Here is a 144,179-nt window from a genome sequence, read left to right on the forward strand (position 1 = left end):
GCATGGACAGCACACGGACACTAACTTAAAGTGTAGGAATCTGATGCAATGTATTTTTAATTGATTGCTTATCGAATACTAACGTTAGATGTGTAAAGATGTATGGTATCTTTGATAAAATTGTTATATAAACCCACTGAAATTTTCAAGTGTTGGAGAAGCACTTTGGTGGGGCGTGGACCCCTGCTCTCCCAACATCTAAAATAAAAGTGCTTTTGCAGACAATTAATTTGTCTGTCAATTCCTCTGAATCACCAATTGGACAGACTTTGACTCGAGTAAATCAGAAAGGAGTCAGTGTAGTTTGGGGTATTTACACCTTATCAGGACTGTGAGGAAACAGTTTAATTTTTATTTATGCCTTGACATTTTCTGGATTTTATGTTATAAACTCATTTTCTGACATCAGGTGGAAAATTACTAGATGGGCTGAGCCCTGAAACGTGGCATGTGTAGAAGGTGTCTAACACATGTGATCGTGGGTGGAGACTGCCAACATTACAGTCCCTATGCAGGCAGCCCCTTTAGAATATGGAGGGAACCTCTGTCTCTGGTGTGCCTTCGCCTGACAGTCAATCAAGGCTGCAAGCCACTGGGCTGCAAGCCACTCCCTCTGCAGGCAAAACCCTGCTGTCCAGCAAAAAATTTCCCTGACTAGCCAATGGTCGTCCTCAAAGGACCGGACTATAGGAGGAGCACATAGTAGTTGTTAACTGCACCATAATTAGTTCCCACCATCTCAGTTTCTTGGAGGAGCATTAGCACATAAAAGCTGTTAACTGTGCCATAATTAGTTCCTGCCATCTCAGTTTCTTCTGCTCGCCTTTTCCTTACTATCCTGGTTCTTCCCCGCCTGTCTACCCTTCCTCCGCTGCTTCCCCGCAGCAGCCTGCATACTGCTGCCTGCAGTAGCTGCGCCTAGAGCCTGCTCGCCACCACTGGCAACAGCCCGCTGCGTCTCGAGCCTGCTCCTACCCAGCTAGTCTCACCGTTGCCCGGCAACAGCCCATCACTGCCTGCGATCCCGTTGCGAAGCAGCTCATGGTTCTGATCGCCGCCACGATCCCGCCGCAGCTTGTCGTGACGCTATCAAGGGTTCTGACCTAAAGTCTAAAACCCAGCTACTGCAATGCTGCAGCTTGTCCTGCCCGCCACTCAACCCGAGCGGCGACTCCCCGGGTGTCCCGCCGCCCATCCATGCGAGGGACCTGCTGTCTGCCGACCATTGAAGCCGTGGCTCTCGCGAGTGCTGCACAAACTACCCGCAGCAAAGGGCGCACAGACGCCACCTGCCGATCGAATGCCGACGGTGCATTCCAGAATCCTGGTGGTAACGTTCTCTCCCTGCCCTCCTTTCTCTCTCTGTGTCATCCTTTTCCCGTCTCTGCTTGACTTTCTGTCCTTCTTTAGTCGGGACACATACCCGTCTTTATCAATAAACAGTTCTTACATGTAATATTTGGCTCGTTTGTGCCTGATTTTGTCTGAGAAGTCTGTTAAAATGAACCCCCCAAGGTTTCCTTTACAGCGGAATGCAACAAGAAGATAATCCATAAATCAGAAGGACAGATTGAACAATCCAAACAGTTTTGGTCACTTTATGTGAAAAACGCCAATCACTTGTTTTTTAAAATTTTAAAAGCTTATTAGTAATAGTTATAAAAATAGTAAAAAATTAGAGTAATAAAAATTTGGACAATTAGGATTAGGACACTACGAGACAATAAAAAGCAAAGAATTGGGAATGTCCGGATGTTTTGGGGCACTAAGCTGCCAAAAACATGCCTTGCAAACAAAGGAATAACCCTTAAAAGCAATATCCTGTTGCATATTCATATATCTCATACATGATACATAAATTCCTTGCAAATTAAGAATTCTTCTGTTTTTTGTCAACTTCTTCCCCTTAATCCTGGTGGTTCCATAAAGACGGAGAGGAGGTGGAAGGATGTTTATCTTTTCCGATAAGGAGCCAGTAACTCTTTAGGTGTCCTGTCACTGTTATCTCTGTGCGAAGAGTTTCTTGATTATCTTATCCCTTTCTTGAGCTAGTAAAAAAATATCTTACATCGCATAGTTTCTATTTTAACATTATGTTATAACCTAAAACTATATTCAACACACTACTTAAAAAGGATTAATACAGTATCACAAAATAACCCTCCATAACACATAATTATTCAATTTAATATTTGTGAAGAGCCAATCATTTAATGCGGGGACTGCTGGGCTCCAGGACGGTTTGGATGGGTGGTGACGAAGGATCTCTGAAGCCTGGTCTTTAGAGCATATGGTTTATTGTAAAGGATGAAGGGCCCTGCTTGGAGTTGCTAGCCGCAACTCATGGCAGGCCCAGGGAGAGCGGAGAGAGAGAGAGAGAGAGAGAGAGAGAGAGAGAGAGAGAGAGAGAGAGAGAGAGAGGGTGCCAGGTGGGCGTCCCAGCAGGAGGGTCCAAGAGAGAGCGTCCGGTCCCTCGGCCACACCTTATCAGGGGGCTTCAAGGTGGGCTGGGACAGGACTTGGGCCAATGGGGTTACAGATACCTGATACTTCAGGGAAGGGTTACAGGTATGGGATGAACCATACATTGGGGGGTGAGACAGGACATTCCATTTGACCTTAGGATCTATCAGAAAGGGGGATTGCTTTCAGCTTGGCTATATTATTGTTTTCGAGATGCTCAGTGATTAAGGTTTGGTATTTCAAACCTTGTTTTCATCTCAATATCTGTATCTTCTGACTCTTTTGCCAGGCCATCATATTTATAGGGCCTTGCTATTTCATCTTCCCCAACAATTTAATCTTCATTTTTCATACTTTACACCACAGATGCTGTTGGCCTCAACAGGCCTAATTGAATCCTCTCTCACTTCTGCCCTGATCTTTGATGAATCTGTCTGGAGCTCTCCTTAGCCACTGAACAACTTCAGTCACTGCCTCATTAAAAAGAACCAGCCCATAAATAAGGAGCTTTGCAGCATTAATCCCTGCCCATGTTGCCAGTGCTGCTGGTGACTAAAGCATCCCCAGTGTGAACTTTACACATCTCTTTATCCCTGGGCAGTGTTGTTCCCTGAAAAATTAGCAAATGCCCTCAAAGCTGTGAGGCCTAGAAAGGAAGAAATCCAGTCTGAAACACTCTCCCAAGTACTTTCTTCTCCTTTGTTTTTCAGTACTGCTGCTTCTCTTCTCTAGGGGATATGTACTCCCTGGACCAGTATTCTTACCCAGCTCCTGGATGGAAGAATAGAAAACTTTGCCCCCTTGCTTCCATCTGCCTCCATTGCATTAATTTCTGAGTTTGAAATACTACTTTTCTTTCACTGCTCTAATTTCTGGTCTCCTTTGTTGCTCTTCTTTCAGCCTTGGCTTTTTTTCTTGCTTGGGGGATTGCCTCCTTTCCCTCAGCCTTACAATTTACACCACTGCTGACACAAACCACAGCCAGGGCTGGAAGAACGTGCCACAAACACCACAGGTATAAGCAGGCATGCAAAATTCAGCAGCATTGAATTAAGCTTGCTGGTTGGAGGATAATACCTACTATCACATGTATTACAGTAATACCTCAGGATATCTAGATGAGCAGGTCACAAAATTAGGGAAACTCCCAGCTGCAAAGACTTTGCAATCTAAAAGGAAAACCAAGGCAGGAAATAATCTATAATACATGGGATGGGCAGTGCAGTTAGTTACATGATTATTTTTGAGAGTAGTTGGAATCTGAGGAGAACATAATATATAGGGAAAGAAAAGGTAATGGAACAAAAAGTGGAAGGAAGCAGGTGTCTGAGGATAGCAGCTGACACCAAGAGGAAGGGGAGAGAAATACTAGAAATTGAGAAAATTTTAATTTTTCGGTATAAACTGTAAATATTCCAGCTTGTGGTAAAATTAAAATTTTAAGGTGATAAGGAAGTGATGCTGGCCTGCATCGCCCTAGTTTGGGCAGCTGAGGAGGGGGGAGACTGCCCTGTTCAAGAGCTCTCCACCTGCAGTACTACCTGCTGCTCTGCTGTCCAACGTTAGAATGACATGGAACTACTGGAGCAAGTCCAGATGAGGCCATGGAAATACTCCAAGGAATAGCGCACTTCTGTTATGGAGACAGGCTGAGAGAACTCAGTGTTCAGACTGGACAAGAGAAGGTTCTGGGGAGACCTTAGAACCCTTGCCAGTACTTAAAGGGGTTGAGAGAGCTACAGAGGGACTTTGGACAAAAGACTGGAGTGACAGGACAAAGGGGAATGGCTTCCCACTGCTGGAGAGCAGGGTTAGAAGGGACATTGGGAAGAAATTCTTGGCTGTGAAGGTGATGAAGTCCTTACACATGTTGCCCAGAGAAGCTGTGGATACATCATGCCTGGAAGTGTTCAAGGCCAGGTTGGACAGGGCTTAGAGCAACCTGGTCTAGTGGAATATGTCCCTGCCCATGGCAGGGGGGTGGAATGATATGGTCAAACCATTCTATGATTCTATGATAAGTCAGAACACTGCAGTACAATATGAAATGAAATTAGAATTTTAATTTTTTTTGGTTTGTCTGAAATACTGAACCCAGTCTGGTGGAAAAACATGTCACTATTTACACATGTTACACAAATGTTTTCTTCTGCCTTTGTTAGTGTTCAGGAACACACATAATCATGGAATATGATTATATGCAGGTGCTTTTATTGAAGAGCTCTGGGAATCAGGGGTACAGACCCAAATCTGATTCCAACATGGCTTTTGAGCTGAACGTATTTTATATTCTGTTGTTATATACCTTATATATTAGTTATTAAACTTATATTGTTCTATTGTATGCATTGATCTTATTCAAGCATGAATCTCTCATGTTCTTTCTCAAGCCCCTGACCACATTTTCTCATTATTATTCTTATGATTAAACAGGAATTATATTTAATTAGTAAACAATCATCACATCTAACAATTATATCATTTATCATATACTGGTTACACAGGCTCAGTTCTAGCAAGTACAAGGCCTATACTTTCCCAGGGTATTTTCCCAGGGCCTACTAAGCCTAACTTTCCTTCTAACTCCCCAAATCCCCATGATTTAAAAACCCTTTTACTATCATTTCCCCCTGTTTGAAAGTATTTTCACTTCAGTATAAGTGAAATATTAAAAGGCTCGATATAGTCTTTTAGTTTCTGAGTTTATACATGATGTTCTTTAAATCCAGGATTGATAGAAACTTTGTCATGGATGCTGTCATGAACTGGAGAACCAGAAGATGATGGGTGTGTATCCTGTGTCAGTGCCTTTATTATTTTCCAGTTCCAAGACGTCCTCTTCTGTATTTCTCCTTTTAGGACACTGTAGACTAACCAAATTACTAAGAACACAATTAATAGGATTATTACACTCTCAATGATAGACTTAATCCATGAACTCACATTCCACCCTAACCCTTTGAAGACTTTGTCTTACCAGCTCGTAGTCAAATCTTTTTGCTCTTCTTGTGCTTCATGCTCTATTTGTTTTAACTGATTGATGTCACATTGTACATCTGCAGTTACTTTTGGGATGTGGACACAGCAATGATCAATCCATCCCTTTAAGAATCCTCACACTCTGTGCTCTTTCAGAAGTAGCAAATCTACAGCCAATCGATTTTATAAAGTCATTTTTTTGGTGGCTTGTAATTGTACATTTAGTTCTTTAAATCCTTCTCACATGACTCTTGCCAGTCTATCTACTTGACCTGTAAGTTTGTACAACATTTCTTTATTCTAATAGTTTGCTATAGAACCGAGCAAAGACTCTAGGGCCCACCCAAATTTCACTCCACTAGAGGGCTCTTGCCAAGTGTCATCTTGATTTTCATTATCTGGAACTTCTCATCTTGTTCTTATCTGCTGAAGTTTGTGTTTTCCCTTAAATGGGGACTTTTTCCAAATTGGACATAAAATAGGGAGGCCTAAAGTAATTTCTTTTACTTTCCCACCTACAGGTGCATGTGTGGTCCAGGTGCCATCACTTGTTGCCCATACAAATTGTCCTGGACTTTGGATTGTACTCTTGGTCCGTCCTACAATTATTTTGTAATTCACTTTATTTGTGTTTGATTCCTCTGCAGGCACAACCAATTTGTAAGGCTACTACCAGTGGTGGCATTTGTTTTATCTCTATATCATCAGAAGTGCAATCATAAGTTTTATTACATGCCCACCAACTTACTTTGTCTGCCTTTATTCTACTACTAGTGGCAGTGTTCATTACTGATGGATCTCTTTCATTATCGGAGCCTTCCCGTTTAATGCACCAAGGGGTGGTTGCCATGTATTGGAATTTCTGAAGTATACTCAGAGACCATGTGCTGTCCCAAGGCTCTATTTGACCTTTCTGATCCTTTGCCTCACACTTCCACACCAGAGTGGTTTCTGTAACATTTTCTGTAATCTTTTTATAATGTGGTAAGTAGCATTGCCATTTTGCGATGCCTCCTGACCATCCTATAGGAAATCCTATCATGCTATTATTTAGAATACAATCTTGTTGGGTCATAGGTTTCATCAATTTTCCTATTTCTTTCCAGGTTTCCTTGACTACTTGCCTGGATTCTGGTACCTGTTTACATGTAATTGTTTTGTTCTTCTGTATTTCAGGCAGTTTTGTCGTTATGATTCCCCAGTTTATTGGGTCTCCCGCTGCCTTCGGTATTGGCAGACAGGCAGTTATTTTGCTAGTGTTCTGCATTTTGGCATCTTTAATCCAATCATTACATTCTCAGCCCGAATTGCACTGGAAACCTTTATCACCTGTGTTTCTGCCTGTACTTCCCTTTTCATTCTAGAATGAAGAGTGGTTAATTGATCTTTTTGCATTCCATATCCAAAAGACCATGAAATGAGCATTGGTACAATTACTGGTAACATTATTGAAACAATTATACATATCTTATCCGCAGCTTTGTTGGTCCCACAGTTTACACGATCCACAGTCTGGGATGGGCTTTCTTTACTCGAGTGTAGTGTATCCAGGGGTCCGCTCCAGCTATTTTGACTGCTGTAAAGGTGGTCAGTAGTACCTGATGTGGTCCAGTCCACATCTCTTTCAATGGTTCTTTGTTCCAATTCTTAATGTACCTCTCGTCTCCTGGATGTATGTCATGAACTGGATTCTCGAGAGTAAGCAGCCTATTCCACATGAGGGTGTTCTGAAGTTGTGCTAAAGTTTTCACGAGAGACAGAACATCGTTATGTACTTCCTGATTTCTTGTGACATGTGCATTTGGATTGGGTCCAGGAGATTCGTATGGTTTCCCATACAATATCTCCTAAGGACTGACTGACATCCCACTCCTAGGCTCTATCTGAATTCTCATCAATGCTATTGGCAAAACCTGTGGCCACTGCAATTTGGCATCCTGGCATATTTTACTGATTTGCCTTTTTAGTGTCTGATCCATCCTCTCTACCTGTCCACTTGACTGGGGTCTCCATGGTGTGTGGAGGTCCCAAGGTATTCCCAGCAACCTACTTACTTCTTTTACCACCGTGGCTATGAAATGGGGTCCCCTTTCTGATGGTATCCCTAGAGGCACCCCAAATCTAGGAATGATTTCTTGTGGTAACCACTTAACTGTTTCTTTTGCTTCGTTTGTGCGACAGGGAAGGGCTTCTGGGCATCCACAAAATGTATCAACCCCTACTAAAAGATATTTGTATCCTCGAGTTCTTGGTAATTCTACAAAATCTACCTGCCAATAATCTCCTGGTTCTATCCCTACCTGAACCCTTCCTAGTTGTGCCTGTCGCCTAGCCATTGGGTTGTTTTTCAAGCAGATCTCACATTTTGACATTACTGATTTTTGCCATTGTTAACATTCGTACTGAGACGAAATTGCATTTCAGAAACTTTACCAATGCCTCTGCACCCCAATGGCATTCATTATGTTTAATTTGTAGAACCTCTCTCATTACCAAGGGGGCTACCACTATCTTTCTGCATGCAGTTACATACCACCCTTCTGGATTCTTCCGTGCATTCAGTGAATGTCCCAATCTGTCATCTTCTGCAGAATATTTTGGCTGTGGGGGTAAATTGAATTGAGATACATTAAGTTTTAAAGGTACCAATGCCATTGCTGTTTGCACCTTTCGAGCAGCCTGTCGGGCTGTCCACTCTGCCTTTCGATTTCCCTCACAAATTTTGGAGCTTCCTGATTGATGTGCTTTACAGTGCATAATTGCCACTTGTTCAGGTTTTTGTACTGCTCTTATCAGCTGCAGAACTGCATCTTGATGTTTAATGTGCATCCCTTGAGATTAAAGCAGGCCCCATTCTTTCCACAGGGCCCTGTGCACATGCACCACTCCAAAAGCATATTTTGAATCAGTCCATATGTTCACCTTTTTCTCTTCTCTTAATTCTAGTGCTCTGGTTAAAGCAACCAGTTCTGTCTTCTGGGTGGATGTATTTGGTGGCAATGCTTTTGCCTCTACCACTGTACTGATTGTTGTTACTGCATATCCAGTGTATCCGATTCCATTCTCCATGAAACTGCTTCCATCTGTGAACAACTACCAGTCTGGTTGTTCTAGTGGGACATCTTTCAGATCTGCTCTAGCTGAACAGGTGTGTTCTATCACTTCCACGCAATTGTGTTCCAGTGGGCCTTCTTCAGATGTTGTACCTAGAAACAAGGCTGGATTCAAAAGGTTAGTTGTTTTTAATGTTACATCATCTTGCTCTGTTAGGATTACCTGGAATTTCATCATTCGACTTGGGGATAGCCAATGGCCCCCTTCTGCTCCAACACAGTGGTTACCATGTGCGGTACATAGACATCTATGTGCCTTCCCATGGTGAGCTTCCTGGCTTCTTGTATCAGTATCACAGTGGCTGCAACTGCCCACAGACATGAAGGCCATCTGGCACTGATGTTGTCAAGCTGTTTGGAAAAGTAGCCCAGCTTCCCAAATGTTGGGTTAGGACTCCCAATGCTAGGTGCAGCCTTTCATGTACAAACAGCTGAAAATTTTTTGACAAATCAGGTAACCCCAATGCAGGAGCAGTTGTCAAGGCCTCCTTTAGTTTGAGGAAGGTCTCCTTCTGTGGTTTGCCCCAGGTAAATTGCTGCATCTTCTGGGCCTCATACAGGGGTTTTGCAATTAGTCCATAGTCCATGATCCACAGGTGGCACCACCCTGTCATCCCAAGGAAGACTTGCAGCTCATGTAGATTCTGGGGCTCTGGAATGGCGCAAATAGCTTGAATATGGTTAGTACCCAGTTTTTGCTGCCCTTGTGTAATTTCACATCCCAGGTAAATCACAGTCTGTCGGGCAACTTGTGCTTTTTCTTTAGACACCTTGTATCCTCCCATTCCCAGTGAATTTAAAATCTCGATTGTTGCCTTTATGCAGGTTGCTTTATCCTCTGTGGCTATCAGTATATCATCAACATACTGTAGCAGCAGGTATTGTTCTCTCGGTACTTGCCCATTCGCAGTCCAAATCTCCAGCTCCTTCACCAGTTGGTTTCCAAATAGGGTCAGACTGTTCTTGAATCCTTGTGGGAGCCATGTCCAGGTGAGCTGGGTTTTTCTTCCATTCCCTGGATTTTCTCACTCAAAGGCAAACAGTTTCCTACTTTCTTTGTCCAGGGGTCCATGTGCCTGGGGTTCCTGGGGTCCATCTGACCCTGGCTGCCGTAGGTGTCCCGGGCTGATAAGCACAACCTGTCCAGGTCCCTCAGGCAATCTCCCAGCTGCGGGCAATCTTAGCAAGCAGCTCAGCTCTTAAGAGAGATCAGCTCTTTGGTGAATTCAGCTCTTCAGTGATTTCAGCTCTTTGCTTGCTAAGTGCCTTGCAGATGTGTAGGGAGGAAGAGAGGAGAAGGCTGTATGAGGTTCCACAGCGGTGTCTTTATTGGCAGCTCCTGTGAAGGATTTCAGTGATAGCTCTTCTGCCAAACTGGGCAGAGATGGGGTTTTATATAGGGTACAGAGCTGTTAGAAATTATCCAGTAGTAAGGGTCGGGGCAAATATGATCGGAAATTGTCCAATAGTAAAAGTGGGGGCGAATATGACCTATGGTCATACAGAGAGATAATGAGGGTTCGAATGCGGAAGAGGGGCTTCTTTGGTCCAGTCATCATGACTAGGCATTTCTTATCTTAGGCAAGTGACTGCCAGGGAGGCCTTGCAGGGCCTCTGGCTGTTACACAGGGGTATGCAGAAAAAGGCATCTTTTAGATCAATTACTGTAAACCATTTATATATTTCTTTCATGGATGTCAACAATGTGTAGGGATTGGCAACCACTGGATAAATGTCTTTAGTTATTTAATTTATTGCTCTCAAATCCTGCACTAGTCTATACTCGCCATTGGGTTTTCTTACTGGAAACATAGGTGTATTATATTCTGATTCACATTCTTCTAAAATTTTGTATTTCAAGAATTTAGCAATAATTTTTACTATTCCCTGCTGTGCTTCTGGTTTTATAGGATACTGTTTGACCTGTACTGCTTTTGCCCCTTCCTTTAATTCTACATGTATTGGTTGTGCTAATTTAGATTTTCCAGATATATCTGTTTCCCACACTGAAGAAATTGCATCTCCCACACTGCATCTTCTACTACCCTAGAAATAGAGGGAAACAGTTTTTCTTTAATCATTACAATTTGTCCTATCTTTGATTCAGGTATTTTCATTAAAAGCTCCCTGTTCTCAAAGGTTATTACTGCATCAAGTTTTGCCAATAAATCTCTCCCTAAAAGGGGAATTGGACACTCAGGCACATAAAAGAATTCATGCATTAAGACTTTATTTACAAAACACAGATCTTGGGGTTGTAGGAATGGCTGATTCTCCTCCTTCCCTGTGTGCTCCAACTATTGTTGTTTGTTTGTCCCCAATTTGCCCTTGCAAATCATTTAGTACAGAATATGTGGCCCCTGTATCCACCAGGAATTTTACTGCTTTATGGCCCAGTCGTATGGTCACTAAATGTTCCTTTGTAAATTCCGTTTCTAGTCAGCTACTGTACTCTCTCAGCACCATTAATTTTGAAATATCCTGACCCTGGCTTGGCTGGTTGCCCTGGTAAAACCGGTTCGGGCACTTGTTCTTCCAGTGACCTTCTTGTTTGCAATAACCACATTGGTTAAATTCCAGTCTTGGCACAACCGTTCCCCCGTGTCCCCTGACAAGTCCACCACTCCTCCCCGGTCTGTGGCCACCCCTGCCCCTCCCTCTGACTGCTGGGTTTCCTTTCCCTTGCATTATTCTCAGGAGATTTTGCTGTTGCCTTTTACTGGCTTCTTTTTCCCTGTTATTGTATACCTTCCAGGCTACTTTGAGCAATTTATCCAGATTTCTTAATTCCTCCCCTTCTAATTTTTGCAGTTTCCTCCTAATATCATCCTATGACTGCCCCAGGAATATGAGAGTGAGCTGAATCTTCGCTTGTGGTGCATCTGTTTGGAGATCTGTGTATTTTCTTGCTGCTTCCTTAAGCCTTTCCAAAAACGCAGTAGGGGATTATTTCTTCTCCTGCCTTATCTCATACAATTTAGACCGATTTATAGTCTTAGGCACAGCATTCTGAACCCCTGTCTGGACCCACTCTTGATATTTCTTCAGCCTCTGCATATGTCCAGGTGCATTAGGATCCCACCCTAGATCCTCGGTTGGAAAATTATCGTCTAGAGTTCCCGTTATGAGCCTATTTCTGATATCCTCCCTTGTCCTTTCCTTGGCTGCCTAAGTACCATCTCTTTCTCAGCAGAATCCATTAGGGTATCTAATATTACTTGTATATCATCCCCATCTGGATTCTGAGTTTTCATAATCATTTTTACCACCCTCGCCACTTTATCAGGATTTTCCCTATAGGTCCCAGCCGATTGTTTCCAAATTACTAAATCTGCAGGGGAAAAAGGTACTTTTACAAACACCAGCCCCTCCGCTCCTATTCCCTGTCATAAGGGGGCAATCACAGTCCGCTTTTGTCTACCCAGATCTTTTCTAGCCAAAACCAGGGCGAGCTTTGACCGACTCTGAGTCCTATGAGATACCAGTGTCGCAGATTCACTTTCATCTCCACTATCACTATCTCCTTCACTTTCATCCTCCCCCCTTCTTTGTATCACAGTTAAATTTAGATCATCTCCTGGGGAAGAGGGGTAAGGTGATGGCGGGAGAGGAGGATAGAGAGGGAAGGGTTGAGTGGGTGAAATAAGACTAGGCAAAATAGGATTAGGTGAGGCAGGCGAGGCAGGCGATGAAGTAGGGGTAGGGGCAGGTGGTATAGGGTTAGGTTCTCTTGGTCTTGCTGGGGCTACCTAAATCAACATCTGTATCATTCCTCCAACTGAGACTTTCTTTCAACGCAAGATGTTCTAAACAATGTTTCTCCTTCAGACGAACCCCACACTTATCACTTGCAGATGCCCTAACCACCATCAATCCACATTCAACCTGCCATTCTGGCTTATCTCGCAAGTAGAAAAACAAATCAATATACGGAACCTCATCCCATTTTCCTTCTCGCTTACAAAACTACATCAATTGCAAAATAGTGTTATGTTGCAAAGTCCCATTCGTTGGCCACTTTTCGCCACCCTCCAAGATATATTCTGGCCACCATGTATTACAGTAATCAATTAACTTACCCCTACATAAATCTTGCCCAAAATTACCCTGTTTCCAATGTGCTAATAAGCACCCCAAAGGAGAAGTCCACAGTATGGGGGCATTGCCGCCCAAAAGACCTTTAAGGTTCTCCGTATTACAGCTACAAGATACCACAGAATGCCGAACCCGCAATGCTTTTGCAATGTCTAACAGACGGCACCTAGGCAATGCCACAGGAATTCCTTTAACCCAACCGTGCGCAGCTTTCGCTGAGTCTTGTCGGCAGGTACCAGACCAGAGTAAAAGCACCTTACCTCTCTCCAGGGGACGTTGTGAGCGGCGGAGGGTCGCGGCGCCAATGGGCTCCCTGAGAATCCCTCGGTGCCAGCTGGAGCATGATCGGGTCGTGGGGTCCTCAGAAGCGCTTGCAGGGTCCCATCTGGGTCACCAAAATGTTAGTGTTCAGGAACACACATAATCATGGAATACGATTATATGCAGGTGCTTTTATTGAAGAGCTCTGGGAATCAGGGGTACAGACCCAAATCTGATTCCAACATGGCTTTTGAGCTGAACATATTTTATATTCTGTTGTTATATACCTTATATATTAGTTATTAAACTTATATTGTTCTATTGTATACATTGATCTTATTCAAGCATGAATCTCTCGTGATCTTTCTCAAGCCCCTGACCACAGTTTCTCATTATTATTCTTACGATTAAACAGGAATTATATTTAATTAGTAAACAATCATCACATCTAACAATTATATCATTTATCATATACTGGTTACACAGGCGCAGTTCTAGCAAGTACAAGGCCTATACTTCCCCAGGGTATTTTCCCAGGGCCTACTAAGCCTAACTTTCCTTCTAACTCCCCAAATCCCCATGATTTAAAACCCCCTTTACTATCACCTTGATTTAGTTCACCATTTAAATCAACTCTACTGCTTCAAAACCTACCTCCAGCAAATTTCACCTTATTACTTCAAACACATTTCCCTACATTTCCCACTGGTAAATGAAAGCTGGTGGCCACTTGTTCCTGCTCTCACCTTCAGGGAACTGAAGAGGCAGACAAAATGTCTGTCTTCTGGTGCGTGTTTGGGTTGGATTTTCTGCCTCTCCAAGCCACTCTCGAAAATCAGATACTGATGGAAGAACAAGCCTCTTTTTGTCAAATTTTCCACTGTGGATATCTGGGTTACTACCCATAATTGTGTATAGATAAGATCTTTGGCTAACTGGACACCAACAGCTCCAGGGAACTAGAGCAAAACTTCCTGCAGGCAACCAACATCTGGTACTCAACCTTTGGACTGGTCTCCTCTCTAATAATTGTGCAACTGTGGTAATTATATACAAGAACATTTAAAATTACTTAATCATATGTAAGAAGGATCCTTGAGCTGCTGAGTGAGGCACACACTCGGTGCAATTATTCATAGGCATGAAATCTCCATCCCTTTGTAGTGAATATTTAATTAGTTACTATTAGTTACTCTTGTCAGAGTAACTCCTCACAGGACGGCTTATCTGTTCTGCCTGTCAGCTGGTGGGATATCTCAGGGCATCTTCCCCCTCACATGAATTTGCTATTTGCTGAGATAACTCAAGGTGGACATCTGTCTGGTAGTAGTTATTTCTTGTGCTATTGAGGTGGCATTCCCAGCTGACAATAAACATCTTGCCCTGAGAGTGAGATTGAAGGAAAACAAGCTTGATTTTCTGACTGACAGACACTTCACTTAACAAGCTGTAAAAGCTACACAAAACTTTCACAAAGCAGAATTCTTCTGCACATTTCCTGGAAAGTCAGGACCACACTTTGTGGTTACTCTTCCACAGGCTGAGTGAAAGGACTCTATGTGTGATTGGCTCATCATCAATTAGTATAAATTACATTGACTCCTAATCTATACTATTTCTTTCCTAGCTATAATATAGGCACGTTTATGTTGTGCACTGTTTTGTGGAAATCTATTAGTAGTTCTTTGTTTTAACCTGTATAGTAAGTAACTTTGTTTAAGGTCTTTTGTCTGTTAATCTTCTGTCTATTCATTCAGTAGCTCATTTTATAATAGACCTGATTGGCCATTCCTGAGATCTTGCAAGCCTGAGCTTTTTAGGTGCAGGTTGTCTGAGTAAAGCTGCTGCCAAAAATCTGAACCTAAGGCAGAGCTGGTCTAAAAGCTTGATCTATCTAGAACTTGATCTACAACAGGTTGTAGAAACACAGTAGTGACAAATATTCCTTTGTATTTTATCCCTTTAATAAGGAGGTTCTTTCCAGCCTTCCTGCTACCAAAGAGAACTCCCCACAATGTGAACATTAGGAAGAGGAGGAGAAGAATGAGGAGGAGGACAAGGAGGATGAGAAGGAGGACGAGGTGTAGGAAGTATATAATGGACTTGCATTTTCACTTTGAAATATGTGAATGACTTCTCCATCCCCAATGCAATTTTCTTATGAACTAGACCCAGCAAACCAAACCCTCTGAATTTGGAGGGCTATGGAGCTGCCATGTTCGATGGAGTTCTCCCCACCTCTAGTGAAGTGCTTATGCAAAAAACCTGCTTTGCATAACTGATTTGTGAAGGAAGAGCAGCCTTTTGCCTAAAGTTACCACTTTAGGAAAGTAAACCTAATCTCAGGTCTAAGTGTTAGAACCCTTCAGCCTAAACCTAGAAATGTTTATTGCAGTGTGCTGAGCTACTGTCTTGCTGGAATTGTAGTCTGGGGACTCCATGCCACCTGTATAGGACAGGCTCTAGAACTGGATTGCATCTCCCATCATGGTGCTGCATGCATCCTATAGGGATCATAAAGGTTGGAAAATGTCGGAGTCCAGGACATCCCTCTGGCTGCCCTGGCTGTCTCAAGACCCTGGCAGGGGGCTTGGACACCTTGGTATGAATTCAAAAACACCTGTGTTTTTGTGAATTCAAAAACACCTTTAGCCTGTGGGAAAAGACTGCCAACTTTGTATGAGGAATTACAAGCCACAAGGGTTTTAGTAGTGTGATGGTTGAATTAACACAGGGTGAAAGAGTAGAATTTTGGGGTTTTTAGAATGGGGTTGAGGGGGTACAAGATGGAGGGATTTGAGCGTGTCCTAGCCTTCTTGTCCTTCTTCTTGTCCTCCATATCTTGGTGTGATGGTGGAACTTTTCTATTGGTTTAAGGTAGAGACACAATGTCTAACATAAATGATAGATATTGGCACATTATTGTAAACATAGTACACGTAGTTTTGAGTATAAAATGTAAACACTGGCCGAGACTGGGGACAGAATGCCATGGCGGACTTGCTAGACAGAACTCAGCAGGTCAGAGAAAGAATGTTATAGATAAGGAAAAATAAACAACCTTGAGAAGCTGACACTACGCATTTCAGACTTCTTCTTTGGCTGTGCGGGCTGGGAAACAAGGACTTCTACAATCTTGGGGTCATCCCAATACACAGACCCTGAGAGGAAAAGACCTCCAAGATCACCTAAGTCAAATCTTATGAACATATGGAACTTCACCCAGAAAATATGAACATACAGAACAACTATGAGTTTACTAAATTTTTCCTACATTTCCAATTGTGAACAACCTCACAATTTTTCAGTAAAACATTTTTTAGAAAATAAACTGAGAAGAAATACTAATTTGCTTGCTTGATGTCTTGCCCAGCATTTGATAAGGACTCTAGAATATCTCCCTGAAGAAGACAGGCTGAGAAAGTTGGTGCTGTTCAGCCTGGAAAGCAGAAGGTTGCCTTGATGCCTTGAGAAGGCTGACCTAGAACAGAGGCTAGACAGAGTTAAAGAATAAAGTAGATATTTATTAAAAGGCCTTAATGGATACACCTTGGGCAGTACAAGAGCCTGGCCAGAGCTACACCCAAGATGAACCCAAAATGGTCACAGAAATGGATGACTGGTCATGAGGTCTCTCACTTTTATAAGTTCTGGTCCATTTGCATATTTGGGTTAATTGTCCAATTACATCTTCAGATTATGAAGTCCCACCCTTCTTGTTTCCTCTCTTCAGTCTACTATTGTTTATGCTCTTGGGCCTGAAACTTGTAATGGTTGCCCTTGGTCCCAAGCTAGCAAAGGAATTGTTTTGTCTCCCTACTCTGTGAAGAGAGCTTACCAACACTTAATATGATGTACACCTAGGCAGCACAGAATCTGAAAAATATGAAAGCTAAAACTTAAGGCATCACCTGGATACTTCAAAACATCTTCCAGTATCTGAAGGAGCCTACAAGGAAGACAGAGAGGAACTCTGCATCAGGAAATCTAGTGATAGGATAAGGGTTCAGACTGAAAAAAGGGAAATTTAGGTTAGATAGCAGGAAGAAGTTCCTCCCTGTGAGGGTGGCAAGACCCTGGCACAGGTTGCCCAGAGAAGCTGTGGCTGCCTCATTCCCGGAAGTCTTAAAGGCTAAGTTGGATGGGGCTTGGAGAAACCTGGTCTAGTGGAATATGTTCTTCCCCATGGCAGAGGAGTGGAACTGGATAATCTAATAAGGTCCCTTCCAACCCAAATAATTCTGTTATTTGCTTTAAGTGATACCTAAATTGGCAATCAGTTTAATATTAACAACCTCAGAAGAAGGTCTGAAATATTTGTGACTACAGCACAGTGACAAGGGGATCTACCAGATGTTGTACAAGGTGTGTCTTACCTGGCAATATCCAAACACAAGTTCCTGACAGTGGTTAAGAATTTATAGTGTATTAAATCTTCCAAGGATCATTGAAGAGAGTTGTTGCTTCTATCAACTAGGATTCTGGCATAATCCAGTGTGAAATGCAGTGTGATCCTTCCACAAGCTATGGATATGAATCTATCTCTCTGTTGCCCACATAAAATAGAGAGACCTTTAAAACCAGTGTTGCTTCCCATCTATGAATAAAGGGAGAATTGGACTAATTTTTTCTGTAACTTTACATAAATCAAGGCACAGACATGCTAACTGCATCACACAATAATTTCAAAGTGCTTGAGAGACAACAGAAGTTGTCATTCAGCTTTCATAATCAGCTTTATTTTATGCCAGCCAGACAATACACATTTCATGCGAACTCTACATTTGCTCCAGCTGATGCTCAGACGAAGGTTCCTGACTTCATGTGAATTCGTCCTTCACTAAGGTACTTGGTTCTTGGTCTGTATCACCAGTGTTTTTTTCAGGGGTCCTGGAAGCAGAAGAAAGAGCATCATTGCAAAGCTATCAGAGCAATCAGCTGGCCCATGAGAACAAAATATCACCCCTGAGGTGGACTTTGACCAGTGGCTCTGCAGAGTATTCCCCAAGCCACCAATCATTTGGTATGTCCTTGGGCTGGCTGGTAAGTGGGCCTGCTCCCTGCAAGGAACTGGTCCAAAACTCATGGATGTCCACAAAACCTGTGAGGGCTTGGGCTGGACTTTTTGACCAGTCCTTGGTTTAACTGTGACCAGGATCATGTCCACCATCAGCTACAAAAAATACTTGCCAATTGATTATAGCATGCATCGAACAAACACCTTGCTGTAAAATTGTCTCACAAAGAAACAGTTTGTTTCCCTCACCAGGGGTGGTAAAAGCCCTCTCACAGCTCGGCAAGAGTGAGCTCTTGTGCCACTCAGGAAGCACCTGGAACCTGTTAAAACAACCAAAGGAAAGTAGGCCCAGCTAACATATACTAACCCAAAATTGAGAGCACCCCTTTTCTCTTCGATACCCTCAGGAGACACCAGAACGTGATGGTGGCACCAAGGTACCAGATGACTGGCAGAGTGACCTTTGTACCTGGATAGTCTTGGATGGCAGCACAAAAGAACAAAGGCACCCTGGAGTTAGGGTTGATGGTGCCAGTAGAAGCTCTGGACATGTATTGGAAGGAAGGCTGGGTCTTGAGAAAGCACAGAGGGAGGGATGGGAAAAGAAAGACCTGTAGGGAACAAGGGAATCAGTCTTCATTAGGAAAGATGAGGAGGATCTCTGGGGATGAGGAGAGACATGGATGGATGGGAATGGGTCTATAAAGGTGTAGAAAGGCCGAAAACAGTTGATGATGCATGAGAAACCTACTAAGATTTAAAATGGGCGGCTTTACATGGTGGTTGCATCAAGGGACTGTGGAGATCCCCATTTGTCCCCCAGTCTTGCATCATTTTTGTGCAGGGAATGGTTCCAGGTTAGAGAAGGGAAGGAGAGGCTGACACTATGGAATGGCTGGTTACCATTATCTTAGTCTGTGAAATCAACGCAACTCAGACATGAGAAAAATAATTTCTGTGTGAGAGGCTCGTGGAGCAGAACCATGTGAAGAGCCCTGGCAGGACACTCCTCTCTCAAATACTCACCTTCACCTTGCCCTTTTTGCTTACTATGAAGAGACATTTGCTCTTTTGACATTTGACATTCTGACATTTGCCAGAAACTGTTGGCAGAGGTTGGTAGGAAATCTGCTGAATTCTTTCAGCACAGTAGTTCCTACGGGAAGGAGGTAAGCCCAGCACCATAAATCAAAGGATTAGAGGGAAAATGCAGAGCAGCTTCTCTTTGGAAAGATGCCCCGCTGTCAGGGTAGACCAGGTCCGTACTGCTGATGCACAGGCATCTGCTAGGACAGGACCTATTGCCTGGTCTCTGGAGAACACTGGAGATGCCTGCACATCTTTGCCAGTGGAAATGGTGCCCAATGGAACCTGCACTTGCAGTTTGAAGGCCATCAGTAACTACTGCAGATACCAAGCACATCTTCACACCTCATTTAGTGAGGGAGGATGCAGGAACCATGGGGCATGATCTCAGGTTGTCCTGTGTCAGTGTGTACGTGATGATCCAGGTTTAACCTGATCTAGGTAGGTCAACACCAGAGCCATCCCACCTCTTTCTTGGTATCCAACACTGCTCTTGCTGCTACCCTGCATTTCAGAGGAGAGCTTTAAAAGTAAAAAAATCATCTCTCCCTGAAGCAACATGAACTGTTTTCAATCCACCAGCATTTTCCTGAACCCTTGCTAGAATCACCAGGGGAATTCCTCCATCTCAGCAGCACTAGGGTGGTCCCTCCCTGTTGAGACAGTCAGAAAGCTGCTGCCTGCAGTGTGGGTTCTTCCTTTTAATCTACTGGCTTTTTTCCCATGACTGTGTGCATCCTTCAGCCATGGATTTCAGGCCTGAGGAGGAGAAAGATCTCACCCACTGGCTTCCTCTTTGTTTGCATGAATATAGACAATTGTGCGATTGTCTATCCAAACCTGTTTTAAACTGGAGGGAGTGTGAGTGGTAGGTAATTACGTTATTTTTCCCCCAGAGTTAGTATTCAGAAACAACTGACTATGCACAGCAGAGAACAACAATGGCTGTTCCCTGCACGGCTGCATAGCGAGGTCTAGCTCTAGGTACCAGCCTTAGGGAGAGTGTGCTGGCAGTGTGCAAATAGGAGAGTTGAAAGGAAATCCTGAAACATAACAATCCCCAACACACATGCAGTAACATTTATACATGATCAGCCAAGCAAGGAAAGAGTTTGGAGATCTTTGCCCTCATGAGAGCTGCTGATGGCAAATTATCATATGAGAAGGTGAGAAATGTGGAAGAGATTAATTAGAGGTGACAGATTTCTCCTCTTGTTATGTCTGAGAGAGGTGCAGAAAGAGTATGAAATTCAGCAGGGGTTTGTTTCCCAGAGTCAGCACAAGGTGTCTGGAAATAACTAGGGGAGTTCATGGGCCACCATGAGCACACATAGTGCCACCTCCTCTTTGTTGGTCCTGGTGTAACCACATGGAGCTGAGATTCTGTGACTTGGGGTCTAAACTTGCCTCTGACAGCTCCAGCAATATTATCCTGTTCCTCAGAGATGTGGACCTGCTCACATCTCATCCCTGTTCCTCTATGAATTCTCATATTGATGTTTTGGTGGCCTCATATCAAAATGAACTGATGACTTGTATTGTCTTCTGCAAAATTACTTTGGTTTAAAGCAGTTTAGCTATTTGGGAGCTGTTATGAATCTGTATAGGCACACAGAAAATTAAAAGTTGCCTTTAAGAGAAATAGAAGCAGCAGGGATCCTCTACCTGAATCAGTGGCTCAGAAAGAGCAAACAGCCTCAAGCACAGAACTTTAGTGCTGAAGGAACATTTTAAAGAAAAAAAATATGAGAAGTCTGTCCTTTCTTTCCCAGAGAATTCAGGTGAGGAGACAGCTCTTGTCTGTGGAGGAAACACCTTTTGATTATTGCCCTTATCCAGGAGGGCACTGGCAGGTTAATTTTCCTCAAAAGATAGAAACTCATTGATTTCTGGGCAAATGCAATTCCCAGTTAGATTATGTGTAGATTATGACAAGTCACTTCTGTCTTCTGAATGCTGTGTTGCCCTTTGTGCACTGAAGCTTGTTGTCTTTACAAAACAGCAACAAAAATACAAACTTTTTTCTACTGAAAAATGGTCTTAATATAGTGCTTTATAATTGGTCTCAGTTGCATTCTTTGGAAAATCAAGCAGTAGATATAACACTGTGAATTGTATCAAGGAAGTGGAGAATTTTAGCTTTGTTCTATACTTCAGCAAGCAGAGGGGTTGCTGTCCTTGCAAAGGTGTGAGACCTGGAAACGTACACCTGTTTGGGGCCAGCAAGGTCTGAAGAAGAAAATGCCTAGTTGTGAAATCTGGCCTGATGTAGGTGTGGGATGAGCAACAAGGAACTTAGCCTTTCAGAGTTCAAACCAAAGCAGCAGATAGGCAAGCTCTCACAGAGTTCTGCTATTAGAAATGTAGATGTTAGAAGACTTCTGCATACCTTCAAATGAGATAAGGACCTGAGCAGCATGGAGGAATCATATCCTAAATACTAGTTAGCTGAGATATTTTCAGTGCTTTTTTACTGGTGGAATCTACAGCTTGGAGGAGGAGGCAGCAGCACTGTGGAAGCAAGGCAGGTGGAAGTCATGGTGGCACATAGGAAAGGATGCACAATTATCACCTACATCAAGGGATTGATCCTCTTTCCCAATGCTTCTTTGCAGCACCTACACCAAAATTCCTTCAGCCTGGAGATGTCAGGTCTTACTTGTCCTAGATGGCATTTCCAGGCTTATCACTGAGGATTTGAGCTCCCCACACATTTCATCTCTTCTGTCTGCTCTTGCAGGCAGGACAGGACAGGAACAGGCACTGAAAGAAGAGATTGAGCATTGCTTGATCCCTCTCCCATCCATGTCCACCAAACTGCTTCAGTTTTGCCTCTCTTTAGGCCCTCAGACCTAACTCCTGCAGATGGCCCATGAAACCAGACTGGTGACCATGCTCTGAGCTCACTCAGCATGACCAGGAGTCTCCTTTGCTTTCTGACAGGCTGGTGTCACACCACAAGCAGTGAGGGTCACTGTAAGGATAGAAGAACTGAGATGCTCCTGCAACTTCCCATGTTTGTAAGGAGCACCTGGGAAGAAGCACCTTCTCCATGTGCACCAACAGCTCCAGCCAGCACCAACCAAACTAGCACTTTGAGGCAATAAATTAGGACAAGGAGGCAGCAAGGAGCCATCTGAGACTGAGTTGACAACTGGGTCTTTGATGTACTCACAGGTAGAAGGGACCACAGACAGATTTAGTCCTCGCCTGGGATGAAGGAAGCAGATGTCCAGGGCACCTTCTCAGCCACAAGAAGGCTCCTGGGCATCCATCTCTGCAACATGCTAAGCCAGCTTTTGCTGATTCCCCTGACAGATATATCTGCTTTGATTTCCACTGACACATCTCTGCCCACTGCTTCCTGTTACAGGGGAATGTTGTTCCTTTACTGTCAGCTGCTTCTGCTCTAGGCTACAAGATTTCTCCTTCATTCTCCTTGGCTGCTGCCTTTGTGAGCCACCTGGAAGCACAGGACATCTCTGCAGGAAGCTAGAGAAAGGCCAATCTCTTTATCAGATGCAGAAAAGCAAGGGACAGAAGATCCTGCAGCTCTGAATGTGCCAGGCTCCTACACTTACAAAGCTTGTCCCTGTGGCTGTAAAAGAAAAGAAACAAAGGTACCAGAGGACAAAAGCATGAGCAGTGTCATCCTAAAAGACAGACAGTTCTGCAGAAGCAAGACTGACTGCTTGACTGGCCACCAGGGCAGATACACAAGGCACTTGCAGACAAATCTAGTGAAGTCACACCAAGAAAGGAGAGAGAGAAGGGGCAGTTGGTAGGTGAGGTATCATGTATTCAAGCAGTGAGTGATATCACACAGTACAGGCAAAAAAAAATGCTTACAGTCCAAGAGAGACAGGACATGAGACAGTATCTGAGGGAGAATGGGAAGGAGAAGGTCCTTCATGGAGTTGGGTATTTGGGGTGATGTGGAGGGGAAATGTGTTGGAGGGGGAGAGGTGGGAGAAAGCAAAGGATTGGAGAAGCAGCTGTGGGACGGACACACAGAAGATGGCAGAGAGGATGGAGGGAAAATTATTCTGAAGGCAAGAAGAAATGGTGTGGCGGGCAAATGGGGTCAATATGGGGAGGTGAGATCATTACAGACTGCAAGGGAAGGAGCCAATGGGAAGAGATCTCTGATCAGCAAGGAACCTTGGGGAGAGGCAAGGGAGCAGGGGCAAGAGGGGCAAAGACATTCACTGTCATGTGGCTCCAAAGAACTATCTGTTTCATTAAATTCAGGGTACACTGGGGGGTTGTGTCCCTGCTGATAAATCACAGGATCACAGAATTATTTGGGTGGGAAGGATCTTGAAGATCTTGGTGGGAACAAGATCCTCTTGTTCCAACCCCCCTGCCATGGACAGGGACACCTTCCACTAGACCAGGTTTCTCCAGGTCCAGTACAACACTCGCCTTGAACACTTCCAGGGATGGGGCAGCCACAGCTTCTCTGGGCAAATCTCTTGAGTCCAAGCAAGGTGGCCTCAGCTGAACTTGTCTTCAGTTGGGTACTAAATCCTGAACCAGGCAAAGGAGCAGGTCAGTCCAATGACCAGGGGCTGCTCTCAGGATTTCCCTGCCTTGATCGTCTGGTACTGGAACCATCAAGTGCTTACGGGTGTTGTTAAGTGACAAGAACAGACCCATCTGCCACCCATCATGCGGTGAGATTCCCTCCACCATGTGCCATGCAGGGTGCTCCTCACTCTTTGCTGTGACCCAGTTCTCCAGACCTCTTTCAGAGCTAGAGAGGACACACCAGTTTCTCCACTTCTGTTCGGGGACTTGGGGTTATTGCATGCCACAGGCTAGGTTGGGGTGGGCAGAGGATAACAAAGGAGGGTTCAGAAATGCTTTCCCCTTCCCGTCTCTCACATTGAAACACATTGAAAGCAGTCAGGGCTCTCACATATCGCTAAGATCTGCCACTACCATCCATCATTTTTCTGGTGGCTGGTCCTTGTTGTTGACTTCCATGGAGTAGCCTTCCTTCCCCTGAAGGGCAAGCTGGCATTTTAGAAAGCATAAAGATGCCTTCAATCCATTCAATCCACTAGTAGAATTTTGTTTTATTCTTGCCTCACGCGTCTTCCACCATGACAGTCAGGATTAGGGAGTTGTTCCCAAGGCACCCTACAACAGAAATTAAGAGTCTTTACAAGCAATTCAGAGTTTGTGACAGACCACCAGTCCTGAAGGACTCAGAGCTGTGTTACCCCTCATCACACATCCCTGAGCTTGGAAGTAGACCCAGTGGCATTAGTGGAATTGCTCCCGACCCAGAAAGCTCAGGTGAATATGGGCAAATGGAAGTGAAGTGCCAATTCCCCAAATGAATCAAACTTACCATGACACTGTTGAAACAAGGCAAAGCAGAAGCCCATGTCTGAACACCAAAATATTTTCCAAATGTGGAAAAGATATTGTTCTTAGAGCTGGGCACATCCATATCATCATGTTTATACTAGGGAATTTCTCCTTCCTGTATGGCTCCTCTTCTTATCTGATGTCACTGTTGGTTGTTATTCTTTGGATGTCGGGAGGTACAAGCTATGTCAGAAGCATCTTCTTTAAAAGTCTCTTTCTCTCCTGCACTGGCACATCTCTAAATAAACCTTAAATCAAAAGAATATCATGACACAAGAGGCTGCATTTGTATAATGGCTGATATGTCAGCTGATGAAGCATCCTTTTACCAGTCAGGGATGTAAAAAATGCTAACGGAGGTTTTCAAAGGGACCTCAGTTCTGTGCCCAAGCTAGAGTGGAAGGATGGAGAGTGTCAAGGGAAAACTTCATCCACCCATGCACAAGGATCCTAGATGAGTGGACACAATGTAGTTAAAAGCAGCTCAGTAAAATTGGAAGCAGGGAGGCAACTCCTCATGAGACTGCTCATGGCAGTCAAAGCGACACCTCTGCAAAGCCTCTGATCACTCTCAGATCACAGAACTATTTAGGTTGGAAAAGACCTCTAAAACACTCTGTTATTAAGTATTTGAGAGGGAGGCTCAACTTTCAAATTATTGTTCACTTCACCCATACACCAACACTGACAAATAAGACTATTTATCCTCCAGCCAGTGCCTCAATATCTCCACACTAAATGCTCTTGTAAGACAAAGCACTTCATTTTCAGTGAAGCCCTCCAGCACAGCCCTTGGAAAAATGTGGGCAGTGCCAGTCACTAGCAATTCGGTGAAGATTAAGGAGTCAGTCATTACCAGTGGGTTCAGATCATGATGGTTAAAGACCAGGGATAGGTCCTACTCTTCCCTTGAAATGCATTCTGTGCCCCTTTCTGCATTTGGGCTTTGCAAGGCTGAGTCAGTTCAGAGATCAACAGGGCAGCGAAGGTGTTTTCCGGCATTCACTTAGGGCAACTGCAAGGAGGAGATGAATTACCTATGAAGACTGCAGCATGGAAAAGACCCTGCACCTTTGTGTCATGGGAGAGGCATTTTGTTGCCCACCATGGATTGTCACAGAAAAGCCCCAATAATAACCAATCCTTTAGAAATGAGCATTTTCTCTGCTGCCAGCTGTACAGAGTGAAATGGTAAATCCTGCAACCTACTGGCCAGCTGAAACACTCCAAAAATCCTATAGGTAGGTGTGATTCATGAATGGATGAAACTGGTGGAGAAGGGAGAAGGGAAGGCAGGGTGATACAGAGGACATCAGAAAGCAGCACTGTTACTAGCATGTGGTCACAAATGGAATAAATTCAGAAAATGATTTGTAAACAAGGCAGGGATGCAAAATAACACTCTTAGCAACAGGAAGGTGGAAAAGGTTTGGTGGCCCATGGATGTCAACAGAAAGGAGGAGAAGGTAGAAGAGAGGTTTCAAAATCATAGAATCATGGAATGGCTTGTATTGGAAGACACCTTAAAGACCATCTAATTCCAAACCCCCTACCATGGGAAGAGACATCTTCCAGTAGACCAAGTTTTCCAGGTTTGGTTTAGGGAGAAAATAAAAGCTGTAGGTAGTTGAAAAAAAGTGTAATTAACATTGGTAAATACACATCATCTACCCTCCCTCCAGCTCTCGATGGGATTTGGTCTCTGCTCCCTGAGCCAGGACAAGGGTGGACATGAGCAAGGCACTGCACAGACCCTCTACTCAAAGGTATTTTATATAGAAAATAAAAGAAAACTTGTGCTATCCACATGACTTCACTGGCCATCTTTGCATTTGCAAACACTTATAGCTCATGCCAGACTGGTCTGAGATTAGCAGCCACCTAAAGGGAGTTAGACTGTGCCAGGCCAGCTGTCCCTACAGCAGGCATGAAAGTGGCAACTCTAAGCAACACAAGCCTCGTTTTGGTTGGACAGACATTTCTTTCACTTAAGTGTGCTTCTGATTGAGAAAACAAGATCAAGGAGGTGGTATTTGTATTCAGCATTTATTTATCATTGGAAAAAGACCCTTTGAGCAAGCAAAGATCACAAGCACATCACAATCAATTGGCGGTATATTAATGTGAGAGTGTGTGTATGTGTGTTTGTGTGTGTGTGTGTGTGTGAGAGAGACTTTCATCAGAATATCAACAATGAAAAAGCACCACAAGGAGGTGTGCTTAACATGTTTACAAGAGACAACTTGTGATATGCAACCAAACCCAGGCCACAAAATATTAATTAGACACTTCTTATCTGCCTTCAAGAGGCAAGAGTTTGTGGAATGCATGGGCACCAGGTTTTGGCACCAGCTGTGCTGCAAATGAAGAAGCAAGTGATTAGTGTGCGAAGCAGTTAGAAAACAGGGGCTCAGTCAGCAATTAGCACCATTTTGCAGAAAGGAGTAACAGTACAATACAGTGAAAATGCGAAAGCAAGCAATAGCACAGGAACTCTCAAGGGTAAAAAGCAAAACATTTCATTTTTTTTCTTTTTACAATAAAAGTAAAATATATTACAAAACAGTAGTGGAACAGAATCATCATTGTGATAGCTGGAAACACAGAACAGCAGAGCACTGTTTCCCAGTGGGATTGACAAGTTCAGAGCCCAAAGTGAATTTGAAATGACAGAGATTTGGTCTCTTTTCTGATAAACCTGAGTGGTTGGATGGGCATAGAGTCTGTGGAAGGTGCAGCAATGCAGGATTTCACCCTGAGGCTTGCCTCTGCTGTAGTTCCAGATATTCAGTGCAGTGCCAGCCTATATGTTTGGATGTGTGTGTACTAGGATGCATGCTGCAGATGTGGTGCACATGGAACACAAGCCAGGATTTCTATTCCTATTTTGTTGATGTGAGAGGAAGGTATCCAAGCCTTACCAGTCTCCCAGGCTCTTTCTGCAAAGAAAACCTTTTAAGGACCATTCATCCCACCCAAAGACAGGTGTCAAAAATAGGCAGCTCAGTGGCCCTTGGAAAGTTCCTTCACTATGGAGGGAATTAAAACCACTGGCTAACACTTCATACCTAGCTTTGTAGTGAGCTTATGAAATGGCTTGGGTTGGAAGGGACCTTCTAGTTCCAAGCCCCCTGCCATCAAAAGACTTTATGTATTATGGAAACAGAAAGTGGTATTTTGACCACTTACTGTGTATGTTTCAAATACTGTGATAGATGCTCTTCATTAAGAAGAAACCATCCCAAGATGAAAAATCAGCAGTTCATTCAGAGCCATGGAGATGCTTGCATTAGGTGGTCTGAGCATCTTAGTGATGTTCCTTGGGCAAAATTTCGTTCACCTTATAGTAAAGGGCTAAATTCTCATTGAATTCCACGTGAAATGGTGGCAAGTGTGGTGTATTTTTAAATGTGAAACTTAGGACTGAAAAATAATAGGAAGAATTGTTTTGCATGGTTTGTCCTTGTGTAAGATTGGTTTGTTGAGCTATTTGAACTGTCTAGTGCCTTCCTGATGTGTTCTGCCTGCTGTGATATATCATCTTCACAGCTTATGCTACATCCTGTAAGAAAGGACATTACTGAGGAGTGTGAAGATACATGAAGCACCTTAAAAGCCAAGGAATCACACCAAGTCTTGGGAGCTGCTCTTCTCTGGCCAGTTGTCCCTTATGTTACAGGTTGGAAGAGCTCTGAGCAGCATGCCCCCCCTGCAAGCTCAACACAAGCCTTTTGCCAAGCTGCTCTAGACACAGAGCTGAGCAGTGCTGCAGGGGCTTCTGAGTACTCAGAAAAGCAATGATCAATAAGGACAGGTCAGCATCTCCATGAGGCATGCACATAAAAAAAACAAAAAAAAAAACAACAACAACAAAAAAAAAAACCACCCAACCCCCCCAAAAAAAACAAAAAAAAACAAACAAACAAACAAAAAAACAAAAACAAAAACAAAAACAAAAACAAAACAAAACAAACCCAAAAAACCCCACTGCATTCACAAAGATTTCCACAGTTTTACTTCCTGGAGGATTTTCCCTGGTTTCCTCCTGGTTTAAATATATATATATATATTTCTATATATGAATATATATTTTCCACATACACAACCTGACTAGCTCATAGCACACAGTTCTAACACAGCTAAGCTTGGAATTACACCACTGAATTCAGAACACTACATTTACTGATACTCAAAGGTTTAGGCTGTTAGCGCAAGGCAAACAGAACACATCACATGATACACTGAACTTGGCATTTATTCATTACTAAGGCCAGCAAATGTCACTATCTGTATATCACAGAGCTTTCTTCCTCATTGGAAACTTTCACTCAACCTTGTAATCCACCACTCATTTATGTTTCCAAAAGACCAATTCTAATGGGATGAAATGCCAAAAAATGGATTCCTCACCCTCCCAACTCATCCATTTTTCTGCTAGATAGCTTCACATCTCTAAAATATCCCTAGCAATAAGACTTTCCTTATTCCACCACCTCTACAGCAACACACCACCTCCCCACTCTATTTCCCATCTCTGTCTTCATGCTTCCCAATTGTTCACTGAAAGTTTCAAGCTGGACTTCATATTAGGAGAGAAAATTTGGAGCTGCAAAAATAATGAACAAGAACCCTGCATCTTAACTTGCAGCTACTCTGCTATGGGAGAGTCTAACAGCTCAGTTTGGTGGGATAAAAATTAATTCTTATGTATTTAGGACACAATCCAGAAGTTAGGCACATAAATTTGGACTGGAACCACAAGTCTCCCACTGATCCAGTGACCCAGATTCTGTGGCATGCAATGCCATTCTTTTGGGCCAGTTCATACTCACTGACAAATGGTCCTGCTGTGTTTAGAGCTTCCAAACTGGTCCTGGGGATTTCCTAGTGTAAGAGCACAGTAAATATGACTGAAACCCTGAGATCTTGTCTGGAGGAGTCTAGAGATTCCAGAAACCTTTTTTATGGCCCTCTTGAGATGCTTATGAGCCAACATGAACATAAACAGCTGGAAGAATAGACACAATGGGTGCTGACAGCTCTAGCCAACCTTGGTGACACATTTCTTTCTACCCCTTGGAAGGTCACGCCTGCAAACTAAACCACTTTTTGAAACCTAGCTCTGCCTATTGGCATTCCAGAAGTGAAGAAAGCAGACCAAGATTCAAAACAGAACAGGAATATAATTAATAAGATCCGTAACTTAGGGGAAACAATAGGGAAGAACAACCCGCTGATAACCTAGTCTAACCTGCCATGTGATTGGAAAGTCTTCGCCGCTCACTGCACTTTCCCTCACCATTTTTTTTTTAATCAAGGACTTCAAGTGGTATTGATGAGTGAAGTTGCCTTGATGCAGCTAGATGTACTCCCAGCTACCATTGGGGAGCATTTGGCCCTTTACTTCCATGAGATCTCCTTTCCCGTTGCTTCTTGGAGCAGAATTCCCATCAGTTTCAAAAGGGGAAATCATTCTTGGCCACACCATTGATTTTGGTGTATTTAAAGCATATCCATGGTGACATGAGTGAACCTGATCTTCTCTGCCTCCAAACCCCTTTACCTGTTGACACCAGTGGGAGATGACACAACAATGGTGTCAACAACCCAAAAGGGCCTCATGGGATGAGAGCACAGCCCCTCCATGGCTCAATGGGCACTTCCATGCTGTCAAAGCACTGAAGAACCAAGCCCAAGGAAAGGGACAAGCTGTTGGATGCAATCACTGTTGGTCCATCACCTTCATCTCTTAGGACCCTGCTTATGCATTCTCACATCCTTCACTCTGTGCAGAGCCATGTTGTGGAGGCAAAGCAGAACAACCTGACCTCAGAAACAAGGATTTCCTAATCCTCCTTGGAAATAAAACAGAAAAGCTTCTAATACAATAAGAACAAAAAGCAGATTAGAAGCCTCTAATTAATTTTGTGGCCTTTATTTAAGCAAAGGGAAAAAAAAAGAAAAAAGGAAGGAAGAAAGAAAGAAAAGGAAAAAAATGAGAAAGAAAGGAAAGTGCAGTGACATTTACTCTTTTGCCTCAGCCAGTTTATTGTTCATCTCTTTACTTTTCTCCTTATCCTCTGGCTTTGCAGTGTTGGAGGTCTCGGCGCTCTTTTTCTTGGCAGCCCGGCCAGATGCAATCTGCTTGTCTTTGGCCTTTTTCAGGGGTTTATGGCTTGTTGTGGTCTTTTTTGGTTTGGAAGGCTTTATGCTAGGCTTTTCCACCTGCATGGAAGGTGACAGGCAAAACAACAGAGATGGACAGAGAGAGAAACAGAGAAGGGGAGACACAAGAACAAGTGGAAAACAGGATTCAGATTTGAAACAGCACAAATGTTACTTATCTGCTCATCTCTGCCCTGCCACAAAGGCACGGGACCAGCTGAGCTTATGCTGAGTTGCAAATAGCCAGCTCCTTTCAGGATGTCCTAAAGTCAGTGCCCCTGGAGCCAGCAGAGCCCATTGTATCCAGATCAGGATAGAGCAGGGTGAATAGGAGAGGGAATATTATCACTCATCTTTTTCTGACTTCAGAAGGAGTTTTGCAAACCCATAGAGGATTCTCTCTCTCTGAAGCAGAGAAATGATGCTCAGGACAAAGAGGCCGCTGTAAGTCTCCATCTTTCTTGCAGGAGAGGACTCCTCTGTTTGTTTGTGCTTAACAGATTCCCAAAATGGAGGAAAATTATCTTGGGATACCTGAGGTGCAGAACGCTAATTGGCATGTGACAAAATTCCACAAGGTCTTGTTTCTATACCCCCAAAATAGGAAGGACAGTTACAAAAATTAAGGGAGAACAGAAGTCTTCATCTCCTACATGCTTCCCCTGCAATCCCTATCAGTCCTCACAGATCTAAGCACTCATCAACTTAGGGAACAACTTATGGTCCTCCATTTAAAACTTCACAGACTGACTCTTTAATATGCAGATCCTCTACTAGTCCTAGAAAACAAGGCTGGAAAACATTTCAGCTCAGGCCCTTCTCAACACGTTCTCAATCTGATCAAAGCCAGAAATGCATACTGTCAAAATCTGTGTAATGCTCTGAAATAATGGCAGATGTCTGGTTCCCAGCATAAAATGTAATGTGGGGCTCCTAAAGTTTTGGAGGGAGGAAGAAAAAGCTGCCTGGATAATCATATAGAAAATGACAACAGAAAATCCTCTTCATCTCCTCCCTACCCTCACTTGACGTAGGGCACTATTGTCTCCAAAGTGCCTCAAGATGTCCTAGAGCCCACAGAATTACAGAACAGTTTGCACTGAAAGAGTCCTTAAAGAACATCTCATTGTCTACCCCCTGCATAGGCCGGGACATCTACTACACCTGGTTGCTCCAAGCTCCTTCAAACCTGGCACTGGACACTTCCAGGCATGGGGCAGCCACAGGGCCTTACCACTCTCACAGCCAAGAATTTCTTTCCAATATCCCTTCTAACCCTGCTCTCTGGCAGTGTGAAGCCATTCTCCATTGTCCTGTCCCTCCAAGCCCTTATCCAAAGTCCCTCTCCAGCTCTCCTGGAGTCCTGTTAGGCACTGACAGGGGCTCTGAAGTCTCACCAGAGCCTTCTCTTCTGCAGGCTAAATATTCTCAGCTCTCCCAGCCTGTCTCTGTAACAGAGGTGCTCCATATCTTGAAGCATCTCCATGGCCTCTTCTGGACTCAGTCCAACAGATCCATGTCCTTCCCATGATGAGGACCCTAGAGCTGGAGGCAGCGCTGCAGGTGGGGGTCTTATAGAGCAAAGGGGCAGAATGGAACAGTGGGGCAGAATCCCCTCCCTGACCTCCCTGTCCATGCTGTATGATCAATGCAGGACCCTGCTGACTTTCTGGGCTGGCAGCGCACATGGCTGGGACATGTTTCATTTTTTATTCACCACCATTTCCAAGGTGGATCCCAAGATGCACCTGCTGGTTGGAATGAGGATACCACATAAGGGGAGGGACAGCAAGCAGTATTCAGCCCAACCTTACTCTGTTGGACATGTCTCACCAGGAGCAGAGATGGCCCTGAGTCCCTTCTGCCATGTTTCTCACCTTTGGAGGTTCTTTGTAGGGCTCACAGTAGAGAGTGCGTATCCTTCTGCGTTCCAGGTATTTGTTATCAGCTGGAGAAGGCTTACTGGATTCCCCCTTGAACTGAGCACTGTAACTGGTTTCATGGGTCATTTTCTCCTCTGGCAGCTTGTATTGGGGCTTTGCTTTTATCGCTTTCACAGGCTTGACATCTATCCAGGGTCTGAACTCATTTCTACAGATCAAAAAGAAAAGGGTTCAGGAATTAAACCAACAGGAGAGCAATGATAACATGGGAATGGAGTCCTGCATTGATCAACCAAGTCTATGTGGAAAGGATTTTGCCTCCATCCAATCAGATTTACATAGAAACTGTCTCCCAACAATTAATTTTTTAACTCATTCAAAGCCTATTGACACATTAGGAGAAATTAAAATGAAATGTAGTCTATTAAAATCAGTCAGCCCTGGACACCCCTTAGCCATGCCTGTAAGTAGAAATTGGTATGACCTACATTGCACCTATTAGACAGAAAAGTTTTGTTAATTCCACACTAACAGATAAATATTTGGGACTAACAGATAATTAATTAACACAATACCAAGTAAGATGTAAGTCGTAAACTCAAGCAGAGCAGGGAATGCAGTTTATGAGCTATATTTTGAGCTGTTGTTTCCCTTTATTAACTGATAATGGATTCCTGAATTACAGGGAAAAAAAATAATATTATCTTTCATTTCTTTTGGACAAATCTGAAACTTCTGGTAGAAAAAAACCCAAACACAGTTAAAAGTGTGGATCACTGTCTTCTGAACATATTCTGCTTCCCATCCACAACCTTCTCTTCTGTTTTGTATTTCTTCCCAATACAACACCAACAACCTTCCAGGTTTGAAGCAAAACATTTCAATTTCTCTCTAAAACTCACCATTTACTTGAGAATGGGGAAGGAGAAACCCTAAAGGGGTTGCTAACTTGGGGGGTTGTGCTCAGACATAGTCCAAGACAGTGTTTAGATCCTTAAAACTCCAATGCAAACCAGGATCTATCCTGCCAGTGCTGATACAAACCCTCTTCAAAGGGGTAAACTTTCCTTGAAAACCATAGAACTGCAGAATGGTTTGAGTTGGCCAGGACCTTAAAGCTCACCTCATTCCAACCCCTTTCCATGGGCAGAGACACCTTCCACTAGACCAGGTTGCTCCAAGCTCTTGTCTTAATTTCAGGACTTGCAAGGCATTAACCCTTTTAAGTTACAGACCCTGCCCCTCCTGCCTGTTCCACTTAACCACTTCTGGGTTGTATTACTCATTTTCAGCCTGTATTACTTACTAGGTGTCCTGGTTTAAAAGACAAGTGTCTACCAAGGAAGGCAGGAACCTTCCTGGAATGGAAAATATGATCCCCTCCTTATTATCATAACTTCAAAATTATAGGGCTCTCAGACAAAAATAAGGGAAAAGGAGTAACAGTTCTTTACTAAAATAGATATATGTATATATATATATATATATATACACATTCACATATATTTTTATATATAAAAATATAAAACAAGGCAGACAAACATCAATGACAACAGCAACAACAAGCCAGAAAAAAATTTGCAATAACAGCCTTTTTCTGCCCATCAAGCAATTTCCCCTTTGGCGTAGTTAGGATCACAACTGGCAGTAGGCACTGATCGCTCCTGTTGAGACAAAGAGTCTGCAGTGACTCCCCCATGGCTGCAGAGGGCGCTTTTGGCTCAGTGTGAGGCAGAGGGCAGCCGAAGCAAGCACTGAGCCGCCCAAGGGGGTAATAGAGGCTCAGGGAGGAGAGAGAAGGTGGAGGGCGAGAGATGTTTCTGTTTTCCCCTGGCTCTCACATGTCCCAGATGCCGAGGCTCCAGTAAGCAGCCGTGAGGTGATCTCTCCTGAGAGAGGGGAGATGGGGGTCGTTTTTTCCTTGAGGCACCCAGGCAGATGGTGAGAGTCTTTCTCCCAGCAACGGTGGGGTACTGAAAAGTCCCAATCCAATAATCACTCCTGAGAGCAGTGGCCCACCAAAGGCAAGGAGAAATGGCAAGGAAGGCTCAGCGGTAGCAGAGAGTCCCCTTGGGCAGGAGAAGTCCAGCACCAAAACCCACAACCGGCAAAGACCGAACTACCTCCAGCTAAGAAATCGCCAACCACCACACTGCTTCTCCCCCTCCCCCAGAGCCATTCCAATGATATGCCAAGGCCTTGACTACATCTTTTGTCTTTTAAATTGAAGTCCATTCACCATCTCTATGACAACAAATGGAGGAAAATTCCTTGAAGAAAAAAGAAAACCTAACCCCCAACACTAGGGAAATTAACTCTCTGTAAGGGGGCTGCCAGTCAATCCCTTCCCATAATACTTTTGATCATCTTAATCAGCTTCAACCAAATTTGTCAAATGGGAATGGAGATATTTGGGTTTACATATATGAAGATAAGCAGCTGTATTGAGTTCAGAAGATCAGGAAAACTTAAGTATGGACATGTGCATGTCATCTGAGGATGCTCAGGCAGGGATACTAGGGCTGCAAAAGGTCATCTGTTGCCTTGCTGAGGACAGAAAACCCAGCCCAGCCACCTTGCCTTGCCTGCCCTGTCGTCTCTTAGGCAAGGAAGGCAAAGTCCTTCCGCAAGTTCTAGCACCTTGACCCAGAGAATACCAGTCGGAGCTCTAGTTGTCAGGGAGGCAGAGCAGAGGGTGGGGGAAGACTGGCATCACCTTTCCCTTTGTCCTTCGAACCACATGCTCGACTGCAGAGCACCATCTTGGTGAATGTATGTGTGCGTGTGTATGTCACTGGCATTTTTGGGTGTCTTTTTGTTCTGGGGGCAGTCCATGAGATTTAGAAATTTTGAATCTATTTGTCATTTTTGCCTGTTGCTGCTTGTTAGTAAACTGTTATTTTTTTCAGTTATCTACTCATCTATGTTTCTTATTGGTGGAAAGGAATTGTTAGAACCTATAAAGGGAGACAACTCATTCCAGAGCATTGTCCTTTAAATTGCCTCAAATCAAGCCAGAATGACAAACTCAAAGTTCATCCTAAACTCCTCAGAAGAGGTTTCTTCCTAGGATCCACTTTTGTTCCAAAGTAGACTATATATTTTCAATATGTGGAAATAAATAAAATGGTGGACTAATTATTTCTGCCCATATCTATCTGTCTCTCAGATTTCTTTCCTAGTGTTATAGATGAGTAATGCGATGGTTGGCTCTCACAATTAAGAGATGAATGTTATGTGTATGTTAAGAGAAGTTTTGTTGATGTACAGTTATGTTATTGTGGCATGTTCTTCCATAGTCCTCTTTCCCTGTCGGAACCCAAGGTGTCCCTTAGACACTCTTGGATGTTCTGGGTCCAGGTCAGAAGCATCTGAGACCCTGGCAGGCAGCCGAAAACCCCTGTGGTTTTGAATTTGATCCATGGAACAATTTACCAACCTTGCAGGAAGAACAAGAAATCACAAAAGTTTAGATATTATAATACAAGTAGTCAAAAAGTGAAAGGAAGGATTTTTGAGTGCTGTACAGGGGGGTTTTAGGCCTTGTACAGAGGGGTCTGAGTTTTGTACATGGGGGTCAGAAGTTCTAAGATGGAGGGATTTGGGTGTGCCCTGTCCTCCTTCTTTCTCCTTCCTATCCTCCATGTTCTTGGTGATGTTGGCACTCACAGATTGGTTTAGAGTAGTAAGCCACTGTTCAATATAGGTGATAGGTGTAATGAACAGTTTCCACGTGTTCCCCAGAGATGCGGGCAGGGCCTTCCTAGTTCCCATGGCAACACTAAAAAAACTACTAACTCTAGCTAAGTACCGATATTGAAATGCTAATTAGCTAATTGCTCTGTTTGTTTTCTCTAAACTACCTGGAGATAACTGACCTCCCACCCCTCCACGCTGCCATTCTGGGACTAACATACAAATAAAAACCCCTTAGGATCATGGGAGTATTTTTAGGAGATAAAAAGGACTCTAAATCAAAAACTGAACATAGTAGACGAGTCTAGACAAATGCCCTAGCTGAGGAAGAGGGAAACACATCCCCTGATTGACTTTAACCTGTCGCCATCACCTAAGAAAGAATAGACTAGGTTAGGCTTTGAGAAGCAGGGAGGCAGAGACAGAGAGCGCCCTGGTGCTGCCACCACGGAAGGAGCGGGGACAGCTGTTCTTTTGGACTTCAGCAACAGACTCTGCATGCCACGCCTCCTCACCCTCTGGGCACCGGTGTGCCACAAGGAAAGAAGAAGGGACAGCTGCTGCTCTGGACTTCAGTGACAGACTCTGCACGCCTCCTTCCTTTTGGCCGCCTGGGAAAGCTATGACCGCGGGGGCGAGCTCCATGTCGAGCCCCTTGCCCAGCTGATCTTTTTAATAAAGAGCTGAACATTAATAAAGGCATTAGCCCTGTTCATTTCACCAGGACCCTGGCCATGCAGGAGCTGGATCAGAAGCTTTTTAGAAATCATAGAACCATAAAATGGTTGGGGTCAGAAGGGACTTGAAAGATTATCTGGTTTCAACTCCCCTGCCATGGGAAGGAATGCCTTCCTCTAGACCAGGTTGCTCAGAGCTCCATCCAACCTGGCCTGCTTCATGGGATGGGGCATCTACGACCTCTGTGGGCAACCTGTTCCAGTGCCCCATTACCCTCATCTCTTCCTAATGTATAATCCTTACCCAGCCTCTTTCAGTTTTAAGCCATTCTCACTTGTGCTGACGCTACATGTCCTTGTCAGAAGTCCCTCCCCAGCTCTCTTGTAGCCCCTTTAGAAGGGCTATAAGAAACTAAAAATAGATGCTACAAGGTCACCCTGGAGCTTTCTCTTGTCCAGGCTGAGGACGCCCAGCTCTCCCAGCCTGCCCTCACAGCAGAGGCACTCCGGTGCTCCCTCTGCAGCCCAGCCCTGCTGCCATGGGTGTAACGCAGCCGCCAAGCTCAGGCCTCCTGCCCCGCACCAGGCCGGGAACCCTGAGGAAATAAGGAGCTCGGTCACCAGAGAGCTCCTCAGTCGCACCAGACACTACGATTTTAGCACATCCCGTTGCCTCTCAGCTTTCCGGGCGGGGGACGCTGGCGTCTCCTGGCCCCGCCGCTCCCGCGCTTCCCCACATGGCCCCAGCGGTGGGGCCGGGCCCGCACTGCCCCCTGGCAGGACCCGCCGGCAGCGCCCTGCGAGCGCTGCGGCTCCGTCTCGGCCTCAGGCACCGCATCCACCCCTGATCTCGCCGGGACACGTCAGAGCGGGGCTTTAAAAGAGAGCAGACCTTGACTGGAAGGTCCTGTTCAGAGGGACCGCTCGCCCTGGGTGCGCCGGCGGAGTGGTGAATGGGGTGGATGGGGTAGACGCCCTGGACTACCAAACGCGCTCTGGATCATGGATGCGCTTGGATGGGTCCATGTGTGGGCTGCTGGTGGCAGCGCGGCTGCCCGGGCGCAGTTCCGCTTGGGACTGGCACCCGCTGCGGGCTCCGGTGCGGCTGCGGCCGGGGCAGGTTCCCGCGCTATCGCATCCAGCATCATCCCTTCCAGCCCTGTTCCGTTCACGCCTTACACTTCTGATTGTCTTGGAATCACTACGACTGGTCCCTTCAAGTATGTAAGAGAGCATGGGCTACGTTCATATGGAGTCCTACCACATCTGGGATAGCCAGCCATTCCCCGTTGCTACCACATACACAGAATCAGACTGGTTTCATTTGAAAGGGACTTTTAAGCTCATGTCATTTGTCCTAGGGTGACGTTATGATGCTTGTATCCCCAGTTGTGTATTCTGTTTATGCTGGATATTATGTTCTGTACCTTCAAGACTGGCTCTGAAAAGCAAAGTTTTGTTTTGTTTCAGCCTACTCACTCCCCCACAGCTGGCTGAACACAGACAGCGCAGTACATAGTGCGGCTTTTGCTTTTTGCTCTTGCTTCTGCCTCTGCTCTTGCTTGTGCTTGTTTTGCTTTTTGCTTGTTAGTTAGCTTAGCTAGGCAGTCAGAATTTTCCCTGGACTGTTTTTCTCTCCCTTTTCTTGGAACCATTCGAACCTGCTCCGGACTGGGACCTGGGAAAACACTAAGAGTTTTGCACTTTGTGGCCTGCAGCAGCCATTCCCAATGCCGGAGGGACCGATAACAGTGACCACTCCCAGGAGAGACTTTCTGAATTTGATATCTGTTCAGAGTGGTGAAAGAGTTTTGTCATCTGGTTGTTGATTTTTTGTGCTGGAGAGTGCTTTGCCTGTTAAATAAAGTTTTTTTTTCCACTTCTCACCAAAGAAATTCTTCCCGAACCAGGTGGGGGGAGGGGCCGTGGGGGTTTGCTTTCTGGGGGGTTCCTTCTGGAGGTTTTCTCCCAAATTTGCCCTAAACCAGGACACACAGGATTGATTCTTTCAGCCGACAGTAAACATCTTGCTGTGGAAGCAGATGTGGGAAGATAAGTTAGAATTTCTGACTGACAGACAGTTCACTTTATAAACTATCACAGCTACACCATATTTTCCTAAAGCAGAAATCTTCTGCACATTCCTTAGAATGTGTGGAGTCTCTTCCCTGAAGTCAGGATGCTGACTTTCATGGTTACTCCCCTGGGGGATGAGTGATGGACTTTGTGTACCCCATCATCAATTGGTGGTAAGTTACATTGACACCTAATCTATACTGTTTCCTTGCTATCTATAACATAGATACATTTATATCATACACTGATTTATGTAATCTAGTAGTAGTCTTTTTTTTTATCCTGTGTAGTAAGTAGCTCTGTTTAAGGCCTTTCATCCATTAAGCGTCTGTCTTTTCAATAAACAACTCATTTTATAATAGACCTGATTGGCTATTCTTAGGAACTTGCAAGTGTTCTGGTTTGAAAGCAAAACCAGTGGGAGACTCCAAGTTAGAAATACAATTTATTAGGAAAAAGGAAAAAGGAAAAAGAAAAAAAAAAAAAGAAAACAAGAAAATACATGCAATAATACAAAAGAAAAACCACTGACAGAGTCAGAATACAACCTGACACCCTTTTGGTCAGGGTGTTGCTAGCAGTTTAAATTGGAATGGCTGCAGTCCTTCTGGAGTGGCAGATGTGTTTCTCTTGGAGCAGTGATCTTGTAGAAGGATGTCGTCTTCCTCTGACGATACAGTGGAAAAAAAGCCCAGCTGTTCCTCTGCGAATCAAGTGGGAAGGCTGAGTCTAGTGTCCCAAAAACTCAGATTATATCCAGTTAGGAATGCTTGGTTCCTCCCTCTGGGTGGAGCATCTCACAATGGGATGCTGTAACTTTTATCAGTCATGCAGCGATATTCAATAGGCCATTAACAGCAGATGTCTCCCCAGAGGGAGGATTGGTTTGTGGAAGATATAAAGAAAACTGCCCAATTAACAGAAGATAACTGCCACACCTCTAATAGATGGCAAATAGATTACATCTTGCCTTGCAATCTAGGACAGCAAGCCAGAGTGATTTAGCTGTGGGTCACTTCAGTAAAGCTGCTACCAAACATCTGAACCTAAGGCAGGGCTTGTCTAATGCTCTCATTCGATCCATAATAGGGCCAAAGTGCTCTTTTGAGAGTTTGCTAGGCCAAAGAGCATCCCATATGTGACTCTTTGTTCAAGACAACACACACAAATGCACAGAAATACGGATATGTGAATTAAGAAGGCTCATCTATTGGGGTCCCAGGAATAAAAACCCTTGAGAAGAAACCTTGATGTTAGGAAAAGTGGAAGAAATTCCAAAGACAACATAGCATTTGAAGTTCTCTAAGTGCAAAGATTTTTTAGTACAATTCATAGTGAATGCAATGAAGTAATTCAAATATCTGATGGGATGCAGAGAAGCTGGCAGCTGCCTGCCTCTGCTCATCCCCATCAAAAAGGGCACAATGAATCACTGAATCTTTAAGAATAGAAAAGTCCTCTAAGATTATCAAGTCCACCAGTCCCCCAGCACTGCCAAGCTCACTACTAACCCATGTTTCCAAGTTCTATATATCCATTTGTCCCTGTTAAATCTGAGTTAAATCCCTCCAGGATGGGGACTCTACCACTGCCCTGGGCAGTCTGTGCCAAAGCTGAACAACCCTGATCTGATGGCCTTGTGAACCTTTGGTTCTAGTGGCATTCTTGGCAGAGAGATGTTTTCAGCACCTCAGTTAAAGTGTCTGAAGACACAAATTGCAGATGAACCAAAAAATGCATTATTTCAGTTTGTGAAAAATGCATATTATATGATTGGCTCTTCACAAATATTAAAATTAATACTATATCTGTTATGTTTGAAAGTAGTGTTGTATTAATCCTTTTTTAGTAATATTGTATTAATCATTTTAAGTAGTGCATTAAATATAGTTTTAGGCTATAACATAATATTAACATAGAAGCTATGTGATGTAAGATACCTTTCTGGGGCCAGCACAAGGAATGGATGAGATAATCAAGAAATTCTTCACACAGAGATAACAGCAAGAGTTACTGCCTCCATATCAGAAAAGGCAAACATCCTTCCATATCCTCTCCATCTTTAAGGAACCACCAGAATTAAGGGAAAAAAAAGTTGACAAAAACCAGAAAAATCCCTATTTGCAAGGAATTTATGCATCATGTATGAGATGTATGAATATGCATCAGGCTATTGCTTTTAAGGGTTAATCCTTTGTTCACAAGACATGCTTTTCGTGGCTTAGTGCCCAAGAGCATCTGGATGTCTGTAATTCTTTGCTTTTTATTGTCCTTTATTGTCCTAACTTTTATTGTCCAAATTCTTATTGCTCTAATTTTTATTACTGTTTTTATAACCATTTTATTACTATTAAACTTTTAACATTTTTAAACAAATTATTTGTATTTTTCACAAGTTCATCAGAAAACTTCAGCATATGCATAGTGGCCCTTAGCTGCTCCATAGAGATAAATATGGACAATAAAAAACTTCCTGAATCAGAGCTTCATACTGCAAAAGCTGTGAATGAATTCATGTGAATCCATGATGTGACTTGTAAGAGGAGAATCTGGTGCAGCAAAATGTGCTAATGGACACCTAGGAAAATAAGCTTTTTAAGGTCAAATTAAGCCATTGCATTTCACAAACTCAGTGTCATCAGTCCATGTCCTGGTTTGACAAGGAAGTGAGTTTTCTCAGGAACTTGGGGTCAAACCAATCAGTGGTCGCATTTGGATATTGACACTTGGAGTGACCACTGAAGGCATGGACATGCCTCTGAGAACAGTGCGTTAAATGCAGAGAACTCCCAGGGGAACTCTCTCTTCTATTCCAGTCAGCGAAGAGTGCAGACCTCCCCTGCCCAGCCACAGACTGGGTGGGGGAGGGGAGCCCCAGAAAGAGAGAGTGGGGTGAGGGGAATGGAACCAGGCCAGCCCCCCACAGGACGGAAGGTTGGAGAAACACTGAGATGTCCCAGCCAGCCACCCCAGAGGGAGAGAGAGAAAGAGAGAGCCAGTTCCACCTGGAAATTTGACATCATGTGCCGGCAGTATGCTGCAGAGAAGACAGAGGAGGGGGGGAGGAAGGTACCCAGCCGTGGGAGTTCGGGCAGCCTGCTGTGAGATCTCAGCCATCCTGGGAGCCCAAGACTTTTAACCCTTTCCTGGGAAAAGAAAGCTTTGCAAAACACTACTCCTCCTCGATTTGAAAGAGAAAACAGACAGTCTGGGACCTGAGATGTTAGAAGAAGAAATCCTAGGTGGGAGGAGATGATGGAGTGGCCTTGGCTGGACTTTTCTTGTATAGCCATACACTGAACCAATTTCTCCTGCAACAAAGAGACTGCATTTTTTAGGGGGATGCAATGACTTAAGCCAAGAGAGTGTAGGAGTGGGAGTGACCTGCTTCAGTGCCTGCAAGTGCAGGAGTGGAGTGAACAAAGAAAAGTTGAAGAGGGTGTGGTGATGCCCTCTGTCTTCAGAGAAGAAGAAGATCTCTGTTCTCAAGACCCTCAGCCCCAGGGGAGGAGAAAAAGGGGGGGAGTGTTGTCCCAAAATGGGAAACTGTTGTTCCTTGGTCCTTGGCAAAGCATCCTTAAAGGAACCCTATGAGCAGTTTCAGTCCATGCACGGTGGTGAGAGCACTATGACATGGAAAGGAGGGTGTCACAATGGCAGATTTTCTCTGGGCGTTTGCCATGCATGACATGGAAACACAAGAGGTTGCAATTGTGTTTCCTGGTGGTCTATGGTACAGAAGAGACTCCTCTCTCCCTTGATGAACTAAGAATTGATTACCTGAAGGGTGGTAACTTGATAAGGAATCCAGGGTTTTGTTTCAATGTGCTTTGTTGGAAATTGGGTGGGGGAGAGGAGGAATGTTTTGGGAAGGTTTTCATTCTGGATTCTGTGTGTTCCTTTTATTGTAGTTGTAGGGTAATAAAGTTTTTTCCCTTTATTTCTGAGCTCGAGCCTGCTTTGCCCTGTTCCTGGTCACATCTCACAGCACTTATTTAGGAAGGTGTATTTTCATCAGGGCACTGGCATTGCGCCAATGTCAAACCATGACAGTCCTTGATGGAGATCCAGCAGCAGGATGAGGAGAGAAACCACAGGCATCAATTTTCAGCAAACAGGACAGATGGCTGGTTAAAGAAATGAAGAGCTACTGCCCAAGGAGATAAGGACAAGTGCATCTCACTAACTAGCACTGCTGACAACATCTCTGGTCCAAATTCATGGAATACCAGAATGGTTGAAGGGACCTTAAAACTCATGTCACTCCAATCGAGGTTGCCCCAAGCCCCACACAGCCTGGCCTTGAACACTTTCAGGAATGGGATAGCCACAGCTTCCCTAGGATACCTGCACCAGTCCATTCACACTGCTAGGGGGGAGTTCATTGAGTCCAATTACTCTCATAGTGCTGGGCAGGGACTGCTGGGGAAATTCTTCTTCCCAGACTTTATAGGAAGCTCTGCTATGAAGCTGCTTGAGCCCATCACCAGCTCCTGTTTCCTAAATCTTACCCCTTCTCCAATAGGTGATAGTGCAGTCCATTGCATGGGAACTGTGAGGTTTGCCCTTGAGGCAAAAGATGGAGATGGGTGGTGGTTGGGACCACAAGTAAGATTTTGTCTGAATTTCTTCAATTATTATCCAAATCATGGGTAGAGAAGGATGGGCCTTTCTGGAGAAAGGTCAGGACATCACTGTTGACAAGAAGTAGCTTTTCTGTCGCAGCAATATAATTTGATGTATTTTTCTACTTCCTGCAGGGAATCATTATTTCTCTTTTTCCTTAGTGTTTTTCTTAGACTTCACTTCTAGTCTGCATAATAGTGTAATTGCTCACATGGGGGGTGGGAGGGGGAGAAGCTTTGGGCTCTTTGGCTGTTTTTTTCAAAGCCTTACTAGCGAGGCATTCTATGACCCTGTGCGATTTGGTTTTGCTTGGCTAGCTTGGTTTTGTTGGCCCAGGTGAGAATCTTTTTTCTTCCCTGGCCTTGGAGAAGCTGCAGCAGCAATCTTTTAGCTGCCTTTGAGGTGAACTGAACAGCTGCTAGTCTGAGACCAGAGAAGCGCAACTGGCAGGAGTGGGAGATGGGTTGCTCCATTCCAGCCATCAAACTTCGTGAAACTGAGGCGGGGAGAGAAAGCACACCAAGAGGAGCCAGCCCAGCTGCTTCGTCTGCTATGGAGAGGAGTTTGATGCCAGAGAATCACCAAATTTTCATCTGCTGCTCAAACTGCTATGAGAAGCTCCTGTTATTTTTTTATCCTGAGAGAGAAGCCAGCACCATTTTGTACCACATGTTGTGAGCAGGCATTTTCCCTGGCATTTTGGGTTTTTGTTCCAGTGTGTGTGTGTGGGTGGGTAAGGTCTGACAATTTAATATTTAGCAGTTATTTACATTTTCCCCCCTTGCTTTGTGGACATTCTGTTTATTAACAAAATGTTGGGTTTGGGTTTTTTTCACTTTCATCCATTAATATTAATTTCCTATTGGTGGAAAGGGATTGTTGGAACCCTTTTAGAGGAGATGTCTCAATAGAAGAGTGTTCTCTCCTAAATTTGTCTCAAAATTGAGACATCACAATCTGAGTTTCATTTGATATATGAAAGCAATTCCAGTGGGCTTTCATAGAAGAACTAGTCACCTGGTTTCAAATAGTTTACATGGCCAGAGTGGGAATAGGCAAATACTAGGAAAAGGAAGGTTATGAATAGGAATCCCCATGAACATTCATGGAGGAGACACTGAGGAACAAGGACCTTGACCACTAAGTAAAGAAGCAATAAACCAAGTCCCATGGCAAAGTTAATACCCAGAATATCACAGTGTTGCATCCCAAGACATAGAAGGGCATGCTGAGGCAGGGATGCCTTCAGAAGAGACACACCTTTAAGTCGGGGTAATACAAAGAGATGTTCTCCTACAGTTCCTTGTGCCTTTATGTTAATGATCCAAGTTATATCATCCCTTTTCCCTCCCCAGTTCTAGAATGTTCCCTGCTCCCATTTCCCCTATTGGTCCCCATTCCTTGCAGCTCCTCCCCTGAATCCCAGTTAGTTGTTACCCTGTAACCCTGCCTCTGTACTGCCCCTGTTCCCTTAACCCATTGGCCCTCAAATCCAATACTCCGCCTGCCTTGTCCCGTAGAGAACTCTGGACCCTCCTTTGTTCTTTGTCCCTGGTTCCCTTTAGTGTGCTGTTAATAAATTACACTGGAATACCATACAAAGAACCCCTCCCATCTGCTTTGCTCTCCGTTGACCTTCAAATAACATCACGTGGTGCATGCACTCGGTGCACTGAGTTATCCCCTTCTCAAGGAGATGCTCTTGGGAAGGCGGTGGCTTTGGCAGCTCCTGCTGCACTGCTGCATCACAGAACTGCAGAATGGTTTGGGTTGCAAAGGACATTAAAGACTGTCTTGTTCCAGCCCTCTGCTGTGGGCAGAGACACCTTCAACTAGACTAGGTTGCTCTAAGCACCATTCAAACTGGCCTTGAACACTTCCAGGCCTGGGGCAGCCATAGCTTCTCTGGGCAACCTGTGCCAGGGCCTCACCACCCTCACAGCCAAGAATTTCTACCCAATATCCCACCTAACCCTGCTTTTTGTCACTGTAAAGCAATTGCCCCTCATCCTGTCACTCCTTGTCCAGTGTCCCTCTCTGTCTCTCTTGGAGCCCTTTTAATGGGACAAGAAGAGATTTTAAGGTCTCCCCAGAGCCTTGACCGTGTGGTCATTAAGTTTTTCCTTGCACTGGCCTGGAGCAGTGACACACATCTGAAAGTCCAATGAAAAGAGTGTTGAATAGCACATACTTCTTCTGTCCATGCTGCTTGTGGAAGGTAAATTTATCATCTAACTGTGCAGTTGCCTGGCATTATCCCTGTGTCCACTTTCAGTGACCCTGCAGAGCTGAGTGAGATACTGATATGAGGTCACAGCTCTAACTGCTCTCACAACAATGGATGCCTACAGAATAGACAAGCCTGCAGCTCAGCTCAGAGACCAAGTAGCCAGGATAACCTCTTGTTTTCTGTTTGATCACTGAACTTGAGGTTGTTGTAACAACCAGGTGCCATGTAAGTGAACTTATGTTTTAACATCTTAGAGCCTACAAGCCAAAAGTACCTCCTGTGAAAGCAAATCACACACACATGCTTAGGGTCCAAAGACACCCAATTTTATCCCATTTTCGTGTATAAAGTCAAATACAGACATATAATCCAAACTTGTATTTATATATGCTTTGTGTGCATAATATCTTATTCTTGGAAATGGAAGGAGAATTCAAATCCATGATGCTTTATCCATCCTCAAGGCATATCTTCTAGTGGTGCTCCCACTGTGCAGAGATTTAAAATCATAGAATCATGGAGTAGTTTTTGTTGGAAGGGAAAGATTATATAGTCCTCATTCCCTGAAATGAGCAGGGATATTTTCAACTAGATCAGCTTGCCCAGATCAGGTAATTGTTTATCTTTATTATACAAATAAAATAATAATTAAAAACCATAATACTAATAAAATACACACATTTTTATACATACTATATAAATATTTACATATACTATATAAAATGCATAGTAATTAAAATATTGTTGCAGATATTTTTTGCAAGAACTACTCTCCAGAGAACCCTTCAATCTGTCCACTGGGGTAGCAGGTCCAGCATGACTATTCCACAGCAAAAATTTCTGCAGCTTGATGAGCTACATTTTCCCATATCCAGCCATGTCCCAAGTGTGTAACACACGTCAGGGATAGTGAGACATGCTACACACAATATAGGTAGTATGAATAATAGCCTTGAATAACGCAATACAGATGTGGATTAATGCAAATTAACCTACATTTGGTCTGATCATCCGCCTGCTATGCTTACATGTGTGTATTTGAGGTTTTCCTATTTCTTTACAAAATTTTATATATATAATGAAGCTAAAGTTTTTAACATTCAAAAGTGACAAGCCAGTCACTGGCTTTGACTGAATTCTGCTTGTCAATTGATGCCTTCCTGTGCAATGCTGCCACTGAATGTTTCTGTAGTTGAAATTAAGAGGCTGTAATTCTTTTTAACTGGAAAAACCATAACAGATCTGGGTGTGAACTAAGTAGATGAAAGAAGAGAGCTGAGACTTGAGCAAAGATCTTAAGATAAAGGATTACTGAGCTAAGAGAAAGGCTGAGTTGGATTTCCCCTCCCATCTTTACCCTTACATACCGTGTTATTGCAAAGGCTGCAAAATCCAGTTATAAAATTGGTTTGTGCTGTAGACATTAAGGTGCAGAGTTTGCATAACATATGTGGAATTACTGGAGAGGAAATGTGGATTATTCCTTTGAAATTGCTCTGGGTGCTGTGAGGAAGGTTGTTCTAAAAAGCACCATGAAAATCTGGTACAAGGCAGAAGGGGTTTAAACTGAAAGCAGAGTGATTTAGGTCAGATATTAGGAAGAAATTCCTCCCTGTGAGGGTGGTAAAGCCCTGGCACAGGCTGCCCAGAGCAGCTGTTGCTGCCCCATCCCTGAAGCATCCAAGACCAAGCTGGATGGGGCTTGGAGTAACCTGGTCTAGTGGAAGGTATCCCTGTCCATGGCAGGGGGTAGAACTGGGTGGCCTTTTAAGTTCCCTTCCAACCCAAACCCTTCTGTGACTCTGTGACTAAAGTGGGATGAAGAGACAGTTTCAGGGGACAGTGTGAGAGAACTAGAAGTTGGGAAAGCTTCTTTGGGAAGAGACAAAGCTTAGGATGCCCATGCATTTTTTAAGGAAACCACACAACACACACCAAGTCACTGGGACTGTGTTGGTATAATGGAGAGCAGAATAAGGGCCATTAAAGTTCATCACTTTTAACAGTGTAATACTCAGTTCATTCCACTTCAGTTAGCGTATCTTTCTTTGGAAGCTATCCCTACCAGAGGGAAACACAAAAGTTAGATTAATTGCAGGAAATTAAAAAATGCTCTGCATTTTTCTACCCCAAGCTTGGGAAACTGCCAGAATCACTTAAACATCAATAATGTAATGGGGAGGACTCACTGACTCCAGCTCTGTAACAACTTGACTAGTCCCATGGTACCAAATCTGTAAATACTGGGACCACCTAAGCTGCCTCGGGGGAGTATGGGGAAGAGACAGCAGAAGGCACTGGAATAGATGGCTTTATTGTGAAATCTCCTCTTAACTACTTAAAAACAAGGACTGATATGAGTGAAAAAAGCAACTAGTGGTCTCTGCAGGTACCATGTTTTCCACACCAAAGCGGTTACAGTGTAATAAAAAAAGGGTAAGGATGACAGTAGGAAAGTTTTATATGGAAAATGGTGAGAAAGCATGTTGTAGAAGAAAAGTTGTTTGGTAATTAATTGGCTATTTTCAAGGGCTCCTCCAGTGTTTGCATGGAGTGTAAAGCTCTGAAAGCAAAGCTCAGACCAAATGGGTTGTGTCTTTATATCAAAGGTGCTCATGTCTAGAGGGCCCCACTGTGCTCCATCAAAAGCATCATGCTGAGCACACCAAAAATATCAGGGAGACACACCATTCACACACACGAGAAAAAAAAAATCCTAGGCTATGTGCACAGCTGCCTGTGCTAGTGAAGATGCTCTAGAAATATTGTGTGCAGCAATCAAAGCCTGGAGAGTTGCACAGGCTGGGAGAAAACCAGAGAATCACTCAAGAGACTCAGAGCCTATTCCCATTTTGGGGAGCATCTTGCATTGTCATGATTTGCAAAGCTGATGGGATGTTATCACTCAGGGATCTGATGTTCTGGGATCTTTTGGCACCTCCAGGCCCAGCCTGAAACATCTGGAGGAGGTTGCAAATGGGACGCTTGCTTAGAGACAGTGCTGCACTAATGCTCATGTGGGCAGATACACATGGACTAGATGATGGTGCCATCGTAATGTGGATGTAAATAGCCTTAAAAATATATCTAGATCCTGGAAACCCACTTCCCAAGAAAGGTACCATTAACATAGAACTGAATAAAAATATTCCTCTACTGCATAGTCTCCTCATGCATCACCCATATCAGACCTACCTGCCAAACCCAGCTGCCAGCTGCCCAGCTGCCCAGCACAAAAAATTGTGCACAGCAATCCCTTTCTTAACGAAAAAAAAATTCCCAGGCAGCAAATTTAGGAACTAAAAAATAGAAACACCACTTTTATAAGTCTTCTGTGAAGAACTAGGATTTGTTGTTACAATGCACTTTTGTGCATAGAGCAGATGTTTACAGCCTCTCCAAGCCATTTGTATCCTGCTGGGTAAATTATTTGTCTCATTTGAAAATGAGGAAATCTACAAATACTTTTTCCTTTGGAGTTGTTCCAAACTTAATCAAAAACTAAAAGATGCTAGGGACAAATGTATTAAGCAGATATTTAATTGAGAGATGATTGAAAAAGGCAGAGTTCTTGTCTCCCAGGCAGAGCATGCAAGCTTTAAACACACTCTTAGACTGATTATTATTGCAACTGACAGACCAGAAAGGCTCAGAAACATCACTCCTTCCCTTTCCATTGTCACCAGATGACACAAGGAAAAAACAACGCACCACAGCTTTGGTCACAATGAAGAGACTAATTTATTTTTTCTGACTCCAATTTTTTATAGTTCTCAAAAGGTGCCAGTGGATTGGAGGGTGAACGTGCCACCTCTCCAACGACACTGGACAAACTACCTGTACATCAAATTTCTCTACCTCTGTGAAAGAATGCAAAACAACAGGTTGTTTACAGAAAGTTGTGTGGGAAAGTTCTCTACAAGAATGTAAACTCAGAAGGCTTTAGAAAACTGATAATGATAATCAGGGCGACATTCCATAAATAATTCACCTCCCATAGCAGTTCATAAAATGTTTATATTAAATAATAATTCAATTTTGCATTTCAAAAAAAAAAAAAAAAAAACAAAAACCCAAACATGCTAGCCAATAAAAAAAATCAACCCAAAGGAGGATGGGAAAATGATTGCTTGAAAGCTGACATTCAGCATGTCATAAAGCAATTCAATGGGGTCATTCTTGGCTGTATTCTGCCCTGTTTGGTCAAATCCTGATCCTGCTCTGAATAGGTTTTTCCATTGATCTCTGCAACAGCTACATGAAGCCTGCTCTTGAGTCATAGAATCATAGAATCATTTATATTGGCAAATAATTCTATGATCATTAAGTCCAACCATTAACCCAGCACTGCCAGGCCCACTATTAACCCATGACCACAAGTGCCACATCCACACAATTTCTGAACACCATGAAGCATTTTCCAGCCAGGCAGGGTAGGTTCAGTGGTCCCACATTAAGCTCTGCTGTCAAGCAATGACGCTTGATTTCAAGTTTTTCAAGTTTTCATTTTGATTTCAAGTCAACATGAATGTGAGGAGGCTGTGAGCCCACTAACAGGTTATTTGTCTTGGTTGCAAAAATACACAAGGTCCAACATGGAGTAAGACTCCAACAGCTGGACCCCAACATGGGATGGAAGACTGAGAGCATGGCAGGGAGGAGAGAGGGTAGTGGGACAATGATTGATGTTTACCAGAAGCCATAAAAATAATAGAAATCAAATGTCAGCACACACACACAGGCAGCTTTTATTAAAATTCTAATTGCTTGATCCAACCGATGCCCTGGGGAGCATAAAGAAAAGCTAGCAGCACCAAGGTCACTGCAGACAAAAAAAAAATCAATGCAGAGAATGAGTGATAATGATTTTTCTTTCTCCTAGATTCACAGAGAGGGACTGTAGAGATATCCTCCTGGCATCTCCAGAGATGCACAATATCCCTTGGACTTTGTCCAGCAATGCATTTAATACATTTTTAACCTTTGACATCCAAGTTTTGCTCCTCTTGGCTGTGACAACAGCAGGTTTGAGCATCCTAACCCACTGTTATATTTCATAGATGCAAAGATAATAATCCATTTCCCTCTTCCAAAACCATTCCTGCAATGTCTGCTGCACTCCTAGCCTCTCTAATGGGTGTCCTCAGAACCTTCTCTGGTCCATGACTGCCGAAGAAAAAATAATCTACCTGAGTCTTGACTAATATGGAAAGATGTCACGTCCTTTCCATGTATCTCAGTACATTACTTGCCCCAAAGTACTTTGTTCAGAGTGCTTTTGTTCTTAATTTATTGTTATTTAAAATTAAGTAATAATTACTGACATGTGATTTGTGATTCCCTGAAGAATTGTTCCTCCACCAGTTGTTCCCATCTGCACCAGCACTACTGCTGATCTCTACCTCTACCCTGCCCTCACCTCTCCGAAACTGCCGCTCCTTTGTTTCAAGCGATTTCTTCAATATGTCAAGATCTCTTTGAATTCCAATTCATGCAAAATTATTTAGTCAAACATAAGTAAAGTACTCAGCATGAGATTACATGGATGAAATATGACTCTGGACAGACTCTGAGGTGGGAGGGTCCTAATGCCACATTCTGCCCTTATAAATCTCTTACTTGTAATAAAGTGTCATGGTTTGGAATGGGAGGAAATTCAGGGAAGTGATGTAACTGACAGTCTGTTGAACCACTGAGAAGCTGGGTGCCTTTAACGTGTGTTTTTCACTCCTCTGTTAAAGATGAAAAAGCCCGGGAATTTTCTCTTCTGGTCGGCGAGGAGGTCCCAGCCCCAGCCCCATCTCGGCCAAGCCGGGCCAAGCGGCCCTGCCGCAGGCCGGGCCCCTTCCCCCATCCCCGGGCCGCCCGTGGGGCCCCCCCGCCCCACCGTCAGCCCTGTTCTGGCCAGGCCAGGCCCCAGCAGTTCACGGGCAGGAAGGCAGGGAGGCTGCAGAGCCCTGGCTGGAGTAGGGCTGGCCATGGCTGTAAAGACCTTGCCATCAGGTTCCCTCTCCACAGCATGGCTGAGACCAGAGACCCTTGCAGTCCGTGCAGAGTGGTCCTGTGGCTAAAACTGAACACAGAGAAAACCAAAAACCAACCATGAAACCAATCCTGACACAGCTCCAGCCGCAGCTCCGGCCAAAAGTTACTGGCGGGTCAGGTAGGGTCAGGTAGGCCCTAGGCGGGATGTTAACACTTTCAATGCTTCAATACTCCCTCGAGTGAGAGAAAGGAACAAAATGCAAGCATGTAAAGGAACAATATGAAGATATCAAGGTCAGTGAGGAAGAAGTCAAGTCCCAGATGGGGCGGGTGAGGAGATGCTTTATTTTTGGAGTTGAAATCCTCTTGAAGAAAGGACTCTTTCCTTATAATGCATGAAACTATGGGGAGATGAAAATGTTCAAATTGATATCAAGTAAAGGCCTCCATGTTAATGTAAGCAGATGTTGAAATGGCTGTAATCCCATGAGAAGTTTAAACAGAAAGAGAAAAGAGTAGTCCTGTGCTTCCAGGAGGAGGAGAAGATCTCTGTTCCCAGGGATGAAGATGATTTTAGAAATAGATAATGAGAACTTTTGCCTTTGACTAGTTCATCTTTTAAACAATACCCCGTAAGTCAACATAGCCCATCAACAAGCTGTGGGGGGGCTTGTGGAAATGGGAAGGACTTTACGATGGCAGGGTTCCCCAGGTGGCTGCTATTCATGATGAAATTGAGAGCCACGAGAAGACTAGTTTCTTTCCTCTTGTGGAGAGGTTTCCATAACCTTAACAAGAGGGACTTCTCTGCCTAAGTGAACTGAAGAAAGACTATTTTAGAGGTGGTAAACTAACTGGAAATTTTAGGTTTGGTTTCTTTACATTGTCAGTGGGAAAGAAAGTTGTGGGGGGAGGAGAAGTGTTCTGAAGGATTTGTTTTGATTCTTACTACTTTTGTTCATTACTTTTAATAAAATTTTCTTTATACCCTTTTAAAGTTTTGAGCCTACTTTGCCTTTCTCCTAATCCTATCTCACAACAGGAAATGAGTGCACTGGTGATTGGCCAGCACTAAAGCCCACCACACTCATCAGCACATTAACTGGGGAAATCTCAAAATTGGGGAAATCTGAAATTGGCGAACTAAAATCACGACACAAAGTATCAGTTAGAATTACAGGAGGAACACAGTGCTGCAAATGTAAGTTGCCTGTTGGATATTTAAGGCATCCTACACCTAAAGAGGCTCCAAGAGAGCTGGAGAGCATCTTTGGACAAATGTCTGGAGGAATAGGACAGGGGAAAGTGGCTTCCCACTGCCAGAGGGCAGAGTTAGATGGAATATTGGGAAGAAATTCTTCCTTGTATGGTCCTGGCCACAGGTTGCCCAGAGAAGCTGTGGCTGCCCCATCCTTGTATGTGTTCAGCATCAGAGAGTCCTATTGATGGGCTATTCAAGGATGAATCTGAGATAAGTATCCCCTAAGTGATATGAAAGACCTGAGCAAAAATGAATTTGTAGTCATCAGCTGAGAAAAACCCAAGGAATGACATAAGACCTCAAAAACTGGTGTCCCTCAGGCTGTCCACCAGTGATCCTTGTCAGATCACCTGCAGGGTGAATGTAAGTGAACGAAATCGAAGGAAAAAGAGGAAAAATCTATTTTTTTATGTATTTTATAAACAAGTATCTTCTCCTTCCACAAGATCTTACAGTGAACTTTATACAGTAATCTCCTATAATATTTCATAAGTAGAATACCCTTGATTTGTTCCTGTGGAAGCTTGAACACATTTCCAGCACCTGTGCAGCTTCCCAAGGGATGTCTCCACACAGCAAAGAAGGATGGAGTGTGCACAGCAATAGAAGTCATGGTGATTCCCCTCATTTCCCCTTCTGCATAGCACATGACTGTGGCAAGCACATTTATCTCTCTCTCAGGATTTTTCATAAAGGTACACAGAGAGAAATGAAAGAGAAAGCAATTTCTATTTCTGCTCCTTGTTTTTCTCTTGTGGAATGTGTTTGGAGAATTGTTTACCTAGAGTGATCGCTTGGTTGGATCGTGGTGTATTGATTTGGCCTGATGGCCAATCGGATCCACCTGTGTCTGGGCTCTGGCGAACAGGATCATGAGTTGTTGGTGGTTAGATATGAGAGTTAGAGAAAGTAGCATGTAGTTTTTAGTATCCTCTTTTATATAGTATATTAATGTGTTATAGCATAATTATAATAAAGAAATCATTCAGCCTTCTGAACTAAGTCAGACATCATAATTCTTCCCATTGGGTTCACTGACATCTACAACACATGAATGCAGTTTCTGTATCAAAGGCGTAGCCCTGAACCTGGACACTGCCAGACTCTAGCACCCAGTAATACTTCTGTGGGCTGGAATGTGGTGTTTGCTGAAATCCAGACTGGGGACCAGGTTAAACTGGACCTGTTTGCAAGTGTTTGGAGACCTTAAAACAAAATACAGCTCTATTTCAGTGCTTACAGCTCCCCTCATTAGAGCAACATGGGTATGAAAGTGGGGTACAGCAGTGCATCACCTTCACATCTTCACTCTTCCCAGACATAATTACAAGACGAGACTCTGTTTCCTCCTATTTTTCATCATGTCTGTCCTGGTTTAGGGTAAATTTGGGAGAAAACCTCCAAAAGGCCCTCCCCAGAAAGCAAACCCACACAGCCCCTCCCCCCAGCCGGTTTGGGAAAAATTTCCTTGGAGAGAAGTGGAAAAAACCTGTTTATTTAAACAGGCAAAGCATTCTCCACAGCTGGTTTGGGAAAAATATCCTTGGAGAGAAGTGGGAAAAAAACTGTTTCTTTAAACAGGCAAAGCATTCCCCAGCACAAAAAATGAACGATACCAGATGACAACACTCATTTGCCACTCTGAATAGATGATAAATTCAGAAAATCTCTCCAGTGGGTGGTGCTCTGTTATCAGTCCCTCCAGCACTGGGAAAGACTGCTGCCCAGATTAGGCCCTGGTAGGACACAAAGTGCAAGCTCTCAGTATTTCCCCAGGTGCCAGTCTGAAACAGGTTCGAACAGTTTCAAGAAAAGAGAAAGAAAACCAGTCCAGGGAAAACTTCTCTGCCTCAGCTAGCTAAACTAACTAAAAAGCAGAGGAGGGCCTTGTTCTGCTTCGTCTGTGCCCAGACAACAAAGTCCAGCAGAATGTGGAGGAGTGAGTGCAGGCTGATGAGAAACTCCATGCTTCTTCTTCTGTGCGCCTTCACTCTCAGAGCCAGTCTTGAAGACACAGAATATAATATCCAGCATAAACAGAGCACACGATTGGGGATACAAGCATCATAACATCACCCTCGGACAATGTCCTAAGTCCTGACATGTCCTGACATGAAAAGACCAATTTTATGCAATCATCCAGTTTTTGACTTCCCACCCAATGTCTATATCAAACATCATTGTGACATAGTCCAAAGTTTGGTTACTAGATCCCAGCACTAACTCCTTGGAGCACCCCTACTGCCCAAGAGGGTGTGAGAAGGATGATGATTTTTATGTTACCACTGATGGACTACTAGACATCAAGACCCACTGGAAGACCAAAGATTGAGATAGGAAAGGCTGGACAGAAACACCTGGCTGCAACTCACAACCACAGTGTGTTAAATTTAAAGAAACATCTTTCAGTTATTCACTGCCAGCTTTGGACATCGCACCACCCTGCAAGATCTTTGTTCTAGAGGAAGCTGAGGGCTTTCCTAAACCACATAACTCAAAGAGCTGGGCTTTGCAAACACCAAAAATACTGCCAAGACTTCAGTGACTAGAGGTACCAGCAGAAACCCAACTAGAAAACCATCCTCTAAAGCAACATATGTGCTTCCAATTTTCTGAGCAGCCAGGGAGACAAATTGCAGGTGGTCATAAAAGAGAAATCTCTCTTGGGAGGATGAAAATCCTCCATGTACAGGCATCAGCATGCCATATTAGTATGCAGTCCTCGAACAAGCATGAAGGAGAATCTTGGGAAATGGGGCTGGGGAGAATCTCAAGAACACATTCAATTCTCATGCTCTGGGATCAGGATCCCATGCTCTGGGATCAGGATCAAGCAATGGATTTTTGTATCTCCTATGAAAGCTGGCTGGCTTTCTGGAGATGCTATAGACCATCAATGGCTGAAACAACCTGTCCTGTGTCATCCCAGAATTCACACCAGCCAAATGCTGCAGACCCTCTCAGCCTTGTAGGTTACAAAGAGCCATGGGAGAATTTCTATGAGACACCAAGAAATCACCTCTCCCCTTAAAGCAAGTTGTGGCTGCCCCATCCCTGGAAGTGTTCAAGGCCAGATTGGATGGGGCTTGGAGCAACCTGGTCTAGTGGAAGGTCTCCCTGCCCATGGCATGAGGTGGAACTGGATGAGCCGAAAGATCCCTTTCTATCAAAACCATTCTGTGACCCTGTGATCCTGCTCCGATCTTTGTTCCAGTGCTGTTGTGCTGTCAGATCTTTTTACCCACCAAGGGAGGCTCAATCACTGCAACTTTTAATGCCATCTTCCCTGCTCTCTGCATGATGATGCTGCCAAAACCCATCCCAGTTCCCCAAAGGGTTTTCTTGTGTCCTCCTTCCACTGGGCTGCTTGCCAACACATCTCTCTCTGTGAGTCTTCTGTGTGAGTTGCCATAGCTGATGACTGACACTGTGACAAAGCCCTGCTGCTGGGCTGAGACCTATGCCTTTGTCTGCTGGAACCACAGGATACCTGGCTAGGGGCAGTCACCCAGACGTGGCAAACCCAATCCAAGGCTTTCATACCTTCATAGGATCTTGCTTGGGCAACCTTCTACCACCTTTCTACCCTCATCTCACATTTTCTTCACATCCATTTATATCCAAATAACAAGAGTATGAAACACGTTCAAGGTCCTGATCTGCAACCCAGCATGCTGGTGTCCACAAATCCAATACACTGGAATAATCAGACCTTGTCAGCTAATTCCCTTCCTAGTTTTAGGAACTTCACTGATAGTCTGCTCTGATGCACTGGTGAAAAATGAGTGGCACAGGCTGCAAAAGAGTTGGCAAGATAACCAGGGTCCTTTCAACTTCCTGCTGAGGATCACAGTAATGGAACTACACAGTCAAAATGAATGTGAGAAAGGAGAGGAGCCACCTGTGAAGTGAAATGGCATCCTGAAGGCATCTGCAGATTTTCCTTAGAAGTTTCATCCAATAAACTAACCAACAGCCCTACTGCTGCCTCAGCCTGGGAATGGGACCAGTCAGAGTTCACATCTCTGCCAGTGATTCCAGCCCATCAGCATGTCATGCTGATTCCTTTCAGGCAAAGCTCCCTGCACAAGAGCAGATGCGCAGCCTCCTTCAAGGTGAAAGACAAAGTGAAATTTGGGAGGAAGCCTGAAGCTTAGCAATCAGGTCTGAAGAAATTCTTTCTCCTGTATCTGGATAACCTTTCCTTTTCCCATTCATCCAGCACAAAGACACTATTAGCTCTCACAGGGTGTTCATCTGCCCAACCTTGCAGATGCTGAATTAGAAAACAGAGATTTCTCACTGGAATACTTTGCAAGGTTGCTGGTGCCTGACTAATGGTGCTTGGCTGCTGCTCTTTTCTCCTTGTGTTTTTAAAAGGATTAAAGATATGTGATTCTGTGCAGGTGCTTTGCTGCTCAGAAAGGGGAAAAAAACAGAAGGTGGTGTCTTAGAAAACCCAATGGCCTTCTGTAGTGAAGCTATATACTAACTAATCAATTTAATTAATCCCAGAATGTCTTGGAATGAGAGTGACCTTAAAAATCATCTCATTATGACCCCCTGCCACAGGCAGAGACACCTTCCACTAGACTAGGATGCTCCAAGCCCCATCCAACCTGACCTTGAACACTTCCAGAAACAGGTCAGCCACAGTTTCTGTGGACAACCTGTGCCAGGGCCTCACCACCCTCACAGGGAGGAATTTCTTCCCAAAGTCTTGCCTAAATTTCTTCTACTTCAATTTGAACGCATTCCACCTTGTCTTTTCACTACTGTTCCTGATGAATAGTGCCCCTCTGGCTTCTTGTAGGCCCCTTCAGACACTGCAAGGTGCTGTGTGCTCTCCACACAACATTCTCTTCTCCAGGTTGAATCACAACTCCACCAAAAAAAACAAACCAAACAAACAACTCCCCCCCGCCAAAAAAAAAACCCAAACAAAAAACTTAAAACAACTAAAAAAGAGTTTAAAATGAAAAAAAAATAGTTTTAAAGTAATTCTTAAAATTTTAAAGTTTCATTTTTAAATTAACATTAAAACACATTCATATTTTTTTCTTAAAGAATAACAGTCTCCCCACCCTCTCAGCACCAAAACCTCCTATTTTGTAGTGTTAACAGCATAGCTTGCAGCCAACTCACCAAAGCAGCTACAGTCTATCCATATGCACACTGTGTGTGCAAAGTGCTGCAGGGTCCACTTTTTGATCAAAAAGAAATTACTAATTGACAGAATAGTTTGCCATATGTCTTGGTTTGAAAAGACAAGTGTCTGCTAAGGAAGGCAGAAGCCTCCCCTGAAATGGAAAATATAAAACCCCTCCCTCTGAATTCTTCTAATTTTGAAATTAAAGGGCTCTCAGGCAAAGATACGGAAGCAGGATTAACAGTTCTTTATTAGGGAATAAAATAAAATAAAATAAAATAAAATAAAATAAACAATGCAGTAATTAAAAAAAAATTACTGATAGAGTCAGAATACAACTTGACACCCTCAGTCCTATTGAATGGTAGCTGCAGTCTTCCTGGAGTGACAGATGTGGTTCTGTTGAAGCAGTATCCTGTAGAATGGTGCAGTTTTCCTCAGAAGGTCCGGTGGTGGTGTAGATGGCCTGGTCTTCCTCTGGGAATCCAGAGGGAAAGGAGTGCTCCTCAGGGAATCCAGAGGGAAAAGGCTACTCCTCTAGGAATCCAGTGGAGAAGGCTGCTCTAGTATCCCAAAACCTCAGATTATATCCAGGAAGGAATGCTAGGCTTCTCCCCCTAGGCGGAGAATCTCACAATGGGATGATGTAATTTTCATCAGTCATGCAGTGAGACTCAATGGCCCATTAACAGAAGATATTTCCCAGAGGGAGGATTGGTTTGTGGAAGCGATAAAGAAAACTGCCCAATTAATAGAAGATAAGTGCCACACCTCTAACACATGGCAAATAGTATAGATACTTATCTTACAATCCAGAACACCATATCATGAGCTATTAAACAAAATAAAGCTGTTATTAATAGAAAGCAAAATGTGCTTGCAATAGAACACCTGCAATGCTGGATTTGGGGAGAAGAAATGAGTTGGAGGCTAAAGGAGTAACTTGGTGAACAGCCCAGTTTGTGTGTATAGTATTCCAATAATATAGGAAAATAAACATAGTATATAAAATATATTTATCTACAGAAATAAATAATATATAATTACAAGTAATTATATATCATTCCAATGTCCTTTAGATATCTATATATATAGATCTATCTAAAGGACATTGGGAGGATATCCATAATATTGAGTTATACATCAAGAGAAATAAAAATTCCATTCTATAAAACTTTCCTAAAATGGCCCTTTCCCTCCTGACTGGTGCTGACCATGATAGCAGAAGACCATCCCTGCTCTTCCCCCAATGGGGCAAGGCTTAGCCAAAGACACCACATGAATATATATATATATATATATATATATATATATATATATATATATATATATGTATATATATATATATAAATACATTCAGCTCAGAGCAAAGAACAGTGAGATTGAGGCAAGATTGAGTGCAGAAGTACTTAGAAAGCTTGTTTAGCTGGTAGGAGACAAGAAAAGGAAAGGTCATGTTCTAAATGCAACAAAAGACATATTTATAACAACATATGTCTTAGTGATTTATTTGACAAAAGAAAGGATGGGTAATCTAAATTAGTTGATCTCTCTCCTCTTTATTGACTTTGTGTTACAGTGGTGGCTTGAAGCCACCAAGTAAAAGTGGGATCTGCCCTACAGTATCAGCTCCTCCAACCCAAAGAAGCTGGTGTCTTACCAGACACAGAAGTGTATGGAAGGGGAGGAGGAGAGATGTTTTGACATGTACTTTGATACAATAACTGACTTAACAGACAAAAGAAATGTGAAAATCTATTTGGTTTCAGCAAAGCATTTTATCCAGGGCCATGTGAGAAATAATTAATTAAGCCAGTGAACATGAACATCAGCAGAATGGGAAACCAGGCAAGGGAAATGACAATGATCAATATTGGAAGGCTGAGCTGCAGCCTGGAAGAAGGTTAGCAGGGTTTAATAGTTTTGAGGTTGACATTGGCACTAAAACAGTAGGGGAACATTGATGACACCTCCTAATGACACAACGTAATTGGGAGCACCAATGTGTAGAAGGATTGGGAAACCACAGAGGAAGGAGGGGATTGACCTTGACTGCCACGTTCAAATGGAATGAAAATTAGTAGTTAATTCTAGACTTGGTACTAATCACCATAATTTTTTGCTACACGATGTAACTGCCTAAGAAGGAGAAGAAGAACAGTATGGACATCTTTGTTATCAAAGAGTAAATGAGGGATTCATAATGACTCTGTGATTCCCACAAACATGACTTGAGAGTCTTCAGTAGGAATAGGGACCTCATCTCCAAAGGGCAATAGTCTCCATCTCTGTTTAAGGAAGAGCTAGAGAGAAAAGCTTGATACCAGGAAGTAAAAATTTTTACTTCCTAGTGTCTTGGTTTGAAAAGACAGGAGTCTGTGAAGGAAGACAAGGGCCTCCCATGAAATGGAAAAGGTAAATCCCCTCCCTCCGAATTACCACAATTTCAAAATAAAAAGGCTCTCAGGCAAAGATATGGGAATTCTTTACTAGGAAAAAACTAAATAATTCTTTACTAGGAAAAAACTAAATAATAATTAAAAAAATGTAATTAGTACAAACAAAACTAATGATAGAGTCAGAAACCTGACACCCTGAGGATTCAGGGTGCTGGTGATAGTCCAGTTAAATGGTGGCTGCTCCTCCTGGAGCGGCAGATGAAATACGGCTGAAGCGGTGGTCCCATAGAAGGGTGTAGTTTTCTCTGAAGGTCTGGTGATAGAGTAGATGGGCCTGGTCTTCCTCTGGGAATCCAGTGAAGAGGCTGATCTGATGTCTCAAAAAATGCTGATTTTATGCAGGTAGGGATGCTTGGCTCCTCCCTCTGGGTGGAGCATCTCACAATGGGATGATGTAACTTTCTCAGTCATGCAGTGAGCCATTCAATGGCCCATTAACAGAAGATATCTCCCCGGGGGGAGACATTGTTCTTGGAAGAGATAAGAAAACTACCCAACTTAACAGAAGGTACCTGCCCCACCTCTGACAGATGGCAAATGGAATATATGCTTATCTTACAAGCCAGGATACCTAGCCACAGAGCCAAACAATGTGGATACTGTACTTGGAGACACTGAGTAGTGACATTTGTAGTGACAGGAGAAAGTCACTAAGTATGCCAATAAAACAGAAAAACAATAAAAACCACAATAAAACAGAAAAAATATAAGAGAGAAATAAACCAAATAAAACAGCAAACTACAACCAGTCCGTTGGCCCAGACTGAGAATGAGTTGTAAATCATTAGAGACTGAGGTCTTGGCACAGCCTTCCTCCTGGCATAATGCAACTAAAAATTCTGCATTTCTGAGACCGAGCTTTGGGCGTTACTCATAAAGACTAAATAACAAACCAGATAATTGGACTTCAAGGTTCAGAGGATCCCATCCAGCTCCATGTGCCTAAAGGTCTCTCTGAGGTGACCCAGCTGAGCAGGAGCAGAGCAATATTGCTCAAGCATGTTGACTCCATCACCTGAATGCCACCTCCATCTCTTCCTCCTGCTCTACCATGTCCTAAGGCATGCACAGACCAGCTCCAGTTTGCACACTGTCAGGGCAGTAAAATTCAGTTTTACCTACACTGCTGAGCAGCTCCTCGTTGGCTTTTGGGGCTGTATCTTGTCCACCTTGACCTGACTGCAGGGAATACTTTGCCACAATGTATTCCAACTCCAACTTGGAGCTACCTACTTGCAAGTGTCCCCAACTTGGAGACACCACCAGTCTTTCTCAGCTGACGGACTACATCCAGAGGAGATCAAGAATGTGGCAGAATAGCTCTCTGCCCATGTGTTGTGATTTGACACTGGCCAAAAGGCAGGCACCCAAAACAGGTGCTTGCTCACTCACCCTCCCCTGCTACAACTGGGCAGAGGAGAGAAAAAAAAAATTAAATGAAGGGTTCATGAGTTAAGATAAGGATTCGGAGAAAACACTCCAAGGGCAAAACAGGCTCAACTTAGAAGTACAAAATTAATTTATTACTAAGTCAGAGGAGGATAATGAGAAGTAAAATAAGCCTTTAAAACACCTTTTACCCCAAACCCTTCCTCCTTCCCATCAACAGCTCAGGGAGACAGGGAGTGGGGGGTTTGGTCAGTTCATCACCTGAAATTTTCTTCCACTGCTCAGGGAAAGAAGTCCTTCCCCTGCTACACCATGGGGTCCCTTCCCACAGGAGACTGTTTTCTGTGAACTTCTCCAGCATGGTTCCAATCTCACGAGCACCAGTCCTCCCAAAACTGCTGCAATGTGAGCATTTCCCATGGGCAAACATTCCTCCCAAAACTGCTGCAGCATGGGCCACTCTTCCACAGTGTGCATTCTTCCAAGGACAAGCTGCTCCAGCCTGGAAGCAGGGGGTCCCTCTCTTCACCAGGTCTCTCACTGGATCACAGTCTCCTCCAGGCATCTACTCACTCTGGCATGGGCACCTCCCCCACGGGCTGCAAGTGGATATCTGCATCCCCTTGTGGATCCCCATGGGCTGTAGGGGGACAACCTTCTTCACCATGGTCATCACCATGGCCTGCAGAGGAACCTTGGCTCTGACACCTGGAGCACCTCCTTCCCCACTGACCTTGGTGTCTCCATGTCATTTCCCTCACATGTTCTCACCTCCTCCTTTGCTCTGGCTACAAAGAAACTGTACTCCACTTTGTTTTGATTTTCTTCTTAAATATGTTATCACAAAGGCATTACCAACATCTCTAATTGGCCAGCAGCATGTCCATCTTCAGAGCCATCAGGGCTTGGCTCTGCCAGATATGGTGGAAGTTTCTAGCAGCTTCTCATAGAAGCCACCTCTTTGGCCAGCCCGCACTATCAAAAACCAGGCCATGCAAAACCAAAAAAGCCTGTATCATCCATCTTCGTACTCTGTATCTTAATAAACACTAGGGCCATTAATCATTAGTTACTCATACAACTGATCCCTGTGGTATTAGCAGAGATTGTGTCTCCTCCTGCTACTAAAGGTATATATCAAGTGACCACTGAGACAGAGCTCAGCCCTTGCCAGAGCTGCCAAGCACCTCCCTGAACAGCCTTTTCTGGATGGAAGAAAACATTCTGCCCTTTCCCTTCCACCTGAGAAAATTCGATCCATCTGCCTACATGGTTACTTTAATAAACACTCTCATAGCTGAAACAAAGATTTTGAGAATGGTATCTGCCCAGGAATGTTCTCCGACAGTGGAGTCTGGGATAGCCCTCACTCATACTATTAAACCTCTTTAACCTCTAAAACCAAGGTGGTTGCATCCAAACTGATTGTAGGGATAAGTTCTTGGCTTGGGAGTGGGTGCTACCAAACTCAGTGTGAGAAGAAGGCTAGGGACAGTTCTAGGAACTAAAGTGCACATGATGTTTCCACACCCAGAACATGTCCTGGGACTCTTTAATTTACTAATACAGACATAACTATGGATCTGATCAGAAATTTCAGAAGACAATGGAAAATTTCCCACCTTACAGCATAAGCAGTGTTATTAGCATTTTCACCAAGACAGGAGATGTCCTCCACTAGAGATTTTCAAGACTCGGTTAGATAAAATCACATCAACACAGAATGGCTTGGGTTGGAAGGGACCTTAAAGCTTATCTTGTTCCACTCCCCTGCCATTGGCAGGGACACCTTCCAGCAGACCAGATTGCTCCAAGCCCCATCCAGCCTGGCCTTGGACCCTTCCAGGGATGAGGCAACCATAGCTTCTCTGGGCAACCTGTGCCAGGGCCACAGCACCCTCACAAACAAGAATTTCTCCCTGATATCCCTTCTAACCCTGCCCTCTGACAGTGGGATGCCATTCCTCCTCATTCTGCCCCTCCAGAGTCTTGTTCAAAGTCCCTCTCTGGCTCTTGGGGCCCCTTTAGTTGCTGGCAGGGGCTCTAAGGTTTCCCCAGAACCTTCTCTTGTCCAGTCTGAACACCCCCATCTCTCCCAGCCTGTCTTCAGAACAAGGAGGTGCATGAATTTCTGCCCTTTTGTATCTTGGTCCAGCCTTCCTGTGTGGACATCCCTCCCTAAATTATCTCTGCTGTATCTCTGAAAACCAGGCAGCAAGTCTCCAGTGCTGACTCATTCATCTCTATAGCTACTACAAATTCTCATTTGCTCCACATCTTTAGTACCTCCCGGGTTTGAGATGAATGACAGAACATTAGTAACAGGCAATTCATTAATACCAGAGGCAGTCCAAAATTTTCCATTGAAGCCTTTATTGTCTAGTTTCCTCTGCTAGGAAAGGAAGTTGGTGGGAGGGAAAAAATAATTGGTTTGGTAAAAAAATTAAATCTGGTTTCACAATATTACTTCTCAGGGGGAAATTAATTTTCTTAGTACTCATTTTGATACCTTACAAAGGGGGTAAATGGTTCCTTTCAGTTTTGTATCTTTTTTCTTCAGGGAATAAAGGTAACAAAAGAAGCAGAATGCAAGACAAAGAAGAAAGGGGGGAAAAACACCCAAGAAACACCTAATTCTGTCATTTCCCCATAATTTCCAGATAGAAATTGAAAGCATTCATTCATTCCTTCTTTTATTTTTGCCAAATGTGCTTTTAATTGTTTCACATCCACCAGCAAATGCCACTGTGAGCACATTTTGTTGCTTATTCTCTCTGATCCCAAACCCCCAGAGTCAAGTCCAGCCCACTCCATCCTTTGGTGCTCTGCCCATCCCATCCAGAAGTTCAGGAGGAAAAATCCCTTCACCCAATACAGAAAAAGCCCTCACAGAATTGAACAAGAAACAGCTTCATCCACCACCAGCAGCTTTCCATGGGGCTTGTCAGTGATCTGACTGAAGGATTCCCTGGTCCTTGCTCCTTCAGGGTCCACAGGCTACCCTAAGAAGCAGAACCAAAGAGAATGGGCAGGGGGAGGGAGTGAAGGAGATGTAACCGCCTTCCTTACCTATAAACTTGGGCAGCTCATGTGCTGAGGAGGGAAACTGAGGCAAGAAGCCCCTCAGTGCTGGAACCTTGCTTGACTATTGCACACCCAGTGAGAGCAGTGGGAATAAGTACATAAATAAATCCCATATATAACTGAATAGTTAATAAATTATAATTAATAAATATATAAATAATGTAAATGCTATGAATAAGATAAAGAAATACTAGAAATACTGGAAATAAATCCTGTTTATTCTGTAGGATCCCTGGGCACAGGCAGTCTCTGGCAGACATCCACAGTCCTGCCACTCTGGCCTCACTAAAGGTTTCTGGCTCAAATGCTAATACAAACAAATCCCTCATCCTTCTGGCTGGGAAGAACCTCCATCTTCCATAGACATCACCACCAGGCACCACCTCTGCACTGTACCTCTGTGTGGACCTCTGTGGGAGGAAGTCACAGGCGCATGGTCTCTGTGATATTCATCTGTCTAGATACACAAAAGTTAAAAAATATAATTCTTCCCTTTATCATGGACTTCCTCCATGACCTTGGGCTAGTTACTACTCTATCCCATGCTCTCAGGTATTCCTCACATGGAAATAATACCCAGTGGGATGGAGCAAGCTTAAAAACGACAGCTGGTCTGCTCTTCGGTTTCACCAAGGAATTGTTTCACAGCCTTAGAAACACTGATTTGCAGCAGTGACAGAGGACTGTAAGGAAATCTTCCCCCCCACTCTGTGCTGATGCGGAGCTTTCATCCATGCACAAGGAAGAAAAGCCCCACGTGAGCCATGCTTGCTCCTCTCTAGCAAGAGGTCATTAGGAGGTAATTTTTGGCTGCTGAGTGGCCCATAAGGTTGCCCCAATAGGCTGTGAGTCTCCATCCTTGGAGATGTACAATATCCACCCAGCATGTCAGCAGCCAGGTTCTTGGCAGTAATTAGGATTTAGAGAATTTGTTTTTTAAAAAGAATCCAAACAATAAATAACTCTTAGAAGATGCCTAATTTGAACAGAAAATGAGAACAATTAGCCAAAACATTAGTTATGCATTAATGAAGAGGTGTTTATGTTCTATGGCTGAGCGTCAGAGCAAACACTCGTGCAATATGCGGCAAGGAAGAAAAACATGGAAGTGGGAGAACACCTTCCCAAGTGGAAAGAGAAGCCCTAAAATATTGTGAAAGCCAACAAGCAACACAAAGAAAGTTGAATCCTTCTAGTTCTTCCTTCAGGTTTAACATCCCTGCTAATCTAACCCCTTTCCTTGGAGAGGAATCCTAGCCCAGGAACCCCGCCTTAGGAATTTGCTGGAGCAGACTGGAGGGATAGGAAGGTGAGCAATCTGCATTTAAATATGCAAATAAGTCCAATTATCCTTTGTAGCAGTAGAAGAGAAGCAACACATTGGCTCTCCAGTTCCAGGAGAGCTTTCTGCTTTAGCTCTGCTATCTCCAGCACGAGCTCAGACCTTAGAAGGTGAGCAGCCTCCAGCATTACCCAGTAAGAGTTAAGAACTGATGACAGAAAAATGACAGCAAAAATCAAGATCTCACTGCTTGAACTGTTTCCCACTTAGGGAGGGGGGAAAGCAGATGACTGTCAGCTTTGCTCAGTGGGACAGAGGAGTGAAGTCCCAGCTTCATCTTAAATCTGCATGGATGGCCTGTTTGATGACCAGGTATCACCTCTAATCTCCCCAAGAAGGAAAATAAATCATTCAGAGGCATAAGCACCTCAGCAGTCACACAGCTATAGGAAAAAGCAAAACGGCTGCAATTACACTTTTTGTCATCACAGCTTTGCTCTATGCCACTTCCACCCTGGTCTCGGCAGTGGTGGGCTTTGCCAAAGAAAGTGCTGGAAAACACAACTGCAGCAAATCCTCCTTGCAAATGTATATCCAGGGCAACCACCCCATCACTTTTGTTTTTGCATTCCCAACACATCGAACGCCTTGACCCGGAGAGAAACAACAACAGCAGCTCACTGCAAGGAGTTTCACACTCCAAATCCCAAACAAGGTCTACTGCTGAAGTGAAATAAGGGCATCCATTTCTAGTTGGTTGGAGAGGTGGGGGGGGGGGGGGGGGGGGACAGAAGGATGTGTCATTCCCTGCTGCGCTGCATTAAAACATGGCAGCATCTGAAGGCTGCCCCACCCAAGCGGCCTAGGATGCATGTCCCTCATCCTGGCGCATCCCCAGGATGCTTTGTCTTGAGCGTGGGCCAGCCTGAGATGCTTCCTGGGACGCTCCTGCATGTGGGGCATCCCATTTGTGCATGGGCCCCCGAGGATATGGTCAGGTTGCCAGTCCTTTGGGTTGGCTGCAGCATGACAGCCAGAGATGTGCTTGGAAAGGACCAGAGGCGACCTGCACATTCCACAGAGGTGACCCCAAACATTACCCCTATGGAAATCCAAGGTGGTGGGTGTCTTTTAATTTTGGAATGCACTGGAGGGGGGGAAACACAAAGACACTCAAACCTTCTGCCAAACCCAACAAACTGCCAACAGAAACTGTCCACGTATTTGCTACCTGCACAATACCTACTGCCCCATCATTGATTCCCCGAGAGATGGGGAATTTAAGGACGCTCCCCAGGCAGGAAATCGGCAAGCCCCCTGGAATGTTTCACAGCCTCAGTCCTAAAGGGGGATGCTCCTCCAGGGAAGCGCACAGGGGGGGAACTGGAAAAGAGCTGACATGGGGCTGACAGGTTGGGGATCTAGATGGATGGGGCAGGGCCGGGATACGTCTTCTCACCTGTAGGACGAGCTGACCCCCGCCGCCACCTCCTCTTTGATCTGCCTGTTGACAGCATCGGCTGCCGCCCGGCCTCTGCTCGGCTCCGCCGGCTGCCCGGCCGCCTCCTCCGCCTTCTTCCGACCCTTCTCTCTCCCATCCCCGGGCCGCACTGTTTTGGGATACTCATCCTCCACCTCGGGGTGTTCCTCCTTCTTCTCGGGAGCGAGGTGCACCTTCCGACGCTTCTCCTGAGCCGGTTTCTCCGGGGGAGCGCGATCCAGGGCCAGGACAGGGGATGGTCCCGGTTTGGGGATCCAGGGATGGTCGCCCCGCTTGGGGATAGGCCAGGCACGGAAATCCTTCTGGTACTGCGTCTCCTTCGCGAAGGGAGTGTCCGAGGGCTGGTACTCGCTCTTGGGTTTGCAGCTCGGCTCTGGCCGCTGCACCTTCCAAGGCTTGTAGTCGTGCCGCATGACCGAGTCGGCCGGGGGAGAGGCGTGCGGGGCCGGGCCGGGCCGGGCGGGACCGGGAGCCGGCTCACCTCCTCCGGCCCCCGCAGCCGCCTCGCCGCCGGGCTGGGTCTCGATAGGGGCCGCGGGGCGCGGCGGGGGCGCGGGGGCGACGGGATGCTCGGTGGCCTCCGAGTATTTGGTGAAAACGAGGGGGACGGCGATGTCCGCCTTGTCCAGCTGGTTCCAGAAACGGGCGATGCAGCAGGCACGGGTGATGCAGGGCCATGCCATGGCGGCCCCGCTCCGGGAGCGACCGCTGCGCGCTCCGAACCCGCACCGCTCTCCTCCCCGAGCTCCGCCCCGCTCCAGGGGGGCGGGGCGAGGGGGCGGGGCTTGCACGCACACGGGCAAGGCACGCACACGCGCGACACACCTGCAAATCCACGCACCTACACACGCGTGTGATATATGGCTATGAGTGTGCCCATACCTGCACAGCTACACAGCTGCACGCACATGTGAGAATGGCTATGTGTTTGCCCACACCTGCACGGCTACACACTTGCACAGCCAGACAGCTCACACACACGTGAGACTTGGCTATGTGTGTGCATAGACCTGCACAGCCACACATACTTGCAAACACATGTGAAACACACCCATACATGTGTGCACACATGCTTGGTCACAGGCCTGCACACACATGTACAAGGCATTCGTACAAGGCACTCATGTGTGCACTCGCATGCAGGGTCACAGAAACCTGCACATACACATTTTAAAAAGCCCATGTGTGTGTGCACACAACTGCACTGCCACAGATCTCCACAGCTGCACACCTGCACACACGTGAGGAGATACATCCATGTGGCCCATGTGTGCACAGACCTGCATACTTCATACACACCTGGACAGACACACCTGCACACACATATGCCAAACAGGCAAACCCAACAAACACTCCTCTGTGTGTGCACACATACATAATCACACACCTGTACACATATGGGCAAGTCACATACACACATGTGTGGACACACCTGCATGATTGATCACACACATCCCCACATTTGTGCAAGGTGCTCATATGTGCAAACACATGCATATGTGGTCACACACACACCTGCACACATACATAAGAGATGCATGTGTTTGTGTGCACACATCTGCACAGTCACACACAGTTGCACACACAGTTGCACACACAGTGTTTGTGTGCACACATCTGCACAGTTGCACACACAGTTGTGGAGACATGCCCATGTATATGTGCATATAACTGCATGGACATACACCAGAGCACAAACATGAAAGAAATGCCCATGCATGTGTGCAGACACACAAATACCTGCACACATATGTGCAAGGTGCCCATGTGTTCGTGCACATGCATGCATGGTCACTCACACCTGCATACACTCAAGCACAGGAATGCAAACACACAGGCAAGACACACTTGTGTACACACACGTGCACAGGCATACGTGCACATGCACACACATGTCAACTCACACACAAACACACACATTTGCACACAGACACATGGACATGCAAAACCACACAAATTACATTCACACATGCAGGTTCTCATACAAGTGTATATGCAGTGCACACTGACATTTGTACACACAGATGTGCATACGTGTGTACACACACATGGCTGCACACACATGCAAGCACATCCAAACACATGCATGTATACTCAAATCTGTACACATACACAGAATCCACAAAATTCACAGAATTCACAGAATTCCTAGGTTGGAAAAGAACTTCAAGATCATCAAGTCCAACCCATGCCCTAAAACCTCAACTAAAACATGGCACCGAACGCCATATCTAGTCTTTTTTTAAACACTTCCAGCAATGGTGACTCCACCACCTCCCTGGGCAGGCCATTCCAGAACTTTATCACTCTTTCCATGAAATACTTTTTCCTAATATCCAACCTATATTTCCCTTCCCTACACTCAGCCCTCTACACACATGAACAACTGCTCATACATGCACAACGGTATGCACACCTGCATTCACATGTGCAAACACATACATGCACACAGACATAAATATGAACATGCACACACATATGAACGCACACACAACTAGACATGTCTGTCCACTCACATGTGCACATGCTGCACGTACAAATGATGTATATGCACATTTGTATGCACAAGCACATTCCTATATGCACATGCATGCACACATATGCACATGTGCACATACACACAGACACACATACACATGTACAATCTCACAAATGTGCACATGCTGTACACATGCATGTGAACATGTGAACAGATGCACCCATGTGCAGACAGACATAGATACAACATGTGTGTACTCCCACATGCATGCATTCATGCACAGATACTTGCTCACATGTGTACACATACGGGAGCTGCCCATCTGTGTGCACATGTATGTCCAGACACACACACACACACCCCTATACCCACACATTTTATTATTTCCTTTTGCCTCTTTTGCAGTTACAAACCCAAACCAAAACACCCCCCAGCCATCTCCTGCTGATGGCTTCTGAAATCTGATGCCCAGGGTGGATTCACAGCCCCAAATCCCACCCTCCTTTCTAGCCTTGCCTCCACCTTCACCCCATCCATCATGCCAGCCCTCCAATCCTTCCACCATCCCTCTGTTTCTCCATCCTGCCATCAGTCCCTCCATCACTCCATTCCTCCTTCTGTTTCTCCATCACTTCATTCCTTCATCACTCTGTTACTCCATACCTCCATCTTTTCATTCATCCCTCCATTCCTCTCTCTCTCCATCCCTTCATCCCTCCACCCCATTCTCCCACTGTCCCTCCCTCACTCCCTCAACCCCTCCATTCTTCTCTGCATTTTTGTCTTTATTCCCTGGTGCCAATAAAGTCAATTTGCACGCAAATCACATCCACACTTGAAGCCCTCCAGTCTTTGTCAGCCTTGTGGCACTGCCAGCATTTCCACCGGGAGCAGAACTCAAATAAAACCAGTGAAATCCACACACCCAAACGCTGAATTACAAAGAGAAAAATCAATTCCCACTCATCAGTGACTGCAGCTGCTGGGAGTGCAGTGAAAAGCAGGATTAGCCCTGTGGGGATTGTTTCTCTACTATAATGCTTTGTATTCCCTTATTGATTCTTAGGCCCTGAGGATTTTGGGCATGGGTTTGGTTTTCTTCTTTGCTTGTCTTTGCCTGGAATGGCTTAATTTCATTCTTACCTGTAGGCAAATTGTGGAAACTCATTTTATGAATGGTATTAGAGCACCCAGTGCTGGGGATGGATGGCTCAAAGAGCTGCCTTTGGAAAGAGAATAAATAAATATCAACTAGAAGTGTCTTTACACAGACATTACTTTTTCTTCCAGAATTATACAATTCCTGCTATTACATCCAGTGCAATTAAAAGTGAGGATTGCCATTAAAGATTTAGGAAGTTCCTCAGTATTTCCCAAGTTGGGACCCAAGCCATAGTGTTCTGGGACAACAATGCACTGTGTATCACCTTTGTAAGTGTGCAGTGTACTCCTGTACATCCACGATAGATGTGCTCATCTCTGCTTAGGCTGGGCTTTGAAACAGAATCACAGAAAGATTAAGGTTGGAAAAGTCCCCTAAGATCACTGAGTCCAACCATTCCGTCAGCACTGCCAAGGCCACCACTAAACATGTCTGTGAAAAACACGTTCACTCTCCTGTGAAAATCTAAAAAGTTTAATAAAGGAAAATAGGAGACAAGGACCATAGAGCAAAGGTTATTATGGCCGGGTGGATCTTGGCACTCAGCCAAAACCACACTGTTCTCTTCAGAGATACCCCTTAAATACATTTTCCCTTACATCAGACTGTTGCATATTCATAGACCCTTATGCATAGTAAACTTTTTCCCAAACTAGTTTATATATTTTTACATGGCCCCTCCTTGGGTCCACCTTTTTAGAGCATGCATATTCCTTGGTTGTGGTTTTGGTCCATTTTTATCATTATCTTCAGTTTTGGGCCTTGGTCCACTCTGTCTTCAGACGGTGAGTCTGAAGTTGGCATACCTGTAGCAGGTGTCCTCTCCATATATTCATTGGATGTTATCCCATCCAAGCAGGCATTTTAACACAAGCATAGCTATTTCACTATGTCTAAGCTTAATTAACAGAAGAAATAAAAACTGTATCTTTATGACAAAGTTACTTTAACATTACACATATAAAATCCATTTTAATATTTGTGAAAAGCCAGTATTATAATATGTATCTATAATATGTCCCAAATGCCACATCTACATGGCTCTTAAATCCCTCCAAGGACAGGGAGTACACCACTTCATTGGGCAGTCTTTGCCAATCCCGTCCATGAAGAATATCCAGTCTAAACCTCTCCTGGTGCAACTTGGGACCATTTCCTCTTGTCCTGTTGCTTGTCAACTGGGAGCAGAGCCCATCCTCCACCTGGCTCCAACCTCCCTCCAAGGAGTTATTATAAATGGAGATGAGCTTATACAAGTCCTGCCTTTGACTCTGGCACTGCTCTGTTTGGGGCGGCCTGCACCCAGATTGCTCTTGTTCACAAGTTTTTAATAATGGCTGATTAGGTCTATTACAAAATTAATTATTTATTGAATAGACACAAAATTAACAGACATAAGACTTCAAACAGACTACTTACTACACAGGATAAAACAAAACCAACTCCTAGTAGATAAAATATAGTGCACAAAAAAAGGTACCTATATTACAGCTAGCTAAGAAATAGTATAGATTAGGATTCACTGTAACTCACCATCAAATTAATGATGGAGTACACATGGAATTCTTTCACTCAGTTTTCCAGAAAGTATCCACAGAATTTCCCTCTAAACTCTGGAGAGAAATCCTATACATTTCCAAGATGTGTGTAGGAAGCTTCTGCCTCTGGGAAAGTTTGTGTAGCTTTTATAGTTTGTAAAGTGAAGTGTCTCTCAGTCAGGAATTCCAGCTTACATCCCCACATCTTGTTCGCAAGGCCAGTTGTTTATTGGGAATTCCATCTGCCAGAGAGAAATAACTCACTAGCTAGGCAAGCTGGCCTGGGTTATCTCATCAGTTCATGTGGGGGAGGAGAATATCTGGAGCTATTGCACCATCTGATGGATAGAGCAGATAAGATCTACTGTGGTAGTGGGGGAAGTCTGCCGGAGGAGTTGAAGAGAGTGAGAAGGTTCCCAGTTTTCTCCAGGTTGAAAGGCGAAAAGGACCCTTCTTTTCTCCAGGTTGAACCCCCCATATCCCTCAGCCACTCCTCATGTTCCAGACCCTTCCCCAGCTCCACTCCCTTCTCTACATGGTCCAACTCCTCAATGTCCTTGTCAGAGTAGGGGCCTAGAACTACCCCCAGGACTGGATGTGCCTCAGCAGGGCCCAGCACTGTGGGATGGTCACTGCCCTGGTCCTTTTGGACACACCACTGTTGACCCAGGTGAAGTGCCCTTGTCCTTTTGCCCATCTGGGCACACATAGGATCATGTTTAGCCACTCTCAACTCCTTTGTAGTTTTCAAGCAACAAAGATGATAGAATCATCATAAAACTGCTGTTGTCAGACCCCAGCTCTGTGTTTCCATGCACACTACAGGTTAATAGCAAACAGCTTTTGCATTTGTTATAGATGAGTAATGGGATGATTGGCTCTTAAAATTAAGGGAATAATATTGTGTGTATGTTAAGAGAAGCTTTATTGATGTACAGTGATGTTATTGTGGTTTGTTGTTCAGATGTCCTCTATTCTCCCCATAGTTCCCTTCCCACTCCCCTCTGGTATTGTTGCTACCAGACAGCCTGAGTTGTCCAAGACATGTGGAGGGAAGGCATATACCTGAGTCCCTTGCATAGGGCAGTTGGGAATGGGGAAGGGGGGCACAGCATGACAACACCTGACCTCCAATCAAGTTGCAAGAAAGTTCCACCAATAGACAGCGAAGAAGAGTTGTCTGGCAGACTTTGGGGGAGGCAGGGTTGCCTAATGCAACCCTCAGGGGCATAAAAGACAGAGCAGTCATTTTGTAGATGAGCACATAGTGGATGGTTATGCACTCCCAGTGTGCTGTTATTTTTCCTTATTCGGTCCTTTGTTGTATTTTGTTAAGGTTTAATAAACCTTTGAAATTTTTAAAAGTGAGTGGTGGTTTCTCACACATTGAATGGACTATAGTATTTAATATATGTATGGAAAGAGGAACAAGGAAAATTGGAAAAGAATGGCCTTATGATGGTGACCCAAGGTCTGCAAGGAAGATGTACAATCAAAGTATTGCAATGGGATCAAGCTTTCTGACTGGTGAAGTTCAAGATTGTGTTTATTTTTAAATATTCTCAATAATTTCATTTTTCTTAAAGCTGCCATGGTCTTTTTTGAGAGTGTGAACCCAATCTTGCTCTGAAAACTGCTGCCCACAGAGGCCCTGCACAGGTTTGTGGACTTTTCTGCAGAAAACCTTTCAAAGTGTGTTGGGAAGGATGAACGCTTGACAAGAAAGTCTCACAGATATGTATACTTGGCAGAAAGATTTTTGAATGTAGAATCTGAAGAAGGAATAGAAATGAAAGCAAATTTTGATACAGAGGAAAACAATTGCTGAGCCTGTTTTACTGGATAACTAAGAAGGCAACGGGTATGTTAGAAGGAGTTTTTATGGCTTAGGGCAAAGGATAAACCCACCTCAAAAATGTTTTTACCAAGCAGAAAGATTTCACAGGCAAACAAGTCTGCCGATGTTGCAAGTAGAAAAAAGGTCTCAGAATTTTCCACTGCAAGAAAACTGAAAAACAACTTCTAGTTTAAACTGTAACGTACTAACTTTCAGTGATTGGAGAATAGTAACATGAATACGGTAATTATAGTAGTTATGATAGGCTATAGGTAAAAGTAAAGGTATAGATTGGCTCTTCTGTATTAAGATGCTCAGTAAAGGAAAGTATATAATGGATTGTAACCAAAATTAAAGGGTCTTCAGGCTTGTCTGCAGGTGGAGCTGACAGCTGTAGGCACAGGCTCTGTCACCCACGACCCTGGACTGCTGTAACATCTTGGATACAACAAACTGCATTTTGAAGAGCTGCCTGGAGTCCCACATGTCTCATTCAGGCTCTTACTAATGGTACCCACATTTTAGTTGGCAAACTCGGACTTATTGGCAGTAAGAGACCTCCCGGTGAACTCAGAAGGAAGCGGCTGCAAGGATCAGGCACCTGGAAGGAAGGTGACTAGGACCCAGACAGGTGTTGCTGCTGGACAGTACCTGGATTGGAGCCTCAACATGCAGCATCTACTGCATAGCTGGACAGCAGGTGAGCACCGGGAATAATACGGCAGAATAGGTCTGTCACTCAGAGAGATGTGTATCACCATTTAAAATCTTTGATTAAATCCAGTCTAAGTAAATTACCAAAAAAAGAACTTAAAAATCTTCTAGCATGGGCTGAGATCAACTTCCCAAGTGCCGATCCGACGGCTGTCTATACCAGAGACTATTGGGACTCTGTAGGAGTCAAATTATACAATGCTATTTCTCACCCCGACAAAGCAGCAGCAGATTTAGTCCCCGCTTGCCGCGTGCTTTTAGAAATCTTTGCGGCGCAATCGCCGCCGCACCCTTTCCCCCATCCCATTCCACCTGAACCCTCCGCGCCGTTTCCAACCGTGCCGCCTCGCCCAGCCTCTCGAGCTGCGGGGAGGCGGGGGAGGGGAGAGAAGAAAACAGCAACTGCGGCTGCAGTAGCAGAGGTAAACGAATCTGAAAACTGCTCTACCTCAGAAGATGAGGCTGATTCTTTAAATCCAAGACAAAGAAATCCTGAAAAACAACCAGATTTGTTTCAAAATGACCCCAGGGACACCCCCGCGCCTAGAAGAGAACTTTCAACCCAAAAAGAAATGCCGAGCCCCGGTAATTCCGCCGCGCTTTTTCCTGGTTTGGAAGAATTCCCGCAGGGATCAGGTTTCCAGCAGCCCGGCAATCTCAGAACGGGGAATCCCATCCCCCTCACGAAATTAAAGAACCGGTTTTACACAAGGGCAGCCTCCACGGCCCGGCACCTGTACCTGTGCGGCGGAGCCCGCGTGGGCTCTATGGTCAAGGTGCACGGGGGCCGGCCCAGCCACTGCAGCCGCGGCTCGGACGCCATGGCCCGCCGGGTGCTGCAGGCGCTCGAGGCACCCAAGGCAGTCGAGAAGGACCAGGATGGGGGCCGCAGGGGCAGCGGGACCTGCATCTCATTGCCAAGCAAGTCGCCACCACCACCAAGAACCACTGAGGAAGTCAAAAAATCATCCCCCAGATCTACTCTTGAAGTAGAAGAAGAAGAAGTCTTCACAGAAAATTACCGATGCTCTGCAAAATAGACAAACACATCGCTATGTTCCAGATAAACGTTTTTTCCTTGAAGTTTTAGGAGAAATGCTGAGACTGTATGACCTCTCAGAATGATCCTTTGTTGATAAGTGAATGGGTTTTTCTTGCTTACAGGTCACCAAAGACAATCTTCACATTTTAGAGATGACTTCTCAAATTATCATCAAAGGCAGGGCAACGCTTCTTTTTATAGCAGGTCGCAAATTTGCAACCATCTGTTTACCTGTTTATCAGTAAATCCTATTTTGATTGGGCAATGCAAAAATCAGAAGATTTGCTGTATGCCTTGTTAGATTTTCTAGGTGTTTGCTCCATTCATTATCCAGCACACAAATTGATCAAAGCTAAATTATGCCACAAAGAGAAACCCCTTATCAGTGAAGAACCTTTAGATGCATTTACTCTCCTCACTGATGGGTCAGGACAAACACCCAATCTAGTAGTTACGTGGCAAGATAAAAATACTAAATCCTGGGAACAAGATGTTCAAAAAGTCGAAGCATTTCAGCTCTTTCCAGAATCTTTCAACTTAGTCACTGATTCAGCATATGTTGCTAACATTGTTAAGGGAATTGAAGGGTCTGTTTTAAAAGATGTTAGCAACAACAAATTGTGTCTTTGGCTCACTTGTCTTTATCAAATTTTGTTACACAGAACTAATCCTTATTTTGTTGCTCACATTAGAGGTCACTCTGGTCTCCCAGGATTTATGGCAGAAGGGAATGCATGAGCTGATGCATTGCCATCAGCAGCATGTAGTGAGGGAACTGCAGGAGACATGGAAGATTCCGCTTTGGTGCTTTCTGCAGCTACCTTGCCTAACATTGTTGAACAAGCTAAATTGAGTTATGCCTTTTTTCACCAAAATGCACAGGCACTCAGATGAGATTTTCACATTTCTCTAGAGCAAGCACAAGCCATTGTAAGGGCTTGTCCCAACTGCCAGCTTGTCCAACCTATCCCTTCTACAGGAGTCACCAACCCAAGAGAGTTGGAAAGTTTGCAGAAATGGAAAACAGATGTCATAAAGTACCCTTCTTTTGGGAAGCTTAAAAATATCCATGTCTCTATTGACACATTTTCAAATGCAGTTTTTGCTTCTGTACATACAGGAGAAACAGCTAAGCATGTTTGCCAGCATTTTTCACAAGCATTTTCCTCATTAGGTGTCCCTCAAGAAATTAAAACTGATAATGATCCTTCAGATGCGTCACAAGAATTAGCCTAATTTTTAAATTACTGGGTTGTTTGCCATACAGAAGTGCATCTGTGCGGCCGTTTCAGGACTTGTTGCATTGAGAGCTGTTAGTGAAATGAGTTGTTCTTAATATAGCAGGGAAGTTTTGTGGGAAGAAGGATGTGGACCTATTGGAATGAGTCCAGAGGAGGCCACTAAGATGATCACAGGGCTGAAGCCCATCTGTTCTGGAGACAGGTTGGGAGAGCTGGAGGTGTTCAGACTGGACAAGAGAATCACAGAATCCCTAGGTTGGAAGAAACCTTCAAGATTATCAAGTCCAGCCCGTGCCCTAACACCTCAACTAAACCTTGGCACTGAGTGCCACATCCAGTCTTTTTTTAAACACATCCAGGGATGGTGACTCTACCACCTCCCCCGGCAGACCATTCCAGTACTTTATCACTCTTTCTGTAAAAACCTTTTTCCTAATATCCAACCTGTATTTCTGTTGGCACAATTTAAGACTGTGTCCTCTTGTTCTGTCAGCTGCTGCCTGCAGAAAGAGACCACTCTCCACCTCACTACAACCACCTTCCAGGAAGATGCAGAGAGTGATAAGATCACCCTGGAGTGTCCTTTTCTCCAGGCTAAACAACCCCAGCTCCCTCAGTAATTTCTCTCAGGGCTTGTGTTCCAAGCCCCTCACCAGCCTTGTTGCCCTCCTCTGGACACACTCAAGCATCTCAATGTCCTTCCGAAACTGAGGGGCCCAGAACTGGACACAGCACTCAAGGTGTGGCCTCACCAGTGCCAAGTACAGGGGAAGAATGACCTCCCTGGTCCTGATGGCCACACTATTCCTGATACAGGCCAGGATGCTGTTGGCCTTCTTGGCCACCAGGGCACACTGTTGGCTCATGTTCAGTCAGCTGTCAACCAGTACCCCCAGGTCCCTTTCTGCTTGGGCACTGTCCAACCACACCATCTCCAGCCTGTAACATTGCAGGGGGTTATTGTGGTCAAAATGCAGGACTCGGCACTTGGACTTATTAAACTTCATCTTACTGGACTCTGCCCATCCATCCAGCCCTTCCAGGTCTCTCTGCAGAGCCCTCCTACCTTCCAACAGATTAATACATGCTTCCAGCTTAATGTCATCTGCAAATTTACTAATGAAAGACTCAATGCCCTCATCCATGTTGTCAGTAAAAATATTGAACAGAACTGGCCCCACCACAGACCCCTGAGGAATACCACTAGTGACTGGCCACCAGCTGGATGCAGCACCATTCACCACCACTCTCTGGGCCCAGCCATCCAGCCAGTTCTTAACCCAGCAAAGAGTGCTCCTGTCCAAGCCATGAGCTGCCAGCTTTTCCAGGCGTACACTGTGGCAGATGAGCCTGTGAAGCCGCTCTCCATCATTCACCAACAGTCCTGGCTCACTGGTGAGGTTCCAGATGACTGGAAGCTGGCCAGTATGACGCCTATTCACAAAACGGGTTGGAAGGAAGATCTTTCAAATGCCTTGCTGAAGTCCAAATAGACAACATCTACAGCCTTTCCTGCATCCACCAGGCAGGTGGCCTGGTCATAAAAAGAGACCAGGTTGGTCAAACATGGTCCTAAACCCATGCTGGCTAGGCCATACCCTGGCCATCCTGTAAGTGCTGCCTGATGTCACTCCGTACAAACTGTTCCATAACCTACCAGGTACTGAGGTCTGGCTAACTGGCCTATAATTACCAGTATCCTCCTTCCAACCCTTTTTGTGAATAGGCATCATATTGGCCAGCTTCCAGTCATCTGGAACCTCACCAGTGAGCCAGGACTGTTGGTAAATGATGGAGAGCGGCTTCACAGGCTCATCTGCCAGTTCCCTCATCACTGTGGGATGGATCCTATCTGGTCCCATGTGCTTGCACCCTCCAGGGGGCACCCAAAGTCAGGGTCACCAATTGTTGCTGCAGGCCCCCAGCTGGGTAATAATTAACATTGACTTCATGGTTCAGAAGCTTTATTATTATATCATCTTATAGTATATTATATTATACTTCTCATACACTGTATTACAGTATAGTGAGTTCTCACTAAGTACTCACTCGAAAACCTCTCTCCTGATAGTCCCAACACAGCTGTGGATCTGATTGGTTATTGAATCCAAACACCATCACCAGAATCCAGTCAGGCAATCACCTTGGGTAAACAATCTTCAGAACACATTCTACATGGGCAAAACACATGAACAGAGATAAAAATTGTTTGATCCTTTCTCCTAATTTCCCAGGCCAAAGCCTGGGGAAAGGAATGACAGTTCTTTATTCCCAGGCCAAAGCCTGGGAAAGAAGAGAGAACTCTCTCTGTTCTCTCTTCAACTGAACTAAGAGCTTCCATAGTCACATAGATTTATGAGTATCCAAGCAGCTAAGCAGTTCTCTGACTGCCTCCTCTTGGATAACAGGGAGACAATTAAGAGTCTGGGGAGACCTTAGAGGCCCTGCCACTCCCTAAAGAAGCTCCAAGAGCTGGAGAGGGACTTTGGACAAGGGCCTGGAGGGACAGGCCAAAAGGCAATGGCTTCCCACTGCCAGAGGGCAGGGTTAGAAGGGGTATCAGGGAGAAATTTCTGGCTGTGAGCGTGGTGAGGCCCTGGCACAGGTTTTCCAGAGAACCTGTGACTGCCCATGCCTGAAAGTGTTCAAGGCCAGGTTGGATGAAGCTTGGAGCAACCTGGTCTAGTGGAAGGTGTCCCCTCCCATGGCAGGGGAGTGGAGTAAGATGATCTTTGATGTTACTTTCAGCCCAGACCACTCTGTGTTTCTGTGATTCTGAGATATTAGTGTGTTATGGAGGGTGCAAGCCTGTACAAACCCATTGCAACAGCTCCCACCCTGGAGCTAATCCATGTCCTAGATCTACGTTCAGCAGTGCCATCACACAGGTATTTGCACAGCATCTTGCACCTACTTGGCAACTGGGGATAGGCATGTGCACAAAGGGCTTTTGAGCCTCTTTTTGAGAGTCCCTCATCTGCAGCTGGCCTGGGCTCATGCCCCATGGAAACACTCAGTCATGCATTAATCATCTTTATTTATAACAAACCCTAGACAAACTGCCTTGTGACGTTTTGCAGAATCAGGAGATTTTGCTGCTCTGCAGATACCATGCAGACCTAACTGGTATTAGAAGCTGCAGAACTAAAAGAAATTGCTTAGCGTCTCAGAGAAATACATGGTTATATATCTGTATATTTCTCTATCTTGAAGCATGGCTGTTCATTCTTGTCTAGGTTTGAAAAGACAGGTGTCTGCTAAGTAAGGCAGGAGCCTCTCTTGAAATGGAAAATCTAAACCCCCTCCCTCCAAATTATTATAATTTTGAAATTAAGGGGCTCTCAGGCAAAGATATGGGAGTAGGAATAACAGTTCTTTATTAGGGAAGAAAATTTTAAAAAAAAATGCAGTAATACAAAACAACAGAGTCAGACTACGACCTGACACCCTGTTGGTCTGGTGTTGGTAGCAGTCCTATTGAATGGTGGCTGCAGTCATCCAGGAGTGACAAACGTGGTTCTGTTGAAGTAGTGATCCTGTAGAAGGGTGTAGTTTTCCTTTGAAGGTCTGGTGGTGGTATAGATGGGCCTGGTCTTCCTCTGGGAATCCAGTGGAAAATTCTGCCTGTGGTGTTCCAAGTCTCAGATTATATCCAGGTAGGAATGCTTGGATCCTCCCTCTGGGCTGAGCTTCTCACAATGGGATGATGTAGTTTTTATCAGCCATGCAGTGAGACTCAATGGCTCATTAACAGAAGATATTTCCCAGAGGGAGGATTGGTTTGTGGAAGAGATAAAGAAAACTGCCCCACCTGGTTTTAACAGGTGGCCCAATTAACAGAAGAAACTGCCCCATGTCTAACAGATGGCAATAGAATACACACCCCCAGCCACATCTTGCATTTGCAACCAAAGACAATTCTTGTTCAGGAATCAACTATGGAAAAGAATCATCAAGTAAAATCCATTAGCTCTAATCAGCGGAATTGATGTGCTGGCTGCAAAAAACTCTGAGAGAGGATGGGAGTAAAAAAAAAAAAAAAAAAAAAAAAATCTCTTTTTAAATTACAGCCACCATGGCATTCCTTCTCCAGCCTCCTCTGGGAAATGCTGTGGCCAAGTGTGATGCCACACTATGAGACATGGAAGAGCTGGCCAAGGACATACCTGTCATACACCATTAGACTGCATCAATCTGGGACACGATCCTATGAGAAAGGTGATCATTAGGAAGAAATTCCTCCCTCTGAGGGTGGTGAGGAACTGGCACAGATTCCCCAGAGAAGCTGTGACTAATCCATCCCTGGAAGTATTGAACAGTGCTTGGAGGAACCCATTCTAGTGGAAGGTGTCCTTGCCTGTGGCAGGGAGTGGAACAGGATGATTTTTAAAGTCTCTGTCAACCCAAACCAGTCTGTGATTGTATGATTATGCTAAAGGCATCATGGTGTGGTACAAACCAGAGCAAGACCAATATTTTGCAGCCCCCAAAATCACCACTGACTTTGAGCAGAGCTCCAAGCAGTTGTTCCTTGTCAAGCACCCACTGTGCAATGATAATCAGGATGTTTTGGAAGCTGAATAATAAGGTACCTGATAAACCTTCTTGTCCTGGCATCCTCACATGAAGCCAGGGCACCTTTCAGTCAAACTTAAGCTACTGGAGACCATCCAGGGGCATTTTTGATAGTTTCTCCTGCATTTTGTGATGGCATGAGGAGTAAGATGACTGGCAATGACGATGTGCACAGATGTTTAAATCTCTGCAGGATCTGATGACACAAAGGTGGACTGGCTTCTTTTCTCAGACTGCCAGCTGACATCTCATCACATGCTGTCTGTACACATTCTCCCCCACACCCTGTACACACATACCCCTGTACACACAAATCTTTTAGGAAACAATGCTATGGCATTGTGAGAACAGCATGGCAAAGCTCAGGCCAAGACCTCATAGGAGTGGACTGTGGGTTTATTTAGGGAAAACACACCATACAGTCGTAGCCATCACAAAGGTAGGCACCTAATTCCTTGTCAATCACTGACAAGAGTCAGAGGAAGGGGATGGCAGCTCATCCCATTGCTCCCAGGAGATCACCGACAAAAGCTGGAATGAAGTGAAAATGAAGAAAAAAAAATCAGGTAGGAGCCCCACATCTTCTTAGGAGCCTTTTCCCTCCATTGTAGAAATGGAGATGCCCTGGGCTAAAGGTAGGTGAGACTCCATCTCCAAAGCCAGAGCCGGACCACACTTGCAGCTCCCTCTGTGTAGAGTGTTCAGCTATACACTACCCCAGTGAGATGCAGGAAAGCTCTGTTTACTCTGGCTGTTCCAGGCACTCCCTCTGCTTTGCAGGAGATGTCCTGGCACCAATTGCTCCTATCCCTAACATCTATCACCAGGGACAAGAGAATATGACAACACCGCAGGTGACAATTTAAAGGGGTGTTTTAGTGGCCTCTCACATCTTAAATCATTTTATAATCATGCACAGCTACTGCCTGCTGGGTTCACAAGGTTCAGCCTGGCATGTTCTCATTTTCCTTGCCAAATGTGCTTATGATTCATGTATGTTGTGAGAGTGTTTTGAGGCCAAATGGGACAGGAGCCAAAGCAAATCCATATCAGAGTGCTGCATAAAGAGAACAATTGAAATGCATAAAAAAAAGTTTGATAAATAAATCAAGTGCTCTAAAGGACATGGAATTCTTTAATGAAAATCACTGGCATAACAGAGTCAGAATCAGAAGTAATGATTTTGTAACAGGTAGAATGGGAAGTAAAATTTGAAAGAATTTGTATTAAAATGCCTCCAAAACCAAAAAATCCATCAGGCAGAAGTGATCTTCTCTCACACCCATGCCCTCAGTCAGAGCTGGAGAGGGACAAAGACCAAGCTTGGTGAAATGGTATCACATAGGTTTGAGATGGTAGAAAGGAGGAGAACCTCCCATGGGAGGAACACTTATTACTGAAGGAGTGATGGGTCAGAAAAGAATGGGACTTAAGAGAATCCACTGTGCAACTACCAAGATGGTATGTTCAGTTTCCTTCTGATAATTTTGGCCAGTGGAGGGTAAATTAGCTCTAGGAGTACATATGAATGAATGAGATGCTTTAGGGTAAATAAAAGGGGATTTTCTATGATTGGGAGAGAGGAGCAGTGATCTGGAGAGTGCTTATAGCTCTTCTCCTGGAGCACTAAGTTCCATAGGGTCTATATGTGATGGGGCTTCAACAAGGAACTCCACAAGTCCACTTCACGGCCAGCTCCTCCTTCCAACTATGCAGTATCCTGGCATCCTGTATGAGCCACTGCACTGATCCTTGCATTTCTTCCTTGCAGATCCTTTCCCAGCCCTGATCCTGGATCCTGGCCCATGTCCATATGCAACCTGTGAAGTGACATGGGCATGTCTTACCATACTGACTTGCAAAGCCTGGTCACTTGAAAAAACACGGTTCTAAGACTCTGGGCTTACAGGTTCCTCATACTCTGAGAGGGACATTGCTCCATTGAATAACAATGGCCACTGACAGAGGTATTAGAGAAGATGACTTATTGAGAGATTAAAGGAGCTTAATTTCCCCAAACTAAATGCAAGCCATAGGAGATTGAACAAATGACTGTATATAATTGAAAAGGGAAAAGCCAAGGGGAATGTAGTTGGAGCTTTGTCATGGCCCATACGTGTGCAAATGCCTGAGTGGGTTAGGAAATAAGACTGATTAAGGTATCGGGGTATAAGATACAGAGATCAGAGCTCAGTGTTTGGTCACATCTGAATGGGTTAGCAAGTTCTGATACACAGCTCTGCTCTTCCCTAAAACAGGAAGGAGGAGGCTGCGGGGGACTGACACCTTCTTACTCTATATAACTTCCTGACAGGAGGGTGGAGCCAGGAGAGGGTCAGTCTCTTCTCACAGAGAAGAGACAGGATCAGAGGAAAAGGCCTGAAGTTGTGCTAGGGCAGGTTTAAATTGGAAACTAGGAAAAAATTCTTTCCCAAAAGGGTTGTCAAGGCTGCCCAGGGCTGTGGTGGAGTCCCCATTACTGGAGGGATTTAACAGACATGTGGATGTGCCACCTGGGGACATGGGTTAGAGGTGACCTTGGCAGTGCTGGTGGAATGGTAGGACTCCCTGACCTTAGAGATCTTTTCCAACCTAAATTATTCTGTGATTCAGAGATTTTAAGTCACAGGTTCTATTTTATCTACACTCAGCAAAGAAATGCATCTCTTTCAGTTCCTCCTGAGTGGAAATCTGTGATTCCTCTCTTATTTAAGCAGAAGTTTTCAAAGTCCTCTGTGTTGTAAATAGAGACAAGCCAATCTGAATTAATAATTAATAACTAAATTTATTTGCGATCACATAACAATTTAGAGTTCAAATTCACCCACAGTTTACAGAGCAGCTCTGGGTGCAAACCGACAGTCAGTGCCCCCTTTGAGTTTGCACACCATTGTATTTCGGCAGAGAGTTTCTATACATTTTATTTTGCCCTCAGCAATAAGCTACTGCATATTCATGCAGTCCTCTCTCACAGAGGAGATGTCCCCGCCACTGATGTCTTCTTGGCAGCTGCTCATCTACTCACAGATATTGTCCAGATATCTCCAGGAAGGGGACAATAGTTGCTTATCTCTGGGACTTCATCTCTTTGCTCCTGGGGTTGGGTCTGGGTCTTGGCTTTGGCACCATCTGTCTGGGTTTAGCTTGGGTGTGACTTGATGGCCCACTTGTTATTGCTGGCTAGGGCTTTTTGAATGTTAATTAGGTGCTCCGCAACTTAATCTGCAAATTCCCTTCGCCCTGGTTTTTACAGCAACTCTAAAACATTTTATGGCTACAGTGGATAACATTCATAACTACAGTTCATTACATGCACCCCCAACTGCACGAATTCCATATATAACATCTGTAAGTATTTATTTTTCTCTCCTTAATTAAGAAAGTAGAAAGACAAAAAGCAAATGATATTGAAACAGAGATTTTCAGAATTAAGTTAATAAAATGAATTAAGCATTTATAATTTAGCTTGTAGAGTTATGTGTTGAATTTTAACCTTTTACTTAAGAAACCTCTGCCTGGTACAAAGGGCATAGGAAAATGCAAATTTCTGAAGCTTCCTGCATAAAGAACAATACCAGAAGAGGTAAAGAACCCAGATAAAGAAGCCCCTCTGTCTCCAAGCCTATCAAGACTGACAGACGTACTCAGATAAGCACCAAAGGACCAAAAGCGCACGCGGAAAGAGGAAAAGTTCAAAAGTTCAACCATGAGGAAGACCACAATCTTCAGCCTCAGGACCACCGAGAGACCCTCCGTACGACCACCACAGCAAACCACGCGTGCCCAGAAGGGCGTGGACTTATTTAGCATGAGAGGCGAGGACAGGCGGGGCCAAGGGTTGAATATGCATGAAAAAGTTGTGCAATGTATTGCATATGGAACGTCTTTGAGAATAAAAGTGTGGGTCAGACTGAGGCTCGGGGCACAAGTTTTGGAGGGCTATCTCACTTGTGCCGGGCGCTGACATACATACCCACTTCATAACTACCCCAGCTTATGGAGTCTATCTATTTATTCTGCGTATCGCTTCAACATAACCACAGCAAAGCAGGACACAAATATTTATTAAGAATTGCTTAACTCCTTGGTCAGGTCTTCCAAGAATCTGACTTGCTCATGAATCCAGAGGATGAAGCTTCCTTGTCATAATAAGCCACAAGCAAAGACCTGTGACTCTCTGCAATACAACTGCTTTGGAATTAAGCAATACAACTGCTCCAGGGCTTAGCCTGAAATTTCTGGGGGCAGAAAATGCTTCCCACATGTCTGGGTGTCCCCAGGGCACAGGTGTGTCTCTTTTAACTAATGAAAATCAAGAGTTCCTTGGCATGGCTAGTCTCCAGCAAGAACGAGAGTGCTGGATAGAAAACACATTGAAACATCATCACTGGACCAGAGATGTCCCTGCAACAATTTTTCACTGAGTCATAGAATCGTTATAGTTGGAAAAGTCCTTCAAGACCATTAAGTCTGACCATTCCTCCAGCACTGCCAAGCCCACCAAGTGCCACATGTGTGTTAAATCTCTTCACGAATGGGGACTTCACCACTGCCCTGGGCAGCGTGTTCTAGGGTTTGAAAACTGTTTTAGGGAAGGAATTTTCCCTAATAACCAATCTAACCTCTTCTTGGTCTCACCATCCATCTCTCTGACAATGCTGCTGTTACACAGTTCAGGAAGACCAAGAGGCCTGGGCCCACAGATCTCCCCACAGAATTTTGGAAATCACTGATGGTCTCTTATCAGGAAACATCCTGTCTCCAGGTAACAGTGTTGAAAGAATTAAAAACCTCCTTTGCTTTCTGGAAGCAGTCAGGCTTTTTATAGATGGATAATGAGATGATTGGCTCTCACAATTAAGGGATGACTATTATGTAAATATTAAGAGAAGCTTTATTGATATATATAGTTATGTTATTGTAGTTTAGATGTCCTCTGTTCTCCCCATAGTTCCCTTCCCCCCCCCCCCCCCCCGCTGTATTATTGCCATCAGACAGCCTGGGTTGTCTAGGACAGGTAAAAAGAAGGTGTGCACGTGTGCCCCTTCCATGGGGCAGTTGGAAATGGAAAAGCTTGTTGCTAAAGGGGCGCAGCATGACAACACATGACCCTCCAATCAAGTTACAAGAAAGGAGTCTCCACCAATAAAGGCAAAGGAGAGCTGCCTGACAGACTTTAGGAGGGGCCAGGGTTGGCTGTTGCAACGCCCCCCTCCCCCCCCACCCCAGGAGTATAAAAGAGGGAGCATCCATCTTGAAGATGAACTGACCATGTGGTAGTCAGCTAAAAAGGCAGTTCCCAGCACTGCAATTTTTCTTTATTTAGTCCTTAGTTGTATTTTTGTTAAGGTTTAATAAACCTTTTAAAATTTTTAAAGTGTGCAGTTGTCTCTCACAAGCTTCTGACATTTGCAGTAGAAGACAAAGGATGGGGAGAGATTTGAATTAATTCTAAACCAGTTTTAGCTCAATTAAAGCAACCAATGCTTTTAGGAAGAGATCCCTTGGGGTTTCACCAGAGCCCTGTTATCCTAGTGATTTGGGAAAACTGAGTCTAACAGATCCCTCATAGCCCAGCATGTTCCCACGCCTGACAAAGGGGAGGGATTATTTTTCAGCTAACATCTCTGATTTGCTTCTGCCAAAGGTTGTTCTTAGTTTTATTCTGTAATTCTTGGCTGCAGTGACCTTGGGATCTGAAATGCCCCTTAGACATTTGAGTGAAGCCTTTGTACATGGCCAGTCCTTTCACAGTGCTCATAGTTCAGTGCAATCTGTTCACGGTATTATTCTGTATCCTGGTTACAATGAGACCTTTGGTTTTCCCAGCCCTCTGATGAGATGATTTTGTTGCTTACCTGAGGCGCTTGTCAGTTCCTTGAGGATTTTTCCCCCCCAAACTTCTTTTTTCCACATAGTCAATTGCATCTCTTTGCACATGACAAGGCACAGGCTCAGACTTTGCACCTGCTTGGAGATACAAATGCAAATCAGGAGTGGTATTTCCTTTCTCTATACCTATATAAATGTGTGCAAGGATGCACATAGAAACTCATATGCCCCATCCATCCACCATCCATCCATGTCTTGGCAGAGGCATGAGATTCATGTATCCTGTGCTCAGCAGTGAAACATCCTTTTGTTATATCTCCACCTCCTTGGCTGAGACTGAAACCCATCCACATCACATCACTTGTGAACAAAAGTGACCTGCCTGTGTTCATCCCTTCTTCTTGTCCCTTCCTGCTGTGCACAGGGTGATGTGTAGGTGAAGGGGGAAAATAAAACTGGCTTACCAGCATGAATTCCTCATTGTCTCTGCCAATATCCAAATATTGCAAAATTTGAAAGAGACAGGATCTTGAAAGCAGGATTGGGTCCTGAATGGAATTTACTTTCAAGATTTGGGTGGAAGAAGCATGAAATTGTCACCATCTAACAATATTGTGAGTCATGATGGTGTAAAGTCCATGACACCTCCCTCTCCTCCCTGTATGGAATGGTGCTGTGCGCAGCCACCACTGTGACTGTATGTTGCACAATCCCTTCTACTGTTACACTGGATCGATACTGACGGACGACTTTGCACTTTGCATTTGCCATTTGTTTCCTTCTCCTTGTGAGACGTGCATGCAGAGCCCAAGATGAAAGTTGAGTTTGCTCCAATGTCTGTGCCACTGCAGAGAAGGCTTCAGACAGCATCAGTGGTTCAATGGATCTTCAGCTTCCTGGGTCTAGGTAAGAGACATCTCTTTTTCCTTTTTCTGAGAAGCCAGAGAAGCTTTCCATAGAATTGCAGTATGGTTTGCATTGGAAGGGCCCTTAAAGACCATCCAGATACAATCCCATACATTTTTTTGCATTTCAATTGTTCTCTTTATGCAGCACTCTGATATGGATTTGCTTTGGCTCCTGTCCCATTTGGCCTCAAAACACTCTCACAACATACATGAATCATAAGCACATTTGGCAAGGAAAATGAGAACATGCCAGGCTGAACCTTGTGAACCCAGCAGGCAGTAGCTGTGCATGATTATAAAATGATTTAAGATGTGAGAGGCCACTAAAACACCCCTTTAAATTGTCACCTGCGGTGTTGTCATATTCTCTTGTCCCTGGTGATAGATGTTAGGGATAGGAGCAATTGGTGCCAGGACATCTCCTGCAAAGCAGAGGGAGTGCCTGGAACAGCCAGAGTAAACAGAGCTTTCCTGCATCTCACTGGGGTAGTGTATAGCTGAACACTCTACACAGAGGGAGCTGCAAGTGTGGTCCGGCTCTGGCTTTGGAGATGGAGTCTCACCTACCTTTAGCCCAGGGCATCTCCATTTCTACAATGGAGGGAAAAGGCTCCTAAGAAGATGTGGGGCTCCTACCTGATTTTTTTTTCTTCATTTTCACTTCATTCCAGCTTTTGTCGGTGATCTCCTGGGAGCAATGGGATGAGCTGCCATCCCCTTCCTCTGACTCTTGTCAGTGATTGACAAGGAATTAGGTGCCTACCTTTGTGATGGCTACGACTGTATGGTGTGTTTTCCCTAAATAAACCCACAGTCCACTCCTATGAGGTCTTGGCCTGAGCTTTGCCATGCTGTTCTCACAATGCCATAGCATTGTTTCCTAAAAGATTTGTGTGTACAGGGGTATGTGTGTACAGGGTGTGGGGGAGAATGTGTACAGACAGCATGTGATGAGATGTCAGCTGGCAGTCTGAGAAAAGAAGCCAGTCCACCTTTGTGTCATCAGATCCTGCAGAGATTTAAACATCTGTGCACATCGTCATTGCCAGTCATCTTACTCCTCATGCCATCACAAAATGCAGGAGAAACTATCAAAAATGCCCCTGGATGGTCTCCAGTAGCTTAAGTTTGACTGAAAGGTGCCCTGGCTTCATGTGAGGATGCCAGGACAAGAAGGTTTATCAGGTACCTTATTATTCAGCTTCCAAAACATCCTGATTATCATTGCACAGTGGGTGCTTGACAAGGAACAACTGCTTGGAGCTCTGCTCAAAGTCAGTGGTGATTTTGGGGGCTGCAAAATATTGGTCTTGCTCTGGTTTGTACCACACCATGATGCCTTTAGCATAATCATACAATCACAGACTGGTTTGGGTTGACAGAGACTTTAAAAATCATCCTGTTCCACTCCCTGCCACAGGCAAGGACACCTTCCACTAGACCGGGTTGCTCCAAGCCCCATCTAACATGGCCTTGAACAGGGCCCCAGGGATGGGAAAGCTACAACTTCTTTGAGCCATCTATGCCAGCGTTTTTGACTTGTTCTCACCACCTGATCGGAGCATGGTGGCACTAAGGAAGTGTACAGCTATGCATGGGAATATTTACAGGTCATGCAGCATCTAAACCAGGGTGGGATTTTCCACTTCTCTTTCCACTCTTTAGGTTTAGAGTTTTCGTGCTTTAAGCTGTTGCTCTGCTTGGTATTAGGAATGGGAAATAGAATTACCATGCTTGAGGAATGGTACCGTAGGAGGAGTATTGGTGACTCTGCTTTTGTAGCAGTTTGAGGAAAAGACACATCAGCAAACTAAGATGCAGACAAAGTCACTGCTTGGTGGAGGACATCAGGTGCTGATGGAAATGACACACATGCTGTTTTGAATAGGATGCACAGGGAAATGATGATGGGAGACACAGAGGCACATTATCAGGGAGTGCAAACTGCCTGGGGGCATTTACAGCCCATCAGGCTGGAAGGTGACATCCCAGTGTTTCCTAGTTTTATGGAAATAAAAATATCAAAGGTAGGTTATCAGTGTAAAATGCCTGGGGCCATTTACAGCCCATCAGGAGCCAAGCTGAAAGGTAACATCACAGAACTTCCTGTTGTTATGCCAGTTGTGAATCTCAGATGGGATGTGTGTAAAGCTCCTCCTTTGCTGGGGCAAGACAGTTACTGACTAGCTCAAAACACAGCAGATATTTGTGTGTATCTTTGTGTGCATCTCCAGAACTACACCTGGACAGAAAGCACAGGCTGTGCTTCAGACTCCCACTCAGTTTCTTAGATGGGCCCTTCCAAAATCTTCTACAGACCTGAGCTTGAATGACCACATTTGCACCAGTATCTGATGGACTGCAGGACTGTGCAATACTGGTCCAGACAGGGTAGCTCTTTAAATGTTTCTTGCTGTAGGACTGGCTTATGCTAAGTGTCAGGAAAATTACTCCACAAACACCAGAGGTTTATGTCCAAAAAGGAGACAGAGGAGTCCTGTAACTTTATTCGAATAAAGGAAGAGGCCATGAGGCATTTCCCCTGGGGTCTCTCAAAATTTTAGAGGACACAGCCTCCTTTTTATCCTAATTTCCTGGGCACATTTCCCTTTCACTTTCCTCATTGGCTGAGGTACTTGAGATGTTATAAATTGAGGCGAATAATTTATTCAGCCTTTCAAGAGTCAATCAGAAATTTATTGATTACAGCAAGCGATGGCAAGCAAACAGCACTGGGTGCAGCCGGGGAGTCCCCGCTCCGCAAACGGCTCACACCATTTCCCCCTTCCCGCAGTCTTTTTATACTCTTTTTCTTCCATGTCTGTGGTATCTCTGGGTGTACTCTGCGCTTGCGCCCTCTGTTGCTAGGGGGTTGTCTTCTACTCTCTGGTGGTCGTTTGAGGAAGGCTCCTCTCTTCTTCCTTGGTGAAAGTCCACGGCCCTGTAATGGTCTTTTCCATATAAGGTTATATGTTATATGCACCTAAGTTCTAATTACACAACCAGCTTAAGTAATCAACATACTAGCTAGTTTCTGTCTGGCGGTTTTCTGTTATCTACACAAGGCTTCTCCTTTGGTTCTCTGTTATCTTACACAAGGCTTCTCCTTTGATTTTCTGTTATCTACACAAGCCTTCTACTTTCTGTCTTGATGAACAAAGAGTCTTCTCTAACTTATCACAGAGAGGTACAGACTTCCTGAAATGCCAAGACCCCCTTCTAATGTATTCTCCCCTGGCCTTTTTCCCAGAGTCAATCAGTGGAATTCCTATAGAATTAATGGTTATTCTCGTTGTTTCTTTCATGTCTCAGTATCCAATTTTATTTATCAGGAGACCTACAGTTTGTTTGTAAAGACAAATCTCTCTCATTCCATTTATCAATCAGTGGAATCTTTCCCATTGTTTCTTTTAGCTCTCTCAGTGCTAGTTTTATCTACTAGCAGACTCACCATTTGTTTGTAAAGACAAATCTCTCATTCCTTTCATAAGTATCACTCTTCTGAACAACACCTTATCCCAGTTTGTGCAATTCAAGTGGCCAGGGGCCATTGCTGGTCACCAGGAGGGATGAAGCTACCTTTTTTTTTTGGAAGAGATGTGCCAAACAGCCATCCTTGGTGCCATTGTGTACTTGTGTTATAAACCCTGGGGCTCTCCCTGAGCAGAAGAGATCCCACCTGTGATCAACATTCTAGTGAAGAAGAGATCCCACATGTGATCAACCTTCTGCCACCAGAGAACACCTGGCAGGAGAAGACACCAATGTATCCTGGCAAGAGAGATGGAAATCTGGCAAAGAGCCATGAAGTCTTGGACATAGCTAACGAGAATGGAACATTTTGGAGTGCTGTATGATTCCCTCTCTAGCCCTGCATTTGCATTTCCTTCCACAGTCCATGATTCAGTTGGGATGCAGTAGAGATGTGGTCACAGTGTTAACAGACGATCGAACAGCACATCCCCATTCTCAGCATGGATGCAGTTTGGAGCTTATGGAGCTTCAACAATGTTTTCCAATAAAACAATTTGTACTTCAGGTTTTTCCCTTCTTGGTATTGGAAGCAAGCTGGCACTTGACTTTCCAGAGATGGAAATAACTTCTAGAGCCAGCAGAATGACAGCAAATGGCCAGGAGGGAGGAATCCTCTGCAGTTGTAGGAGTTGCTTGCAAACACAGACTCTACGTCCTGCAGGGAAATGCAGCTTGCTCTGAATGAGGATGAGACCCAAACCCACTCCTTCTCCCATGGCTGACCTTCAAGAGCTTATCATCTTTCCCAGGAAGAACTTGATTTGTTGTTTGGGGTTTTTTTGTGTGTTTTTGTGTGGTTTTTTTTTTTTTTTTTGGTTGGTTGGTTTGGGGTTTTGCATGTTTTGTTTGGTTTGGTTTGGTTTGTTTCAGGGTTTGGTTTGGGTTTCTTTTGGTGATACAATCTGAAACCAAAAGCAGTTAAGAAATGCTCTTAAGAGGGGCATTAGAAAGGTGATAACAAAACCTTATGAAGCAATTCCAGCTGGTTTGGTTCACTTTACAAAGTTTCTTTAAGCCTGGAGCTTTCCACCTAAAATCTCCCAGTTTAACAACTGCATAAGCCAGATGCTGATAGTGTTATTTTCATTCCATGAGCTGCCAAACACCCCTTGTTGCACTGTTATAATCCTGAGGCACAGAGCTCAGACTTTCTGTGGGCAGGATTTAGCTGTCGGCTGCTCCTTTGTTTGGGAGACAGGCTTGGGCTTCTGCTTCCACAAGAGGGCTTCTGAAACACCCATTTGCTGCCTAGCCCTTTGGCCAGAGATCCCAGAAGCACTGATTGCAGGCAGCTTGGTTGCTATGGCTGTGCAAATGCATTCCCTAAGAAGCCAATCACCGTGCGAGGGACTTATTTATTCCTGCAGGATGCTGGGTGAGGGCAGCAGCTTGGCCCCAGTGCTGGCAAGGAGCTCTGCTCCAGCATCCCTTGCAACAGGCAGGCATTGTCCATACTGCCAGTTTTCTTGAGGATGCTCTTGACAAGAGCATGGAGACAAAAGGTTCTATTTATTTCAGGGGCTGACAGTTGCTGGAGGGGGAATGCATATTGTAAGAATGGGTTGCAGGGCATGGAGTAGGGACCCTATTGCCTTCCTAGTACATGATCTGAGTACTGACCAATGTCCCTTTATAATGGAGTGGAACCAGGCTACTGCAGAAAACTGAAATCAACAGGCTGGTGCCCAAGCCTGCTGCACTGCTTCCTTCTGCCTCTCTCATTCCCTCTCTCCACTGGGCATGGACACCCATCCAGATACACCATGCAGAACTATGAGTGCAGAGCTGAACCATGGCAAACAAACCCAGTGTAGGGCCAGTAGATCCGAGCATGCTGCCTCTGCAGATCTAGCATACCACACGCAGACTTTGAACCTTCGAGTCATCAGGGTTGGCTCAAAGGGCATGTGGTACCAGCATGATCAGGCTTCCTTGGCAGATGAGTGTAGTCCACAGCCTACCCACATCAGCTGTGCCCAAGGGTGCACTATCTGTGTAGGTGGCCACAATCAGTGCCACTCCAGGCTGGCACTGAGGATCTCAGCAGCATGCATCTTGGAAGCATTCAAGGCCAGCTTGGATGGGACTTTGAACAATCTGATTTAATGGAAGGTAACCCTGCCCATGGCAGGGCAGTTGGAACTGGATGGTCTTTAAGATCCCTCTAACCCAATGCATTCTGTGATTCTGCAATGATCTTGGAAACCATCCTGGCAAGTGCAGTATGAATCTGGTTCACTTTGGGGGTGTTGTGATAACTAAAATCTCTTTCTGCAGGCTGCAGTTTTCCCTATTTCAGGCTGAATTAACAAATTTTGGGTTAGGAGCACTTTGATGGGACATGGTCCCTGCTTAGACTTGGTCAGAGAAGTTCTCCATGTGCTTTGAAACCTGTGGCTCCTTTGGAACCCATGGCTTTCTTGGAGCCCATGGCATATTTGTGCTCTCTGTGATATGGCCATTTTCTTGTCCAGAGAGGGATTTACAGCTCACAGCAACACTCAGCATAAGAAACCCACCACTTCATTTTTGCTTCTTTGAAGCAAAGCTATGAGCTTCTTTGAAGCAATCCAGCCCAGGAAACCAATTGACCTGTGGAAAAAAAACAAAAACAAACAAAAAACCCAACGAAACAAACCCCCCTCCCCCCCCAAAAAAAAACAAAAACAAAAACAAAAAAAAAAAAAAAAACAAAAACAAAACAAAACAAAACAAAAAAAAACCAAAAAAACACAAAAAACCAAAAAACAGAAAACAAAAAAAAAACATCAAATACACATTGATGTGTTTTTTCTTTGCTGAGTCTCATACAGCCATGGAGATGTGAGATGCTGGGTCTTGGATCATGAAAAGTTGCTGCACTCTGCTAAACAGGTGCACTGCAGAGTCCAAGACCATCCTATGAATGCTTCATCCAGAGCCAAACCTTACCATGGACAACCATAGAGAAAACTTCCTGAATCTGGACTCATCAGAAAATGCAAGATTTAGGTCTGCATGCTGCATTCCTTCTTGCCAGGGACCCTTTGGTTTTAGTTTTGGTTTGAAGCAGTCTCCACTTTCCATGACAGTGGTAGACAATGCAGCAGCCAATCTCAGCCCAGCCCAGAAATATCTGTTTTCAGATAACAGAACTGATGCATCTGCAATGACTTGCATGATGCCTTTAACCCTGCTCTTATAGCCCTTGTCTGCTTTGAAAGAGCTCTGTGTAAGGGCTTAAGCCATTTAGCATATGCCATTGGGCTATAGCACAGGAGTCCAGATGTTGGTGATGGAGAGATGGGGAAGACTGATTCAATTATCAGAATGCAAATTTATTTTGGGATACAAATGCTTATATACTATTTAGGGAGCCTAGTAATGTTTACTACAATGATTAGGTTAAAATCACATACACAAACTTATGCATATCACATCTCTTGCTTACAGAGTTTAATGAGATTTTCTTTTTCCAGTAAACCTGTCTGATTGAATCTTCTTGCAATCTAGATCTAATTTTCAAAGTTCTGTTTGCTTTTGCCAAGGCATCCTGTTACCAAATCTCTTATGTTTACCAGGTCCAAAGTCTTGTGTCTCACAACATCCCAACATCTCCCCCTTTCCTTTCAACCAAAATCACTCCTTTAATGGCCTTAATAATTAATCTATGCACAGATCGAAAGGTATCATGATTAATACAATTATTATCAAAATTATTACATACATACCTATCATAAAAAGAGTCTTTTAGTTAAAAAACTCCAACCCTAAAAGGCTCAGGTTTGATCTTTATAAACGAAAACATTCCTGATGGTAGCTGCAGGGGTGGAGGCATTACTGGACTTAGAAAGGCTGCCAGAAGTATAATTGCAGCAAAAGGTTTGATTATTTTACACAGGGTGATAGAAACATTTTTAGACTGATTCCTTTTTGTGTATTTAAAATCAACATAAAAATCCAATTTCACAGATCCCAGGAACTCTAATTCTTGGGGTTCCTAGGATGTTTCGGGAGGGTAAGGGATCAAATTTCATGTGCTTTGATTTGCTTTCAAAATTTTTAGTGTAAATATTAGTATAAAGTTCTGGAGGAGCTATATCCAGACCTGCAGAAGGAGCAGATGAGGATCATGTCTATTTGCAACCTCAAACCTGTTTGTAATCTCATACCTGTCTGCAACTCAAACCTGCCCATTTCTTCTGAGCAGTGGGACTGGTGGTGGTGGTGGATTTAGTCTGGGAACCTGACATGACTTTTGGAACACACTAATAGAGCTCTGTGGAAAATTTCTGGCCACTGGTGGCCCACAAAGTGTTGGTGTTCAGACAGTGGTATGGAGCTGTTCCTCCTCACCAAATTACAGACCATAAATAATCAGGTGCCTGCGTAAAGCTGGAATTCGTTTGGATGCAGATTTAACTGTACATTTTCTGGAACCTTCCTGTCTCCTTGGTTCCATCCACAGTAACTTTCAGACTGACAGTCCATTCTCGCACAGGAATGGGCCCCTTTCCCAAAGAGCACCAAAAGGTTTCAAAAGGACAAAGCCCCCCTAAATCTTAAAATTGAGTGTCGGTCACCGAGCACAAATTTTGCTCTGGGGAAAAAAAAAAAAAAGTTGAATTGCAAATGAATTGAGGAAGAAATTAATAGTTATATAATTGTGACATAAAGCATGGATTCGGTCCAGAACTACTCCTTCACTTTGTAGAATGTACTTTGAGCTTTGCAAAGTACGATAAAAAGAGAATTAGGCATGGCAGTTTTGCAGCAGACCTGATGACCTGGCTCCTAGGTGCAGTAAAATTGTGTTTATTTATCATGTGGACCCTTGAGCTGCAGTTCATGTTCTATGAAGTTCTTGAGAGTTATAAAGTCTGTGTCTGTGGCATTTGAAAATGAAGCGTGAGCAGCAGATTGAGGGAGGGGATTCTCTCGTTCTGTTTCAGTTTTCTGAGGCTCCAGTTGGAGTGGGTCCAGAGGAGGCCTCGGAGATGCTTCAAGGGCTGGAGCCCCTCTCTTCTGGAGACAGGCTGGGAGAGCTGGGGGTGTTCAGCCTGGAGAAGAGAAGGCTCTGGGCAGACCTTAGAGTCTTTTCCAGTGCTATAGGGGCTCCAAGGGAGCTGGAGAGGGATTTTGCACAAGGGCCTGGAGGGGACAGGACAAGGGAGAGTGGCTTCCCACTGCCAGAGGGCAGGGTTAGATGGGATATTGGGAAGAAATTCTTGGCTGTGATGGTGGTGAGGTCCTGGCACAGGTTGCCCAGAGAAACTATGACTGCCACATCCTTGGAAGTGTCCAAGGCCAGATTTGAGGGACTTTTATGATTCCATTAAAGTGTGGCACCAGGTGTGAGCAGTGGTTCTTTCTGCCCTGCACAATGCATTACAGGTTAGACCTGTTGCTTTGCCGAGAGCTGCAGTCTTTCTCCCCACTGCGAAATTCTTAGTGCCTACCCAGGTGCTTGCTGCAGTCTCTCTACTTAAAGGAAGACATGCAATCCCATTTCAGCTTTAAGGGGATTTAGGGTCCTGTTAGATTATTGCTCTTTTTTTCCCCATAGGAATTATTGGTACCATCATGACAGCATTCTAAAAAAGGGCAATGATTTGCTTTTCAATGCAAAGCTTTGTAATCAGGGTGACTTATCATGAAAAAAAATGCTACAAACATGATCTACTTATTTATCCTTAAGTGAAAGCAAGCAGGAGGTACATGAAGGTCTTAGATGAGAGCATCCTATTCCATGTCTCTGACAGGCCTTAGCTGAGAGGAGGTGGAGAGAGCAGGTATCAGGTGACTCCTAAAGGTGGAAAAGATGTCTCAGAGTGTGAGGGTGTGGCTGCATCTATATCACAGCTGAAGCTGAGCAGGGCATCTCCATTCTCATATCTTCCAGCCCTGGGTGGAAAATCTGAAATGAAGACCCAAAGTAAAACAAAATATACAAAACATTATGTAATCCATGAGCTAGGGAAGGCAAAGGACTTGGATTAATCTTTGGGTTTTCTTCAGCTCAGTCTTTCCCTTCGAAAGTAATACCAAGGGTTCCAGAGGGACAGATGGAGAGGACACAGCTCTTCCCAGGCACACATCTGCTTTACCAAGTGGAAGCTTGGTGGCCATCATCACTTTCCAGTATCTGCAGACACACAGTGTTGGGGTTGGGTGGGATTTTATGTACCAAGTGATGTTTGTTTGCACAAATACTTTTGTTCTCCTGTTTCTATGCCAAAACACAGGGTATAAGGGAGGTGGGAGGTGGAGGTCAAAGCTGGCACTAATTGGAGAAAGTCCCAAGTCATGGAAGTCATAGAGAATTAAATAGAGCACTCTTATAAAATTAATTATGACACTGAGTTGAAAGAACTGAAAATCCTCTGGAGTCCAAGATTACAAGTGGAGGAAAGGGTTCGAAATCAATAATAAAAAAACTCACTAAAGAGTAAAATCTTATCTATGGGTATAAATCATAGACACAATTAAAATGGGGAATCATTAGCTCAAGATAAAGCTATTGGGGACTGTACAGTCTGAACATAAGACACTTTTTGCTACAATTGCAAAATATCAGGTGTCATCAGGGGGTATTAACAGGAATTTTGGGGTAAAACAAGGTCATTATCATTGCAGAGATCAGTCTGACTCCAGAGAAAAGCAAGACAGCAAAGGGATAAAGAGCTGATCCATGAGAACACTGTGAATGGAGTGAGACTCATCAGTCTTTTGGGAAGAGGGGGACATGGTGGCCTTTGGAGAAATTGGTGGTTGCTACAAGGGAGGTGCTTGGTGTCTTTTCAGGTTCCTGGGGCAGACAGAAAAGAAAACACCTCTGCATCAGAGGTGCCTTCACACTGATAAATTCAGCAGCAAGTCCAGTGGAGGCTCCATCCCAGGACCAAAAATGCCTCTCCAAATGAACCATTCTTCCCAAAATCCACCTAATCTAACTATCAAGTCACTGCTGGCTTTTCTTTCAGCACAGTGCTGTACAGCTGCCTTCATCGCCCTCTTCTTCACTCGTTTTTGGCTGGTCAGTGCCCTCTATGCTGCATGGTGGTTAATAGACAGGGAGAAACCCAGCAAGGGTGGGCGACGGATCCACGTCCTCCGGAACTGCATCGTTTGGAGGTACATGAGGGACTATTTCCCCATCACGGTAAGTGCCACCAGTTCATTAATGGCTCTTCAGTGTTTCAGGAACCAGTTTCGTCCTTGGAGTCTTCATACAGTCTAGGGCCAGCAGTCATGGCATGGGGTGCAGGGAGCTTGGTGTTGAAGGATAATCTTCCCAGCTCCCAGATTACTCAGACACAGTAAGAAATGGGGATTACCATTTTTACAAACCACATCCTTCAATCATCTGCCTTTTCCATACCTATTTAATCTTGATGCATTCCAGCTGTTAGGGAAATCTCACCTTTGTTTTCCATGTCTATATTGCAACATTCCGGCCCTTCAGGTTGCTCAGAATTTACCCAGTGGGCATAGGGCCAAGTTTTAATCAAAATCCAAGAGATCCTGTGTGGTCTGCAATGTCAGTACCCCATTCTGTTTAAAAGGGAGATGGATGGGTAAAGCTGGGGGTGCACTGGGCAGTCTTAGAGAGCTGTTGTTCTCTTGAGAGGGACTTGTGTGACATTCCCTGATTTACTTAATGTGTGTGGCTGACATTTGCCCTTACTCTTTTATCTGGTGTCCCCTTGGGCATGGTGTGGATGCATGGAGCAGCAGCAAGTCCTGCCTCAGAGCCATCACAAATTGGTACAAATCTGAGCAATGTAGGAGAAGAGCTCATGGGTTGTGCAAGGAAGAGAGCTTTGAGGATAGACCAGGCAATGGGAATTTCTAAGATAATTCCTTTAGGAATACATTGCCTGTTGAGAAAACTCAGATGGGATGCACCCAGCTGGTCAGAGATCACCTGGAGTCAGAAGCTGAGTGCTGCAGTCCAGGATAAAGAAGTTGGGAGCCCAAAAAGCCAAAGAACCCACCAGCCTAAAGGAAAAAATAAGAACCCAGCCTGAGAGTCCATCCTGCATGGAGTAGGGCCTGGGATGAGAGTCCATCCTGCATAGAGTAGGGCCTAGCATAAGGATTAGGGGGAGCCTGAGCAAAGTGAGGACCAGAGATTACATGCCCATCAGCTTTGCTGCTCAAACAGAAATAACCCTCTTTTCTGTTATCAAAAGATCACACCTGGAATACTGTGCACAGTTCTGGAGCTCCCATCATAAGAAGGTTAAATGGCACTTCTGGGGCAAGTCCAGAGGAGGCCACAAAGTCAGTAAGGGGACTGGAGCACCTGCCATATGGAGACATCTGAGAAAGTTGTGGCTGTTTAGCCTGGAGAATGTTGTGTGGATACCACACAGCACCTTCCACTATCTGAAGGGGCCCTACAGGGAAGATGGAGAAAGACTCTTCATCAGGAACTAAGTGATGGAACAAGGCGGAATGGGTTCAAACTGTAAGAAAGTAGATTTAAATGGAATATGGGGAAAAAATTCTTGGCTGTGAGGGTGGTAATGCCATGTTACAGGTTGGCCAGAGAAGCTTTCACTGCCCATCCTTGAAAGTGTCCGGGGCCAGGTTGGACAGGGCTTGGAGCAACCTGGTCTAGCCATTCCCATGGCAAGGAGTAGAATTTCAAGGTCCCTTTGATACTGAAATCAGCCAGAAAATAAACTTTCTAACACAATTTGAAGAGGTAGAAAGCAGGCATTCTTTATCTGTGCAAGACACATTGCAAGGATGTCTTGTTTAATCCAGTGAGTATGGTGAGGCTTTACAACATTATAATCATATATATTCATTAAAACATGTCTCCTAGCTAGTACATTGTCGCAGTGCGCTGTCATATCGTGCTGGGCAGCAACAGCAGGGGGCGCGACCTTCTACCTGTGAGCTCTGCTATTCCCAGTTATTGCTTGGTCCAGCGCAGGAACAGATAATGATGACACGGGATTTGGGGTAAAACTGGATGGATTTATTAGGTCCGTGACCTGGGACCCCAAGAAAAAGCCCAGGGCGTCTGCAGAGGTTTTTATAGGGGGAGTGGTATAGGGCAACTAACCAATGAGGGCATGGCAGGGGAGGAATCTAGGGCAGGACTAACATTCTATAAACTTATCAGGGAGAGCAGGGGAGGGGGATAATACAAAGCAACAAATGGGGTATCGAATACTACAAGATAGACAAGGAACACTCTGGAAAAAGAGGTAGGGATAAGGGAGGATTGACAACTTGGGAGGGAGGAAGTTAGGGAAGGGCTTGGGGAGACTGGTAACTCGGGAGGGGAGGAGATTAGGGAGGAGAATAGTGGGCAAACACAAATTTAAAGCAAAAACCACACCACAGGAGCTCCTCCTTTTCTTTTAAAATAAAGAGAGGGGAGAGCCCTGGTGTTAGAACAAATTGATGAAGGGTATGGGTGTATGACAATACAACAGTCATATAACAGATACAACAAATTTCACATAACAGATACTGTACTTTCACAACATATAACAATTTACTAAAACAACAGAGAAGATTCAGAAACTATCAGGAAAAGGATAAACTTATCATTGCTATAACATATAGGATAAAAATCTTCATGAAATATAAAATGCACAAAGTCCTCATGAAGCACAGGTGGATCTGAGGTATGAAGAACAGCAGAATTTGGGGTATTGGAATTTCTGGGCATGACGAGTGACTGAAGAAAACTGATTTTAAATTCTGCATAACACACAAAGTACTTCAGGGGCTAATCGTCAGTGACACCGTCGCTGAAGGGTGATGTAGTTTTACTAATTTTATTTTTCACCTGATGGCTGCGTGGAAACGGTGGGCATTAACTTGATTGGGTGGCATTTCCTTCTATAACATATAACTCAACAAATAAATTATTTCAAAATTGTCTAGAACATAAAGGACAATTGCATAATACAAAAATCTGGTTTGAGATGTGGGGAGATGATTAATAAATCAATATTTAATTTCTGCTTATAATACTAAATGGTCGTAATATAGAAATCAAAAGGAATAACAGGTAGGGTATACTTAGGGAAATGGATAGGGAACTTGAGCAGTCACCTCTGCAATTTCAAGAAGTAATTTTATTTTGACTGTTTCTTTTTATTTTCTTTTTGTTTCTTTTTTACTTGATTGTTTATTGCAAGTGCTGCAGCTAGAAAGTGTATGATCTGGAAGGGTTTTCGGAGAGGCCTCGAATGATCAAGGCCTTTCGGAAGATCCTTCCAAAAACTGAATGTCAATTGAATCCGAATTTGGTTTAATTCACAGGAAAAATCATGATCGCATTGGTGACTGCCGCAAATAGTATGGGGTATCAGTGAGGTGATTGACCTGGACGTTGCCATCCTGGGGGGGAACAAAATGGCGACTTCCCGGTCTGGGTTTCCAGCTCCACCTTCCTCTGAAGGAGTCCCCCCCAGACGGGGAGGGACCTCCCATCAGAGGAGGAGCCGGAGGAAGGAGTAGGGGTTGGTCCAGCTCTGCCTTCCGACAAAGGAGAACGGCCTCCTACATGCAATTCGTGTAGTGGGCTTTACGGAAGGGGCGGGGCTGGCGGTAAGTTTGGGGCCGAAAAAGAAGGGCTATGGCAGATAAGTGGGCTCCAAGCAGTGTGGCAATCACCATCTTAGAAAGGGGAGGGCCAGGTACACTGCAGTTCCCTTGTACGGCCTGAACAGTGTCCAGCAGAGCACTTGGGATGGCGCAGCCAACACCATCTCCAAGGGAGGATAGGGAAGAGTTTTGAGAAGTCCGAGGGACAGAGGGTACGGGGGACTTCACAGAAACCACAGGGGAACTTACAGGGGAGGGTCCCACCACAACAAGATCTCGACGGTGTGTGTGGATGTCGGGGGCCTCTTTAATATTAAATTCTCCCCTATACTTACAAATGTGCCGTCATTTGGTGAAAAATTTCTGCCCCATTCTTGTTTTTCCTACTCTCTCAGCCCTCATGGGATGCCCCAGCTTTTTGGGGGAGAGCCCAGCTTTGGGTAAGAGAGAATAGAACAAACACTCTCCTGATAAGTGGAGGGTACCCTCAGGGAATGTTCCAACCTTTTGGGGAAGAGCCCTGATGCTAGAGAAAGTGGAGGGTACCTGTGCTCTCCACAAGCTTGGCCACCAGCTCTTGGAGACTAAACCCACCCGCTGGGGATATACCCTGCTTCGGCTCACTTATCCTCAGAGCATGGGTGGAGGTGTGTTTCTGGCCATTCACCTTGAGGATCCAAGGGAGTGACAGTGGAAATCCCCTCAGATTAGCTTATCAGGACGTGCCTGACCGGAGTCGTCCTCCTTAGCAAGTTCGGGAGCTGGCTTCCGTGGTGGAATTGCAATTAGCTCGGGACTTTTTCTTTCTCAGCTTGTCGCCTCCAGGGACTTGGGTGTTCCCGGTGCTTCAAGGCTTGTCCCTGAGGCCTTGGATGCGGCCACTATCAGCCCCTGGTGTGCTCGTCCCAGTGCGAACACCTTGCCCTGCAGAGATTCTGGGATCTTCCCTCTCACCTCTTAGGGCCCTGACTCAGCTTACTGTGAGCCGTCCGACAAGCCTTCTCTCTCTGTCCTTTGGGTAAGTCCACCCCCTCGAGGTGCCCGATGGCAAGAAGAAAGTCAGGGGCGGAAAGCATGTTGGCAAGGACAAGAGAGTCCCGGAGTCTGAAATTTGCTGCTCAGCTCCTCTTAGAGACCAAAGCAGAGCTCGCTGATCTTTGTCATTGGCGTTCCTTTTCCCTCTTCTTCTTCAGAGAGGCAGGCGCCCCCACAGATTTGCCCGTTTGTTTTAAAAGACGAAGGAGGAAACCATCCTTTGCTACCATCTGTTGCAGTGCGCTGTCGTATCATGCTGGGCAGCGACAGCAGGGGCGCGACCTTCTCCCTGTGAGCTCTGCTATTCCCAGTTATTGCTTGGTCCAGCGCAGGAACAGATAATGATGACACGGGATTTGGGGTAAAACTGGATGGATTTATTAGGTCCGTGACCTGGGACCCCAAGAAAAAGCCCAGGGCGTCTGCAGAGGTTTTTATAGGGGGAGTGGTATAGGGCAACTAACCAATGAGGGCATGGCAGGGGAGGAATCTAGGGCAGGACTAACATTCTATAAACTTATCAGGGAGAGCAGGGGAGGGGGATAATACAAAGCAACAAATGGGGTATCGAATACTACAAGATAGACAAGGAACACTCTGGAAAAAGAGGTAGGGATAAGGGAGGATTGACAACTTGGGAGGGAGGAAGTTAGGGAAGGGCTTGGGGAGACTGGTAACTCGGGAGGGGAGGAGATTAGGGAGGAGAATAGTGGGCAAACACAAATTTAAAGCAAAAACCACACCACAGCAATACATAAGCATCACTTTTCCTAGAACTGCCTCCTACTGGAAATCATTTTATGATCCTGGAGGGTCCTCTAAAGGGATCTCTGGTGGTCCTATTCAGTGAATATTTAAATTTTAAAGATGACCTTTCCTCGAACTTTTTCTTTAGGCATGTGCTGTTGCTTCTTGTTGCCTAACTTGCAGAAAAAACACTGTAGCCCTCTTTATCTGTTCTTCTACAGTTAAGCAACATTTATCATCTAGTGTGCATACCTTTACATCCTTTTATCTTTTTCTGCTAGTTAGTCTTTAAGCTCTATTCAGCAACTTCAGAGGAACTGAAAGTTTCTATTCTCTATGTTATTTGTCACATTGCAACCCAACCATAGTGTAATTCAATGATTTTTGTGACTCTAGTAATTATATACAATATATAATCTGTAAATTATTTGTGCCTGTAAGCCACCACTTGTGAAGTGTTGGACCAACCTCTCTGCTGAAATTTAGCTGCCAGCTCATGCCAGCAATGACCCTTCTCCTGTCCTTTTCTAAAGAACATGGAACCCCACTCCTGAATGCCTCACTGTGTTCTGTCTGTCCTTTCTTGTAGGACGACCACTAAGACCAGTAGAGGGAGCATGGTATGGGGTTTGGCTGTAGCTCTCTGGGTGAGGGCCCACAGGGCTCCATGGAACCTTTCTCCCCACTTCTCTGGGAGAAAACAGAGGAACTTTCACAAAAGGACAGCAGAAAAATTTGAAAGAGATATCATATAGAGAGCATTATAACCAAGCAATCACATAATACTGTTTCTCCAAAATATTTTCTCAGTCATAGAATTATGGAATGATGAAGTGTTTTGGGTTGGAAGAGACCAATGATCATGCAATTCTAGCCTCCCTACCATGGGCAAGGACACCTTCCACTAGACCAGGTTGCTCCAAACCCTGATCAACTTGGTCTTGAAAATTTCCAGGCATGGGACAGTCACAGCTTCTCTGGGCAGCCTGTATACCAGGGCTTCAGCATCCTCACAGCCAAGAATTTCTGCCCAATATCCCATCTAAACCTGTTCTCTGTCAGTGGGAAGCCATTCCCCATTGTCCTGTTTCTCCAGGCCCTTGTCCAAAACCCCTCTCCAGCTCTCTTTGAGCCCCTTTAGCACGGGGCTAAAGCCACTGGCAGGGGCTCTAAGGTCTCACATTTTCTTCCTCAGGCTGAACAATTCCACTAGCACAAGGCACACAAGGAAGTCACATCTGGGGACACAGACTGGGTTGGTATCCAGGACTTGGGACTGTATTTGTGTGTAGACAGAGTTTGTTAAGCCCTGGAGAATTAAGTATTCTGAGAAGACTAAGTATGACTCCTAATCCTACCAGATCCCAGCAGCAAACTTAGCATGGTCAAGTGTTTGGAGGCAGCAAATGCTGCCTGCTGTCTTATTTTAGGAAACAGCTTTAAACACTGCTTTTAAGGGATCCCTGTGCATGTTTGCTGTCTTGGAAGCAAAGAGAGGTTGGGATGAGCATCTGTTTTATGGGCAGTGTGAATTTGCAGTGTGCTTCAGTACATGGAGCATGCCAGTGCTGAGCTGAGCCAGGCCACTGCAGTGTGTGCAAGGTGCACTTCTGCTGATACCACCCTTGCACAAGTACCACTTTGCCGATTTATCCCCCTTGGAGATGACTGCATTTTTATTAATGATTTGAGAATCAGAGTTAGGCAAGACCTGAATGAGCTTGAGTGTTTTGAGAAGTGGGATGAGTGAGAAATCAAGTCAGGGTCCAATGCATTGCCCAGGGAAGTTATTCCTGCTTAATTTCCCTGCATTTTAAACATATTCTAATATGTTTATTTATTTATTAATTTATTTCTTTTTAAATATGCCCTCATTGTAGTCCTTCAATTGGCCTGGAATTGTTTCAAAACCATGTAGATGTGACACTTGGGGAACATGGTTTAGTGGTGGCCTTGGCAGTGCTGGGGTAATGGTTGGACTTGATGGTCTCAGAGGGCTTTTATGACCTAAATGAATCTATGATTCTTCAATTCCAGTACATGATCAAGCTCAGCTGCATTATAATGTTGTGGAAAATATACCAAAAGGCTTAAAATTAATCTTTTTGAGCTAGAGTTTGTCTGAACAGATAACCTCTGATGCCTACCATGTTGATGTTGCCTATAGCGTGATTTTGGATGCTGTGGACTGCTTTATCTATGTTATGTTCAAAAAGCAGTCAGTAATCTGTCTGCTGCTGTCCAAACCCTCCATTTTCATAATCCCTTCCTCATAATTTACCAGTGCATCTTTACAATGAAGGATACACCCAGCTTAACAGTAAAAACAAATTCTGTCCCCATGCCAAGTGAACGGACATCACTGCTTTTTCTCCCAGTCCCATCCCGTCCTGTCACCATCCTCCCTCATACAGCCATGGTGCTTTGGTAACCTCAGATGACGAAGGTGAAATGGGGAAAGTGTAAGCATAAGCTTGACAATATCTATTTTTACCACAGTCCTCAAAGAGAAGTCACCATCTTGCTGACTGAAAATTGGGGCTGGATGCTTGGCTTAGGCAAGACATCTCACCTTTGGATCTTACAACTTGGGTTATGAGTCTGTTCTAGCAAATTAAGGTCTCAGATAATTTTTGGGGGTTTTTTAGGTTGTGGTTTTTTAGTTTGTGGGTTTTTAGGTTTCTCAGTGAATTTTTTCCCTTTGTTATCAGGGAGACGCTGGAAGGGGTAGGGGGTGGCTTTTTGGGTAAATAGTTAGCGATCAAGACACAAAAGGACAAGACAAGTCACACAAGACACACTCCTGGCATTCCAGTGGAGTTTTTGTGGGGATGGGGAGTTTTTTGCTGGGGGAGTGGGCTTTTCTGTTTAGCATTTTTCGGGAGTTGTGGCGTGATGCCACCCAACACAAGTTGTGAACTCAGATCCGAGACTTCGTGGGGGTGGGTCTTACCTTCCTGCCCTCCTTCCATAAAGGAGATTGAGGACAGTGGTCATGCGGTGCCAAGGAAGTTTGTGTACTAGGCTCTAGAACTTTGCTACGCTGCAATTAGGCACTACGGTCGAATCTGCCTGCTTCCATTGCTTCTGCCAGCTGCTCCTTGGTAGTGCTGGATCGAACGCTGCCCCTGAGTTTGCAAAAGAAGCAATTTCCTTCCTTCCCTCCCGGCGCCGGCTGAGGGGATCATGGCACGCTCTCTCTCTGCCTCTCTAGAGCGGCCAGCGCCCCCTGCTGGCCGTGGTCATAACTACACCATAAGGAAAAATTGTAGTTGGCGGGTTTGAAGCTTCTGTTATTGCATTGGGGTATTTTCTGGCCTGATACATATTTTTTAGTAAAGAACTGTTACTCCTTTTTCTACCTTTTTTTCTTCTTGAAAGCCACGTAAGTTTGAAATTACAATAATTTGGAGAGAGGGGTGTTTTCTTCCTGTTCCAGGAAGGTTCCCACCTTCCTTGGCAGACATTTGTCTTTTAAATCAAGACAGGGACATACTTTGTTTTTAACTACTGCCATCAGAGTACCCCAGCAGGGATAATCAAGCCAGCTTTATTCAGGGCAGCCTGGAAAGAACCTGCTGTACAGAGAAGGACCCTGTGGTCTTTGCCACACTCTTTTCTCCTTGTGAAAAGACACAAGACATTTCTTAAAAGCCTTGGGGTTATCTAAGTGCCAGGTGGACCTTGTTGTCTGCAGAAACCTCTGTCATTGTGCCTGTGGTCTTGCTGGTATTACTGTTTTTTGTTAGTGTAACTAAAATGAGTTATTGGAGAATTCGTTGAATCTTTGAAGCTGTAATTTGGGAAGACTTCAACCTATGGCTCATTCATTCTCATTATGGCACAAACTGTGATGGAGGTTATTTGAGTGTGTTGCAGTTCTAGGGAATTGTAAGGCACTGTAGAGGGGACAGTTCCAGTTCATGTGAACCAATCCCTGCCAGGAATGTTTCCTTTCTTTTCACAGAAGAGTAGTATTATTTGTAAATGGGGACTTATGCCACAGCCCATGACATCAAATACAATTTCTGATTTCCAGAGGTCTTGACTGTTCCCTTTGCTTCCTTCTGTTGGCTGGAAGAGGGATTGTCAGGGAAAAAGAAAAGCATGGGCAAATGGCCCAAAGTCCCAGTGCTATCATTTTCTGAGGAACTTCTGTCCCATGTGCTGGCCCTCTCTTTTCTGTTCTGGAGTGTCCTTAGGTAAGAGGGGTGTCATAGTTTGACATGGGAGGAATCTGGGGAAGTGAGGCAAAAGTTTTTTGTGTAACTGACAGTCTGTTGAACCACTGAGAAACTGGACATGCCTCCGTGAAAGACACATGTTGAAAACGAAAGAAATCCGGGAACTTTCTCTTTCTTTCCCGGCTGGCTAGAAGGTAACATGCCCCGGGCCCGCCGGGTCTCGCCCTGGCCGAGCCCGGGAAGCCTGCCGGGCCCCGTCCCGGGCCCCCTTCCCCCGGGCCGGCTGCTGCCTCCCCCTCTTCCCCCATCTGCTCCCGGGCAGGGAGAGGGGGGCGTGCTCCGGGGCCGGATGGAACCGGCCTTGCTGACATCTGGCTGCTTGCTATAACCCCCCCTCCCCCAGCCCGGCTCGCCGAGCTGATCAGCCGAGCCCGCCGGGCCCCGGAAGCAGCCCCGGCTCGGTGCCGGGATTTTAGCTCCATGGGAGATCTCCGCGACCATCGAGCAGGGGAAAGGACAAGGCCACTCCCCCTCCCTCCCCCCATCCCGGCGTGCTGCTGAGTTCTAGCCTGGTTGATTAGATCCGAGACGCCTCCCCCAGCCGCAGATCCCGCCGTCTGGAGCACCCAGCCCCACCGGGGTCAGGTAACCATTTCAAGGGCTCAGGAGACATGTTAACCCTTTCAGTGATTCAATCCTCCCCCGAGTGAGAGATAGGACCAAAATGCAAGGATGTAAAGAAACAACATGAAGACATCGAGGTCAGTGAAGAAGTCCCAGATGGGAGCGATGGGGAAATGCTTTGGTCTTGGGGCTGAAATCCTCCTGTAAGCTATGGAGAAAAATACTCTTTTTCCCTATAATGCATGAAACTATGGGGAGATGAAGGGTTCAAACGGATATTGGGCAAAGGGCTCCATGCTAAAGTAAGCAGAAGTGAAAGTAGTTGTAATCCCATGAAGTTTGAACAGAGAAAGAGAGTAGTCCAGTGCCCCCAGGATAAGAAGATCTCTGTTCCCAGGGATGAAGATGATTTTAGAGATAGATAATGAGAACTTTTGTCTTTGAATAGCTCATCTTTAAAACAATACCCCATAAGTCGACATGGTCCATCAACAAGCAGTGGGAAGGCTTGTGGAAATGGGAAGGACTTCACGATGGCAGGGTTCCCCAGGTGGCTGCTATTAGTGATTAAATTGAGAGCCATGAGAAGACTGTTTTTTTCCTCTTGAGGATAAGTCTCCATAACATTAAGAAGAGGGACTTCTCTCCCTAAGTGAACTGAAGACAGACTATTTTAGAGGTGGTAAACTAACTGGAAATTTTAGGTTTTGTTTCTTTACATTGTCAGTGGGAAAGAAAAGATGAGGGGAGTGAAAAGTGTTCTGAAGGGCTTGTTTTGATTCTTACTACCTTTTTTTCTTTTAGTTACTTTCAATAAACTTTTCTTTATACCCTTTTAAAGTTTTGAGCCTGCTTTGCCTTTCTCCTAATCCTATCTCACAGCAGGAAGTGAGTGCATTGGTGATTGGCCAGCACCGAACCTGCCACACTCTTTGGTGCATTGGCTGGGAAAATCTCAAAATTGGGGAAATCTGAAACTGGTGAACCAAAACCACTACAAGGGGGGCTATGGCTGAGATCCATTGGAGGACTGTGTCCCACCATTTGTACTGCTAATCTACTGGATAAAGGAAGTCCTACAAGAGGAAGGGAGGACTTGAGGATTTTGGAGCTTCTTTCCTTACCAGCTTTGGGAATGAGGGTGGTGAAGTCCCATCCAAACTCAATTTAAATCCACCTGGCTGGTCAGATTCTCCAGTATTTGCTGCAAATGCAGCTCTGACCTGACACTGTGGCACCAGGAGAAAACCCCACAAGTCAAAGATCTCACTGTTTCTAATTGCCTCTCTCAAACTCTCACCATTGCTGGGACCTGAAACCCATCCTCCTCAGCAGCTGCTGGCGGTACTCAGATGTTTGCACTTCCTTTGGTCTCCCATCCAGACAGCCTTGGGTTGGTGACCTGCTTTTTCTCAGTTTCGCACAATTTGTCCTTCTTCAGATCTGGTTGGGTTTCTTGGATATCTTTGTTGGGCTTCTTCCTGCATAGAAACTGGCTTCATGTTCTGTCCTGCAAGAGATGATTTTGGGAGGTGTCCATGGAGAGCTAGAGACATGAGAATTTGTTTAGTACAAAGCTGAAAGGAGGTTTATCCTACTTAAGAGCAGATTACTGACCATGACATACATGGAAACAGAGTTTTGGGACCAGAAGAGAATAGAAAAATATCAGCAACTCAGTTTGGGAGACTTTAAATTAAGAAGCCAGGAGCTTGCTGATCAGGTCTCCAAACTTCTCCTCCTCCATCACATCCTCCTCTGCTCTCTGAGTGACTGTGGGGGTAATACCGTGCTACTCCTTCTCTCCCATCTCAGTTCATCAATCCTTAAGGATGCAATGATATGGCATATCAGTGTCCTTCCTGAGTATATGCCCCCCAACATGGTATGCACCCTGCAGTGTCCCTGTTCATCTCAACTTGACTTTGATTAATTCCTCACTTCACAACTTTTTAACCCCTTCAGACAATGCATCTCCAGAGGTTCCTGGAGCACCACCCTCCAAACCTTTGGACTCTGGGAGAATTTTATTTGAATCAGAGAATCACAGAATTATTTGGGTTGGAAGGGACCTTAAAGATCCTATAGTTTTAACCTCTTGCCATGGGCAGGGATGCCATTTACTATATCACATTGTTCCAAGTTTCATCCAACATGGCCTTGAATATTTCCAGGGATGGAGCATTCACAACTTCTTTGGGCAACTTGTGCCAGTGCCTCATTACTCTTTCCTCAACCACTAGTGCACCAGCCTTAAGCAGGGAATTACATGCTCTGTGTCTTCCTGTGGTTTGGGACAGGACAATTCAGTCTGTAGGGAGCAACTAGGAGAACCTAGTCACATCTCAAGGGATGAATTAAATCAGCCTGGTTAAACCAGTGCTGAATTACTGGGCTAAAGTCACTCAGAAGCCCTAACTCAAATTATCTTAATTGCACTCCAAAATTAATTCAAACCAAACCAAATATGAAATGAAGAGTACTTTAATCCCTCATCATTATTATCAAATTAATAATCTAATCGGGATGTTAATGCGATTTAACTAATCCAGTTTAAAAATAATTTGGATTAATTTGCTTGAGATCCTTCACAAGTACATGAGCTCTTATCAGAGGTCCTAGAAGTCTGCATATGCATATCGTTGCAATGGACCCCCGGCCGGGTAATAAGTTACATAGACTCCATGTATTAGAGAAGGCTGATTAATTTCATTTATTAAGAAACCCATTGCTTTTATAGACAGTTACGATACAAGTAGACCTAATTGGTCCTCTAATTAAAACACCATCACCATTGGCTAATTAGGAAACCACCCTTTGGTAAACAAATCTCTATAACACATTCCACATGTTGACAATACGAGGTGCAGCAAATTAAGATAAGAATTGTTTGTCATTCTTTTCTCTGATCTTCTCACAGACTTTTCCCAGAATGATGCCTGGGAAAGTTGTGTTTCTCTCTGTGGCCAGAGAGCTGCTGCCACATATGCATTTCCCTAACACAGCTGACAGTGCATGGAGCAGGTTCTACCATGTCTCTTGGGGAGCTGGGGGAACTGGGGCAGAGTTTTACCTATGTCTTGGACCCACATTTGAGTGGTCAGAATAAAGGGAGTTTTCTGTTCCAGAGTAATCACTGCAAGCCCTGAAAAACTGTAGTTATCAAGCTGTACTTCTTCACGATGAAGCATAAAATAGACCTTATCCTTCAAAATTTAGTTCTTCCCTGAAAGAATTGTCCAGCCTTGGCACAGGCTGTCCAAGGCAGTGGTGGAGTCCCCATTCCTGGAAACATTTAAAAGCTGTGTGGATATGGCAGCTGGGGACATGGATTAGTGGTGATCTTGGCAGTGCTGGGGGAGCATTTGGACTCCATGATCTTAGAGGGCTTTTCCAACCTAGACAATTTTATTTGTTAGGAAGGCCAGGATCACCCCACACCTGGGATCCAGAAGGCTTGAAGACTTCATAACACTTTTGAGAATGAATCATTACTCCTGTCAGCAGCCAGGGCATCAGCCAGCATCCTGACCATGCCAAAGGGAATCTCAAGGAAGTCAACAAACCCATGGCTCAGCTTGGAGAGCACAACCCTGAGCTGCTAATGGCTGCTTTCAGACCACAGGTCATGCACCTTAACTTGGCATTCCTCAGACACCTCTGAGATGAGAAACTGCTCTTATTTCACAAAAAAAATCCTGTGGGTTGTTTCATGCTCACGCACAGACCAGCTTGGACTCTCAATTATTAAATGTTCAGTTCACTCATAAGACCGGAATTGCGCACGCCATCTAGAGGATGTGGAAAAGACAACTCATTTGAGGCAGGATGGAGGATAGTCCCACTTGTTGGCACCTCAAACCCTATTCCATTAGGCAGTTCAGCTGGACAGCAGAAGGGGGAGGCTGTGCAGAGTCACATTATTAACTTTTCTGGAAGTTTGGGAATGGAGACTGACCTCTGCCAGGGGGAGAGGGAAGGAATGAGACAGTGGGAACAATCCAGAAGGGAAGATGGAGTTTCTGTATTTAAGATTTTCCAGAAGGAAAAGGGTAGTGTAGAGTCTAAGACCTACGGTATCTAGAGACTTTGCCTAAGTCTCTCCTCCTGCTACAGATTTCTCCTCTCCTTCTGCTACAGATTTCCTTCTCAGTCTTGTACAAGCTCTCTGGTTTCTCTGTGAGTTTTGGCCAAATCATCCAGATGAGAGCAGGCTCTGTGTCAAAATGAGTACCTTCTTTCCTCAGGGCTATTGCAGGGGACAGCTCTTGCAGAAACATTACCCAGATCCACCAAAACTTGAGAGACTCAATTGCTACCCTCCAGCTGCCCATGGCTTAGAGCAGAGCGTCAAAAATCACAGATTCAAAGACTGGGTGACATTGGAAGAGAACTCTAGAGGTCAACATACCCAACCCACTGCTCAAACAGGGCCACTCAGAGCCAGTTGCCCAGGACCGTATCTTACCACAGAATCACAAAATGGTTTGGGTTGGAAGGGGCCTTAAAACTGATCCTTGTTGGAACAAGGACACCTTCCACTAGACCAGGTTGCTCTAAGTCCCATCCAACCTGGCCATGAACACCTCCAGGAATGGGGAAGCCACAGCTTCTCTGGGCACCCTGTGCCAGGCCCTCACATATTTTTATGATATTCTTATCATAAAAAATTTCTTCCTCATAGCTAGTTTTAATCATCCCTCTCTTAGTTTAAGACCATTCTCTCCCTTGTCTTATCACTCCAAGCACTATCCTTTGTTCTTTCCTTTCCTGTCCTCCCTCCTCTTTCGTTGGGATGAGCACCAAGACAGCAGCTGGATGTTTTGTAGGGAGTGTTTTTACAGACGTGTGGTGTTTTAGCACAGGCAAACTCTCCCATCAAGGCAATTTGTCCGCTCAGTGGCTGCCCTCTTCCGTCGCCCTTCCCCCTCTTGTCTCCCTTCACACACAGAGCCAGAAATGTAGCAGTTTCTAACATGTCTGAGCATCTTGCTTCCTCACTTGGATATGAAACGTTGTTTAGAAGCTGAAGATGAATGCAGGAAACATTGATGCAATCTAAGATTACTCAAAAAAGAGCAAATGGTGGCAGGGGCCTTGAGCACTTAGTGATTCAGCCATCTTCCTCTCTTCCTGCCTAGAGACCTCTGCACCTGGGCAGTAGTGGGACTTGGTTTGTCCATTCCCCTCATTAGGAGCAGCTTGAATGGGTACATGTGCGAGCTGCCCTGGACTGCAGGGTGACCCGCTGCTGACTAGTCAACAGGTGCCCAGATAGAGTAATAAGATCTCCACCAATGACAAGAGGACTCTGTTCAAATCCACATGGGTTTATTGAAGGAGAGACTGAGGATGAAGAAGCAGGAACAGGAACAGGGAGACAACCTCACGTGAAGGGGAAAGATCCGAGAGCAAACTGGGGAAGGAGGGACCAGGGTATTTAACTGGGGAAGGATAGGCGGAGTCAGGGTGCAAACTGCTCAATGAGGAAAATGTTCGGGGGAGGAGCAGAGATGGGGTGACATAAACTGGACCAATGAGGGAGAAGGGAAGGAGTGGCTTTCTAAGGGAACCAATGGGGATAACGTGAACAGAGAACTTTCTGGAATGGGGGAGACTACAACAAATGATGGACATACCCTCATTTACATAAGGAAACAGTGAACTCTAGGAAAGTGCCCTGCCTTAAACAAATGCAGTCTCCCAGGGCATTCCTGAACTGCTTTCCCCTGGGGTACCTCCCACACACATGTACAGTCAACAGTGCTTTTGTACAGGTAGAAAATGAGTAACGATGGAAGAAAGTAAAATACACTGTCATGATTAACCTGCAGTTCTAGCAGCTTCTAGGAAAACACATGCACCATTAACTGCACCCTGAGTACAGATGGAATCGGTACTTGGAGGGGTGACACTTAAATGCATAGGGCTTTGGTTGTTCTTGAGCACAAATGCCTTTGAGTTGTCTGGAAAAGCATGGTGGCTCTGTAATAACAGAATCACAGAATTGTTCAGGTTGGAAAAGCCCCCTAAGACCATTGAGTCCAGCTGTTCCCCAGCACTATCACAAATGCCATTTAATCATGTCCCCAGGTGCCACATCTACATATTTTTGAACAATTTCAGTGATTGTGGTCCCACCACTTCCCTAGTCACCTTGTTTCAATGTCTGACCACCCTTTCAGTGACAAAATTATGTGATGACTAAGCTTGGAAAGATTCATCCTTCCCTGCTGCTGTGAGCATCCTCAGCACCCACAGAAATAGTGCAGAGATTTCAGCATTTTTCAGTTTTGCCTGCTTCTGCCTGGGCTGTGCAAATGCTGACTGATGTTGGCATGGCAAGGTCTTCTTGGTGCCAGAGCTGGAGGGTGGGTTTGTCACATCAGCTCCTCTCCCCTGGCAGTCCATAACAAGTGCAATGGAGATCAAATCCCAGTTGTCTCTTATCTCCCTTTAACCATCCCCTCTTGTTCTGTGGTACTCATTCTCCCATGTAGTATATCCCAGGCTTGAATATCACTTTCAGATCGGCTGAGGATTTTAAGAAGCTGCTTAATGAGCCCTCAAGGGCTGGCCATGAGCTGCACTGTATCTGCAATCCATGCTGCCCATCCCTAAAATGCTGGGCATGGGCATTCTCCATTCTCTCCTGCAAAAGTTGCAGCAGCCTTGGGCAGACATCCACTGCTCTTTGATGGACCTGGGCACCCAACACAGGCACAAACATCTGCATCCTTCATGGTTTCCCCAGTGTCAAAGAAACCATTATCTTCTCTGTTAGATGTCTAGGAATTAGATTTCAATTTGCCATGTGTGAAAACATCCTGGAATCACCTGGCACATACTTCAGGACAGGATAAACCTTTGATCCACACCAAGTTGCTGGGTGGGACACATGCTTATGTTGTGTAGTAGGTCTACTAGAGTGATTATGTACTCCCTCTGCTGTTCTGGTTGTGGGATCAAGAGGTACTGTGTGGAAGAAATCACCCTTTTCTCGCTTTCCCCCCCATATTAGAAAATGTATTGGAGGACATTTTAAACAAAGTTGGTTCCCAATAGCACATAGACCAGTTCAAGGCAACATAATGAACTGTGCCATTACAAAAACCATTTTAGGCCAACAGGTAAGAGGAGATGGAAATATGGGCAATGAAATACATCTCAGTGAAAAATGGGCGAGTTAATTCCAGTTAACCTTTTCCAATAGAAAGGCATGGTGGGTGCAAGACACTCCCCTCCAGGAATGCCTTATCTGCTCTTCATAGCCAGTGTTCCATCCTGCTGAGGTTAAAGCACTAACTCTGACCCCTTTTTGGCTTCATCTCTGTGTCTAGTTGATGAAGACAGCAGAGCTGGACCCTCGGCAGAACTACCTGGTGGGATTTCATCCCCATGGAGTCCTGTCAGCTGGAGCCTTTCTCAATTTCTGCACAGAGGCATCTGGCTTTTCCATACTCTTCCCAGGCATCACCCCTCACCTGATGATGCTTTCCCTGTGGTTTCGCATCCCATTCTTCAGGGACTATGTGATGAGTGGAGGTAAGGAGCATGGGCCTCTGGCAAGCAGTGGTATGTGTAGGTGCTTTTTTTGAGGAACATAGAGTGAAGATGCATGGGGAAGAGGAGTCAAGGGTCTGTTTTCCCTCATCTGGGGCCAATTGGATCCCATTCATGGACACATCTATTCAAGATGGCAACCCAAAACCTCTGAAGTTAAAAGTTGCCCTTCTTGCTGTTATGTCTGTTGTTCAACTCCATAAACGGTCTCTGTGCTCAGGGCATCACTGTGCAGGTGCTGTGTGCAAAATGCAGAGCAAATTGTGAACAGAAATGCTGAGAGCAGCAGATCAGGATGTTCCTGTATTTCTTTCCATAAAAATTATATTAAGGCTTGAAATTGTGAGGAAAAATATGCTTTTTCTGAAGTATCTGCTGTTTCCAGGGAAGCAGCATCCAGGGACAGAGGATGAAAATAGCAGCTCATGCTGCTGCAATGGAATGTGGCAGGGGGAAATATGTAGTGAAAAGGAATAGGAAAAGCGACAGGTAAAAATTAAACTGAGAGAGGTAAAAGGGAGTTTTGAGAGATTTTTGGACACTGGCAGGATGACCTCCATCTCTCAGCAGCGAGCTTGGCAATTGTCACTTCTCTAGCTGAATGTGGGCAGAATTCAATAGGCTAAACATAGGCATCCGGTTCCATCTGATGTACCCCAGAGCATCCATTACCCTGTTTTCCACATAAACTCTGGCTCCTGCTGCCAGAGTATTTACATAGAGAGTGAGAAATCCAAACAGTGAGATATATGAGACAATTATGACCCAGGTGAAGGAAGGTTTAGTCACTGTAATGTCGGAGTTGGGTACATAACTAATTTTGAGGTCAGTTGAATCCATTTCACAATGAGGTTTTAAAGTGCAAATTATTTTAGCCCCTGAAACAAGGATTTATTTTTTTAATTAAAAAAATATTGTCAGAACAATGTTGCTTTGTCATTTCTGAATTAAAAATTTCTATCTTATTCAAGTAAACAACACCAGAGAACCAAATCCTTCATCAAATTCCACTTTCAATTAGCATCATCCACTGAAATGTATGTGTGTTTTGACCTAAAGCAAATGTTTCTCTGATGTCAGAATTGTTCAGAATTGGACATGGTCTCACTTGACAACAAATTGAAACAAACTTTTTCTAGGATTTAAGTGCAGCTAGTTCCCAGTTTATTTTTTTCCCTAAATTTTTCCCTCACTTCTGAGCCAGACAGTAAATAGATAATTGTATACTCACCCAGCAGAGCTGTGTGCAAATGTAGCACCTTTTAAAGGAGTTGACCTGGGGTTTTCAGCTCTTAAAATAAAGTTTTTAGCACCTCTCCAGAGACGGATTATGGGGGGGGAAAAGGTGCAGAGCAAATCACTGACAGGTGGGTTTTACTTTTAATTTCTCTCTGCTCTCCAGGCCTCATCCCCTCTGACAAGGAGAGTGCATCCTACGTGCTGCAGAAGCCGGAGGGTGGGAACTTGCTGGCCATCATTGTTGGCGGGGCACAGGAGGCACTGGATGCCCGTCCAGGATCCTTCACCTTGCTGCTGAAGAACAGGAAGGGATTTGTGCGCCTGGCCATCCAGCATGGGTGATGAAGGGGGTGGGGTCCAGGGGTGCTGAGGGAGGAGTGCTCAGCTCTGTGGCTGGTTAATGGGGTGTTTCTGTTTTGGAGAAGAATGAAGGGGTTTTGGAATGGACTTTGCTAATCATGACACCCTATTGGTTTTAATTCCCTGCAGCACCCCCCTGGTCCCTGCCTTTTCCTTTGGGGAGAATGATGTCTTTGATCAGGTGAAGAATCCCAAAGGCTCCTGGCTGCGGAGGATTCAGCATTGGCTCCAGCAGATCATGGGCATCTCCCTTCCCCTCTTCCATGCACGAGGCATCTTCCAGTACAGCTTTGGGCTGATACCCTACCGACGGCCCATCTGCACCGTGGGTGAGTCAATCCACAGAACTCTGACATGATGCCAGACACACTCAGGCTAGCCAAACTGGGAAAACAGGGACTGTCCCTGGGTTGTGTCATCCTCCTGCCAGGCTGAAGCTTCATGCCAGAGAGCACAAGCAGTGGGAGGCTAGAAATGTGCTGTAAAGCAGCATTCCAAACTGTTCATGTTTTGGCAATCTGGTTTGATTTCATGACAAATACCAGCCCATCTGGGCTGTGCTGGGAAAGGCCCCAGAGCAAATGTGGCCAACCTCATCACTCCTGTGAGTTGCAGACAACCCCAATACCACAACACGGTGACAAAAACCACTGCAATAGGGTTGCATGAAACATATTCCAAGGCAGTTTTACAAACACAAGTAGGTCAAGGGAGAGGATTCTGCCCCTCTGCCCCACTCAGGTGAGACCCCCTCATGCAATGCTGCCTCCAGCTCTAGGGCAAGAACATCAGAAGAATGGGGAGCTGCTGGAAACCATGGATATACTCCAAAGGCTTGGAGCATCTGGCAGACAGGCTGGGAGAGCTGGGGATGTTCAGCCTGGAGAAGAGAAGGCTCTGGGGAGACTTTAGAGCCCCTGCCAAGTGCCTAAAGGGCCTCCAAGAAAGGGGGAATTTGAAGGGCAAATTTGAAGGGAATTTGAATGGGGATTTTTGGACAATGGCATGGAGTAACAGAATGGAAGGGCTAGATGGATATTGGGAAGAAATTCTTGGCTGTGAGGCCCTGGCACAGGTTGCCCAGAGAAGCTGTGGCTGCCCCTCTTCTCTGGAAGTCTTCATGGGCAGCTGGAACTGGGCTTAGAGCAATCTGGTCCAGTGGAGAGTGTCCCTGTTCAAGGTAGGGGGGTGGAATGAGATTATCTTTATGTCATTCCCAAGCCAAACTATTCTGTGATTCTCTGAATGCTCAAGCAGTTTGCAGCTTTGCTTACTGTCCTGTGCAGACATATCTACAAATCCAAACCTATTTGCATATGAGGAATATGAACCATTTTGACCAGAGACCATGTCCATGGGAGACCAAGTTTCAAGAAAATCTTTGGTTTTGAATAAGTTTTTCAACATCTCCATGCTTGTTCCACCAGTGTGGGTGATTTTCTGTGAATTAATTTAATTTAAAATACTGTTTGGAATGGTTAGAGCTTACACCACTGATTAAGTTTGACAACCAGCAATTACTTCTAATTGTATTACAACCTGTTTAGATTGTCTCAATGGTTTTATAAGCTGTGTAGTATCACATGGACTCTTCACTAATTGGATGAAGAACAGCCTTATAACATGTTGAAACCCTCCGCCACTTGACAAAAACAATTTGAATAAGAGACCAGAGCAAAAAAAGTACCTCATGGACCTTCTATGTCCCCTGCTTCTGGTAGCTCTGGGAGATGGAAAGGCTCTTCTAGAGATAGGAATCAAAATAACTAGATTTTCTATTGAATAAAATGTGATTTTTAAAAGATAAGTAAGTACTTGGTTACTAATAAAAATCAGATATTGCACAGAATCTTTAATCTGAGGAAAGTGGAAGCACCTTCAGTGCAAGTGTATTTCAATAGTGTGGGGCTCCTCTGTTCCTCACTTTCCTCATTTGCAATGCAGATTCCCCGGGCGATGTGGAAACATGGAAAACCTAACCCAAATATTATCCTGTCTTTATATTGTGTTTATCTGCAGCACATCTGAGATGTGAGAAGCAGCTCTTGGGACTGCATTGGGATACAGCACTTCTAACTTCAAAAGGCTACACAGAGGGTCTTTGACATTAGCCAACTTTGCAGATAGGTAAACTGAGGCAAGGACCAGTGTGATCCTGGAGACCAAGAGCTTGGTCAGGATCTGAGCCACCATCCCTCCTTGGTTGTGCTATCTCCCAGGCTCCATGAAATAACTGGTCATACTGACCTGTCCATCCTGGATGGGCTGACCTCAGCTCTGGCAAAGTGTTCAGAGGTACCTGCCACTGGCTCCTCCTAACACCTGTACTTCTTTTCCAGTTGGGAAGCCAATTCCAGTGCAGAAGAAGCACAGACCCTCTGAGGAAGAAGTTGATCAAGTCCATCAAAAATACCTAAATGAGTTGTCCAAGCTCTTTGAGAAGCACAAAGCTAAATATAATGTCCCAGAAGATAGTCACCTAGAATTTATATAGAGTGCCTTAAGCAAGGTAAAACCATGGAGATCAAGCTCCAAGTTTCCCCCTTCTCTGGAACTACTTCACAACCCCAACATAGTTACAGTTAACACATAGTCTATATAGAGTCAGGAAAATAGCTTGATTTTCCCAGTATTTGCATGGGTGTAGAGACAGGTTTTTCATTTTTTCTCCATGTAGAACACATAAAAGATAAAAAAGAGAAGAAAAAAAAAATCCCATCTGTGGTCAGCACAATTGAAACTCCTCAGCACAAAAATAACACTTCCACTCTGGCATGGATGCCAGTTTATACAGATATTTCCAGGCAGTTCTGAATTATTGAAATTACTTCCTTTGCATTATTTTCATTTTGAAATGGGACAATGAGCCATAATTTGTGATGAAGGCATATGTTTTTTTTAAATATAATTCATCTAGATCAATAAATGAACATTGTTTGTTTGGTGCTCTTCAAGTTTTTAATTGCTCTGGGCTCTTTTCTCACCACCTGAAGCAGTTTATCTGAACGGTCCAGCATGATGGCAAGCACCGTCAGCAGCATGATGCCGTAACACGCTTGCACAGAAGAAATTAAATAAATTCCATTAGAAATATGTATTGGAACTATAAAATATTTCTAATTGTTATAAAGAAACCAGGAGCCACTCTGGCAGTCATACTCACACCACCACAGCTGGGATTGAGCCTTGGCAACTCCACACTCCATACTCCGTCAGACTGGGCTTCCTTACTGGCTCAACCCCTAGTTTCCCATAGCACAGTCTCAGATATCTGGATCCTTCAAATAATTTAGTCATACAAGAACAAAATAACAGCTTGGGGTGAGAGACTCCAGAAGTGACAAGGAATCTCCAAAAAAAGAAACCCTTGGCTTATGTGCCCTTATTATCTGAGTGCGTGGGAAAGTCTGGGCTCTTCTTCCTGAGTCCTTGGCTCCTGCTGTATCTTGGCATGTCCATTCACCTGGCTGTGCCACAAGTCCCTGTGCCCTTTTGTTTTGCCAAGGGTTGGCAGTTGCCTCTTGCCTCCAGCTCTTGCCACCAGATCTCCTTCTACACCTGGCACTGTGGCTGCCCCTCAGCTGCCTGCTGCCTGCTCTGAATATGTTCTTTAATAATTAGTTTAGAAATATAAATTAGAAATAAATTTATAAAGTATAGGGACTCATCCAAAGGGTTCACCATACCTGGGCTCTAGGAGTCCTGCTTCCAGTTTGGTTAGTTTAATCCCAGACATCCCTGCATAGGAACATGACTGGTCACCAGCTATGGTAGCAGGGTCACTGTGCATTTTGTTTTACAAATGAGACCATTTTCTTAGGAAAGAGGAGCATGACTAGGATGTGGAGGAATGGAAATGTGATTTGGGCTGCAAATATCCATTGGGGTTTGGGGGAGCCACATTTGGCAGGTGATTAAGGCTCTAAATAGCTGCTTCTTTTTGATATCCAGAATTTCATTAAACTTTGCACTTAATGGGATTTTGCAGAGTGGAAGTTTCAGGTGGCAGGAAGCCATCTGCTCAGTTCCCTTACAGAGCCCTGATACTTTCATCTTCTTCTTTCTCCCTCCCTTAATTTCTTTCTCTTCCTCACATCCTACTCCCCACTTGTGAGCAGCCACCAAAAATCCTGCAGATCACATGCACTTCATTTTTGTTCTTGAAACTGCAAGAAATACATTTAACAAGAAAAACTTGTTTAAAAATTGAAAACTCTGTCTCAGCTGACAATACCAGGTCATCATTGGGGTCTATTTCCTTTTCCTGCCTCCTGTCCTGACCAAGGCTGCAAGGATTCCACCGGATTCTTAATCTGAATAACCCCCTGAAAATCCCTCCCATTCCTAGAAAACAAGCAGCAGCATGGAAGAATTTAATGGAGTCCTGCTCAGTATTCTAAACACTCCTGTAATCCCTCACTTAATCCAGTCCAATAAAACAAGTCACATGCTATGATTTCTATTTTTCTTTTTGTTTTATTCTTTGTTAAGGACTAAGTTAAGAGGTGCCCAAGCAGGAGGAAGATTTTCTGCACCAGAAACAAACAAACAAAAAAATGTATCTCCCACCCTTTTCTCTTGGTGTTCATCACCATCCAAGCTTTACCATAGCTCCAGGTTTTTTTCTCTAGCCTTTCTTCTACCTTTCCTTTTACATGGCCGTCCACCCAGAGATATCAGGAATGTTGCCAAGACCTTCTGCAAACATCCCAATGGAGATCAGTGCCAGAGGAAAGCGATGGGGATGTCTCCAGAGTCACAGCATGGTGTGCTGTGGGAATGGGGGAGGTCTCCAGAGGTGAGGATGAGGAGCTGAGATCTCAATGCAAGAGGAAGAAGAGCGAAGGTGCTGCTGTTGGGGTGGAAATTAGCAGTGAGGGGAGGGAGAGGATTTGTTGAGATGTGGTGATATTTTGCAGGTGTAGGAAATGGAGAGGGGAGGATGCAAGGTCACAGACAAGGATGGCAGATATTTGTACTGACAAGAGGGGTTTGGTCAGAGGAGAGACTTCTACCCCACTGAGAAGCCATGTTAGAAGGTGTGTTCCCAATTGTCCGCAGAGGCCTCGGTCTTACCCTTTTGGGGCTGCCGAACTGATGCTCCTTGTGCCAGAGACACATCTACTTGAGAGGTGGGCTGGCCCATCATCTTCCTGGCTTGGATACCATTCTGAAAGGGAGAAAAGGCAGAAAATGGGTGGTCAGGAAAAAATCTCAGGGAGGCATGGGAAGGAGGATGCTGGAGCTGTCTGAAAGTTTTTAAGGTGGTCAGAGACATCCAAAGGTGAAGAAAGACCACAGTGCTGGAGAAGAGGAATCAAAGGAGAGTGTTGGCTGTACATAATTGGCTTCCTTCAAGGTCAGTTTTATCTCACAGACTGAAAAATATCCTTGATGTGTCAGGGACCTATATAACCCAGGAGGGAGAGGTCAGTGCCTGGGCTTTTGTTAAATATAACAATAAGAACAATAATTCATAGGCATCCTTGCAGCCAGGACTATTCAGGGAGCTCAGTACAATGAGAGGTCCCATCTCAAGAAGCCAGAGCTGTCTCTGAGCAAAACACTATAAACCAAGAAGCTTTTGTGCTATTTCAGCACAAAAAGTGGTGAATATTTCACACAGAGCTGTCTGGAGGATTGAAACTCTTCTGATGGTACACAAGACAGGAGGAGCCTAAGGAAAGTGCCCAGATCAACCAAACCAAACAATGTTTAGGTTTGACTCTTCAGCTTGAAACTGGCTTAACTGGAGTTACCTCTAAGGCACCTTCAACTGAGGGACCTTCAAGCTGTCACTCAAAATAAGGACCACTTGAAGTTAAAACAACACTGTATGTTTCCTTCCAGCATGTCCACTCCCTACTTACTCAGCTGGTTTTGATCTGAGAAACAAGCCCAAGGGAAAGAGATATATCCAATTGCCTTTCTTGCAGAAATGTCGTATTTTACCCTTTTTGGGACTTCTGTGGAAATTCTGAATTGCAAAATATTGTAAGAAATAAAAGTGTGGTGATTCGGTATTCCCCTCCTGCCTGTCTCTTCCCTCCTGATCTTTCCTGTATTTCTGTTGCGAGAGGCTCTAATCTGGATTTGCCTTACTTAGCAGGTTCAGATCAGGAGGCTCAGAAGAAAACCTCTGATGACTGATGAATACAAAATATGGACCAATTCTCCAAGAGGAGGAAAGCCAAGCAAAAAATGCTTTTTTGCCCTTCTGCAGCTCTACTGCTGCAAAGTTGTTTTACTGCCCTGAGAATGGGATTCAAAGATTGTCTGCTGTTGGTAACAAAATTAAAAGGTTTTCTGCTGTTGCAGAAAAACATGTGGTTTCTGCTCAGGGAAAGATTTGCTGCCTTTAGTTCAATAAAGTCCCAAAACGTGGTATGTTAAACATCCCTCTTTTATGGCATACCTTTCAATACAGGAAATAAAATTGCAAGTGCATCTGAAACCCATCACTTTGCATTAAAAAAACAAAGGAACACAAAATCAAATCAAGAAATTACTCTTTTTTTTTGTTTCCTTTTCAATTTAAACATTTGGAACATAACATTTAAAACATTTAGAAAGCATGGGTCTCCTCATGAATATTGACACATATTTTTGGGGATAATCTGTTAGTTCTGTCTGACTTGTAACCAATGAACTCTCTTCTGCATCTCCCATCATGTGAGCTCACCTCTTGACACAATCTTTCTTGAAGAAAACATCTAATACAGGATTTTGGCAAACCATCCTGTTCAGATTATAAAAACCCATCAGTGAAGAAATAATCTACAATCACCAACAAAATAGGAGAGTATATATTGGATTTAAGAAATTATTTGGCATGATTTATCCATTTTTCAAGCTTGTGCTTGGTTTTACTCCTACCCATGTCCTGACCCCAGCCCCCTTGGAGATGCTAAGCCATTACATTTGGGCTGGCAACCTACTGAGCCACCATGTCTCTGGGGCACAGGGGGTTTGTGTGTTTCAGGCAACATATAACCTTCAAAACAGAGAATGCACTTATCAGGTGGGAAAGCACCTGTAAAATCAGGTAGTTGTGAACCAGCATCTTGGGTGTTAGGATACAAAATAATTCCTGTGAGCAAAAGGGATTAATATTTTATTAGATTATAAGAAGCCAACAAAATACAGCCCAAACATGATTTTAATGAGCAATTCAAGACACACAGAAAATTACATACAGAAAGCACTACAGGAAGGATTTGAAATCACTTATGAAATGCTTGTAGAAAACTCTGAATGCACAGAATATCAAGCATTCACAGAAAACTGTGCATGCACAGAAGAAAAATAATGCAAATAAAAAAAATTAATGTTTAATTCTTGGTGAAGAAAGTTTTCTGATCCCCTAGAATTGAAAGAGAACAAGCACTAGCAAGCAGTGTTTTTATTTTCACCACTGCCAGCAAGGACAAAACTTAGTTGCTCATTGCAAACAAAAGCTTCATGGACAAGGGTGCATGTGGATGCTGAGGAACTCACCTCCACATCAGAGTACTTTGAACTGGGAGAGCAGTGTTGCATTGTCAAGAGCATGTAAACAGGGCTGTGAGGTCAGGATTTTCAGAATTATTTACAAAATACTTAGCTTGTACCTTCTGAGAGGGAGAACCTCTAAGATGCCATTTGGCGGGATCTCCTAGGAAGGCTAAGCACCTTATTTTCCTCATCAGCAACCCCAAAATCTACAAAATCTAGAGATGCTCACTTGCTAGAATCAGTGTATCCCTCAGAGGAGGGAATGAGCATATTTTTCCATGCTGTGTTTTTGACATTACCTACAAATCCCACAGTGTGCCTTGCTGCCAGGAACTGCTAAGCACTTTACAAGTAAATAGGATCTGTAATCCCTGGAGAGGTAGAACAGGAGCTACTTTAACCCCTCTATTCATGCTGGGCTACTGTCAACCCAAGATCATGAATGTCACATGGCCAGAGAGCAAGAACAAGCATGACATGTAGCCCAGATTCCTAGATCATCTAGTTCCATGTGATTTGTGGTTGGTCAGAGGAAGACTATAGAAAAGTTGAGACCCAAATCCTCCTGAATCATAGAATAGCTCACCACCCACATTGTAAAAAACTTCTTCTTTATATCTAATCTCAATCGATCCTCTTTCCTATGAATACTTATAGTTAAACATAGAGGGAAAGAAAGAAGAGTATAATCTAGGAAGAAAGAGGCCAGACAAGTTGAAATTACAATTATTTTAAAGCAAATAAATCAGAATGGCTAAATTATTATTTAAAAATTAGAAATAAAGATATGATAACCAGATTTGACAGGTATTTAGGTTCAAAAATTATTCCCTTCCTTGGAAAGTCCAAATGACACAGAAAAAGTCCTCTCCACATTAGCCCCATGGCTCAGGAGTCCCTACAGCCACACCTCCTCTTTCAGTGGCCATCTCTGTTAGTCTCTATTTCTTTTCCCCTTCCTTTTTAGTCTGCTACTCTATTTGGCTTCAATTCCCTTGTAGAAACTCTTGCAGTCATGTTGTATCTGTATCTCCTTGTGTCTGGGATGTTCACATCCTTTGACCAAAGACTGAGATGGAATGTATTTCACATCTTGCTGAGAGCATGTGTGCAACAGCACAGAGGTCAGTGCAGCCCTGGCACACCACGCTGATGATAATAGGATGTGCTGCTGGTTCTCCCTTGCCAAACTTTAGGGCTGGCCATGGCTAGAGCAGCAGGCAAGGTTAAAATTTGTTGAAAGATTTGGGTAAGGAGGCCAGCTAGCACTTCACTTTCATTTGTATTGACCAGTGCAGAGCATTAGGAGTATTAGAAGCATTAGAAGTAATGAAACCCAGTAACAAGCAAAGCCATTGGATGTAAGATTGATCCTGGGACTTTTGGGGTCTGATCTAGCTAGCTCTGGACCCCTGGCCCCTCTCAATCTCACAAGGACAAAAGTAAAAGACGGGAGGCGTTCTTTCCTCTCGGGACAAGAGTCCCAGTTTATTCCTTGATAGGAGCTGCCTGGGAAAGAAGGCGGCGTCCCAGAGGGACAAGAAAGCGAGTACCTTATGGCAGGGGATTTTAAACCTGGGGGAACGGGGGGGGTAGAAGAAAAGGAGCCACAGCCAATGGGATACAAGTGATGGGAGGGGCAAGGGGAGGAAGTAACTCAGGCTAAGACCACCACCACAAGGTTCTGGGGGGAGAGGGGAAGATACAGAACAAACCACTTGCTTGGAGGTGCAACACAGCACCTCTCCCTTTTCTGTTAAAACAAAGTTAAAAGAAAAGCGTAAAATAACAACAAAAAAACAACAGAATTGTTTTAACCATATAAGTCCATGCCCCCCCTGAGAGTCCCCAGTCCTTGAACAGTCCGCTGAGCCAGTCCTTGGATGTTAAGTCCTTCAATGTTAAATTCAAGCAACAAAGTCCATGCCAGGGTCACTTAGATGTTTTGGCATGGCTGAGGGATGATCCATGCAGCTGTCAGACTGCTAAGCATGAACAGGATGACAACTTGGACAGGGCTCACTATGAGGTTGAGTGGGAGGTAGATTTTCTTTTCTAAAAAACAAACATTTTAAAAACACATTAAAGGTCAGGGGTCTGCCAGAATGTAACCAAATCTCTTAGGAAAATTCTTCCTTCTCTTCCTGGCATCGTCTTCTCTTTGAGGCGATGTCATTCCTGTCTGCTGGTGCTGGATTTTTGGGGACAAAAGGTTTTATCCACTTTTGGGGTAACCATCATGGGCCTGTGGTGGTGGACATGCACACATAACCACGCCCCCAGATGACAACTCATAAGGACCCTTTGTTTTCCAAGTTTCTGAGTCCTTAATGAGGACTGGTGGATGCTGTGGTAACTTAAACCGATTATTACTGTGGAAATGCTGTCCTACCAGAGAACTCATATTCTCAAATGAACAATTCAAAAAGTTAATAGTAAACAGGGCTTTGCAGAGCTTTTGTTGTGGTGTCATCCACACTGCTGAAGTGCTCTGCCTTGCCAGGACTTGTTTGAACATATGGTGGGCATGCTCAACTACAGCTTGACCTGTGGGGGAGTGGGGAATGCCTGTCTTGTGCTCCACCCCCCACTGCTGGACAAACTCTAGGAATTCCTTGGAGGCGTATGCTGGCCATTGTCAGTCTTCATTTCCCTAGGGATCCCCAACACTGAAAAGGCTAGCACCAGGTGTTTGGCATGCACAGCCCTTTCCCCTGCATGGGCAGAGACATAAACCGCACCTGAATATGTATCTATACTGACATGCACATATTTAAGGTGACCAAAACTGGAAATGTATGTGATGTCTGTTTGCCACACTTCACAGCTTCCAAGGCCTCGGGGGTTAATCCCAACACCCAGTGATGGCATGGCCTAGAGCTGGCAACTGGGACAGGTGGCCACAATGGCTCAAGCCTGACTCCGTGTTAGTTGGAACTGACAGATCAGACCTGGCACATTTGTATTAAAATACAAGTCCTCTGGGCTTCACCCGGGTGCCCAGCCTATCCGGGGGAAAACCCTCAGAGGACTGGTCCACGGGGAGGATGTGGCGGGACCCGGATAGCTCCACCGTAAGGACGAGAGGGCTCTGAAGTGGCTTTATTCCTAGAGGCTTTATTTAACACGAACTCTCCAGAAGGGAGCGAACTCCGGAAGCCCCGAGGAAAGGCGGGGCTGGGTATTAAGGGCAAAGAAGTGGGAGTGGTTAGGGTACAAAACCGGCAACAGCAACGGGTAAAGGGGGGAGACAGAGTGGGGTGACATACAGAGAACTAATCAGGGTACAGAGGAGGAGTGGTATTCTAACAGGAGCCAATGGGGGTAACAGAATAACTGAACTTTCTGGAACTGGGGAGTATGCTAAACATTGATGGACAGCTCTTCTGGGGTGGAGAGCAGCAGCTGGTTGGCAACCTTTTTCTACACTGTTGCTGCCTCCCAAGGGAGAGCAGGAACCCCTCCCACAACTCCCCCTTTCTGATTTATTAAAAAAAACATTCCCCAAGTTCCTCGTTAACATTTTCTTAAAGATAGTTAAGGCTACAGAAATTAAGAAAATAATAATCAAAATCCAAATTAAACCTTTAACGATTGGCACGGCCCACCCAGGAACACCCCACTGGGAGAAGGTGTTGTTCACCGCATCCACAGCCCTGGTTTCAGTCTTTAAGTCTTTGACTAACGCCTGGATCCGCTGGATGTTGGCTTGGATGGATGTGCTCTTTGATGTCAGATTGAAGCAGCTATGGCCATGGGCGAGCAGCAGAAAATCAATGGCCGCTCTGTTCTGTAAGGTGGCGTGCCTGGTGATCTCTTCTTCTGCCAAGAGGTCTGATAATGTGGCAGACATAGCGTTGGCCTGCTTACTCATCCAACACCCCAGGTGAGAAATATCACCGAGGGCTTTCGCTGCCGCGTACCATGGTAGAAAAATAGAAGCGGCGACCCTCTTTCCCTCACTCCAATCATAAATTTCGGAATCACAATTTGGGTCAAATTCACCATACGATCGCTTTTTGTGAAAAAAAAAAAAAAAAAAAGCCAATTGACTTTTCTTCTTCCAATCCAGAATTTGGGTTTTATTGGGGGTTAGCATCGTAAGCTTGCCAAGGCTACAGGGACCCCCTTTGGTATTGGAGGGGATCCCAGCCCATGCCCTGTCCCCACAGATGAGAAACACACCCCGAGGGAGCTCCTTAGGGAATGGGTAGGACTTGGACAACACAGGGCCTGTGTAATTGCACCACTCATTGATGTATTTTCTATTTGCTGGTGTTACGTCTTTAATGTTTTGCCCTGGTTTTGTTTGTGGGGCCTTAGTATAAAACCTAATGCAAAAGTGGACCCTTGTGGACCCCAGTAGGTCCAATTCCTGGGGTTCCTGTGGTGCCTGTGGTAATGTCCTCATCCAACTCATCCAGGAGTCTGCCAGGTTGAGTTTCATCCCTGTGAACGGAAAATCATTTTCGGACAGGGGGACTCCCACCAGGCATGTAGACAACGGATTGTCTACACTGCCCATGGCCATGCAAAGCTGTTCTTGTCCTATAGACTTTGCCAGCGTGACCCAGATGTTTTCCTTGGGCTGTGGCACGAGCCAGCTTCCTGCCAGGTGGAGCCATAAGATGGTGACGAAGGCAGCTGCAGGAAGCCGGTCGCTGCGGGGTGTTCTGGCTGATGTAATTGCCATCTGGGTGGTCGGTAATCTAATAACTCAGACATACAAAAAGAAGTAAAACCAAGGGTCCCCTCAAATCCCCATCCTCCCCCACTTAAATTAACATTGAAACAGAAAAATGTGGGGTCAGGTGTGAGGGTAAGGGGGGCGAGGAAAGTGGTAGGACGGGAAAAGGTAAGGAATGGTTGGGGATGGGGTCAGGAGGTAAACTGTCCAAGCCGGTGGGAAGTATCGATTAGTTATCAGAGTCCTTGTGGCGGTGTCGATGGGTCTGCTTCCCTTCCTTTTCCTCCGACTCCAGGCGACGGTGGTATCCGCTGGAGCTGTCATCTCGGGGGAGTGGTCCGGGGGGTGGCTTTCCTTCACAATGTCTTCCCGGTATGGTTTTATAAACTTGCCTGGGATCCACCTGGTGCCCTGTTCTGTGGAGACACAGCCATACCCTCTCCCCCACGTTATCAGCGGGTATGGACCTTTGATGTTCCTGGACTCAGGGTCTTTAAAGAGCACTGGTGGTCTTTCTTTCAACTGCGACCTGGTGTTATTGTGAAAGTGGCGTAGTGTCGGGGGGTTTGGCTCGCGGTCCGAACAGTTCATGAAATTGAGAACATATAGGGCTTTGCACAACCTCTCTACAGGGCTTGTGGTAAAGGCCGAATCATTCTGCTGGTCTAACAATTTTTTGATTTCCTGATGTTTTCTCTCCACAATTGATTGTCCTGTAGGGTTGTGTGGGATACCTGTAATGTGGTCAATGCCCCATTGTTGCACGAATTCCATGAATTGCTTGGACACAAACCCTGGTCCATTGTCTGTTTTGATCATTTTAGGGACACCCAAGGTGGAGAAAGCCATGTATAAGTGTTTGATTATATCCTTTGTTTTTTCCCCCGTGTGGGTGGAGGCAAACACTGCCCCCGAGAACGTGTCTACAGACACATGGATGTACTTCAGCCGCCCAAAGGAGGGAAAGTGTGTTATGTCTGTTTGCCAGGTTTCCAATCCCCCCAATCCCCGAGGGTTAACCCCCGTCGCTAAGGATGGTAAGGCGTGGGATTGGCAATTGGGGCATGTGGCTAAGATGGCCCGCGCCTGCTCCTTGGAGATTTTAAACTGACGGCAAAGCGCCGTAGCATTTTGGTGAAAAAAGGCGTGGCTCATCTTAGCCTGCATGTGGACATCTGGCAAGGTGGGTCTTAGAACTGTAGGGTTTACAGAAGTGGAGGTGGCCAGCATCGCCAGGGCGTCTGCTCTCCAGTTTCCCTCAGTGATGTCACCTGGCAGGTCTGTGTGTGACCTAACATGCAGAATGTGATACAGTTGCTTCCGGTGTGAGATAAGCCAAATGAGTTTTGAGAGCAAGCTGTACAATGTTTTGTTGTGAATTTCTTTGAGCAGGGCATGTTCAGCCCTTTCTGCTATCCCGGCCACATATGCCGAATCAGTGACGAGATTGAAAGGTTGTTGAAATTTTTTGAAGGCTCTCACGACCGCTGCAAGCTCAGCGATCTGGGGGGAACCCTGAACTATTTGGACGTCAGACTCCCACTTCTGACTGTCCGGGTCCTTCCAGGTGATCACCGATTTGTGGGATCTACCTGACCCATCGGTGAACACCGTGAGAGCACCTTTCAATGGAATCTTACTTTTGAAAGATTTTGGGGCCAAATACAAGGTGTCTTTAAAAAGTTTGTGTTTGGGATAATGTATTAAAATTTGACCAGGATAGCTGTCTACCGAAATCTGTAAATTTTCATTTGTTTGTAAGAGGAAATCCAATTGGTCCAAATTTAATGGTAAGTAGATGCATGCTGGGTCACACCCTGCGAGGGTCCGGAGGCGCTGGCGGGCCTTGATAATAAGTTTTGCCATTAATTCTGGAAAAGGTGTAACCGTTTTTGCAGGCTGATGTGGGAGGAACAACCACTCTATGATTAAGAGTGAGTCCCTCTGGCTGTCGTCCCACTGGAATAAGAGGGCATGTAAGTTCGGGGACTTACCTAAGATGGCACAGTTGATGGGGAGGGACCGCACGACCCGATGTGCCTGGCGGGACTTGATGGCAGCCGCGACTCTCTCCAGGGCCTCACGGGCATCCGGGGTGAGATGGCGTGGGGATGCCAGGTCGCCGTCGCCTTTCAGCAGTTGGAACAGCAGTGACAGCTCCTCTGTGGTGAGTCCTAGGAGCGGTTGGATCCACGTGATGGTGCTGCAGAGCTGCTGCAAGTCCCGCAGGGTTTGAGGGTTGTCCTTGATGGTGAGGGACTGGGGCGCGACGGTTCTTCCCGTGATTAGGAAGCCCAAATATTTCCAGGGGGATGACAGCTGGATCTTTTCCTCCGCAATTTGGAATCCTGAGTCCTTGATGGTCTTTATTGTCTTTTCCAAGGCCGCTTTCAAGTAGGTCGCGTCAGCGATGCAAATTAAAATGTCATCCATGTAGTGCAAAAAGATTGCCTCGGGAAAGAGGTGACGGACCGGGGAAAGGACCTGAGCCACAAAAGTTTGGCAGAGCACAGGGGAATTTTTCAATCCCTGGGGCAGAATGGTCCACTGATAGCGTTTATATGGCTCTCCTCGGTTGATGGAGGGAACCGAGAAGGTAAATCTGGGAGCATCTTCGGGATACAAAGGGATGTTAAAGAAGCAATCCTTGATGTCAAGGATTGCAAGCTGCCAATCCCGGGGCAGCATGGAGGGAGAGGGAAGGCCTGGTTGCAAGGGGCCCATATCTTCAAGGACATCATTAACCCTGCGTAGGTCTTGGAGCAGGCGCCACCTGTCTTTGCCGGGTTTCTTAATCACAAAGACAGGTGTGTTCCAGGGGCTGGTGGAAGGTATTAAATGCCCCAGGCGCACCTGCTCCTCCACGAGTTCATTGAGCGCCTTTAATTTTTCAGATGGTAAGGGCCACTGGTCCACCCACACCGGTGTGTCAGTTTTCCAATTGAGCAGTGGGGAGGTGCGCTCCGCAGTGGCCCAGACTAAAAATCCCACGCAGGACTAGGGATGTCAAGTCGGGCACCCTATTGGGACAAAACGTCCCTACCTAACAATTTGATATTGGAAGCTACCACAAAAGGCCTAATCATGGCAACTTGACCCTCCGGCCCCTCCACACATACCAGATGTTTGCTCCGGCGGGAATTGACAGCACCTCCCATGACGGAGATTGTGCCACAAGGGGACACCAGCTCCCAGTCGCGAGGCCACTCTGCCTGGGGAATGATGGTGACATCTGCGCTGGTGTCTGCCATCAGGTCTAGTGAGATGGACTTTCCCTGTAAAACAAAGGAAGTCTTAATAATAGGTCTCTGTCTGCTTACGTTTTGCACAAGAAAGGCCAAAGAGTCCAAATCCGAAGAAAGGTCCGTTGAAAGGTCCATGCCGGTGTCTTCTGTGTGGACATGCAAGATGTAGCAAAGGGCTAAAGGAGACCCCTTAGGCAATGAGAATGGAGGCTGGTAACATACCACGGAGACAGTGAGCTCTGTCCCCGGCTCGAAGTAGACGACCTCCGGGATGATGGTGAGGTCATCCAGCCTGTTGGCGGTGTCTCCTAACAGCAAGACAGTGGTGGGGTAGTCACAGTAGGGCAGTGGCAGGAATCCCGCCGGGACACGAACCAAGTCCTCATCTGGAAACATGACGTGAAGGCTGGTCCGGAGGACTTGGTGATGGGCGCAGTTCAGTTGCCTGGTTCTTCTGAGGAGCCAGAGCCCGTCCTCCTGGCTGCGGACGTCCGGAGAAACATACCGCCGGGGCTGTGGTTCTCCGGGAGAGATGGCAGCCCCGGGCGCTGGGACGGGCCATTTGGTGTCATGGCGCGGCCCATCACCGCGCTCTGCCTTCCGTTTCCCGGCCGATGGAAGTGGGGATTCCTATATGTTGGTCTCGGGGAGGGGTTGTAGGGGTGGTAAGACCTATCTGGCGGCCAGTGTGGGCAGTTCGCTTGGATGTGACCCAACTAGCCACAGCCGAAACAGCAAGTGTTCATCAGGTCTACCATCGCCTCCCCCACCCCTTTGCTCACTGCAAATGCCACTGTTTGCTCCATCAAAGTCGCCTTGGTGCACACCTCTACCATCTTAGCGATGGTAGGCTCCGGATCCTGGGGAAGAGCCCTCAGGATCTTCTTGGTCTCCGGGTTGGCATTGGTCAGGGCCATCTTTCGCAGAAGTTCTTCTCGGCCCTCGACGTTCTCAATCTGCCTGTCGATGGCCTCCTTTAACCTGTCCACAAACTTGATAAAAGTTTCATCAGGGCCTTGAAGAACTGATGAAAAGTTTTGGAGGGGGGTGGTACCATCGGGGATTTTCAGCAGTGCCTCCTTCCTAGCGTCCCTTATGTCACTTAACAAATTCTCGGGAAGGAGGATTTGGTCCTCAGGTCTGCTAAATTCCCCCTCCCCTGCCAAAGCTTCAAGGCCCTCCTCGCCGTCTCCTAACACCTCCCTGAGATCATACTTTGTTAGGAGAGGCTTAATCAATTTTTTCCAATGTATCTCCCACAGAAGGAATTCTGTGGGGGAGAGCAGGGCCTTCGCTATATAGCGAAGGTCATGTTGTACAAGGCAATGTCCCGAAAAGGTAAGGTCTAAAACATTTTTAAAGAAGGGAGAATTTCTCCCATAATCCTTTGTGCGGCTCTCCTCAACTCCTTCACTTCCACGTATGGTAACTGTTCCCACCTCGGCTCTTTTCCCCTCTTATGCACAATTAGTGCCGCAAATGGACCTAGATCCCTTGCGAGATCTAGGTCCCCATCCTTAATGGCCTCGGCCCGGATCCGGGCCCAGCCCTCCCCCGGCTTGGTTGTGGGCTGGGGGTTGTCGCTGTCCTCATCCTCTTCCAAGGATGAGGTAGGACGGGCTAGGGTGCGGAGCCTCTCCCTTGCTGGTGGGTCCCGGTGCCGGGAGACCCTGCAGGCCAAGATGGCCTGCTTCCGGCTAGGCCTACTCTTGGTTCCGGTGGCGTGGGAACCGGAAGCGGCAGGAGAGGGGGCGTGGCCTGACCCACCCACCGGGGCGTGGCCTTCCGGCAGGCCTGTCCCACCCACCAGGGGCCCACCCAGGGGCGTGGTCGAGGCAGGATGGGAGGGTCCCGACGTCACCAAAATCGACGCGTAATGGGGGGCGGGACCCGACACGGGGGTGGCAACCGACAGAGGGGGCGGAGATGTTACAGTGGCGGGAACCCGAGGGGGTGAGGAGGAGGCGCCCTTTTGTGCTGTGTGGCGACCGGCCATGAGGCCGTCGCCATTTTGAGGTATTAAAACAGCATTGGAACAACCATGACAACTGGGGATACAACTGGGGTCAGGGACTCGTGGAACGAGGGAGTGGGTAGGGCTCGTGCTGGGGTGGCCAGTCCCAACACAAGAAGAGGATAGGGTGGGACGGGAGGCAGCAGGGAGACAGCAGCAACCCTGTGCCTCATTCTGGCAGGATCTGTCTCCCGATCCATCCTTAGGGGAAGTGGGGTTAGGAGCGGGGGGCGCGGAATGAAGGGTAGGAGAACTGGGACCCAAACTTTCCCCTTTCGATTTAACTAAATTAAAAATGGAATCATAAATTGGAAAAAATCTCCCCACTTTAAAATTCCCCGTAACTTGAACATCATAAATGTAACGTCCAACTTTCCCCCAAAACGAAACAGAAAAGACATCGTCCATGGAGACGTCGGGAAAATGTTCAAAAATAAAGTTAACAAAAGATTTTAAAACCCCTTTTTTAAATGAAACATTCCCCAACACAAGGGCAGACTTAACTTGGATATAAAACTCCTGTCGTGCAGGGGAGAGGTGGTTGCCCATTTTTCCCGATGCAAGAGAGATCCCCAGCCAAAGCAAAAGGAGAAAAGAAAAAAAAGCCTGCGTCGGCTGCTCGCCTCGAGCAGCGAAACTCACCAACACCGGGACGCAGCGAAAAGAAGAAAGCTGTGGCGGGGCGGTGGAGTGCTGCTGGTCTCGTGAAATCCGGCGCTTCCCCCGAAGCTGCAGGGTTGGATATCCACGAGTTGTCAGCAGCGCCAGGAGGCAAAAGCCTTCTAACAATCGAAGTAGAGCTGCCCCTGGAAGCGGCGGCAAACGGCGCTTGAAGTCCCGGAGCGCGGGGTCACGGATCCGGACGCTCACGGGAGACGCTCCTCGGTGACCAGGGCAGTGGTCGCCGTGTTCGGGACGCCACTTGTATTAAAATACAAGTCCTCCGGGCTTCACCCGGGTGCCCAGCCTGTCTGGGGGAAAACCCTCAGAGGACTGGTCCGCGGGGAGGATGTGGCGGGACCCGGATAGCTCCACCGTAAGGACGAGAGGGCTCCGAAGTGGCTTTATTCCTAGAGGCTTTATTTAACACGAACTCTCCAGAAGGGAGCGAACTCCGGAAGCCCCGAGGAAAGGCGGGGCTGGGTATTAAGGGCAAAGAAGTGGGAGTGGTTAGGGTACAAAACCGGCAACAGCAACGGGTAAAGGGGGGAGACAGAGTAGGGTGACATACAGAGAACTAATCAGGGTACAGAGGAGGAGTGGTATTCTAACAGGAGCCAATGGGGGTAACAGAATAACTGAACTTTCTGAAACTGGGGAGTATGCTAAACATTGATGGACAGCTCTTCTGGGGTGGAGAGCAGCAGCTGGTTGGCAACCTTTTTCTACACTGTTGCTGCCTCCCAAGGGAGAGCAGGAACCCCTCCCACACACATTCTGGTGGTTTTGCTGATGACTTAGCTTTGCCTGTTGGAAGATGTCCGGAAGGCGAGCCATTGCTGCTGGGGCGGCAAGGGAATCTGCTTTGCAATTACCTTCTGCGATTTCAGCTGGTAAATTGGTATGTGACCTCATGTGCATCACATAGAACGGATGCTCCTGCTGCAAATCTAAATAAATTAGTTTTGAGAGCAACCTAAAGAGATGCTCGTTCTTGATGTTTTTGAGAACTGCCTGCTCCGCCCTGGACACTACTCTAGCCATGTAGGCTGAGTCAGTGACCAGATTAATTGGCTCTGAGAACTTCTCAAAGGCTCTCATGACTGTGGCCAGTTCAGTGACCTGGGGCCACCCTTCCACAAACTCAACATCAGCTTCCCAATGCTGAGTCTGGGGATTTCTCCAAGTCATCACCGACTTGTGGGATGCCCTGGACACGTCAGTGAACACTGTAAGTGCCTTGAGTGGCCTTTTCTCAGGAGCAATGAGGTGGAATTCCTCATTAAACAGCTTGTGTGACTGGCCATGGACTGCTATTTGTCCACTGTACCTGTCCAGAGATAGCTGGAGACTGGCATTGCTCTGGAGCAGGTGCTTGGACGTCTCTTTGGTCAACCTTTTGGGAGAGTTCCTTCCCTCCTTAGAAAGTTTGACCGGGAGGTGAATACACTGAAAGTCACAACCAGCCAGCTCACACAAACTCATCCTGGCCTTCCAGATCAGCTGAGCTATCAGCTCCTGTGGCTGTGTGATGGTTTTGGATCGCTGGTGGGACAGGAAAACCCACTCTATAATTAAGAGTGAATCCTTCTGCCCTTCAATCCATTGGAATATCAGACCATCTAAGTGTGGTAATTTTCCCATAACAATGAATTTGAAAGGCAGCTCAGGCTGATAACAATGAGCCTACCTCTCGGCCAAAGCCTTCTGCACTTTTTGGATTGCAATTTTTGCCTCTGGTGTCAGTTCCCTGGGAGAAACCAGCTCTCTCTCCCCTTTCAATAAATTGAGGAGGGGATCTAGGTCCTTGTTGGTGAGGCCTAGCCAAGGCCTGACCCAGTTCAAAGACCCACACAAGGAATGGAGAGATGCTAAGGTGTTGGGATCACTATTGATATCCAGTTTCTGAAGAACAACGGTCCGCGCAGTGATCTCCAAGCCCAGGTACTTCCAAGGTGGCATCCTTTGAACCTTGTCTTCCTGCAGTTGGAGTCCAGCAGAGGTTAAAATTTTAACCACTAGGTCAAGTGTGTTTTGGAATATTATGTCATCAGGGGTGCACACAAGCACATCATCCATGTAGTGTAGGATGATGGCTTCCCTTTTCTGGGCGTGCACCGGGGACAGCAATGAAACCACGTACCACTGGCAGATGGAAGGAGAGCACTTCATGCCCTGAGGCAATACTTTTCAGTGTGGTAGCACTTAATTGGGGTTTCTTGATTGATGGTAGGAACCGAGAAGGCAAAGCGTGGTGCATCTTCTGGGTGTAGGGGAATATGGAAAAACCAGTCCTTGATGTCAGGATAGCCAATTGCCAGTTTTGGGAAAGCATCGCTGGGGAGGGCATCCCTGGTTAGATTGACCCCATGTTCTCAATTACCTTGTTTATTTCTCGTAAATCATGGAGGAGCCGCCACTTATCCTTCCCTGGCTTTTTTATTACAAAGACCAGGGAATTCCAAGGGCTGGTTGTCTCTTCAATATGACCTTTAGCCAATTGCTCCTCTACGAGCTCCTCGAGCACCTTCAGCTTTTCTTTGCTGAGTGGCCACTGATTTACCCAGACTGGATTATCATCCAGCCATGGTAACTTGTCGGCAGGGCACTCCACAGTGGCCACCTCTAAAAATCCTGCGGTGTCTTAGGGATGACCAATTTGACCCCCCACTGGGACGTGGTGTCTCTCACCCACAAAGGTGCTTTGTAATTGGTGACAAACAGACGGACATTGGCCAGTTTTCCTTCTGGCCCCTCAATTTGCACGACACTTTTTGATATCTTTGTCAATGTGACTCCTCCTACACCTTGGATTTTGCCAGCCACGGGTTGCAAATCCCAGTGTGATGGCCACAACCTTTCAGGTACAATCGTCACATCTGCCCCCGTGTCAAGCAACCCTTCCACATGGAGATGGTCTGCTCCACATGTTAGGTTGCACTCCATAATGGGTTTGTCCTCACCAACCACTTCTGCCCAGTAGACGCCTGGTGATTTGCCATCTGCTGGGATTTCCCTGGAACTGGAATGGCCTGGGCAATGATTTGCCCCTTGGCCAAATAGAAGGCTGGCTGAGGGCAGCGTGCCAGGAGAATGAGGTTAGGTATGTCTCCCTTGATGGTCATTGGAGTCACCTCAATCTCCATGGGTGTGTGTGTGGTGTCCCAAGTAACAAAGTACTCACTGTCCAGTCCTGTGTGATCTAACGTCAAGTCCTGTGAGTCCTCTGGCAGGTCCACTCCAATGACTGTCCACTGGGTAGACCTGAAAACAAAAGCTTTGGTGGTCACAAGCTTGAAACACTTGTGAGGCCACCAGATTTTGTCACGTAAACATTTCTTTTATTGTCCTGCACCCCGCCTCCCTTCCTCCCCCTTTTCTGTTTTCCCCTTAGGGGAAAAACCCCTCCTCTTCCTCCCCCGGAGAGGTTTTCCCCTTAGGGAAGCCTGCTGCATTTATGTCGTGGCACGGGGCGGGCTCGCGCTGGTGTCCTAGTTTTTTGGTTTGAAGGTCTTCTTTTTCTGCTGCTGACTTTGGGGGCAGTCTTGGACAAAGTGTCCTGGGTTCTTGCAGTGGAAGCTAATGACATGTTGAAGCTGCTCTGGTGACATCTGTTGCCTCCTCACTCCTGGGGACACAGCTGCCACAATCCTTGAGTTTGTTGACCTTGGCATCACCTCTTGTGCATCAAACAGCTCTGCCTCCCTAGCACACACTTCAATCATCTGTGATACTGTAGGTGGAGGGGTTGAGAGGCAGTCCCAGGAGCACTCTGCGGCAGACACTGTTGGCATTTCTCTGAGCCATCTCCTTAATTAACTCTGCCTGTGTCACGGGGTCTGGTACTTGTCTCTCTATCTGTGCACAGAGCTGGTCGACAAACTGCAAGAAACTCTGAAGCAGACTGTTTAATGTTAAGGTAACTACCCCTAACTTCAGCAGTTGGTAGCTGGTTAAAAGCCTTTTTTGCAGCTTTTGAGATCTTATCTAGGACGAATTTAGATAACACCCCGGCTTGGTCCTCAGGGTTAGCCCACACGCCCTTACCGCATAGATGTTCATACATGATATCTTTATTTTCTAAATCTTTTGCACCCTGGGTGCTTTGCTGAAGTTCTACCAGGAGTCCCCTCAGGGATCTCTTCCAGGAGCTTTCCCATAGATCAAACGCTGATTGGGTAAGCAGGCACCAGAAAAGATCTCAGAGGTCAGTAGGAACAAATTCAAGAGATGCTAAAGTGGCTCTTATCATGCTTCTAAAGATCTCACTGTGTCTACCAAATTGTAACTGACTTTTACATAACTCTCTTTTACTTTGGTAGGGAAAGGGCTGATATTTTCTAGGCCTGCTTCTACCACCAGTATATAGGACAGGGGCCACTGAGGGAATTGCTTCCTCCCCCCAGTTTTGGTCCTCAGGTTTTCCCTTTCGACTCCACCCCCGTGGGACCCGGCTGGGGGGCACACTCTCCGTGGGAACCGGCAGAGGGACCACCCCCTCCCCCAGGCCCACCCCTGTGGGAACTGGACAAGGGACCACCCCCTACCCTGGTCCCACCCCCTTGGGGAGAGGGCGGGGGTCCACCCCCTACCCCACCCCCATGGGGTGAAGGGCCCACCCCTTCCCCCGGCCCTACCCCTGTGGGAACCAGGAAGGGGCCCTGTGAAACCCAGATGGGGCGGGGGGGGCAGGGGGGTGGGAAACAGGAATAGGCAGGGGGTGGAGCTTTGGGGGGGGTGGAGCAACAATGGGAACCAGGGATGGGGTTGCAGGATGACATCATGCAGGGCAGGAACATGGCGCGGGGGGGGGGCAGTGTCCAGGGAAAGGAAGGGGCTGTGGGACCAGAAGGGGTTGGGGGAGGGGATAAGTGGACAAAAGGGATTGTGGGAAGAAGAAGGGTAGGAGGGAGGGCCAGCCTTGTGGCCGTCGCCATCTTGGCCCCTGACCATGTGGTTGCTGCCATTTTGGGGATGGGTGGGGGTCAGAACACAAAACTGGGGAAGCAGCAACTGGGTTAAAGGGGTGCAGGGAAGGTGCTCTGTCAGCCTGCGCACAACTGCCAGAGCCAGGGTACTGAGATGGAGGCGGGAGGCCGGGGAAACAGTGGCTGTGCCAGGTACCCTGCATTTCTCAGGGTGCCTCACACGTCCCTCTTAGTTCAGGGGCAGAGGGTTTGGGAGGAAGGGTAGGGGAAACTGCAGAAGACGAGGTTTGCTCTGGCTGTCCCTTCACTTCCCTCTTAAGCAGTTCTTTCCAAATCAAAAGGAACACAGGGAGAAATTCAGACACGGTTTCATCTCCCTGTTCCACCTTTGCTGTTAGTAACTCTCCAATTTTATCCCAGGCAGAGACAGAATTCACATTCTGCTGCCTAAACTGAGGGAAATGAAAAGATATCCAGCAAACAAACCGTTTCAAAACTCCTTTGGAAACTTTAACATTTCTACCTTCAACTAGGATATAAATGCCTCTCCGTGTTGCAGAAAACTTTGCACCCATTTCTAATGTTATTTGCTTTCTGCACACTTGTATCTACCTTCCTTACAATCAGCACAAACAGAAACTGAAAGTGCAACAATGTCTACAGCCAAACCAGGGAAAGCATCAGCAGTTTTCCCTCCCCCAACTGTGAGGTAAGAGCAAAACCACTTGTGTGCAAAACTGCTCGGCTTTCAATATCACAGCCAGGCTCTCCTGCACCACGTGGCCAAGACGCAGATTGGCGCCGCCTGCGCCGGTCCCCACTGCTCGCGTGCAGTATGAAAGCATGAGCCGCGGTTTCTCCCCGCGCCATCTGTGCCCCACTTGGGAGCCATGGCTGCCCTCACACCGCGGAAAAATCAAAACCGCCGCGCCACAGAGCTGATGCTGCCCTGTGCAGAAATTGCTCGTACTCGGAGCTGCGCCCCCGCTGCCACTCGCCCTGGAGCCGGCCCGCCACTGCCTGCACACACAAATCCCTCCCCACGGGGCTTGCACCTTTCCCTCAGGCCAGGGATTAACCCCCACCACCCAGGGATTACTCCAAGGTTCCATTACCACTCGCGGGTTATACTCACCCCTCCTGAGGACCTGGGTTGGCTGGAACGTTGCAAGTAAGTCTTCTGTCCTGAGACCGATCCATCTTGGGCTGGATGGGCTGCTGGTCTCTCCCTTGTGATTTTCTGCTGTCCAAAAAGCATCTGGAACCTCCGAGGAAGCTGATGGCCCAAAAGCTTGTGAAATCCACAGATGGATTACCAGCTGCTGCATGGCATCTCAGACCTCGCAGGAGACGAGACCACATGGGTGCCAGCTGTAAGATTGATCCCAGGGGCTTTGGGGTTTGATCCAGCTAGCTCTGGACCCCTGGCCTCTCTCAATCTCACAAGGACAAAACTAAAAGACGGGAGGCGCTCTTTCCTCTCGGGACAAGAGTCCCACTTTATTCCTTGATAGGAAGAACCGCCTGGGAAAGAAGGCGTCTGGTGTCCCAGAGGGGCAAAAGAGCGAGTGCTTGATGGCAGGAGATTTTAAACCTGGGGGAATGGGGGGCAGAGGAAAAGGGGCCATGGCCAATGGGATACAAGTGACAGGAGGGGTGAGGGGAAAAAGTAACCCAGGCTAAGACCACCACCACAAGGCTCTGGGGGGAGAGGGGAAGATATGGAACAAACCACTTTGTGCAACACAACAACTGAACACTGGTGTCTGTTAAGAAGGAAGAAATATTCATCACTTTCTAGCAGGACATGCTAAAACTGGCCTCATGAAAGATCTTCCAAAGCCTATTAGCTAAGGCACGTCCTGCGGGAAATCTTCTTAGAGCAGTGGAGGTGACAATGTAGCTGATATTACTGTTCCCAGGACTGCAGTCATAGAGAAACAGGGCTGGGATGGGGTATTAAGAGGTCAGTGGGGGCATGCCCTTTATCTCAAGGAAGGATCAAGTCCATCGATCTCATATGTCACCAGGCAGACGTGGTGTTAATATGCTCTTGAAGACTTTATATGATAAAGATGCCACAACCTTCCCAGAGAATTTGTATCTAAAGCAAACTGTAACTCA

The 144,179-nt window shown here is 45.3% G+C and overlaps 3 protein-coding genes across 3 annotated transcripts; 2 read left to right on the plus strand and 1 right to left on the minus strand.

Moving 5' to 3' along the window:
* Nucleotides 1-17,628: 17,628 nt before the first annotated feature.
* Nucleotides 17,629-68,587, minus strand: MAP6 (microtubule associated protein 6). Its single transcript, XM_053936140.1, has 4 exons — nucleotides 67,815-68,587; nucleotides 32,436-32,649; nucleotides 30,422-30,618; nucleotides 17,629-17,801 (listed from the first exon to the last, which is right to left on the minus strand). The coding sequence occupies exons 1-4, from the start codon at nucleotides 68,537-68,539 to the stop codon at nucleotides 17,732-17,734; spliced, it is 1,206 nt and encodes a 401-aa protein (XP_053792115.1). The 5' UTR covers nucleotides 68,540-68,587; the 3' UTR covers nucleotides 17,629-17,731.
* A 7,571-nt stretch (nucleotides 68,588-76,158) lies between these two features.
* Nucleotides 76,159-76,538, plus strand: RPS19 (ribosomal protein S19). The gene is given in 2 exon segments (XM_053934747.1): nucleotides 76,159-76,468; nucleotides 76,471-76,538. Coding segments are annotated over 2 exon segments (378 nt in total).
* A 12,550-nt stretch (nucleotides 76,539-89,088) lies between these two features.
* On the plus strand, nucleotides 89,089-121,981 carry MOGAT2 (monoacylglycerol O-acyltransferase 2). Its single transcript, XM_053936479.1, has 6 exons — nucleotides 89,089-89,182; nucleotides 99,681-99,859; nucleotides 117,206-117,410; nucleotides 118,831-119,005; nucleotides 119,157-119,356; nucleotides 121,367-121,981. Exons 1-6 carry the CDS (start codon nucleotides 89,089-89,091, stop codon nucleotides 121,519-121,521), a joined length of 1,008 nt encoding a protein of 335 aa, XP_053792454.1. The 3' UTR covers nucleotides 121,522-121,981.
* The last annotated feature ends 22,198 nt before the right edge of the window (nucleotides 121,982-144,179 follow it).

This window comes from Vidua chalybeata, chromosome 2, assembly GCF_026979565.1.
Source record: "Vidua chalybeata isolate OUT-0048 chromosome 2, bVidCha1 merged haplotype, whole genome shotgun sequence".
Lineage (NCBI taxonomy): Eukaryota > Metazoa > Chordata > Aves > Passeriformes > Viduidae > Vidua > Vidua chalybeata.

Excerpts from the sequence above, each read along its gene's own strand:
- MAP6 (XM_053936140.1), bottom strand. The coding sequence starts at position 68,539 with ATGGCATGGCCCTGCATCACCCGTGCCTGCTGCATCGCCCGTTTCTGG. Across the intron at positions 30,619-32,435 it reads CCTACAAAGAACCTCCAAAG|GTGGAAAAGCCTAGCATAAA; the intron begins GTGAGAAACATG and ends CCTTCCATGCAG. Across the intron at positions 17,802-30,421 it reads AAACTGGCTGAGGCAAAAGA|GACCCCTGAAAAAAACACTG; the intron begins GTAAATGTCACT and ends TTCTGCTTCCAG.
- MOGAT2 (XM_053936479.1), top strand. The coding sequence starts at position 89,089 with ATGAAAGTTGAGTTTGCTCCAATGTCTGTGCCACTGCAGAGAAGGCTT. Across the intron at positions 89,183-99,680 it reads CTTCAGCTTCCTGGGTCTAG|CACAGTGCTGTACAGCTGCC; the intron begins GTAAGAGACATC and ends CTTTTCTTTCAG. Across the intron at positions 99,860-117,205 it reads GGGACTATTTCCCCATCACG|TTGATGAAGACAGCAGAGCT; the intron begins GTAAGTGCCACC and ends CTCTGTGTCTAG.